The following is a 128,889-nucleotide window of genomic DNA, read 5'->3' on the forward strand; positions in this document are numbered from 1 at the left end:
GAAGGGGGGCGCTGGCTGGCACCACCTCAGTCCCTCTGGTGCTGTCTGATCCCTGAGGTAGGTCTATGATCTTACTGAGCTGACACCTGGCAAGCTCATGAACCAAACTCTCAGCCAACTTCTGTACCCCTCAAGGGGGGCACAGGAAAATTCTAGGGCTGCCTAGAGAGAGTTAAACTCAGACCCTTCCTGCTAAATTAGATCACTAAGTTTATATATTTAGGGCATGATTTTTCCCCCATTCTTGTGTAATTGGTGAGGGAGTACTTTTTTGTTTTCATGTAATTTCAAACTTATAAAAAGTCACATATACCCTTTGCTTAGATTCACCAGTTACTTACATTTTCTCTTTTTGGTTATATCTCTCTGTGTGTTTGTATGTATGTGTGTGTGACGTCTCTCTATACATACATCTCCATATATAGACACATAATTGTGCATATATTTTTTTTCTGAATCATTTGAAATGATATTAAAACCCCAATTTTTTTATACAGACAAGATTATTCTGAAATTTGTATGTAAGACAAAGGGACTACAATAGCTAAAACAACTTCAAAAAAGACAGCGGGAGAAATCAGTCTACTTGATTTCAAGACTTATTATATAGATACAAAATGACAACTGCATGGAAACGGTGGAGGAATAGACAGATCAATGGAACAGAACAGAGAACCCAGAAATAGACCTCTGTAAATACAACTGATTGACTTTTTTTAACTTTTAAAAAATTTATTTTGCTATCATTAATGTATAATTACAGGAACGTTATGGTTACTAGACTCCCCCTATTATGAAGTCCCCACCACATACCCCATTATAGTCACTATCCATCAGTGTAGTAAGATGCTGTAGAATCACTGCTTGTCTTCTCTGTTACACTGCCTTCCCAGTGTCTCCACCCCCTACATTATATGTGCTAATCGTAATGCCCTTTTTTCCTCCTTATCACTCCCTTCCTGCTCATCCTCCCCAATCCCTTTCCCTTTGGTAACTGTTAGTCCATTCTTGGGTTCTGTGAGTCTGCTGCTGTTTTGTTCCTTCAGTTTTTGCTTTGTTGTTATACTTCACAGATGAGAGAAATCATCTGATACTTGTCTTTCTCCGCCTGGCTTATTTCACTGAGCATAATACCCTCTAGCTCCATCCATGTTGTTGCAAATGCTGGGTTTGTTTTCTTTTTATGGCTGAATAATATTCCATTGTATGTATGTACCACATCTTCTTTATCCATTCATCTACTGATGGACACTTAGGTTATTTCCATTTCTTGGCTATTGTAAATAGTGCTGTGATAAACATAGGGGTGCATCTGTCTTTTCCAAATTGGGCTCCTGCATTCTTAGGGTAAATTCCTAGGAGTGGAATTCCTGGGTCAAATGGTATTTCTATTTTAAGTTTTTTGAGGAACCTCCATACTGCAGCCAACTGATTTTTGACAAGGATGCACATGTGATGCCTGGAGGGAAGACCATCTTCAACAAAGGTACTGGAGCAACTGGGCATCCACAAGACAAAAAATGAATCCTGACCTAAGTCTCACATCTTACACAAAAACGAACTCAAAATGGATCATATATTTAAATGTAAAACTTTAGGGGAGAAAAATAGGAAGAAAATTCTGGGGACTTAGAGTTTGGTAATGAGTTCTTAAATGTAACACCAAAAGCATAGTCCATGAAAGAAAAAACATAATATATTGGACTTCACAAATTTAAAACTTTGCTCTGTGAAAGATCCTGAAGATGGAAAAATAAGTTACAGGCTGGGAGAAAATATTTACAAGTCACATATCATGTATCTGACAAAAGACTAGTATCTAGAATAAAAAAAGAACCTCAAAACTCAGCAGTGAGAAAAAGAATAATCCTATTATAAAATGGGCAAAAGACATTAACAGATATTTAACTGAAGAGGACATACAGATGGCAAATAAGCACATGAAAAAATATCCAATATAGCCAGTCATTAGGTAAATGTACATTAAGATCATGATGAGCTGTTACTACACACCTACTAGAGCAGCTAAATTTTTTAACAAATGACAACAGCAAATGTTGGTGAAGATGCAAAGAAACTGGATCTCTCATACGTTACTGGTGAAAAAGTAAACAGTACAGCCACTCTGGAAAAGTTTGGCAGTTTCCTTAAAAACTAAATACACACTTAACGTATGCCCCTGCAATTGTACTCCTAGGTATTTATCCTGAAGAAAAAAAACTTACAACTGCACAAAAGGCAGCTTTATTTCTAATGCCCAAAAAGTGGGAACAGCCAAAATGTTCCTTAATAGGTAAATGGTTAAACTAACTGTGGTACATCCATACCATGGAATACTGTTCAGCAATAAAAAGGAATGAAATATTGATACATGCAACAACTTGAATGAATCTCAAAGGCATTATGCAGAGTGAGAAAAGCCAATCTCAGGAGATTATATATTCTATGATTCCATTTTTATATAACATTCCTCAAATAAAAAAATTATAGAGATGGAAAACAAGTTAGTGTTGCCAGGGTTTAGTGATGAGAGGGAGGGGGAGAATAGGTGTCAACACAAAGGGATCAAAGAGATATCTTTGTGGTGATGGAATAGTTCCAAACCTTTTGATTGCAGTATTGGTGATGCAAATCTACATATATGCTACCTGGCGTAGACACATATAATTTCAAGGGGACCCAAAACAGGCAAAACAATCTTGAAAAAGAAGAACAAAGCTGGAGAACTCAAACTTCATTATTTCAAAACTTAGTACAAATCTATAGTGATCAAAACTGTGTGGTATTGTTACAGAGACAAACACATACACCTGTGGAATAGAATTGAAAGCTCAGAAATAAACCCTCACATGTATCATCAAATGATTTTTAACTAGGGTGTCAAAGACTACCCAATGAGAAAAGGATAGTCTTTTCCACAAATGGTGCTGGGAAGACTGGATATCCACATGCAAAAAATAAAGCAGGACTTTTACCTTACAAAAGGGATTAAAGTCCTAAATGTAAGATCTAAAACTATAAAACTCTTAGAAGAAAATGTAGGAAAAAAGGTTTGGACATTGGATTTGGCAATCATCCCCTGAATAGCACATCAAAAGTATGGACAACAAGTCTCCTGGACTTGCCATAGGAATGAGGAGGGAGATGTCTAGGCTGGCATGTACATACAGTGAGACAACGAATTTGACCGGATCTGTACTGTTGGAACTCAACCAGGAGTTGGGAGGGGTGCAAGTTGTAGCACTCCAAAATCTCATGACTATAGACTATCTATGGTTAAAAGAACATATGGGATGTGAACAGATCCCAGAAATGGGCTGCTTTAATTTGTCTGATGGTTCAAGTACAGTTCGAAAATATCCATCATATCATAGATAAATTTTCACAAATGCCTAGGGTGCCTAAATGGTTTTCTTGGCTTCACTGGAGATGGATGGTAATTATAGATTTGCTTTGTTTATGTCACCGTATTCCTATTATGTTAATATGTGTGTGCAAATTAGTTAGTAGTTTAAAACCTATACATACTTAAGGTACTATACAAGAAGATATGTCAAAGAAATAATCAATCCTCCCATGTTTCCTTCATATGCTACATCTATAGCTTTTCTTCTTCCTTCCTAATTACAACCCTTAAATAGAATTCGTGCCTCATATCGAATTTACCGAGTATCATAATTCCTCCAGGTGGTAAAGATACCTCGAGACAAGTGCTGGGCATAGAAGCCACAGGGCATAAATCTGCAAAGAAGTAAAAAGCTAACCTTTGCAAACAATATGGCTTCTCTCTCACTTACCAACTTTACATTTCCCTGTATGGCCCTGGAAGATGACTGGTTAGCCAGAGACGGGTAAGATTCCTCAAGGGAGGAACAACCTAAGACAGGCACAGTCGCAGGGGTCCATCAGGTGAGAAATTGGGGATCAACAGAGGTGAGGCTTAGAGCCTCTCCCCCCCTGTTCTGAGAGAAATCTGCTGCATCCGTGGATGTCTTGCTGCCCTTGTCTAGCCTGGATTAATACTTAGTCCATAGGCACACACCTGATCATCTGATCATCTACATTTGCCTTCTTACAGCACTAAACTATGTTTTCTACCTTTATCTTGCATCTACCTACCACTTCAGCATTTTATTAAAAATAAAAATAATAATAATAATAGGAGAAATGTGGGATCAACATATAAATCAAGTACAAAAATCAAACGAATATTCATATTTGACCTGATTGTTTATAGGTCATAATGCATGATCAAAACCGAAAGTTTCTGTGATGAATGCCCTTGTACTGTTCACCATGTAAGAATTTACTCACTATGTAAGAATTCGTTCACCATGTAAGAACTTGTTTGTTATGCTTCAGAAGATTGGAGACTGACGAGAATTAGGCTTGAGATGGATTAATGATTGTACATTGAGCATTGACCCCCCTATACTGAATTTTATTGTTGTTAACAACCATTTGATCAATAAATGAGAGATGCCCTCTCAAAAAAAAAAAAAGTATGGACAACAAAAGAAAAAAATAGATAAACTTAACTTCATCAAAATTAAAAACTTTTGTGCATAAATGAATACTATCAAGGAAGTGAAAAACAATCTGCAGAATGGCAGAAAATATTTGTATATCATATCTGATAAGGAATTACTATCCAGAATATATAAAGAACTCCTATGGGGACCAACAAAACAAACCATTTCAAAAAGGGAAGAAGACTTGAATAGATATTTCTCCAGAGAAGACATACAGATGGCCAATAGACACATGAAAAAGATACTCAACATCACTAATCATTAAGGAAATGCAAATCAAAACTGCAATGAGATACCAGTTCAAATCCATTAGGATGTCTATTACTAAAATACAAACAGAGACACATACACACACAACCCTGGAAAATAAATGATAACAAGGATGTGGAGGAATTGGAACCCTTGTGCACTGCTGGTAGGAATGTAAAATGGTGCAGCTGCTGTTGAAAATAGTATGATTCCTCAAAATATTAGACAGAATTAAAACGTGGTCCAGCAGTTCCACCCAGTTCACAGCAGCATTCTTCACAATAGCCAAAAGGTGAAAACAACCCAAATAGCCCAATAATGGGTGAATGGATAGGCAAACTGTGGTATATGCACACAATGGAAGAGAATTCAGCTTTTGGAAGGAATTCTGACAAGCTACAGCACGTATGAACCTTCAAAATACTATGCCAAGAGAAATAAAACCAGACAGAAAAGGACAAATATTATATAATCCCACTTAGATACCTAACATAGGCAAATTCACAGAGAAAACAGAACAGTGGTTATCAGGGGCTGATAGAAGCCAGGAATGGGGAATTACTGTTGAATGGATACAGAGTTCAATTTGGGATGATGAAAAATTTCTAGAAATGGATATTAATGATGGCTGCACAGCAATAAGAATGTACTTAGGGCCATTGAACTGTACACTTGAAAGTGGTATATGTTATGTTGTGCATGTTTTACAAAAATAAAGGCACGCAAACATAGACGCACACACACCTCAGTTGCAATAGCCACATTTCTAATACTCAGCAGTCATAAGTGATTAATGGCTACTGTATTGGACAACTCAAGCCTAAAATAAAGGACTTGGGAGGTGGCACATATTTGGTGCAGTTATAAAAACGAATTCAGTTTCCACATGTAGCTTAAGGATATCAGTTTCGTTATTTGAGCCTAAACAAGATAAAATAATGGTAAATAGCAAGCACACATATGCAGAGAGCTTAGTTCTGACCAGTAACACCCAGTCACTCTCAAAGGGAGCCTCCTGAGAGTAGTATTGCCTGGTATCAACACTACTGTCATATTTAAGACAGAGTTTATTCATAGTCTTACTGAGAATTGTAGCCAGAGAAATAACCCAGCAGTTTTGGTAACCAGAGCCCCTTCATTTGGAGACAAATAATTCTGCTACAGCTGGAGATACATGCAGAAAAGCAGTTACATTTGTTAATACATCAAGCAGTGTGGCATGGGTACACCTTTTTGTGTCCTAAAAGATCATGGAACACAGATTCTGATGCTATTTATGTATGTGAGAGGAGGCAGGAAGAGGTTCTCATTTAGTGGTTATTCCCTCATTTTTCTTTGGGGATGGAGAGGGCCAATGTGACATTATCTTATTGATGCTGACCAGAAAATTCATGATTATGTTTCTGGGGGGAGGCTCAAATTGTAATTAGGTTAGATATTTAGCCATTGTTTGGTGACTTGGTCTAGCAGAAATGACACCATTTTGGGCCTGTTATCTTTCTTCTTTACAGCAGGATTGCCACCTATTTTGTTGTGCATGATTTGGGCAGATCACATATCTCCTCAGAGCCACAGGTTTCGCCTTTGATACAAAGAGGGCCTGGTGCTTTCCAGATGAGATACCACACCTTCTCACATTAGTGGAGCAAACCAGTTCCTAAACCCAGAGCATCATCTTCCTGCTCCTGGCACAGAATAGTTTCTGGAATCCAAACACCTCTAGAAGGGGAGGGGGGCAGTGTGGGGAAAATGGGAAGGGTTGGGGCTGGCTCTGAAAGCTCCACTTTGGGGGTGACGGGGATCACTGGTGGGCGAGAGGCATGGAGGATGCAGAGTAAGGCACAGTCAGGCAGGGCAGTGGGAGAGGAAATGGAGCAGTGCCCCAAGGAGGGAAACTGAGCTGAAGATTATGCCAAAGCCACCAGAACACAGGCTGGTTCTTCGGTTTCTCTCCTGACTCACATGCGTATTTCCTGCAGAGAAATCAGCTCGCACATGCAGGACCCAGGGGAACAGAGAGGGTGACAGCAGATCCTAAAGTGAGGAGTAGGGAGGGGTCTGCACTGAAGACCAATGAACCCAAATGAACCAAGCGTGGGCACTGGGAGTGGAACCAGATGCAAAGGTACTGACGCCATCTGCACGGAGCTCCAGAGCTGGGGGTAAGGGGGCGGGAGGGGTGATGGAGAGAGTGTATAGGCAGGGCTGGGGTGGGGAGCAGAGGAAGGGAGCTCTGTCTGCAGAGCCAGCTGCCCAGAGCTGGGGTGAGCTTGTTCAGGCCATGCCCCAAAGGCATGGCAAACAGGAGACATTCTGACAAAGACCCTATCATTAACAAATCCTGTAAATAGAATGAAAAGATGTCATTTTCTGATGCCTTCACGTCCTCATACAGAAGCAAAGTAAGACAAATCTAACCCTTGAAACTGTGGACTGGACAGGAAGCAAGCCCTGCACCTGGAAGGTGGGTACTGGTAGTCCTCAGCCAGGAAGTAAGTGGCTTTTGTCAGGCATTACTTTAAAGATGCAGTTCAAAACAACATTTTTTGAAGACACAAGCAGTTCTGCTCCTCCCACAAATATCCCAAACAACCATTAAGCAGACATATATCCATGTGCACACATGTTCTCTTAAGAGCCCCTTGCAGGAATGGGTATATGTACACTGCGTGAAGACTAAGTGGCTCCTTGTGAAGGCATGTGGTACCCAGCAGGACCTCAGTAAATGTGTTTAAATTACTTTTAAATGTATGCTTTCTTTCTTTCATACCCATTCACCTGGGGCGAGACTAGGGGCCACTAAGGAAGTGAGTGCTTAGGGAAGAAAGGCTGAACCAAGGCGATGGATTGGGAGGCTGGGACACTGCAGCAAAGGAGGGCTCTTGAGACGGCTCCTTTCACTTAGCAGAGCCATGCCCCGTGCGGCTCTGCAGCCCTGACCTCAGCAGACCCACCGGCGGGAAGGACGGAGGCTGCGAGGCTGGAGACATCCAGGAAACACGACTGTTCCTGTGGGCCCACTCCCCAGGTACCGCGGCTGAGCTGACCCACCTCTGAACATCCCAGGACTCCAAGGCTGGGCCCACTGCCCAGAGCTGAGGTCAAGACAGCGGGAGTGAGGCTGTTCTGCTGTCTCCCTGAGAAGTGCCACTGAGCAGACAGGATATGTCTTGGGGGTGGGTCCCAGCTCTGGCAGGATGCAGTCACCCAGGGATGCAGAAAACAGGACAGGCGGGAAAGATGGTCAGGGGAGAGATGCAAGAGGGAACGCAGAGTGAGGCATAGGCAAAGCCGGGGCCTGGGTGGAGCCCAGACATGAACGAGGTGTGAAGATTTGGAGGTCAACGTGGTGGAGTGAGGCAGGGCTGGTTAACTGGGCCGGCCTCTGCACACGGAATACGCCGATGGCCCCACCACCCTGTCCAGCCAGCGGGCAGATGCCCCTGTGCGTCTGGGCCTGACCACTGCGCTCACCCTGAAGCAGCTCCCCCGTTCAGACCCTGGAGCCAGGCTCTCCGCCTCCTAGAGGAGGACGTGGAGTGAGGGAGAGCATGTGTCCACTTTGTTAGCACAGCCTCCGTGAAAATAACCCGCACCACTAAACAACTGGTTTGATTTTATTTCAAAATTGTACAAAATGGCCATCAGCGGCTATAAAAAACTTTTGTCTTCAGAAGACGTGGAAATTCAGAAAGAACAACAAAAACAGGCATCATTCACAGTGTAGTGGACAGGCATCCTTGAGGCAGAATTAGAGCTCTTCTTTCTTCCTCCCTAGTCTCTCATGGTCTCCCTCCCGGAGTGCTCGAACGAAACTGGTAAACCCCAGCTCCTGCAGGGAAGGGGAAGAGAAGGGGAAATAGGGACGCTAACCCTGTAACGGAGGTGCCCTCTCTCCCCCACACCCCTTCCCCGGCCACGCACTCGCTCCTCTGCACACCCGAGGCCAGTGGGTGGAGGTGGCAGGTGATGTGGGGCAGGTCTGCTGGGGAGGGGGTGAGGAAACTCCCAACGCCCTGGAGTCCGCCCGGCTCTGGGGCTGCCTCGCCCTTGCCCTCCAAGGGTCCAGCTGACTTCATGGGGTCTGCGGGCCTCTTTGGCTGCCCTCCTCGGTGGCCGGTTCCTGCCCGTCAGCAGAAGAGCTTGGGGCAGATGCCTCACCCCACTCACCGTCCGATCGCCATCATACTTTTCCGTAAACTTCCCATAGTGGTAGTAGTGGAAAGTGGGGTAGGCCTTGATGGCCTCCTGCTGACACAGGTCCTGGTTCTTATCTCTGACACAGTCGAGGGCGGCACAGGCAATCTGCAGGGCCAGAGAAGGGTGGTCAGCACAAGTGTCTCCAGTCCAGGGCTGGGGCCGCTACGAAGACTGCCTGTCAGGCCCGTGACTGCACTCACTTTGATTCCCTCCCCAGTAGCAGGGAGAGTAAAGTATCCTCGGCCCAGAGCTCCACAGAGACCATTTTAATTCCCAAGGCAGATGGTCAAGGTCAGGGACACAGCTTGGAGTGCCCTCAGACCACCCTTTAAAACCAAGAGGGTAATGACCGTAAAGGAAATTATGACTGGAACACATTAGTAAACACCATAGGTTTTGTGATGATTTCTGTGAGGCGCCGTAGGACCCACTCATTCATCAACTAATGTTTCCTGAACATCTGTCTGGGCAGGCAATGTAGCGCCAAGGTCAAGAACAAGAGCTTTGAAGTCAAGTTTCCCAAGTGCAAGTCTTGGCTACCCAGTATATTAAGACTTAAGGAGAACTGTCTTAAGGAGAATTCCCTAGGAGAAAGTGCCTAACTTTCCTCATCTGTAGAATACACATAATAAGGATACCTAGGTTCTCAGGATACTGTGAAACTGGGTGACAGAATTCAGGTGAGGTGAACCAGCATAGGCTGTGGCACACGGTTAGTGGTCAGTAAATGTTAGCTGCTATTAAAATCACTCCTACCGGCCACACACACAGGCTCTGTCCCTGACTGGAGCTCAGCGTCTGGTTGGGGAGTCAGATAAAGAGACAATTCCAAGGCCTGACAGTAGGTAGGATGGAGGTGGTCCAGGGTGCCAGGATGGCCCAGGGGAGCCATGCAAGGTGCTCTGCACAGTTTGCCATCGGAGCAGAGGCCTGAGGAGCAGGAGAAGGAAGTTCCAGCCAGGGGAGCCCATTCCAGAAGCCAGGGGAGAGTTCAGCATGACTAAAGCAAACAGGTTTTGGTCAGTTTCCCCAGTTGGCCGTGGGCCTCTTCCGGCCCATCTAACCAATCCCATAGGCTGGATGTTTTTTCCTTATTATTTATTGTTCTCTCAAAATGAGAGAATAAAACAGACAGTGGGCATGTTTTCCTGTTGAAGGTCACAGTGCAAGGACACAGGGGAGAGAGGGCAGTTAGTGGCAAACACAAAACACAGGCGTTATACAAGAGGGGAGGGCAGATTCCGATGGGAGGTGGCACTTATAGAAGTTTTGCTCTATGCCAAGCCTGTTCTAGATGCTAGGGGTACAGTGGTGACCTTGACAAGGTCTCATCGTCAGGCAACTGCCATTCTTACTGCAGGAAGGAAGTTAATAGACACCTATCAAGTGAGATCATTTTAGAACCCAGTGAATGCTCTGAAGAAATTAAAAGAAGGTGATTCGATAAGATGACAGCCAGAGGGGCTGCTTTATGGCCATGGGGGCCTTTCTGAGGAGATAACATTTGCTCTGAGACATGAGCGATGCAGAGGCAGCCAGCACACGAAGGCCAGAGGAAAGGGCACCAAAAAGAAGGACCAGCCCACTCCCGGGACCTGAGAGGAACGAGCCACAGCCACCTAATTAATCCCGACTGAACTACTACCAAACCTGAAGTTTAAAATTGTTGAACAGCCACAATTCACATAATTCTTTGGCTGCTGGTTATTCACATTTGGATAGAACCCTTCCACCCCCGCTTCAATGCAGGTAAGCCCTGCAGGCCACCAACAGTCACATATATGGTTACTTACCTGGCGCCCCGGTGAGCGTGGCTGCTGTTCTGCAAGCAGCAGGGCTGACAGAGTGAAGAGTGGGGGGTGGCCTGCACTCTGCTCACCAGTACCCAGCCCTGCCCTCCCTCACCCGCCCTTAGCTTCCCTTCTACCTCTTCAGCTATAAAACGTTCTACATAATAAGACTTCTTAGAGCAGAGTTTGCAAACTCGCTGCACAAAATCCCTATCTGGCTTTCAGTCTTGTTCTATTTGGCCCACATAGAATTTAAGACAAAATAAATCTGAATTAGCTGCCAACCCAGAAAAAGAGCCAGAAGATTTTATATAAAAGTGTGGTTCTCCAGCTTCTCTTTAAAAGCCAGATTTGACAGTACTTGCCCTGCACTCCCACAGGCCACATGCAGAGGGGCAGCTGTGTCCCCCAGGCAACTCCATTTGCCTTTGCTGGTGCCCACATGCAGCAGGGTCCGCCAGGCCGACAGGCTGGCCCCTGCAGGCTTCGGAGAAGCCCTGCTCACTGTCCAAGGTGCTTTCAGAATTACTGAGCGATGTGAGGCAGGTGCTCCTCCAGCTGTCCTCAGGGTTATGTTTCCCAGAGCAGGAGCTTAAGGTCCTGGCCCAGGAGGGACCTTGCCCAAGGTGCAGACCCCCGCAGCCAGCCCTTGGCTGGGGGCCGGTGCTCATCTGCTCCGCTGGGCAAGCGTTTGATGAGCGTTGCTCTAGGCTGCTGCTCTCCCTGCATCTGTTTTAAATTATGAATTTAATTTGTATACATGCCTGGGAGCTGTGGGAAATGTAGTGTATGGTTTTATAAATTGACTAAATTAAAAATGTGTATTTATTCTGAACCCCCTAAACTAGCTGCCAGCCACATATACAGTGGACTACCTCTGGCTGCAACGTTCCTACAGGAGAAGAAGAGAAGGTACAGCCCTTGCTAAAGGAAGTGGCTTAGACTCTTTGGAAAGAAGGCAGCTGATTTCACCTGTCTAAATGCCTGCCCCCCTTATACCTACTCAGAATTGCACTGACTCACCTATAGTACCAAAAGCACACTACAATTTCTAGATTTATTCTGAGTGTCGGTGCCTGCCATGTCTCCTTGTCCAGCACTTGTCACTAGGATCTGCAAATCTTGGCTGCAGGGAGCTAGAAGTAAGGCCTGTGATGGACAGGGCTCAAGGACACGTTCCCTGGCTCTCGTGACCCTTGAGTGAGACAACTCTTCCCTGGTGAGATGTCGAGGGACTGTGCCTAGTTACTCATACAGTAATCTGCTCACTAATGTATCCACTTGGTTCCTTCCCTGTCCAGTCTCCCTTGTGCCATCCCCCCGGCTGCTTCCTGAGACCACCTTCCAGATAAATCCCATGCACAGGAACCCGAGGCCACAAGCCTGCTTCTGGGAGACCACTGACAATGACTATTTATTTGGTCCTGATGCTGCCCCTTTCCAGCTGGGTAGCTCTGGGCTAGTCATTTAACCTAAGATTCAATCTCCTTATATCTATAAAGTGGGAGAGTAATAACAGCTAGTTGATTAAACTACTGTGCAAACAACAGAACACAGTGCTTTTAAAGTATTAGGAGAGGAGTGCTCAGTAAATATCAAGTAGGTTATTGTTCCTTCATTTGGTCAACATTTACAGAGGTTTCAGGTGTCAAGAGTGTGGGGAATTTAAGGACGAATAAGGTCCCTGCCATCAGGAGCTTTCCCTTCTGATGGACAGCCTTGTAAACACAGGGACTATACAGAACATGGCCAGAGTCACAGCAGCCTCATGAGCCAATCAGAGAGGGGCTCCAGCTGCCTCTGGGGGCACCTTGATATGCAGTAAGACAAGCCACACTTTGCCAGCCCAGTGGTCCCTGACCCCTGTCTGCATCTGCCAGCTTTCCACCTCAGACCCTTGTCCTCCACAGCCCCTTCCATAACACCATCTGCTCAAACACTAACCGTGCAGCCCTTTCTCCACCCAGCCTGTCAACTGCTCAAGCCCCTCAGTAAGCTCCTGGGAGGGGGCAGAGGCTCCCCAGCTAAAATATGAGCTGCCTCATGCAGCTTTATTGATTCAGTAAAATAAATCTCTGTGGGAGCTAATATTGACTTTGGCTATGAAAATGGAAGTGAACAACCAACTGCATATTGATTGGGGAAGGAACAGCGACTGGCTTTTGAGTGGAAAAAAATTTTATTCCTGCTAAGAGATGACAGCACAGTGTCAGGAAGAACTTGGGGTCAGGAGACCCAGTTCTTACCGTCAAACCACTAGGCATCCCTGAGCAAGGGACACAGCTCCTCTCTGGGCCTTGATCCCTCATGAATAGAAGGAGAGGGAGGGACAGGCCAGCAGTCCCCAAATACCGGCCTGTGGCCAGCACGAGAGCCAGCTCTTAGATACAAATTCTTGGAACCATCCCCCAGAGACTGTAATTTGATAGTTCCAGGATGGCATCTGCAGTCAGGGCATCAAGCACCTTAGGCCGCAGGCTGGAGAGACGGAATGCTTCCCTGCTGTTACTGAGAGCCACCTCCAGCCAGGAACCCTATGCAGGTAAGTATGTTCCTGAAAATGAGTGAGGGCGATCCCTGGCTTGGAATGAGAAGCTGGGAGGAGACACAGAGGGAATGGCCCCAGGAAAAGGCCGGCAACATTACTGGCCCAAGTTACGACAATTAAGCAATGGCGTGTTAGTGTCTCAGAGAAGCTGGGGGACACCATGGAATGGAGAAGGGGTCTTCCACCAGGGAAGGGCTGGTCCTTGGCTGCCTACTGTGGGCATGACCAGCCTGGCCTTTTGGGACTGACATGACCCCCTCATAGACCCTGGGGCCGAGACCTGAGCAGCCAGGCTGGGAGGAGACCCCCCACCACAGCCACTCTCCTGTCAGTCCACAGCACTGCATGCTGAGTGAGGGGAGAGAGGAGTCAATGGGAGTGACCACCAGTCCAGTCCTGGCTCCAGGGAGTAAAAGCCTTTCCACACCAGCCAACTGTGAGGGAGCCTCGCAGGGACTGGCGCCCACGCTGTGCTGGGGCTCCCAGAGTGGGAGCAGCCATTCTGCATGTGCACAGGCCCTGGGTGGCAGAAGGGGGTGTATGGTGAGGAAGACAGAAGACGAGAAGCCCCTTCTTGCCATGCCCCTGGCAGTACAGGCCAGGTAGCAGGCAGAGAAGAAAAAGGGTTTGGCCCTTGTACCCCTCCCAGCTGGGGGAAGGGTGCTTCAAGGGCATAGCCGGGGTGTGCGGTGAGCACTTGCTGAGTCCAGGCAAGGGTCCTGGGGTCCGAGTCCCCAGTTTGTCGCCACTCCCCACATGTGCTACTGCCCTAGGCTGGTCTCTGACTAGCTGCCCCATCACTGCCACTCCTGCAGGGCCCACCGCAGACAATCCCAGTGAGTCCAGCCTGCTCGGGCTGCACCTGAGGGTCCCAGCCAGGAGAAGGCTGCACAGCGGAGATGCACGCAACTTTGGATCTGGGTGATTTTCTGGGCCTGTCGGGGGGCAGGTTCCTAGACAGGAGTCCAAGGCTAGGAAGAGACTTCATGACCATCTAGATCAGTACCCGAACTTTAAAGAGAGAGGAACTTGAGGCCTGGCTGAGATGACTTCTCCCAGGTCACTGTTTGGCAGCCACCAAGATGCACCAAGTTGAGTTCTGGGGTCTTCTCCGGGCCACAGCGCCTTGGCCCCAGGGTTACACACTGCCCTCCCCTGGCCGTGCTGCCCGGGCTGCTGGCGCTCCCTCAGAGACCCCTCTCCCCACACACTAATCCAGTCTGAAGCTCTAGCTTGTTAATTTTATGCTTCATCAGTCGGCATCTGCAGGAGCCTCTCACTTTGGCGGGTGATGCTTTGCACACAGAGCTTTGCACTCCACTTTGGCTGCCTCCAGCTGACTCCAGTTTTTTTTTTTATTTGTATTTTTAATTAAATAAGTAATGCACGGCTACAAATCTTACTGTAAAAAGATTCAAAGCACTAAACAAAATAAACAGATGACACCTTTACTATGTCCCCTCCTCCAAGGAAAGGCCGTAATGGTTCAGCGTATCCCTTTTACTTGATTTTAAAGCATAAATTCAGTCTGCTCTATCCTGCCTGATGGAAAGAAATGTTCTGGTTCCCCTGGTCTCAGGAGAACCTATTTGGGAAGGGGACCTGGATGGAAGGGAGGAAGTGGTAGGAAGTGGTGGCAAGGCAAAGCTGGAGGAGGGACAAGGGATGAAGAGGAGTGTCCTTACCTTCCGGTCATCTTTGAAGGTGTCAGCAGTGGCAGTAAAGTGCGGAATGGCTTTCTTACAGTGTGGGCACCCTGCATGAGAGGGAGAGAGAGAATGCTGCCCATGTGGGGGAGGCTCAGAACCAGGGGCCCTTCCTGGAACCTTGGGAGGCCTTCCAGGAGCTTCTTTCCACCCACAGACTGTGGTGGTTCATCTGACTCCCACCATCTGCATACCTCACTTTTCAGGATCCACGTGTCAACCCTGCCACTCAAACCACTGTCTGTCTATGTGTCTGCTGTCAGCATGAGGGCATTGCAGGGGTCCCTCTGCAGCACTGGTCCATGCCCACCTGGCACCCTATCCTGCACCCTTCCATCTTACACCCAGCCTGAGAGGCTTGGGTCAGGGAGATGGTCACTGCAGTCTTGCTCTGCAAGCTCCTTCCACAGAGGGCTACCGTCAGGGCCAGGAAGAGCCTGATTCAGGTTAGAGGGAGCTTTGGGCTTAGAAAAGGAGGATGTGTGCAAGGGATTCTGAGCCTGTTACACAGTCACTTTCTCTTGCCCCAGTGACCATGGCAAATTTCTGTTCCATGACAGAGGAGAGACTGGGAAAGGCAAGAGGCCAAAAGTGACCACCCTGCCTGAGCCCCTGCTGCGGACTTCCACATTCCCAGCAAACCCCCAGCCTCCCCCTGGCTGAGCAGCCAACCCAGGCTGCGATCCTCCTGCTGTCTTCTACCCTTTGCTCCACGATCACCCTGAACCTCGGATCCAGGAATGGAAACGCAAGGCCAGGCTAAGAGGAGGACAGACTGCAGGGAGTCCCTGACACTTCTGAGGGCCTGGGCTCCTGGCCTAGGGAAGAGGTCAGCCAGAGTAGAGGAGGACCTGTAACTTGGGGGGCCTGGATATGACAGCAGTATGCATGCCCCCTGTCCCTCCCGTTCCCTGTGCTACCCTCAGCCCCTCCAGCTCTGACCTCTGATCTCAGGCCTGGGGCTAGCACCTGTGTGGGGCCACTTTCTCCTCCTGTGCCAGCAAGGCTGGGGCAGCATCCACTGAGGAGACAGCCTAGAAAGCTGCAGGCTGCTCTGGTCCAGACCAGACTTCTGGGCCCTTCTGTCTGCTGACGCTGCTCAAAACCAAAGCCCACCTCTCTCAACCATTCTCCAGCCACTGAACACAAAGCTATAACTGCTTTGAGGGGAGGAGTTCCCAGACCGGTAATTGATTGTGATCGAAACATAGGTGGGAGAGGCTGAATGCCCCCTGGGGAGAACTGGCTGCGCCAACTTCCTGATAAACAGCTGGGCAGCCGAGCTTTGCTGATCTGCTTTCTTTCTTTTTAAAATAAGATAATGCCTGGCATTTCAAAGGGTTTTGTCATACCAAATGGGGGCTATGCTACAACTTGAATCAGCATTTAGCACTAGGGCTGGTTCCTGAGATGGGTGGGACCACCCATCTGGCCTGGCTGGCAGAGTGGACAGCTGGCCCCAGAACAGTGCGGCCACTGTGGGGAGGGGGCTTACAGGGGTTTTCCCAATATCTGTCATAGGAGTGAGTAGAGAAGAGAGCTGGGCTGGTCACGGGTCATACCAGCACCAAATGAGACAAAGGCCAAGCACAGCCAAGTTTATGGCAGGTACTAATAGATGATTTTTTAATTGCCTCAATGGCAATTGTAAGAACACCTCACAAATTTGACCCAATAGAGGGAAGAATAGCTCAAATTCATGGAAATTTCATGCAATAAAGACTTTGAAAACATTGAAAGAGCGTAACGTGCTGGTGGACCAGGCTTATCAAAGCATACCCTGCAGCACCAACAGGTCGCTTGAGAGTGGCACACAGATGCCCACTAATAGCATTAGACTGACCAGAAATAAGCTACCCCTTCCCCCAAATCTGGTATCATTAACAGTTTCTTCTTTCTAATCTCTTTGCTTACTGAAAGGATAAATGTAACTGTCAGCCTAGTACAAATTCCTGTTACCATTAATTTGAAGTACCCAGATCTCAGATTAATGACCTTCGGGTACATTTGATTGTCTCATTATCCAAAAGAAAGATCATGGCAGTTGAATAACTGGAGGGGAGGCTCTTTTAGAAAGGGCATGAAGATGTTCCAGGAAGTGTCAGGTGGGCCAAAAGAGAAAGGATTTTTTTATTTGGGCTCTTCAGAAAGGCACAACCTTCCTGTGTGGCAGGAAGCCAAAGCAGCCTCCCAGCGTGGGGAGACAGGAACAGAGCCTAAGGACGGGTCAGAAAATTCCAATTCTACAGACTCAGCCAAGCTGGCCTAAGAAGGGCCGTCACCATGACCAGACCATTCAGAGCAAGGGGGGAACTTGGACCAGGAGAGAACAATAAAATAGCAAGAGGGAGATCTGGGCAGAAACTGGGGAGGCAGAAGGTGGGAGAGACGAGAGATGGGGAAGGGACATGGGGGCTGGCTTTTCCTTTCTACTCTATACCTACCTTTATCAGGTGTATGACCTTTCTGTAGTATTTAGATTTTTCACACGTAAGTAAGTATACATTATATAAACAAGTACTATATGTATTCTATGTATACACTATATACATTATAAATAATATATTCTTTTTATCATTGAAAAACCTTAAAAGATTTGTCTGTCTTTGGATAGCCCCCCACCCCTTAGCCCACCGATGAACAACCCTAGGAGTCTGGAGCAGAGGCAGGGAAAGAGCAGGAAGGAAGGTGGGAGGCTCTAGGTGCCAAGTCCTTCGCCAGAAGCTGGTCACTCAATGATGACATGGCCCTGAATGGACTGCGTTTAGAACCACTTCTCGTCAGAGAAGACTGAGGCCTTTAGAGGCAGTGACCATGCCTCCTCCCCTTGTATCCTGGGCCAGAACACCACCCAACACACAGCTGTTATTTAAGGGAGATCGTCGGCACCCCAGCAGGCAGGAGTCCCCACCCCCAGGGTCTGGTGGGGAAAGAGGGGAGCATTTCTGGGGGAAAGTATTTAGTCTGGACTTTCTAAAGTCCACCCAGTAGCTGGTCAACAATTCCTTCTATAGTCAGGTTCTCGCTTGCTGCTGAGAAAGCTCTTACTCTCTGAAACACATCTGTGACCAAAAGAGAGGGCACCAACTAAGGATGTAGGAAGGGCTCTGAATTTAGGCATGCTTTGACCACCGCTTCAAACCCAATGGCTTCAAAGCCACTTGGGAAGGTCAGGGGCTGGGCTGGAGGGTGCTCAGGAAGATGAGGGAAGCAGAGGCCTAAATAGGCTGGCTAAAGTCTCAGTTGATGAGTTCCAAGCATTGGAGGTAAAGTCAGGGCCTGCAGGGATAGAGGGAGCTGAGGAGTGGAAAGAAGTGTCTGGATGGGAGGCAGGCTGCCTGGAAGATTCCAAGGAAATGAGGAGACTCAATTTGCCACAAGGCCTAGGGCAAGTTGGGCATCTCCTGGGTGCCGACACTGCCCAGAGGGAAGACAACTCCTTAATATCCACTCTAAGGACAGATGAGAATGGTGAGAAGCTTGAGATGGAACTGAGAAGCACAAGTTCCACTTGGAGAAGAAAGAGCAAAAGCAGAGGGATGTGCTGGCCACCTGGGGCTGGGGTCTGGGCTGCGGGGTGGCAGGGCCACCAGGAGGCAACCCCTCCCAGGCAGTGGGAGCTGAGAGGCATTACAGATCACTGACACTTGACAAGTGGGGCAGTGGGGGAGCAGGAGGGCCGTCTACATCTAAGCGGGTTTATGACTATACTGAACTGCCTGGCTTCTCCGTAAAGCGCAACTTTATTATCTTCACTCTGTTAAGCTGAGCTGTATCCTGGAGGAGAGAGAGAAGGGCAACAGAAGAGTAGGAAATTCAAGAGCCTTTCCTTTTATGTATCAATTAACCACCTCAAACTGGGGAGGTCACAAACACCATCAGCAGCCACGTCACTTCAACTTAAGCTTTGATTGAAACGGGCTCATGGGCTCATGGGGGAGCTCAGATGAATTTAGGCATGCTTTGACCACCGCTTCAAACCCAATGGCTTCAAAGCCACTTGGGAAGGTCAGGGGCTGGGCTGGAGGGTGCTCAGGAAGATGAGGGAAGCAGAGGCCTAAATAGGCTGGCTAAAGTCTCAGTTGATGAGTTCCAAGCATTGGAGGTAAAGTCAGGGCCTGCAGGGATAGAGGGAGCTGAGGAGTGGAAAGAAGTGTCTGGATGGGAGGCAGGCTGCCTGGAAGATTCCAAGGAAATGAGGAGACTCAATTTATATGGCAGGTCCTTGTCACAAACAGAAACAGAGGGCTTTAGGACTGATGTGACAGACTCTCCTGAGATGGGGAGGGAACCCGGCTGAGTCAACCCAAGGAGATTGGGTTGACAGACAGCCTGGAATGAAACTGGGGGTCCTGCTCTCAGCAGAGATGAAGCCAGAGTCAACAACCTGCAGCTGCCCTGGACCCTGGGGGATCGTCTTGCTTCAGTCAGGCCCACCCTTCTTCCTCGCCCCTCAGTGAGGCGAGCACCCCAGCTACTTACAAGGGGCATAGAACATGACCAGGGTGTGTTTCTTCTTCTTCAGAGTCTCCCGGAAGTTGTCTCCCACCAGATGCAACACGCTGGTCTGCTGCTCCTCCCAGGTGGGCTCTGGGGGTGGGGGGGCCTCGGGGCTGCAGGAACCAGGGGTGGGGGAGAGACGGTCATAAGGACAGGCTCCTGTGTGGGCAAGTGCCCCCATCCCCACCCCCAACCCCTCAGAGGAGCATACAAGAAGAAATGACTTTGCATCCTTTCTAAAATTTAATTTAAAACCTGTTAAAACATGAACAAATCTGTACCATCAGAAAAGATAATCTGATTCCCTCTGAGGAGCCTTGTAAGAAGCTGTTTTGTGAAGGTGTAGAAGACCCGAGCCCCTTTCAGGGCAGAGCATCACCCCTGAACCACTGCAGGATGCCCAGTGGACACTCCTCAAGGCCCCGTCACCCCCCAGCCAGCCTGGGCCCAGTGAGTCCGGCTGTGGATGTGAAGAGCCAAGTGCTTCCCTCATTTGTTCAAAGGGGATGGAATAAAATGTGATGATTTTATTGCTAGGGGCTAAGATACGGGGAAAGTGGGTCCTCTAAAAAAACAAACAGGTGGCCCACTGGAGTTGATGAAACTGCATCTGGAAAGGCCTCCAGGGACCTGCCAGATGAGACACATGGTCAGCACGACAGAGGAGGCTTTAGGAATTGGGGATGTCACATCTGTCTTGGCTCCTGGGGCCCTGACTCAAGGTCAGTACCCCCAAGGTTTATTTCATCTCCTCAAAGCCAAGAGTCAAGATGTGTTATCAAGACCATCACACTTACTTCTGCATCCACTCAATAAAGTTCTTCTTTGTTCTCAGCATGGGTGCTGCGTATTTCTCTCCATTCTTAAAATACTTCAGTGTAGGAAACTCGGAGATGTGGAATCTTTCTGCCAGGGCCTTGTTGACGGTGGCATCGACAGCTGCAAGGACACCAGAGCTCTGGGGTGGGGGAGAGGCCAACCATGCATGACAGCCTCAGACGCGGCGCCGGCATAAGAGCCCCCACCCCACCCTGGGCCTTCCCGGACTCCACTTGGGGTGGCTGGCCCCGAGGGAACAAATGAGCAACATGCCCATCATTTCTCATTTGTGGGCTGAGAAGAGGCTTTTAAGTCTGCCCCACCAATCAGGCCATGTAGGCTGCGGCTGTTCCCCATGGCCAGAGCCCCAGAGAAAAGACAGAGAACTTTGGGGCTTTACCCCAGAGCCATGACCCGGCAGAGGTCCCCTGAATCCCTGGAGGGGGCCCCACCCGTCTGACTAAGACAGTCTGCTCAGGGCCACGGAATACCGCAGACCCAGAGGGAGCAGGCAGGCTGCTGCAGAGCGAGCATGGTGAGCCACTGGGATGATTCAGGTCACTGATTCTTTAAAAGAGAACGGTGGCAGAAGGTTAAGGAAAGGAAGCTTACGTCTGCTTCTCCATGGAGGATGTCTGCTGCACTCTCAAATTCCGGCTTCATTTTCTTACAATGTCCACACCCTGTAGGCAGAGATCAGGAGAAACCATTCCCATAACACAGAGGCCTCAGGGATGTGCCTGCCTCTGTAAGGCAGCTGGACCCCATTCCCAGACACCAGGGTACCTGGGAGAAAGATCAGGCACTGGGAGAGAAAGAAAGTTTTCGCCTAATCCACTGGGGATGGGAGTCGGGAAGCAAAAATGAAGGAACTACATGAACAACATGAGCAATACGTTTCTAAGGCCTGCGTGTAAGGCCCTTCTCTGCAGGCTTTATATCCTCACAGTAGCCCTTCAAGATATGAACCAACATTATCCCCATTTTATAGGTAAGAAAACCAAGGGGGGGCGACTGCCCAAGGCTACATACACAGCCACAGGCCACAGAGCTGGGCTGAGAACCCCATCTGGCTGGAAGCCAGCCACAGGCAGGCATGTGCTTCTCAGCACCCTGCTGTTATCACCACCCTCATCTTCTCCAGGGCAAGGGAGTCTGGGCCTTCCATTTGGGAATAAGAATTTATAGAAGCAAAAGCGTGGGGAAAAAATTAAGTTTTGGTTTTTGTTGTTCCCACATGGGAGGAAATATGACAGGCACTGACTTGTCACTTCCAAGCTAAGGGCATTTTCCTGGGATTAAGATTGCTTTCCCTCTCAGAAGAACATGAATGCAGTAAGATGTCACAAATAATAAAATCTGATATATTAAAAAGGACACATGCACTTTGTGTGGGTGATGTCAGGACATTTGTAAGCTGTTTTCACTTTAGTAGAAAGATTACTTTCTGGCTTCTGTGCTGGAGCAGCTGGGAAGCAAGGAGATCCAGACCAGCTCAGGCTTGAGACCATGGAAAGGTGAGCCTGGCTGTGTGGGCACCCTGAATAAACGAGGTTAAGTGGACGGCAACTCTCGTGAGTTGTTACCATGTGGGAGCCAAGAGCACCCCAATTCTACCAATTATTAGGAAAAAGGAAGACATGGCCACCAGGATTACCAGACCTCCCACGCCCCTTGGAAGCCACTGAGCCCTGCCTCCATCTGAGCACTCGGCTGAGATGGAAGCTCCTGTCTCCTGAGGTCATTCCTGCAGAGCTCAGCTCCAGGTGGCACCGAGAGGCAAACACGTCCGTTCCATTCCTGCCCATCCCCAGCTTCCTCAGTCCAGGCCCACCTCCACCCTCCCAAGGACAAAGGGCCCTACAGCCACTGCTCTGCCCGTCCCCACTGCTAACAGAAAATCTAAGTGACCATGGAAATGCCAGGCAGGGCCATCAAGCTCCTCCTGTGGACACAGCACTCAGGGGGAGCCACAAGATAGATGACTCAGTAGAGGGAACCATCACAATGGAACCAGACTAGGGAGTGGCTACAATTCTCAGCTGTATCAACATATGCTGCTCCTTCTTAAATGAGCCCAAGAAAGAAGGATACCTGTGAGCTGGTGGTATGACTAGAGCCCACTCAGGACCCCCATGCACCAGAGGGGCATCAAGGTCACCACGACACTGAAACATCAGAACATTGCTTTTCAGAAATGAGAGTTAGTGCTATCACAACTCCTTTGTCATTTTCTGAACAATCAGATTACAAAGGGCTTTTTTGTTTTGTAAAGTTTGTTGTTTGGAATTGAAAATGCTTTCCCCATGGAAAAATTTCATACAGATTCTATGAAGACTCTCAGGAATGGCCACAGAGCCCATTAACAGAATGTGCCTGAAGCATACAGAGCACACAGTGCTGTTTCTACTGCACTGAGCTATCCCCCAGATGGAAAACACAAAGCCCACAATCCAGTCTGGGGCACCACGTGAGCCTCTCCTTGCAGGCAGCGGCTTCCCACGACAGCAAAGGGAGAGGGTCCTCCTCAGCCTTTTAGGGTCACTGATAATCTTGAGAATTTAATGAAAGTTTCTCCTCCCCTTCTCCTATACTGATGCCTATATACTCCAAACTTACATATAACTTCAGAGGGATCCAGACCCCCTACTGGCTCACAGACCTCAGGTCACAAGGCCAAAGCAGAGAAGGCCTGACCCCAAGGACTCACTTTCCCTGGGGAGGTGGGGTGGAATGACATGGAGCGGTGCCACAGCTATCCCTCCATGCCCGTCCACATGTCAGGAGTAAATGGGAGAGTCCAGGAAGATTCTACTAACTTAACAAATAAATTGAGACTTAAAAAAAAAAATTGTTTTTTTTTGGTTCTAAAATAAAAGGAATAAATCATTCTTTGGGTCTTATGGTCAGAAGGAAAAGGTTCTGCAATTCTTAAAAGGTCCCCTCTTCCAGGCCTGCCTCCAAGCTGACAGCTCCCTGCACCCTAAGGTGACCACCCTATTTCCCCACTCCCAGGGTGATCTCCCCTGACTGGGGTGGAGGAGGCCAGCAATGGAGAGACGCCAGGAAAAGGAAGCTCAGAGGCACTGTGCTGCTGATGGGTCTGTCACCCAGGAGTTGAGCCTGCTCTGGGAGGAGGAAGAGAACAACCCGCGTCAGCCCCACTCAGCCCCACAGGTGCAAAGCAGGACACGTGGGCAGGCCTCAGAAGCCCCAGGCTCGAGGCTCCAAGCGACCCCTGTAGAAGGAGAGAGAAGCAGGAAGGAGATGCCCCCTTGACCACCCTGTCCCCTTAACGGGATATGAATGGTGTCAGGCTAGTGCCAGCAGCATCCATGGTCAGGTGGGCGGTGGGACTAGAGTTGGGGCAGGGGGAGGAGAGACAAAGAAGAGCCAGTCACTGCCACTCAGAAAATTGCTGTTTATTTCCAAAATGTCCCAGTTAGTGTGGCAGGACCCCTGAAGATGAGAGAATTCACTTTCATACACTTACTAGATTCCAGCGCTTTGATGCCACTGCCCTGCTGAGGTGGCAGACAGATGCCATGTCACCTGCTTACTTCCATCAGCGGCAGGCCAGGGATGGACTCTGAGGCTGAGAACTGGCTCTCTGGAAAGAAGAGCTGTGACCAACCTGCGATATCCGCCATGGACCTGAGAGAGGCAGCTGGGGCCTAAGCCAGGCAAGGGCCAGACTCCAGCTTGCACACAGGGCTGTCTGCTGGACCTCCGGCCTTGGCTCTCAGACCCTCCTCAGGTGCTTTCTGCTCTGGGCTTCCACACGCTTTATCTTGGCAGCCCCATGAGAGAGAGGACAGAGCCTGACAGAGCCAGAAACGGTGGCTGTGGGAGATGAAATGATAAACCCAGGCCTCAGGGCCATCGTTACAACAGGGTTTGGAAGGCAGATCTTCTGGCTGGAGCTCCCTTCACAGGGTCCATGAGCCCACCTTTTCCCCGAAGTTCCACCTGCCAGCACCCACGCTCCTCATCACAGCCCCTGCCTTTGGAGAAGGCTTCTCTACATACAGCACCCAGCAGGGCCCCGCTTTGAGTTGCTAGCTTGCTCCAGTCCCAGTAAACCACTTTTTTCTCTCTCACAAAACGCTTCTTATTCGTGTATTTCTCTGGCATTTAATTTTATACTGTCTTATGACTGTTATGTTGCAGTCCTCTGATATTTAGGGGAACAGCCAGAACATCTTTTCGAAACAAATCAGATCAGATTCCCTTGGTTGGAACTTACCAGTGGCTTCCCACCTCAGGGAGATCAAAACCCAGACTCCTTACCTTGGCCACAAGCCCCACACCTTGAGGCCCTCCTCCCCTGCAGCCTCAGTGCACGTCTCCTCCTTCCTGTTCTGGCCTCTGAGCTGCAGCCTGGGCGCCCCATGCCCCCTTCTGCTCTCCCTATTACACCAAGCTCATTTCTACCTCAGGGCTCTCAATGTGCTAGCGCCTAGAACCCTATCTTCTCCCTTTGGGGAAGGTCTTTGCACGGCTGACCGCTTCACATCATTCAGGCTGTAGCTCAAATTTCACTTCTACAGAGAAATTCCCTGACTAGCTAAACCAAAGGAGCCTCATCCCATCAAGCTCTCTTCCAATATCCTGTCTATTTTCTCCATAGGAAAAACAGCTGGGAAGTAATATACATGCTTGAACTAGTCCATCCCTCCAACTGGAACATCACTCCATACAGACTTAGCTGTCTGTGTAGCTCACCACCATATCCCTGGTACTGAGGGCATCCCACACAATTTCTGAATGAATTAACCTCATGGCTGTATTGTTCAGGTTTATATCTGTGTATACAAGGACTCAATTCTTTTGGGGCAAGAGTTACACCTTGTACCCAAACAGTTGCTAGTTTAACTAACAGCTCTATTTAGTGTAACTGGCAGCCAAGCCAGTTACCATGCATTACTACACATGTATCCCTCCCTACCACCATTTACACACTTCCCCTACTCCTTACTGAGTCAGGAAACATCCTCAGAAATCTCCAACATCTATGGATGTTGTTTTAAAGTTTCCCATACATACCTTAGAGTTCTCTTGATACCATTATGATTTTCACTTCTAGCATCAATTTCCTCTGTTCCTTGAACAAGAGACTAAGGGCTAAGCAATAAACCTCTGTAAACAGAGTTTATGATGAAGAGCTAGCCAGACCCCAAGGAGGAGGAAGGTTTGGCTGAGCAATGTCTTCCTCACTGACACCCACCTGTTCTGGGCAACCAGGGGTCATGAGCAGTGCCTGTTGTCACCCCAGCCCCCGCCCCCTGGGCCTGGCCTTCAGGATGTCTGGGCTGCATGGGCTGCGCTAGAGCTAGAGCTGGAGGGTTTGTAAGACACAGCAGGACTCCAGCCGGCTGCGTTTTAGTGTCCTGATTGTAATTTGATAGGCCATTAAGTTTCACTGCCAGACTTGCTTGTTGGGTTTTTATCATCTGTGTAAGTGCACTTAGGCTGGTGTTCATGACCTGGCACGAAGGCTGCATGTCAACTCCTCGATCACACTCTTTTTGCTTGTGGGAACACTGGCCTCCTGTCAACCCCAGCCCTTCAGATTCCTCTGGATTCCACTGACTCAATAACACGTATAATCTTATAGACCAGCTCTGGAGACTTTACTGGATCCTGGAACCAGAAATTTTCCAGGAGACTAGATTAATCTGGAAAGCTTCCTGGTAACCTGGGACTCTTAAGGAGCTTGGATTTTCCAGTCCATGCTGCCTTGACTAAAATTTGTCTTGGGGCCTGCCAGGGAAGGGGGGCCCCACAGATGCTAGCAGGAACACTGATGTTTTAACATTGTGACAGTTCTCCTGAGACCTCAGGGCTCTTTCTCTCTCTTTGACTTACAGCTTTTATTGAAGTGTAGTTGATATACAATGTTTTATTGGTTTCAAGCATGTAACACAGTGATTCAACAGTTACACACATTATTAAATCCTCACCCCAACTAGTGCAGTTACTATCTGTCAACATAGAAAGAGGTAACAGTCAGGACTTTTTGAAGCTTCCAGTTGTATATGCACCCAAGCTGACTGGCAGACACTCACACCCACTCGGGAGCAGAGTCACACCGACAGATGCCTCCATCCATCACACAGCCTTCTTCTCGTGCAGAGAGAATATTGCGGCTTTTTTCTTTCCTTTACATTAGTATAAAATGTGGATAACAAACTTTTAAAATTTTCCTTCCAGGCTTCTATCCTAAGGAAATAATCTGACATGTGGACAAATCTTTATGCATGAAAATGTCCTCTGTAGCATGATTTATAATGGGAAAATACAGGAAACAACTCGAACCTTCACCATTACGGGGCTGGTTAAGTAATTTATGGTGCCATTATACAACGGAATATTACATGACCACAAAAAGCATGTAAAGAAAGCATTTTTAATAACAAGAAAATACAAAATAATGTTAAGTAAAACGTAATGGAAAAGATGTATGAAGAAAAGGACTTAAAAGAAATAAAATTAAATCCCTTCCTCTCACCTGGCACAACAAATGAAAAATACAGATGAATTGAAGGATGAAATGAGAAAATAAAATCTTATAACAAAGTATGGAGCACTATTTTTATATCCTGGGAGTGGATTTCCCAAGCAATGCACGAACCCCAGACATCAGAACGGAAAAAGACAGGACTGCAGAAGGCTCAGTAGTGGACTCCAGGACTGCCTGGGTTTTAATCCGGGGTCTATTTACCTTCTGGCTATATGACCACTGGCAAATTTCTCAACCTCTTGGTGCCTCCTTTTCCTGATCTATAAAATGGGAATGATCGTGATATCTACTTCACAGGATTTGTTGTGAAGATTAAAAGAGTTAATATATGGAAAGTGCTTAGACCAATGCCTGATCCACAATAAATATTCTAGCTATTATTTGACTACAAAAACTGCCCAACTTTTATAAAATGAAAGGCACCATAAAGAAAGTTGAAGCAAGCAATAGAGAAAATTTAGAACATAGAAAACATATATTAATATCTGTAAGTACAGACTTCTAGTTCAAAAAGAAAAAGACAACCCAGTAGAATAATGGGCAATGGGTGTGAATGAACAGGTGGTTCACAGAAGAAATATGGAGGGCTGATTATCATATGCAAGATGCTCAACTTCCCTGGAGGCCAGGGAACTGCAGCCAAGCTGCCCTTTTGCCAGCGGAGTAGGAACATAAAAGGCTGATAGTACCCATGGCTGGTGGGGAGGTGGGCTCTGTCACACTACCCATGGCTGGTGGGGAGGCGGGCTCTGTCACACTCTGCCAGGTGTGGTGAAACCCTTCTGGGGGTAAATTGGTAATTTCTATCAAAGTTCATGCATACACCCCAGGGCCAGCAATGGAATATTACGTGACCACAAAAATATTTTGTAAATATTTAGACACATTTCTAAATGTTCATGTGAATAGTGAAAGACAAACGTCTACCAACATTTTTTGTTAAACAGATTTAAAAGATAGGTTTTGGTTAAGATAGGTTTAAAATCCATGGCATATCTAAATAAAATATTCAGTAGTTGAAAAAGACTGAGGTAGATTTATATACCAACATCTACATATAAATGAAAACATCTTCACGACCTACAGGCAAGATGAAAAAACCAAATCACAGAAAAATAGATAGGGAATGATCCTGGTTACAAACCTCAAACCCTGTTAGGCAGAAGTACAGAGGAAGAAGGATGCACCAGCTATCAGCAGTGGTCAGCCTTGGTAAGGGGACTTTGCACTATCTGCACTGTATTCTTACGTAGTCTTTGAGCCTTGCACTGCCAATAACAAGAATGTTAATATTATTCTTAAACCGTTTGTGCAATTAAAAAATAAAGATGATAGCATAGGGAGTTTCATGGCTTGATAGTTACACAAATCTATACATGTGTTGAGGAAAGAAAGTCAATGTAACTGAATGTTAATTTAAAAAACAAACATTAAATGTTGAAACCACAATGTTGTTCATGTGAGACCTCCATACACTTTAATGAAAAATAAATAAATAAATATTAAATACAAGGGGAAATGAAAAAATAAACTAGAAAGAATGATGCCAAAAAGAGAAAAGTGTTTTCTTGGATAATGGGATTATAAGTAGTTTTTTTCCTTAACTGTTTCTATTTCTCTGTACCTTTAGATTCTTTAAAAAGATCTCATGTTACTTGAGCATAAGGCAGAAATAAAGAAGCAGAAATTCTAAAGTCTGACAGGAACCTGCCACTGTACCCAGAGAGCGAGCCCAGCCCCTGGAAGGCAGGCCGGGCCCAGTGGCCTCCAGCATACACCTGCTGGAGGCAAAGAGCACCTCTCATCCCAGGCCTCTTGCCAAGGAAAGGGGGTGATGCGGCAGGGGTGACGAGGGCAGAGGCAAGGGGAGGCAAGGGGAGGCTCTGGCTCCCCAGCAGCTTCTTTCTTAGGATCCCTTGCTGCTTCTAAGCACCCGCATACAGGGGGAGGGCTTCTCCCCGTGCTCAGGGACACCCTCCCTGGGAGCCTCCACTTTGTTCCTTCAACCATCCCCACGTGACGCTCACTCAGATAGTGTGCTTATGGCTTCGTGTCCTTCCACAGCCTAACACAGGGCTGGAGGTACATGGAGAGGCAGGAGGTGGATGTTATTGCAGCAAAACAGACGGTGACAATGTACAGTCGGACTTTTTTCATTCAGGATGCTGCAGAAAGAAGCCAATGGCACCACGGATAGCAGCAGCCAGTGTCCTGCCACCCCTTTCCTGACACCATCTTTGTCCCCTGCAGAATCAGAGAGCTGGGTCTGGTGCTGCAGCCTCCCCTTCCATGCCAGGACCCCCAAGGCAGGCCGGATGAATGACAAAAGGGGAAGTGCTGGGAGATGCAGAAGCTGCCCCCAGGGCCTGGGTTGTCCTACACTGCACTGTGGCCAGAGCCCACTGCCCGCACTCAGACTGTCCCCGCCAGGCCCAGCCCATTCTGGAGGCTGGGGTCTGTGGGGCAAACCTACTTGTTAACCTCAGCCCCGGCTCCCTTGGTATGACCTGGGCTAGGATTGGAGCTAATGTACATGGGGGGCCCTGCATCATGCTGGGCCAGTACTTATTTGTTCAATGAAACTCAGGCATCAGATGTAGAGGCTGCAGGAGAATCTGTGTGGGTTTCTCCTGGACTCTAGCTAGGAAGGAGGGGTGGAGGTGAACTGGGAAATAAGCTGACCTGGGCAGAAAGCTGCAGAAGAGCTGGAAAAGAGGGTAAACAAGCAGGGGTCCAGTGGAGCAGTTTGACAATAGCCAACAACCAGGGAGCCATGTGCCTTTCCTGCCAACAACCCAGGAGTGTAGTACCATGGGCCCCTCATGAGGGTTCCAGGCAGAGAACGAAGAGACTTGCCTGTGGAATCTACAGGCAGCACCCACCTGGGGCAGACCGCACTCAGGACAAAAGCTGAAGAGCCTTTCTCTTCCTGGCCTTCCAAAGTGGGACCAGGAAAGAAACGGCATTGAGCACTTACTTTGTGCATAGAAATAACACTGCAAAGAGAGTCCATGGCTCTTTCTGGTAGTCAGCATCAGGAATGATATTAATTTTCTTCTCTATACTTTCCTGTATTATCCCTGTATAAAATGTACATTCATTCCTTTTTAATTATCCAAAAGTCATAAGAATTACGATTTTTAGTTTGAGCCCAGTGTTGGGATTTTTAAAAAATCTTAATCCAAGTTTTTGATACTCTAGCTAGCTATTCTTTTTCCAACTCTAATCCTTTCCTTGAAGATTTGGAACTAAGCCTTGTGCTTTATAGTTTCAACCAAATTGCTGATTAACAAATAAGTAACCCCCTGTAGACAGAACCAAGCCAGACTCACAGTCACAAAGCACCAAGGGGATGTTTTTCCCCTCGGAGTGACCCTATCCCACTGGGTTTTCCCCCTAGCAGTCAGGAAGACAAGGACTCACACTTTTGATAAAAGAAAGACAAGCTAACATATCACCCTAGTAATCCTCTCCCGGAACCAACCAAGCCCATCTGGCAATCCTTGGGAGAATCTATGGTCCACGTCTCCAAAACGGTCTGTTTCTAAACTACTCCTTAATTGGTCTAGGATTGATCCCTTTAATACCCACATTTGCAGAATTCACCTTCTATGCACTTGAGAAAGCTGAGACAGCATGACCTGCCTCAGCCTCCTGAGAGGTATTCTTTGCTCTGGGTCCCTCAAACATGGAGCAAGCGGCTGCCTGGTCACTGTAGGGCATGAGATGCACCACTAAGCAGCTAAGAGCTCTCTGCTTCTCAGTTCAGCCCTCCTGGGCTCCAAATTCTAACCCATATGCCGTCCACCCTTCCCAGGCTACAGATTGCACTTCTAGACAAAGGATGGTGCAGAGATTATTTAATGCAGAGCCATCCCATCTGATGGGAACTTTACAGGCAGTGCAGCAGAAGCTTCACCCCAAGCTCTTGCCCCAATTCTTCTCACTCTACCAGCCCAGCAGAACTAAACCCACACAGCCACACATATGTAGAGCCAGGGGCTGGCAGACACCAGAACAGAGTCCCTAACAGGGAGACCCCACCAATAGAAGCCTTAGATGTTTCCATTTGCTAAGTTTGAAATGAGAGCACGGTGGTATTCATAACATATCTTAATAATTATGACTAATGGGGAAAACAAAAGCTGCCTTCTGGTTTCTAGTTCTCATTCTCCAAGCTCTAAACAACTTCATTTATTTTCTCCTTCATTAAGCCCTACTCTATGCCCATAGGTGACTTAGGTTCTGGGTGGAGGGAGTAATGACTGAGATCCTCCTGGCTCAGAGAGGAAGAGGATGTGTAATGAAAGCAGGGGGAAGGGAAGGACCCTACAGCCAGGGCTCTGGGCCCCAGACCCTGCCAGCATCAGCTACTACAGTGGACTGCTCCAAGCCAAAGAATAATAAAAGAACACAGACAAAATAATGTCTAGTTTGCAACTAGGGTTTTTAAAAAGAAAGGGCTTAATAAACTATTATTTAACAATCCCAACCTATCTGGTACATGTTGTTTTTGATTAACTGACATGATCCACCAAAGGGCATACATATTCTTCATGCTGAGATGCATAAACCACAAACCACTACACAAATCAGTCTGCACGATTCCAGCAGCTGGGTGGCTCTCTTGATGCAGTCCGGAAAGAACAACACACAGAGGGGAAGTTCCCGTGGCAGAACTGAAATAGCCAGCCAGCCAGTATCTGCCTTTACTGCTGGGACAGGGTGATTTCAGCTCTAGATGCAACATAACTTCCTGCAAAACTGTTTCCATCAGCAGCTCTGGGGCTGGTAGGAGTGCATTCCTGCTGGGAGGATGCTGCAGGGCTGTTTGGCGGGCAGCCCTTCAGGGACTTCCCACTGCAGGGATGCTTCACTAAGGCCCCCGCAAAACCAGGAGGACATGCTCCTAAAGCCCTGTCAATGTCCTTATTCAGGAGGCTCTCTGAGAATCCTTTTTTTTCTTTTCTGTCCATTTGCTAGAAATTCAGAAGACAAAAGGCCATAGGGAATACTTTTCCTTTGGATTCTCTTAAGAATTTGGCACTTATGAGAAAGGAGCTGGGGCACCCCAGTTGTGGTCCATTTATGAACAATTCCCAACTAATTAAGCCCATTTGATGCTGCAGGGGGAGGGAAGGGTGGGGTCAACCATATAGGACTCAAGGAACAGTGAACAATTTCTGCCATTTCTCTGTAGGACAGTCTCCTCATCTGTAAAATGGGGCTGAGCATATTCGTTTTGTGGCTCTGTGGGTTAGATGAGAAGAAATGCCCCTGCAAGAAGTCACGTCATCACCATAGGATGACGCACAAATGTCACAAGGGTCCCTATGACTAAGACAATTAGTAATGCATTCTCGACACCAAATATGCCTCTATGGACTTGACAATTGACATAATCTGTAGTTATTTCTTGCTTTTTTTTCCTCCTCCAAATTATCATACCTGCCATTACTGGACCAAAGAGCTGGCAAGAAGCTATGAGAGAAGAGCACCCCACATACACACACCGCATCTCAGGTGCTGGGGACCTGCCTCTTCCCCCCACTGGGACACTCGCTTTCCCAGGAGCTGCTCCCTGGAACTCTGTGCCCTGGCCGTCATCCCCTTGCTCTCACACATCCTTGCTCACATTTCCAGGGGTAGCAGCCTCCTCTCTTTTGGAAGTGAATTACAATCAGTTTTTCATTCTACATGGGAATGGGGAGGATACTGGCCTAGATTAAGTCCTGAGCTATAGGCCCTCCAGCCATTACTGCAAATGTACTTCACAGCATTCAGTTTCCTTCCTAGTTCCACTGTGGTTGCTTCAGACTGTGGCTGACACCAGGTGAAGCAAAGCAGGCATTCTAGACACTGGGGGGTCTGCGGCTCCAACCCTGGCCTTACCATGTCCTCTCAGCTTTTAGGCAGCAGGCCCTCTTGGGCCTCTGTTTGCACACCTGTAATATGAGGGGTGACTCCCATTCTAGATAATATCCAAGGACCCTTCCAGTTCTCAGGCCTCCCATTCTGGGAAATCTGATTGCATCTCCCGATTCATGCTGGCTTGGAGGAAGCCACTCAGGTCCACCAGGTTGAGTCAAGGGACACATGTGGCCTGACCAGGATTTCAGTGCTGTTCCCCTGGGGATGCAGGGTGAGCTGTGTGCACTGTGAGGCTGGGGAGCTTTGCCTGGCACCAGTGTATCCCTGGCACAGAGGAGGCTTCCAACAAGAAGAGCTCCCTGGACTCCCATTCCAGAGCAGCGCCCATCCTACACTGAGGGAAAGAGGGCTGTGACGGGAGGAGCGAGGGTCCACTCACATGGGGCATGGAACATGACGAGGACAGAGGAGTGTTCCTTCACAAACTGGTCAAAGTCTTCATCGGTCAGGTGATAAACGGAGCCACCCTCATCTGCCCAGGGAGTCTCAGGGACCTGGGGCTGTGGCGGCTGTGGACTGGAAGACCAAAAACAGGCAGAGCTCAGAGCAAGCCCGGGGCCTTAGCAGCCCTTAAAAAATCCAGCCCCCTGGCACAAAGCCCCCAGCTGGCTCGGCATGGCCTGCTTTGGGGCTCACCAGAAAACCCCCTGGTGAAGGAGCAGAGGGGTGAGTGGTCTGGCCTTGCAGACCTTTGACCTCCCCTCAAAACCCCAGAAGTGCTTAGTGGATGTCCTATTACACGCAGTGGCTTTTAGCTAGAGCTTGCTAGTCAGCTCAAGAAATCTCACTACCTCCCAGGAATCTAGGGGTTTAGTAGCTTCTCAAGTACTTTCAAACTTTCAGCAAACTGGCATGAATAAATAGCAACAGCCAAGAATGACCCTTGGAAAAGCTTACTGTTGTGTTTAGTGGTGCCCCACAGGGCAGGCAGCAGGGAGAGGGGAGAATAGGGGGATGGGGTGGGTGCGTGGGGACGAGGAGGCCAGAGAGAGGCCAGGTGCCTGAGATAGACCAAATCCAAATCTGGGCTGAGGAAGGGGCTGGGAGGAGAGGCCGCCACAGGAGCGGGCGGGGCATTCACTGACTGGCCTGGGAGCACACTCATGACGAGGAAGAGTCAGGCTAAGGGAACAAGGCTAGGGACACCCTACCTATGACAGAGTCTACGCTATGTCACTAATCCTTCCTAGAGACCAGGAACCAAGTTATCCGGTTCTTGCAGAGGCAGTGCTGGAGCTGGAGCTGGGCTTGGGGGTCCGTCCAAATCCCATTTGTACCACCTACTCTCTGCAAAATCTCAGGACTCAGCCTAACCTTCCTGGAGCCTGCCCCCACCTGGGAGAACCACGCTGACAGCCACATCCCAGCTCGCAGAATGCCCTCTTTTGCTCCAAAGCTGAAGACAAGACTGCTGGTGACTTAAACTCCCTGTGCTCTAGTGCCACAGTACCTTTGCCAGAGTGTCTTAATTGCTGATTTGAAAAACCTTTTAAGATGACAAATGTGAAAAGACAACCACAGTTTCCTGCCTCTGACAGCCTAAAGTAGAAAAAAAGTGGCAAGTTCTAGCACCCAGCCTGAGAATTCACGAGAGCAATGTGGTCAACACAATGGGATTCGCCACCCCCACACGTAGCCAACAGAGGGGAACCTGCCACTCCCACCCCGTGGCAGAGCCTGGGTTTGATGTCACCTTCAGCAGCCCTCTCTGGTGCTTCTGACTAGGCCCCACTGGTGGCCTTAGCCACTCTGGTCCCCGGCAATGGGAAGAATGAGGGAGAGGACCAACCACCCTCAGGCCATGTACATCCAGTGTCAGGTAGGGATGGTGGCCAAGTCAGGCTTTGGAATGAGTCACCAGCCAGACAGTGGTCCCAGACCAACACCCAGAAACCTAGTTTCCTAACCTTGGGCTCAAAACAATTCCTCAAAAACAGCACCAACTCCACGTCAGGGAATTTATCTTTCCAATACACCTGCATACATGCAAATTATCTACATTCAAAGGTGTTTGTTGTAGACGATGTGTCATCAACAAATACCAGAAACCACCCAGTGTCTGCAGGTAGTCCGCGCACACAACTGCAGTCCGTGCACATAACAGAGGGCTGAGCAGCGTGAAGAATAAGGAAGCTTTCTAGGCACTGATGGGGACAGACTGCCGAGACACACAGAACAGTTCATAATGTGCTAACTTTTACATAAGATAGAGAGAGGGAAAAATGCTTATTCATTTGCTTGTATCTCCATAAACTAATCAAGGTTGTTAACCTCTAGGGGTGGGAGGGAGAATAGGACAGAAAGAACAGATGGAAGTGACAGTTGAAAACTATCTTTTAAAAATTATTTTAATTAGTGAATGGAATTATTCAAAAATTAAAATAGTTTTTTAAAACCCAGCGTGAGCATACACACAGACTGGAGAAGCATGACTTCACAGCAGTGTAAGCATACAAAAGCACGTGAGAAACTTCTAGTTAAACTCAGGAGAATACACCCCAAAAGCCCTAAAATAATAGCACAAGAGTTGAAAAAAAAAAATATGAACCCAAAGGAGCAAAGGGAGCAAGAAAAAAGACAACAAGAGAGAAAAACAGGTCAGTACAATTTTAGAAGCTAGAAAACCGACTTGGACAAACAACGGGCAGAACCCTGCAGTATGGTGAGGGGCGGTGGGGGGCAGGGGCCACAGAGCACGTTGCTGTGCCGAGGCTCTGGGGGACACAGAGCGGGGATGCAGAGCTCCACCCCTCGGGGCAGGGCTGCAGCCTGGGGCAGGGAACAGGGGGCACACTGAGAGCTTGAGCAGCTAGGCCTTCAGACCCTGCCCATCACTCTAGTAGCTGGGGTGGCGGAGCACTGCTCTCCTACCCAGTGGACAACAGGAAGTGTACTTTCTGGAGAGGACTGCAGAGCTGGGCTGAGTGGTAAAAGGGCCCACTGGAAAGAGAGGGATCTGGGGGAAGCAGGGGGAAGTCAGGCCGAGTGCTGCTGCTGAATTATGCTTTTTACTGTCTGTATCCTTGAAGACTGGACTCCCTTTTACTTCTACCTCCTGCCCCTAACACACTGCAGTTACCCAGCACCTTTCTGAGTAAAAGATGGGATGAGAACAGGACAGTTAAAGGAAAAGGAGCTGTTTAACCTAGAGCAGAGAAGGTGCAGGGACACAAGAGCTATCCTCAGACATTTCAGACACCACCAGGGAGAAGAGATCAGACTCATTTTCCATGGCCCCAAAGAGAACCAAAACTGACGAGCTCCAGGGAAAGAAACTTGAGCTCAGCAAAAGTAAGAACCTTCTATCTACAGCTGAGAGGGAAAAGAGACACATGCTGGGAGTCAGAAGACCTGGGTTTGAGTCCTGTTTTCTCCACTCCCAGCTCTAGGGTCTCAGGCAACCAACGATGTAAGACATCTCTACAACAGTACATTTGCAGGCCTTTCTTCTACTTCTCAGGTACATCTAGACAGAAATGGATGTGAGGTACTTTGTAAATCTATAAAATACCACCCAAATGTTCCTGGATATCATGACTTAAATCACAGAAATCATTCACACATGAGTGGGCGACCTCAAAATCCGTTTACACCCTATTCTCTGAAGAGTTTAAGCAGGATTGAGGTAAACTACATCTATTCTAGAGGAAATGCTGACATGAAAAGGGGAACTGCTAGGGCAGATTCACTGACTTTTACATTGCTGTCCAATCCTGTAACTCAGGCTTTCCAGGACCAAGAAGACCCTTGTCTGCAGCAGGAACACGCGCAATGGGCTAGAAGACGCAGCAAGTGCACAAGCAAAGGAGCTCTGTGACTGTTTTCAGTTCACTTGAGGCCAGAATAAAAGTGCATAGGCAGAAATGGCTAGTAGGTCAAATGGATACCTGCTTATGCACCTTCTGCCTGCCAAGCCCATCTCAGCAGCATGAAACCTGCAGAGCGGGAATGAGAAATGCAGCCATTGGCAAAGGAGGGCACATGTGCCACGATGGACACATCTGGGCCAGAGGCCCCCGCCACCATGCACACCAGGCACTCCCCACCTGGTCTCCCACAGTCCCCACCTGCCAAAGTCAGACACAGGATCCAGTCTCATCCTTCTACACTTGGCCGCACATAAAGAGTGAGCGTCCCACGAAGAGGCTCAGGGAAGCAGGAAAGGTGGGATCACTGCTACCCCCAGAATTGGGAGGAAAACCAGTGAAGACTTAAAACACCTGGCCCAGGGGAAAACCACACACAGAGCTGGGTATCTGGGGTCATGTGGAAGGAGATTCACCAAAACATCAGAACATATTATCTTCAGGTAGGGGGGTGGGGAACTTGTCTTTTTGCTTAACTATTTTTTTAAGTTTTTCTATAGTAACATATATGGCTTGAATAGCCTTAAAACCAGAACAGATTTTTTTTAAATTAAGGCAGTTGGCAGCACAGCAACATCATTGGCTCTTACTGGGGGTGTGAGATAAGGTGGCTCCCCGGGGTCCTCGTGGAGGTGGCCTTCCTGCCCCCTGCCACCTGGGGTGGGCTGTAGTCATGTCTTTGTGTGCCTCAACACAGTGATCACAGCTGTCTGAGGAGGCGCTGCCCAGAGAGACCCAGAGTCACCGCACCAAACCTCTCAGCCTGCAGACCAAGGATGGACCAGAAACTGCTAATAAGGTTTCCTTCGTTCCTATGGGGAGTGAGGAGAGGGAGGAAGGTGGGGCTGCAAAGTGGGGAGGCACCAGCCCAGGACAGGGATCAGAGGCGGCCCTGGGGTGGGGGGGCAGGACAGAGTCTCGTGGAAGAGCTGAGGGGAGATAACGACCTGTCTCAGAAACTCCACCAATATGCTCCTCCTGGCGAGGGTTAGCAAGCAACTCTGAACACTTTTAAAACAAACAAACCTTATCCTTCTAAGAAGATATGAGTGTGTATTTTGAAACCAGAAAAGGTTAGAGAAGGAAGGAGGGAGACAGATAAATTTTATGCTCTTGTGACAAATGAGATTGCTATTTGTTGAAACCTTCCCCCAAAGCAGAGCGAGTGGTGTCTGGTTGGAGGAAAGGACAGGCTTCTTATCAACTGAAAAAGGAAAACAGGGAAGAGAAGGCCCTGGCTTAAGACAATGCCTTCCCGGGCAGGGGCTGGAAGCGGGGTAGTAGATGGGAAGAGGTGTGAAAATGCTCCCAGGAAATAAAGAACACTATGCAAACACGGTGCTGTCACTGTGATTTATCTCCTGGGTGCCCAGGAACCGACAGAACCGAAGACTGAGAGTTTCAATCTTTAGAATCTGACAGTTTGTTTCTTGGGTTTTTTTGTTTTTGCTTTTGTTTTTGGTACAAAATTCATGCTCCTGTCTCATTCTGAAAATACACGTTTTCAACTTCTACATCTTTGGATGACTAATTAATTAATTCTGTGCCCCTCAGGTAATGATGCTGATAAACATGCAGCATTCTGGCAGCTCGGGGAAGGAGCTCGGAGTGGGCTCCAGGGAGTGGAACTGGGCCGTGGGGAGCTGGAGCTGGCCCGGCCCTGCTACTTGTCGGCTGCCGGGGCTTCAACAAGCTACCTCACCACAGGGCTCAGCTGCCTCATTCACAAAACAAGTGTAATAGTAATAACTTCCTTACAGGGCTGTTCTGAGGTTTACCTAAGAATCCACACTAAGTGCTTAGAACAGTGCCAGCCACAAAGTCGAGCCCAAAAATGTTAGCTGTGATTATTCCAAGAGCTGTGCCCAAACAACCACACACTGGCCGTGACTGCTGAGTGCCAAAGTGAGGGCAGGCAGGGTGCACGCCCAGCTGGGAGGGCCTGGCGTGGCTTCCAGGAGAGTAGGGAGGTGGGTGGCAGACAGACTCCAGCCAACACTCTAGCCAGGGGCAGCTCGTCATGCTAAAGTCACCTGCCTGCATGTGGGGGCTCCAGGTCAGAGGGTGGTTTGTGTTATGAGGATCTGATCTCATTACAGAAGAGGGATCACAAGTTGCCACAAAGCAGCATCTGGGGAGTGCATGGTGACTGGCAAAGTGCTCTGCAACCTAGGGCACCAGAGTGTTTCTTAGTAGATTCATGGCACCTAATACAGGGTTATGTTTGAAATAAGTGTTCAACTGACAATCTACTTTCAGAGAGACCTGCAGTGGAAGCTTCTCTCGAACCTGACGTCCTGGTTGAAAAATAACCTCTACCCATCAGACAGACAGTAAGGGAGAAAAAAATGAAATGTGGTCACACACACACCCCACCAGTGCGAACGCCCCACTTACTTCTTCAGCCACTCCACAATGTCCTCAGCTGTGGACCCATAGTTTTCATACTGGAACAGAAACCGTCCTTTCCTGTGAAATGTGGAGAGAGAAGGTTGCTGAGCCAGGGAAGCAAACACCATCATGGAGGGGAGCGAGCATCAGAGGTGAAGCGGGGGACTTACTCGAAATAGCAGATGGTGGGGTAGCCACGCACATTGTACTCTTCCTTGATGTTTTCAAATTCTGAGGGGTAGACATTCATCCCGGCCAGCACCTAGGAGCAAAGGGAGAACAGACCTGTCCACCCTTTGCCCCACAGACACTCTTACTTTGTCCACATGCTGCCTGTCCCGCTGTCCCACCAGGAACAGATGAACAAGACAAAGCCTCTCATACTGACGAGCAGCCTGGAGCAGCAGGGGAGCGAGGCTGGCAAGCAAAGCCAGCTGGGCATGAAGACCAAGAGCTCTGGAAGACAGGCTGCCCTGTAGGCAGAACCATCCCAGAGTAAAAAGCAAAGTTCTGAGGGTTGAGGAAGAAACCTAGCCTTGCTACCAAGTTCAAACAGGTCCCAGAGTAGGACTACAGCCACCCAAGTCCACACTGTGCCTTTTCTCGGCCCATGTCAGCTAGGTTATACTCTTCTCCCAAGTTACAGAATCACCACTCGGCCGCGCCGCAGCATCCTCACCCCTCCCTGATGCTTGGTAGCCCACCCTCGGCCGGCCCACCCGGGCCGCATGATATTCTCAGGCCTCACAGCTCTTACAGAGCCGAGGGCAGCGTGTGGATGGCGTGGCAATCCACTGGCCTGACTCTCATCCCTCCAGACCCTGCTAGGCCTCCCCTACTCTTACCTCCTATTTGTGACCATCACCTACAAACTGATTTGACCATCATCTCCAACGTCTGAACTAGTTCTGGATGCAGGGGTCTACACATACAAGAGAGAATTTTAGTAGCTGTGTGTACTGATGACAATTCTAAATGCTAAGGACAACCCCAAACAGAGTCCCCTAAAACTCCTTTTCTGCAGCAGGAACCTTCTTTCTAGGGCAGGGTCAGGCACCTGGGAAGAGGACTTTGAATCTGTTCTCACAAGAATATGTAGAGTAACCAGACATAGGAAGGCTGTTCCACAAAGCAGGCAGTGTAGAGCAGAGGGGAAAGTTCATTCAAAAAGGCCAGTAGCAGTTACAGAAGCAGAGAAGAAACCCAGGAAGCTGAATTTTGTTGAACAATACATAAGGACACATAGGAAGAGGAAAAGGAAAACAACAGCTTTAGGGAAAACACACTTGATTTAGAGGACTGTTTCTACTGAGTCGTCGTGTGACCATGAGCAAGTCACTCACCCTCACTGCGGCTCCTTGTTTGGAAATGTGGGCAGGTCAGAGGTTTTAGCGCCAAACTAGTGCTCAGTAATTATTAAGTTCTCTAATTCCTACCAAATCTTCCTGGGGATGCCTTTGGCAGATCCATTATGAGGGGCATCAAACACGTCTTTCCAAGTGTTTTTAGTACCTAGCATAATGCCTGATATACAGCAGGCACACAATAAATGCTTGCTTCAACCACTGATTTTTGTCCCCAACCTATTTTTGGGATGCTGCAAGGAATACAGAGAGACTAAGTCTGGAATAGAACTTACTAGAAGCCCTTGAACTCTCTAAAAATATTCTGTTCATTTCCCTAGACTGATTCAGCAGCCTGTTCCGGTAATAATTGTCTGCTTTAAAGCCCTTTTTTCTAATTGATCTCCCTGGTGTCGGTGCACATTCAACCAGAAGATTAATCTTCCACATCCTTTTCTTCATTACATCACTTCCCTGCACAAAATTTTTCAATTCCACTGAATACAGGCTAAAGCCTACCTCCACACTCAAAAGCCCAATGGTCCCTTATCTCATTCTTGAACTCTTCTTTCTTACAAAGCCCTTACTTGTATACCTGCTAGGATCTAGGGTTTTCATTCTCCCAGGAAGAGACAGTCTGAGCTCTCTGCACATGGTAGTGGAGCTTAGGACTCAGGCTCCATGGAGCTACATTTTGTTGACATTATGGATGGAGATAAAACCACCAAGGGACAGACCAGGAAGAGACAAGGAAAGCACAGTGCCAGTCCCTTGTTCCAATGTGTTAATAAAAACAAAGAGGGGGTAGAAAGCAGAACACTGGGGCACCCCCATTTAGTGAGTGGGAGAAAACAGTAAGCACAGAGCTAGGGGCAGGGTGGCCAGGCATCTGTAACTGTGAAGTGTCTGGAGGCTCTAGAGCCATCTGCACACATGAACCCCTTCGCCCTTCACAACAACTCAGTAAGGTGGGCAGGGTTGGCATAACCATCCCATTTTAGAGATAAGGAAACGGAGGATCCAAGGCTCTTTGCCCAAGATCTCCCAGCTGGTTAGTGACAGCCAGCACCAGTGTCTGATCTGCATAAATCTGTCACTGCAATCGACGCATGTCCTGGTGTTTACACCCAATGGTGCATCACGGCTAAGGCTAGGAAACAACTCAGTGCAAACGCCAAAAACAGGCAAAGCTAGAAAGAGGAGGAAGATGGGGCTGGGCTCATTCTGACAGCTACTCTGAGACAGGGAGCAGCAACAGCTGCTGATGAGGATGTCAATCAGCAGGAGCAGAAGGGACAGATGCCGATGATTCACCAGACATCACAGAGAGCAAAAAAGAGGCACATCTGAGTTTGGAAAATGGCAAAGGTTGCCATGAGCCCAGGTCTCCAGAGGCTGCCTGCAGCAAGCGGTGTCCCTGATGGCCAAGACCCTTACCCTCCTGGAGCTGGGAGAGGATGGGAACTTTTCAGAAGGTACTTTCTTAAGAAACTAAGGGCAACCATAACTACAGCAACAATAGAAACCAAGCAAGAAAATATAGAGAGAACAGTTGAGTTCACACAATGGATGTGCTAGGCCAAGTAACTAACACCACCCAGACGATACCTCTGACTTTCCATAATGCTGCCTAAGGAACTGGGAGAGTCACCTTTTATATTTCTTGACCTGGGCCCAGGCAGGAGAAGTAGGCACTATTTTTAATCCCTTGTTTTGGAAGCAGCTACCCTTAACACAAGTAATCTTCAGGGCTAACCTTACAAAAGAGCCTAGTGTGAGTCCAGGACCCGAGGGGAAGGAAGGCCCCTGGTCCCACAAATGTCCCCCCTACTTTGTCCTTAATAACTTGATGCTTCCTTCAAAAAGGGGAACATCATTTTTAGTGTAAGTATAGGGCTTAAAATAAAGTAGACTCAGGAGTGGTAGGTCACACACTCCATTCATTCATTTATCAGCATGTACTGGGTTCCTATTATGAGCTTGGCCTTGGGTTCTGTGCTGAGACAGATGTGACCCAAACAGAGCCCCTGCACTCAAGCAGTGAGAAATATACTATTATAGTTAGTATCCACTGGTGAGTGAAGGTGGATGGACTAGGCCGTGCATGGCAGGGACAAGCTCTGTGGAAGCACAGGAGGGATATGGAGTTTGGTACATGCAGCACTGGCTAAGAAACTTGCAGAAACTTCCAGAAGGTACACTGGCACCAAGAGCTCACCTGCTTTGATGGGGCTGGCAGGGTAGTTCGTGACCAGATTGGGGCTGGAGCTTTTACCTTCCAAGGCAGCACAGTTTGAAAGTTGAGCTGAGCAGTTTGTGGATGCAGGGAGGGAGAACTGTGGGTAATTAAGTCTTTTCTCCAGGCAAAGTAATCTTAAAATACGGGGTCTACTGAGGCCCCAAAATGTGGAGTGAGACTTCCCCAGTGATGTATGTGTGCCCCAAGGCCAAACGTCTCTAGGCAAGTTGCTAAAAATTCGTTAATGAGAAAGAAGCAGGACCCAGAATGAGGTCAGAAGAGAAAGCACTGGGTCTCTGCAAGCCGACCTTGCAGCTGGCTAGCAGGGCTGTCGCCATGCCCAGGTGCTGCCATTCAAACTTTTTAGATTGACTTTGAACTAATCACCAACTTAATTTGATCTATAAAGACCATGATGCAGTTGTAAGGCTTCAGAACTCCCTTAATGGGACTCTGGCCAGCCCCACTGAGGCGGCTCCTCCCGATGACCTTTCAAGAAAGGTGTATGGATTTTTACACGCTCCCCAGAGGAGCTACCAGTTTTTTCTCTGTTGTCACACACACACAAAAAAGCCAAACCAAAAACCAACCAATCAAAACCTCTGACACCTCTGTGGGGCAAGGTCATGCAAAAATGGACAGACAGATGACTCAGAAGAGGCAGGCCTGGCAGGGTGGGGGGAGCCCAGGACCACCAGCCCCTGGGTGAGAGACCCTTGGCCCCAGGGGAGGTCCGAGCTCAGCACCTCCACCCTCACTGCACCCTCCTGCTTGCTCCTGCTCCTCCGAAGGCCTGTCTCCTCAGCGGCTCCTCTTCCCATCCTGTCCCCAACAGGTGGGCATCCTTGAGACAGCCTGTCCCATCTGCTCCGCAGTACCAGCTGCTCACTCACCTGCATAGCCCGCCTGGTGCTCAGGTCTCCCGCTCGCCCTTTGCACCGCCTCCTTCTTCTGTGGTTTCCATCAGCCCTCCTGCCCCACAGGAACCACAGGACCGTGGCAACCCTGGGCAGGAAACTGCCCCACGAACCCACTTGTGACTCAGGCCCACCACTAGTCACCGTGCCTCTTTGTTTGCCACCGGGCTCCCCAGCATTGGAAGCCTCAGCCCACTTTGGGCCCAGTCCCAGTAATTCCGGACCCCTGAACCAGTCTGCGGTTGGCCCCTGGCTCCAGTATCACATGTGCTTTCTGCTGGTTTCCTAGCTATTTCCACTGGCCTCTGACAGGTGCCAAGCTCTCCTGGTACCAGCAACTCTGTGGAGTTCTCAGCATTCACCAAGGACAGGCCTCGGCCACAGCAGGCTAGCAGCAATAGGATAAGTCCTCCTCACAACTGCAAAACCTGTCTTCTCCCCAAACCCCTCTTCCCACCAGCTCCCAAGGTGAGAGGGGGAAGCCGGAGCCGGCAGCCCTGCCTGGCCAGTGGGCGTCACTTACGCAGCGGCCTCGCAGCTGGGTTGCAGCCTTCTGGAAATGCGGCATTATCCTCTTGCACATGCTGCACCCTAGTCCAGGCAAGAGAAAAACCAAACTTGGTTACAGTGGGTGCAGGACCCCGGCACTCCGTTGTCCCTTCCCTCAGGCTGACCACTACCAACAAACACTTATCCAGCCTCCAGAACACAGGACTGTCCTGCCCTGGGAACTTCCAGAACTGGAGGCAGAGCCCTGGCCCCCAAAGAGCTTCCCATCTCCACGGCATTAAACACGACACAGGCGAGCAGTCACTCGATAATGTGGAACTGACCCAGCTGGGAGCACTAGATGATTCAGAGCTGTAACGAGTTCAACAGGGACTCAGGGAACCGGACGAGGTGTCAGGAAAGCACCCTTTTCATGCACAGCTAAAAGCCTTCCTTCTGCCTGGTCAGGGCCGCAAATGAACTTGCATCGAATGCCATTAGGAAGAAAACATGCAAGCCCAGATACAGTAACTTCTAGGATGTTCCTGCTGCTTTTCTTTCATCAACAGGGATAATCACACAGTGACTGGCGACAGTGGGAAAGGTGCTGGCCCTGGTTCCGTGGGAAGAGTACGGGGCCAGGATTGGCATACCCGAGTGCTCACCTTCCCCTGACTCCCTGGATGGCCCTGGACAGGGCACCTTCTCAGTCTGGGCTGTGGCTCCTTCTGGTCAATGAGGACGGTTGGACTAGATCACCTCAGCCCCTTATAGCTCTGACGTCAGAGGATTCTGTGATGCTCCCCCCAACAAGCCCTGGGGACTCAGGGCCAAGATAACTAGATCCCAAACAGCCACTACTAGAGTGATCTTGACTTAAAATCACCCCTCCCTTCAACCAGAACGGGCCACATTTCTGCAATGACGCAACAGAACATGAGCACGGGTTTCTTCAGACACTAGGAACTCTGATGTGCCAGGCTGTTACTCTTTCTGATAGCTGCTCTGCTGCAAAACCAGCTCTGAGATGCATCTGAAGGCTGCAGACCCCAAAGCTGCCTAGAACCCTGAATTAGGCTGGAACTCATCTCAACACAGCACAGTGGGGACAGGGCCGCATGGCAGCCAGCTAACAAGCTCTGTGTATATAGCTAACACCTCGGCAGACTGTGGACAGAATAAAACAGATGGGAGAGGTGCTCTCTCCCTTCAGGCCAGATACAAACGCTGGAGAATTGTGAGCAGATCAAAACTCCCCTGGGACCACCCGAACCTGCCCAGCACCAAATCTACTGGATGAGATTATGATGTAGGATACTTTGACATGAACCTCCCCAAATGCCCATGGACCCTCCCCCAAATCCCTGCTCAGCAGACAGAGGAACACACACACCACCATATTCAGCTTGGGCATGCGCTCACGCCGTCAGTTCAGGCTCAGACTCGGGGAGACTCGGGAGAGCAGGAGCCGCTTCTGCTGTGAGGCCAGCCTGTGGTGTGACCCCACGGCATCAGCCCTTAGACAAGACGCGTCTCTCCAGCAGCTGCCGCGACTGCCCCTCGCCCACAAGTGTCAGGACGGAGGGAGTATGTCACCTGCCAGGGACACAGTTCCCATCATGGGGATTCAGGGAAGAGAATGGAAACAGGGACAACAGTGTCAACCCCGCCAGATGCCCAAGCTCCACCACCCGTGGAGGTGATGGCACGTGGCAGGAACACTGGGAGGCCACAGAGCACTGAAGAGGGAGCCTGCCTCTGGGGAGAACGAGACCCAGCTCTGCATCTCTGCCTGACCACCTGCTGCCTGCGTAACCCTGCGTGAGAGGCCTGAGCCTCAGCTCTCTCACCTGTGGAGACAGCACCTGCCCTGCCGGCAGAGTCAGGGAGGAGCCAACACCTGGGAGGCGGTAGCGCCTGATGCCCAGCAGGGAGGCTCAGTCAACAGGACACCTGAGTCTGTCTCCAGGTCTGTGACGGGGAAACACGTCCAAGGGGACACAGGGTCACTCCACTCCCCAGGAAGGAAAACAAGAGTGAGGGGACACTTGCAGCTCACCCATTCTTTACTCGGTGACTTGACGAGATGGTGGGAATCTGACACCCACTGGGCCACATTCATTAGGAACTTAATTTATTACCTGTCCCCATGGGTGGGGCTTCTCTCTTCCAGCTCTGCCTGCCTGCAGCCTGCAGCAGCATTATCTGCCATGTCCGCCACACAAGTGGTAACATAGCCATCTGTCCCTGTGGTGGAGGCCAGCAGTTCTGGGTGAATTAGTTGTTGGAGGAAAGAAGTGATAATAGAGTAATAGGAAGCCACAGGCCAAGCCAGTCCCCAGATTTGGTTTACCAAAATTAGAGCTGGTACTGCGATCCCTATATGACCCTATCTTTAGGCTGACTCAACTGGGAGGCAGGGGAAGAGATAAGACTAACTGTCAGTCTCAAACCCCAAAAGTTAGAGCAATCAGCCCTTCTATTTTTCATTAATTCAGTCAACAAGCATTTACTAAATAGACAGTAGATTCTAGGGACCCAGATTTCTTGTCACAACTAAAGGCTCCCACTGCCTTCGGGTTCATTCACCCCAAATGTGATCAAAAGATCAAAAGGTTCTAAAAGGTCTCCCAGGTGGGAAATTAGTGTTTCCCAGGAATAAGCTAAATTTTGAGGCCATGAAGGTTTGATTGGACTGGTATAGTAAAAGCACAAGTTTATGTCATTAAAAACAACAAGAGTCCTTGGGGTACATGGGACCCAGGCCCAGCCAACCCAACCCCTCCACCGCTAGTGTGGACTTAGTAGTTCCTCCCACGGCCCCCCCACTGCTGAATGGTCTGACACCTACAAGAAACCTAACTTCTCCTACCCCAGCTTTCAATTATATAAGAATAATAACTATGCTCACATCTCTGCCTCCTGTGATGTGATAAGTAGGATGGGCACACTGCCAAATAGCCTGGGCGTGGGGGGCAGGAAGGGCACACACATTCAAGTGCAAACTGCTAGTGAGCCACTCTTTGTAAGCAATTAACTAGTGTCATGGTTATACCAGATCCTGCCCTGTGATCCTACTGTGTTCTGACACACCATTTTAATCTCATTTAACCTATGTGTTGAAGGGTCCTAAGAGAGACCAAAGGAGGCCCTGTCCTCAAGGGCCTGTGCAGGCCCCACAGCTCCTAAAGCAATTTACAGCTGTGCAGTTAATAAGACCCCTCAAAGGAGAAACAAAAGGGATGAAACCAACCTGTGAACATTACTAAAGAGAATGACCCAGGGTTAAGGTACAGAACATTCTGGGCAGAATCAGACCTAACAAGAAGTAGGATAGGCAGGCACACCCTTGGGCCAGCGAGGTGTCTCAGGGGAGGCCAGTGAGGGAACAGCCAGCAGTCAACGTGGGCTGGGGAAGATGCTGTTGAACAGGCTACAGGCCCAAGTCAGGCAGAACCACCAGGACCCCACAGAAGGGCATCGAGCCAGGGAGTCATGGTCACCAGGATAGAGAGTTTCTCAGGACACAGGATGGAGGTAAGCTTTCAGGATTAAACAGAACCCTGGTGCCACAGCCTATGACACCCTGACACCCATCTGAGCCACAACACACTCACCTCCCACCACGCACAGCCCCTCTCTCCAGCCCTTAGGCCTTGGGCTTCCTGCAGGGCACATCAAGTCACAGGGTCGGAGCTGCAGCTCCAGGGCTTACCCAGGGTCTAAGCCAGGGGTTTTCTATCGGTGGGATGGGACCCATGAGATGGCAGGAGTGGCCCAGACAAGGAATATTTGAGGCTTCGTGGGACATACTGTCAACTACTCAACTCTGCTGTAGCTTGTAAGCAGCCACAGAAAACAGGTAAATAAACAGATGTGGCTGTGTTCCAACAAAATTAACTTAAAAAACAGGCAGCCAGCCATGGTTTTGGGTAATAAGGGTCAAATCTTTATTGGAGAATTGACCCTTATTAGAGAATTAGGACATAGTGAGAAAACCAATAACTTTTAAATAAAACAATAGCAAAGAAAGTATCAGTATGCACCACCTTTAGTAGAGCGAAGAGCAAGTAGCAAGTGGTAAGAGCAAATTTGATTTTTTGAAACCTTTGTTTCAGCTTATCTGCATATAATTCATACAGTACTGGGTCGGAATGTAAAATATTTTTAATACAGTGAAACACAGTCAAAAAGTTTGAAAGCTACCGCTCTGACCCAATCCCTTCTCTTACAGAAACAGAAACTGAGGTATAGAGAGGTGAAGCACTTGACCAAGGTCACCCAGCTTGCTGGGGGCATAAATGGGATTAGAACGCAGGTCTTCTGGTTGTCATCTGAATGATCCTTCTGCTGTTCTGACAGCCCCTCAACTCATCCAGGGACTAAACCCAATACAGGCCCCTTCTCCCTGGCCCTAACCCGCATCCCCCTGCCCTCCCAGGTGGCACCAGCAGAGCAGTGCAGGAGCCAGAGCTGGACAAGCAGCTGCCTGAAGGCCGGCCAGCCTCTGGATGAGCACCATTAACCCCTCAGAGGGTGCACCAAGACCCAGGTGTGGCTCCCCCAGGGGGAGGAGGCTTCAGGCCCACGGGAGGCAGGGGAAGGCAGAGGCACCTGAAAAGAGACCCGTGTTGTTGCTGGGAGATCTCGGGGTGAAGAGGGCAGGTTGCCTGCCGATTCGAGTGAGAAAAACACTGACGTGTATGGAAGGAAGGGAAAAGCCAGGTAAAAAGGTAAAGATGAGGGGAAAGAGGCACAGATGGAGAGATGGGGTGAGCAATGTGATTCGGCATTCTAAATGAGAGACCTGGAGCTAGTTCCCAGTCCGCCCATCACAACCACCAGCTGCCAGGGGTCTGTACAATTAACTCTGGCCCAAAGGTGAAGAGTCACTCACAAGGAGCATAAAACATCATCAGGAGCGGCTTCTCTTCCTTCTTCAGGAGCCGTCTGAAGTCCTGAAGTACAAAAAGAAAACATCATAGATTACAAACAGCACAAAAACTGGGACAACATCCCCCCAGGGCCCCACCTGGTGGGCAATGTGATGCAAGAACTGCAGAAATCCCAACGTCAGACCTGGGGGCTGGCGGCTGGTGCAGTCATGGCTTCTCAGGAGCTGAAATAACCTCAGGACCATCTATTCTAGACCACCTTGCATATTACAGATAGGGAAACTGAGGCCCCAACGAGACAATGGCTTTCCCAAGGCCACCTGGTGGGACAAAGTCCTCTGGCCAGGCTACCGGTTTTACCTTCAGCTCCACCTGAACCGCAAGGAGTTATCTGTGTCCCATGAGGCTGCTGACCACGCTGACTCTTCTAGATGATCTGTCTGATCTATCGACTGGTTTTGTCCGGGGTTTGTTTTCACACCTACCCGACTTGGCCAGATGGGGATCTGCTTGTTCCAATAACACGGGGTTAATCTATGCTAATCTCTTCCCCTGGCTCCTGGGACCACAACCACCCGCATCCCCAGGACTGTCCCCAGGAGTCCGCTATGCACCCAGTGGCATAAGGACAAGGCATGCCTCCCGCTCCCAGGAGGTTACAAGTTAAACAGATCATTTGTATTTGCAAAACGCTTAGAACACTGCCTGGCACATTATTAGGCAATATATAATTATCTGTTAAATAAACACAATAAATGTACAAAGACAAATGGTCACAACACTGCTCATGGAGAGACTCCAGTGTAAAGCAGACTAGGAGACTCTTCTTCCAATGAGCAACAATGATGTTTGGGAAAAAGCAAATCTATCAAGGAGTGCAAAGAAGCACCATGACAGAGTGAATTCTGATTAAAATAAGCTCCTCTAACCAGTTTCCACAGAAGAAAATTAGAGGTTTTTCTCTTTGGAATAGTAAGGAAACTAAGAGTAGATTCAAAACGCAGCTTCCTGGCAGCAGCAAGGCATTAGATAAACGGATGACGGACGGTACATCCTGCAGTGGATCTCCTGTATCATGAAAGATGCTGAGAGGAATATTTAATGTCATGACAAGATGTGTATGTTACACTAAGTGGGGAGCAGGGGGACAGCAAGTTACAAAACAGCATCTAAAATGTAATGACACTTCAGTAAGGTAAATTATTTATGTGTGCATTATGGTGAAAGCCTGGGAGGCTACAGCAAATACCAGCTCTGGGTATCTTTCGATGAGAAAGGTTAGGGTGATTTTTTTTTCTTCTTTCTAAATTTCTATTATGGATATGTAGTACTTATAATTTTTCAGTTCGATAAAAAAGATTACAAAGATTTTGTGGGAATTTAAAACATTTTGTAATAAACCTATATAACTAGAGGGTTAGTGCACTCGTTTTAAGGCAGAATTACTAACCAAGATCTTTGACCCTGACTAGGGGTGGAGAATGCAAACACTTTGAAAATGAATCTTCTGGAGTCCCTGCAGATAAAACCTGGTAAAAAATCTGAGAAGAAAACATTGATGTGAGCCTGCAGCAATTTGGTCTCATGCCCTGAGTAATAACAAATACTATATTACATTCAAAGATGTTTAATAACCTTCGATAAGTTGGAATTCTAAGCTTACAAATATGAATCAGCAATGCAAACTTAAATTTGGAACTTCTAGTTATGTGGGGATTCCAGTAGCCAAGCAGCTTCACCTTGTATTTCTACATGAGAGAAAATAGCACAAAGTACCACAAGAGGATTGCCCACAGGTATGAAAATATATATATTTCTTTTTATTATTTCCAGGCAATCACTTTCCAGAGAGGCTAAAAACCTGTATTATCACAAAATCTACCCAGCAGCAACCATCAGTTGAGGCTAAATCTTCTGTCATAGCTATAGGCAGAGGTGCCACCCGCTCCTGATACTTGCCCCTCTTCCCTTGTCCCAAACCTGCTATTTAAAAAGGCTTTATCTTCTAGCTGAAGATACCAGCACTTTCCATCCTAGAGAAACACTGATTCCCAGCACCTGAATTCAAAATACCACTGACCTGCATGGTTAGCCCACAAAGATCACACATGATCCCTCCTCCAGAAAGTAGAAATGGCATCACTAACAAGCACCAAGAGTCAATAACTTTAAATGAAAAGGGAGAGGAGGCTGAGGAAAATAAGGTAACATAAAATGTTAGCAAGATAAAAATGAAGATTCTCCTTCCATCTACAAAAAAGCATGGCTTGCCTCAGAGATCATTTGGAATGTAACAGTGTTTGTGCCCATCCCCACACAAAGGCACAGCTAAGCAAATAAGGTACACACACTTATGCCACACAAACACAGCTACACGTGGGTGAAGCTGCACGTGCAGGTTAGGTGGGGCACACTTTGAAAGAAGGTCAGCTTTGTATGGAGACCATAAATCAGAACCACCCTTCCATCCCACAAACCCCCTTCCTGCCAAATCCAGAAACTGAAGCTTAAGAGGGTAAATAATTTGTTCACAGTTACACAATGATTCAGAATTACAGAGACCTGACCAAACCTCAGATCTCAGGGAAATTCAACCCAAACCTCAGATTATTCTTAAAAAACAAAACAAAACAAAACAAAACAAAACCCACTCTAAAAAAACAAAAACCACAATGCCCATCCCAGCCACAACTGGACTACATAATAAGGAGAAGACATTTAAATGAGTATTGTTGTAAGGAAAATCTGAACGCATTAAAATACATGAAATAAGGCAGTGAGTTACAGAAGCTGCACACGGGCAGTCAGCCTGTGATCTCCTGCCAGTCCAGCCATGAAGCTGGGAAAGAGAATCAAGTCAGAGAGCCCAACCCCAGTCCCATGGAGGAAGGCACAGCTGGGCCGGGAATACTATTTCTCATTTCCTTGGGCAGCTCTTCTCATGGACCCTGACTGGGGAAGCTTCCAGAACCTATAGCATTAATGGGGAGGAAATTACCTTTTCATTGTCAATGTGCACAACATCTTTGGCTCCAGGGTCTTCCTCCCACAGTGGAGGCCCTTTCGGATCCTTCAGAAAGGCCACTATGGACTGAGGAAAAGAAGAGAGAAGGCAAAACTCATTTTATCCAGGAAAACAGGGAGCTGGGGAAATGGGGGACCTGCCTGCCTCCCTGACTAGAGACCCAAGTGCCTGGAATGGGACTGCAGGAGGCGTAAGGACAACTGCTTGGGGGTCTGCCATCCCCATGCCCCTGACATCTACAATGGGCCCCAAAATGCAGCCCACCAGCCCCCCAAGATTTTTCAGTGATACCACACCTTAATCTGGTCAGCTATAGTGAGTGAGTGAGGTAGGGGGAAAGGGGTTATTACGAAGCTATTTTGTGGACCAAAAAAAGAGGACATTTGAGAAAATTAGTTGGCTTATTCAAATCAGAGACATGTTTGTGTTTCCACTAAATCTCATCTCCTCCAGGAAGTCTCTCTGACCAATAAGGTCTCCAGTCCTGTCCAAAGTAGGTACTTTCACATACATGCAGCTACTAAAACTGTCAATCTCATAAGCAGGTAACCACACCTATTTGCAACCTGCTTGGTTTTTCCTGGTCTAAATGGTTTGGAAGTGGTTAGATGGGGATCATCCTCTGCAGCTCAGACCTCAAAGCCCCTGGGCCTCAAAGCCTCGGGGCTCTCTCTGTGCCACGGGGTTGCTCTGTTTCTCACCTTGAAAACCGCTCCTGCTAGACAGCCCAGGGTGAAGACCTTCAGGATAAAGGGCTTAGCTAGCCTCTGTCCTGTGAACAACTGACTTAAATCTCAGCTCCCTTTGAGGAAGACACCTGAAGCAGGAAGCAGGGGGCAGGTCCCTGCTCACCCCTCCCCACCTGCCACACTGCCTGGACAGAAGTGCCATTCCTTCTCCTTGAACAGTCAGTTTGGGAAACGGTACTCAAAGTGTGTGAGAGCCAAGAACCAGTACCAAGACCAGACCAGCCTCTATGCCTCCAACTCTGTAGGGAGGTTGCTTGCCTCCATGTCAACAGATAGAGCCTGTGTCCCCTGATTTGATACAAGATGCTGTGACTTCTACCCACTTTCATCAAGCTCCAGTGAGCAGATGATGACCTGGGTGTGTTGGGGCTGGGTGGGGGTGCAGGGGTTGCTGGAGAAGGGGAAGGTCTGAGATAGGAAAGGAAAACAACCTCTTAGCAAGGCTGTGCACTCAGCCCATCCGCTGGTCACACACAGGATCTTAGTGAGGCTTGTTATTTCTGGAAACTCCTATTTGGAAAGAGCTATTATGGGAGAATGACAGACACCTAAGACTTCATAGGGTTTCATTCAGGAAATGTTCCCTCCCATCCAAATGGAGCTGCAAAATGCCTCCTGGTGAGAGAAGGGCCATTTCCAGCATGGCAAAGATATACCGCCTTTTTTCAGCCCCTTGTCAATGCTTCACTGTGACAATAAAGCCAAACGGAACTGCCAGGGCCTCCTGAAACCCAAACTCACCCAACTGCACAGGCACCCACCCACCACCTGGGCCATGTCAGAAGGTGCTTACAGGTGCCCACCTGCCTGAAGTTCCAGAAATACCGGTGCAGGGGCTCTCAATAAGCATGTATGGCAGACGCGAGGAGTTTATGAAACCCCACACTCACATGAAAACATCTACTTTAATGTACACACAGCCACTGTTTCTAAGAAGATGGTCCATGGCTTTTAGTAGATTCCCAGAGGGATGTGGAACCCAAAACAGGTTAGGGACTATGCTCTGGGGGTGCTCCTGTCCTACACCAGCACAAGCTGAGTCAAAGGGCGAGCAGAGCCTCCCCATTCCCCCTAACTCACTCCTGCTTCAGCATCCAGGAGAAAAGATGGATGTGGATGGAAAAAGGAAAGAAATTGCCTCTTTTAATGTAACAGCTGAAATATTCATCCTAGCAATCTTTTGCTTTTCAGGTAGAGCTTACTCCTGTTTAACTGCAGTGGGATAAGCCCATCCACAGGGTCCCTCCAACCAGTCTAACCGACAAGACCTTGGGTAGAAAAGTCTGTAGCGAGCAGCACCTGGGACCCCACCCTTAGCCATCCTATTCTGGATGCTCTAAATCCCAGGGAGAGGGCCCAGCCCCCACACCCTGGTTTTCAGGACACCTTCAGGCTGGGAAACCACTCTCACAGCCACAGGGCATTGGGAGAAGGCCATCAGAGGGTCCTCTGGTCCTCACCACTCATACACAGTAAGGACTCTGCTGGACAGACTGCTGACAACCCAAAGGCCATCTACACAGCAAGTTCCCCTCTTTGAGTTTCCTGCTCTTTACCCTTCACTGATCTGGCCTCTGGCCTCTCTAGGGGCCACAGTGTAGCCCCTGGGTCCAAGCCCCAGGGGAACTGTACAGGATGTCAGCAGCAACAGCCAGAACATGAGCCTGTGACAGTGTGCCTACCCTGCAGGGGCACCTCTGTCTCGCTGGAGAGTGAGGTCCAGCAGAAACTCTGAGAGGAAAAACAAATCAGTGACCAAGGGGCTCTCTGGGCTCGGCTTCTGCTGATGAGCAAAAGCCATCAGGCAGTCATGGGAAACACTATGCCACTTGCCTCTACCTTGATGGCCCTGTGGGCTTTGGGAAGCTCAGCACTGAGGACACCCTCTCCCCACTAAAGATTCTGTACAATGCTGAGGCCACTTCTCTAGCTATTTGATGCAGAAACCACAAAGAGGATGAGAAATCACAGGGAGGAGCAGACTCCATATACCTGGTCATTGCAAGGAGGTGAACAGAGGCCAGGACTCAGCCTCCCTGGCCCAGGCCAGCTCAGACCACCTGGGCTCCTTGCTCCTTTCCTGCTACTACAGTTCTGAGCAGCTGCTATTCACTGCCCCATGACCTGAGGACAGACTGCTCAGAGGGCACGCCAAACAAAACCTGAATACAGCCACCAGAAACAGAACAAAAAGCCTCCCCCTTCCATTGCTACATAAGCATCTCCCACACACACCTCCAGCTAAACCCTGTTCCTGGGGACCACAAGTTCTCTCCCAGGACTTCAGCTGATGTCTTAACACAGAATAAGAGGAGTTAAGCGACTCTAGTTGGTAGAATTTTCTCTAAGTGTCTAAGTGGGTGTTAAGATGATGACTAATCAGCCTGAGTCTGTATAAGGTAAAAGCTGTAGCAACTTAAAAAAGAATGAGTGTTGAACAAAAGATGGCGGCATGAGAGGTGAGACAGAAAACCCCTCCCAAAACCACATATGACTTGCAAATATAGCAAATACATCTAATCCTGTAAGAGCAACAGGAAAGAAGACTGCAGCAGACTGTCTACACCTGGGGAACAGAGCAGACCTCAAGGAAAAGGGTAAAGTACCAAAGCCGTGATGTGGAGGGTCCCAAGCCCTTCCCACACCCCAGCTCACTGGAGGAAGGAAGAAAAATGGAGCAGGGAGGGGGTAGAAGCCTATGACTACTGAATGCCCAGCCCTGGAGATCTGCTCGGGGAGCATGAACATACATTATGTGGTTCTCTGCAGATTAGTGGGGTTGGAAAGCTAAGACAGGCAGAATACTGTGAGAGACTGAGATTCCAGCAGTTTCTGAAAGACACGTATCTACATCTGGCTGCTCTGGGATAAAAGAAAGGTGGGCAGTCTGAGAGACTTCCTAACAGCTAGAGGGCTGATAAAGGAGCAAGATTGCACAGAGCTTGCTGCTCAGGAGAAAGGACAGGTGAACAAAACTGTCCGGATACACTCTGCCCAGCCAGTTGGGAACTTTCAGGAGCTTCTGGCGCTCCATCCCCCTGGACGGCTATGCAGCTATGAGGCCCCCCATTGCGATATGCACCCTGTTGCACCCTCCTCCTGGCTGGCACCAGCTCACAAACCAGCCTCCCCTGCCATTGCACCAAGCCAGATAAAGAGCAGCCCCACCTATGGCCACTACAAGTGTGAAGCATACAGGCTTCTCGCTGTTCTCTCGGCCCATGGGCCCTGGAAGTGGAGGCAGGCACCGCAGCCAGGAAGCATGAAAGGGATCTTTCCTCTTGACAGGCACCAGTGCTGCTTGCCTGCGACAGCCCCCATCACTCCAGGGACTGAGCAGCTCCAGAGAGTAGAGCCTCTGGGCACTAGAGGGCACCACCTACAAATATGAAATGTCAAAGGAATCTGGTTCAAAACAAAATCCCACAAACACCAGAAAGACGCCCAAGTGAAACTGAACTCATCAATCTTCCTGAAAGAGATTTCAAAATAAAAATAATAAACATGCTCATGGAGCTACAAAAAAATATTAACGAACTAGGCGAGGAATTCAGGAATGAGATACAAATGTTGAAGAACTCAGTATCTCAAATGAAACACAAAATGGAAGGATTTAAAATCAGACTAGATGAAGTAGAGGAGACAGTACATGAAACAGAAATTAGAGAACAGGAATACAAAGAAGCTGAGGCACAGAGAGAAAAAAAGATCTCTAGGAATGAAAGAATATTGAGAGAACTGTGTGACCAATACAAATGGAATAATATTCTCATTATAGGGGTAACAGAAGAAGAGAGAGAAAAAGGGATAGAAAGTATCTTTGAGGAGGTAATTGCTGAAAAATTCCCCAATCTGGGAAATGAGATAGTCTCTCAGGCCATGGAAGTACACAGACCTCTCAATACAAGGGACCCAAGGAAGACAATGCCAAGACATATAATCATTAAAATGGCAAAGATCAAGGATAAGGACAGACTATTAAAAGCAGCCAGAAAGAGAAAAAAGAGCACATACAAAGGAAAACCCATCAGGCTATCATCAGACTTCTCAACAGAAACCTTAAAGGCCAGAAGGGAGTGGCATGCTATATTTAATGCAATGAAGCAGAAGGGCCTTGAACCAAGAAAACTCTACCCGGCACAATTATCATTTAAATTTGAAGCAGGGAATAGACAATTTCCAGATAAGCAAAAGCTGAGAGAATTTACCTCTCACAGACCATCTCTACAGTGTATTTTGGAGGGACTGCTATAGATGGAAATGTTCCTAAGGCTAAATAGCTGTCATCAGAAAAAATAAAACCTCAGTAAACAAAGTAGAACAATTAATTACTAAGCAAATGCAAAATCAAATCAACTACGCCCAAAGTCAGTCAAGGAATAGACAAAGAGTACAGAATATGACACCTAATATATAAAGAATGGAAGAGGAAGAAAAAGGAGGAAAAAGAAAAAGAACATTTATTGTGTTTGTAATAGCATACTAAGTGAGTTAAGTTAGACTGTTAGATAGTAAGGAGGTTACCCTTGAACCATTGGTAACCACCGATCTAAAGCATGCAATGGCAATAAGTACTTACCTATCAATAATCACCCTAAATGTAAATGGTCTGAATGCACCAATCAAAAGACACAGAGTCACTAAATGGATAAAAAAACAAGACCCATCTATATGCTACCTACAAAAGACTCATTTCAAACCCAAAGACATACACAGACTGAAAGTAAAGGGATGGAAAAAGATATTTCATGCAAATAATAAAGAGAAAAAAGCAGGAGTTTCAGTACTTGTATCAGACAAAATAGACTTCAAAACAAAGAGAGGCACAAGAGACAAAGAAGGACATTACATAATGATAAAGGGGTCAGTCCAACAAGAGGATATAACCATTATAAATATCTATGCACCCAACACAGGAGCACCTACAAATGTGAAACAAATACTAACAGAATTAAAGAGAGAAATACAATGCAATGCATTCATTTTAGGAGACTTCAACACACCACTCACTCCAAAGGACAGATCAACCAGACAGAAAATAAGTTAAGGAGATAGAGGCACTGAACAACACATTACAACAGTTGGACCTAACACACATTTACAGAACTTTACACCCAAAAGCAGCAGGATACACATTCTTCTCAAGTGCACATGGAACATTATCAAGAATAGATCATATACTAGGCCACTAAAAGAGCCTCAGTAAATTCAAAAAGATTGAGAATTATACCAACCAGCTTCTCAGACCACAAAGGTATGAAACTAGAAATAAATTATGCAAAGAAAACAAAAAATCCCACAAACACATGGAGACTTAACAACATACTCCTAAATAATCAGTGGATTCATGACCAAGTATAAACAGAGATCAAGCAATATACGGAGACAAATGACAAAAATAATTCAACACCACAAAAATCTGTACGACACAGCAAAGGCCATGCTAAGAGGGAAGTATATTGCCATACAGGCCTACCTGAGGAAAGAAGAACAACCCCAAATGAGCAGTCTAAACTCACAATTAACGAAACTAGGAAAAGAAGAACAAATGAGGCCCAAAGTCAGTAGAAGGAGGGACATAATAAAGATTAGAGCAGAAATAAATAAAATCAAGAAGAATAAAACAATAGAAAGAATCAATGAAAGCAGGAGCTGGTTCTTCAAGAAAATAAACAAAATAGATAAAACCCTCATCAGACATATGAAGAAAAAAGGAGAGTCTATACACATAAACAGAATCAGAAATGAGAAAGGAAAAATCACTATGGAAACCACAGAAATACAATGATTTATTAGAGAATACTATGAAAAACTATATGCTAACAAACTGAATAATCTAGAAGAAATGGACAACTTTCTAGAAAAATACAATCTTGCTTGGCTGACCCAGAAAGAAACAGAAAATCTGAACAGAAATTGAATTGGTAATTTACCTAAGAACAAAACTCCTGGAACCAGATGGCTTCACCACTGAATTTTATGAAACATTTAGTGAAGACCCATCCTCATTAGTTTTCCAAAAAGTAGAAGAGGAGGGAATACTTCCAAACTCATTCTATGTAATACCAAAACCAGGTAAAGACACTACAAAAAAAGGAGATTACAGACCAATATCCCAGATGAACACAGATGCAAAAATCCTCAACAAAATATTAACAAACTGAATTAAAAAATACATCAAAAAGATCATCCATCATGATCAAGTAGGATTTATTCCAGGGATGTATGGATGGTACAATATTAGAAAATCCATCAACATTATACACCACATTAACAAAAAGGACAAAAACCACATGGATCATCTCCACAGATACTAAAAAGCATTCAACAAAATTCAACACCCATTTTTGATAAAAACTCTGAACAAAATGGGTATACAGGGAAAGTACTTCAACATGATAAAGGCCATATATGACAAACCCACAGCCAACATCATACTTAACAACAAGAAGCTGAAAGCTTTTCCTTTAAGATCGGGAACAAAACAAGGGTACTCACTCTCCCTCCTTTTATTCAATATAATTGTGGGGGTCCTAGACACACAATCAGGCAACACAAAGAAATAAAAGGCATCCAGATTGGTAAGGAAGAAGTTAAATTGTCACTGTTTGCAGATGACATGATAGTGTACATAAAAAACTCAAAAGAATCTACCTGAAAACTACTAGAACTAATAACTGAATTCAGCAAACTTGCAGGATACAAAATGAATACACAGAAATCTGTTGCATTCCTATACACTAATAATGAACTAGCAGAAAGAGAAATCAGGAAAACAATTCCATTCACAAGTCCATCAAACAGAATAAAATACCTAGGAATAAACCTAACCAAGGATGTAAGAGACCTATACCCTGAAAACTATAAGACACTCATGAGAGAAATTAAAGAAGATACCAATAAATGGAAATACAGGTACATATACACAATGGAATACTACTCAGCCATAAGAAGGGGGAAAATCCTACCATTTGCAGCAACATGGATGAAACTGGAGGGTATTATGCTCAGTGAAATAAGCCAAGAGGAGAAAGAGAAATACCAAGTGATTTCACTCATCTGTGGAGTATAAGAACAAAGGAAAAACTGAAAGAGCAAAACAGCAGAACCACAAAACCCAAGAATGGACTAACAGGTACCAAAGGGAAAGGGACTGGGGAGGATAGGTGGGTAGGGAGGGATAAGGGGGGGAAGAAGGGGGGTATTAAGATTAGCATGCATTGGGGGGATGGGAGAAAGGGGAGGGCTGTACAACACAGAGAAGACAAGTAGTGATTCTACAACATTTTGCTATGCTGATGGACAGTGACTGTAAAGGGGTTTATAGGGGGGACCTGGTATAGGGGAGAGCCTAGTTAACATAATATTCATCATGTAAGTGTAGATTAATGATAACACAAAAAAAAAAAGAAAAAAGAAAGAAAAGGGGGATTACTCCCTGATAGGATAAAACTAATTGTAAATCAATGATTAATGCATGCTTTAAATATCCTTAATTTTGATCACTTAAAGGGTGTCAGATGATTGGCTATGGAGGTACATTTTTCTGATAATACTCCTTTCTCTTGAAAAAAAAAAAAACAGTTCCTGTGTGGTGACCTCCAATGAGTTCTACACAATGGTATAAAGAGCATATCAAAGTGTAGGCAAAGGGTCTGTTTGTGTTTATACAGAAGATCAAAGCCTAATTTGGCTACCCAGAAAATGAACTAAGATATGATATGAAGAAGAACTTCCAACATCAACATCCTCTGGAAGATGATCATCAAAAAACTTCAACAAAGATCCTGGCGCTGCTACAACTGTAGCTGCATTCATCCCACTGGTTCCTGGACTTGCCATGGGAATGAAGAAGGAGATATCTAAGCTGGCCTGTGCATACAGTAAAACAAATTTGACTGGATCTATACTGTTGGAACTCAACCAAGAATTAGGAGAAGTGCAAGTTGTAGTGTTCCAAAATCTTACAACTACAGACTATCTACTGTTAAAAGAACATATGGGATGTTAACAGTCCCCAGGAATGGGTTGTTTTAATTTGTCTGATTTCTCTCAGACTGTTCAAGTTCAGTTGGACAATATCCACAATATCATAGACAAGTTTTCTCAAATGCCTAAGGTGCCTAACTGGTTTTCTTGGTTTCACTGGAGATGGCTGGTAATTATAGTTCTGCTTTGGTTATGTAACTGTACTCCTATCATGTTAATGTGTGTGCGCAATTTAATTAGTAGGTTAAAACCTATACATGCTGAAGTTACTCTACAAGAAGATATGTCAAAGAAATAATCAATCTTCCCATGTTTTCTTCCGCCTGCTACTTCTATAGCTTTTCTTCTTCCTTCCTAATTACAAGCCTTAAATAGAATTCGTGCCTCATATCGAATTTACCGAGTATCATAATTCCTCCAAGTGGTAAAGATACCTCAAGACAAATGCTGGGCATAGAAGCCACAGGACATAAATATGCAAAGAAGTAAAAAGCTAACCTTTTCAAACAATATGGCTTCTCTCTCACTTACCAACTTTACATTTCCCTGTATGGCCCCGGAAGATGACTGGTTAGCCAGAGATGGGTAAGATTCCTCAAGGGAGGAACAACTTAAGACAGGCACAGTCACAGGGGGGCCATCAGGTGAGAAATTGGGGATCAACAGAGGTGAGACTTAGAACCTCACCACCCCTGTTCTGAGAGAAATCTTCTGCATCCGTGGACGTTTTATTGCCCGTGTCTAGCTTGGATTAACACATAGTCTACAGGCACACACCTGATCATCTACATTTGCTCTCTTACAACACTAAACTATGTTTTCTACCTTTATCTTGCATCTACCTACCACTGCAGCATTTTATTAAAAATAATAATAACAGAGAGAAATGTGGTATCCACATATAAATCAAGTATAAAAATCAAATATTCATATTTGAACTGATTGTTTATAGTTCATAATGTGTGATGACTGCCCTTGTACTGTTCACCATGTAACTTATTCACTATGTAAGAATTTGTTCTCCATGTAAGAACTTGTTCGTTATGCTTCAGAAGATTGGAGACTGATGAAAATTAGGCTTGGGGTGGATTAATGATTGTTCATTGAGCATTGACTCCCCTATACAGAATTTTATTGTTGTTAACAACCATTTGATAAATAAATATGAGAGATGCCCTCTCAAAAAAAAAAAAGTACAGACTTCCAATTATAAAATAAATAAGTAACTGGGATGTAATGTATAGCGTAAGGAATATAGTCAAAATATTGTAACAACTTTGTATGGTGATAGCTGGTAGCTAGAATTATCATGTATATAAATGTTGAATCACTGTGTTATATACCTGAAACTAATGTAATACTGTGTGTCAACTACCCCTCAATAAAAAATAATTACCTACAAAAAAATAAATAAATAAATAAATGGAAATACATCCTGTGCTCATGGATAGGAAGAATTAATATTGTCAGAATGGCCATCCTGCCTTAAACAATCTACAGATTCGATGCAATCCCTATAAAAATAACAACAGCATTATTTAACAAACTAGGGCAAATACTTCTAAAATTCATACGCTGAGAAGGAAGAATAAAGCTGGGGGGATTATGCTCCTCAACTTCAAGCTCTACTACAAAGCCACGTCAATCACAACAATTTGGTACTGGCACAAGAACAGACCCATAAATCAATGGGAGAGAATAGAGAGCCCAGATATAAACCAAAGCATATATGGTCAATTAATATACGATAAAGGAACCATGGATATACAATGGAGAAATGACAGCCTCTTCAACAACTGGTGTTGGCAAAACTGGACAGCTACATGCAAGAGAATGAAACTGGATTCTTGTTTAACCTCATACACAAAAGTAAACTCGAAATGAATCAAAAACCTGAATGTAAGTCATGAAACCACAAAACTCTTAGAAGAAAACATAGGCAAAAATCTCTTGAATATAAACACGAGCAACTCTTTCCTGAATGCATCTCCTCGAGAAAGGGAAACAAAAGCAAAAATAAACAAATGGACTACACCAAACTAAAAAGCTTCTGAACAGCAAAGGACACCATCAGTAGAACAAAAAGGCATCCTACAGCATGGGAGAATATATTTGTAAATGACATATCTGACAAGGGGTTAACATCCAAAATATATAAAGAACTCACACACCTCAACACCCAAATAGCAAATAACTCTATTAAAAAATGGGCAGAGGATATGAACAGACAATTCCCCAAAGAAGAAATTCAGGTGGCCAACAGGCACATGAAAAGATGCTCCACATCACTAATTATCAGGGAAATGCAAATTAAAACCACAATGAGATATCACCTCACACCATTTAGGATGGCCAACATTGAAAAGACTGGGAACAATAAATGCTGGGTAGGATGCGGAGAAAGGGGAACCCTCCTACACTGCTGGTGGGAATGTAAACTAGTTCAATCATTGTGGAAAGCAATATGGAGGTTCTGCAAAAAACTAAAAACAGAAATACCATTTGACCCAGGAATTCCACTCCTAGGAATTTACCCAAAGAAAACAAGATCTCAGATTCAAAAAGAAATATGCACCCCTATGTTTATTATAGCACTATTTACAATAGCTAAGATATGGAAGCAACCTAAGTGTCCATCAGTAAATGAATGTATAAAGAAGATGTGGTACATATACACAATGGAATACTACTCAGCCTTGAGAAGAAAACAAATTCTACCATTTGCAACAACATGGATGGAGCTGGAGGACATTATGCTCAGTGAAACAAGTCAGGTGCAGAAAGACAAGTAACAAATGATCTCTCTTATTTGTGGAGTATAACAATGAAGCAAAACTGAAGGAACAAAACAGCAGCAGACTCACAGACTCCGAGAAGGGACTAGCAGTTACCAAAGGGGAGGGGTGTGGGAGGGTGGGTGGGGAGGGAGGTAGAAGGGGATTGAGGGTATCATGATTGGTACACATGGTATTTGGGGGGGTCACAGGGAAGACAGTGTAGCTCAGAGAAGACAAGTAGTGACTCTGTGGCATCTTACTACACTGATGGACAGTGACTGCAATGGGGTATGGGGGGACTCAATAATACGGGTAAATGTAGTAACTACATTGTTTTCCTTGTGAAACCTTCATAAGAGTGCATATCAATGATACCTTAATAAAAATAATAATAAAAGAGAAAAAACAAAAGGAATGAGTGTTGGTAGAGAAACAAATGACCAGGGACACAGGGAAGAGATGGGAGGGGAGAAGCACTGCTAGCTGCACAGACAGAAGGACAGACAGGAAAGAATGGAAGGAGACTCAGATGGACAAAGAGACAAGAGTGGGGTACAGGACCCAGCCCTGTCTGAGAAGCAGAAGAACCAGAGAGAGTGAGTCCAGCATATGCTGGGAACAGAAGCAATACAGACTCCAGCCAGGGCAGTGGGAGGTGGCCGGATCAGAGGGAGAAGATGGTCTGAGGAAGAGAACAGACATGCTGAAGGAGGTGCTCCTACGGCAGGAGGCGGAGGACTCAGGGCTTAGGCAGCTGCTCGGGGTACGAGAACAGCACCTGCAGGTCACAGGTTCTACACACCTATTTCCACCAATGCTGTTCCATTAACTCCAAATTGGATTTGCAGGAGTGTAACAGTTCTGCATCTGGAACAAGCTGCATTAACCCACCACTGCCACTCACCTGTGCCCACATCCTGTGCTAATCTGGGCACGGCAAGTCCCCTGCAGCCTGTAGGTGGCCACCGCAGCCACTAGTGCAGAGACTATGGAGGGCTTGAGGCCATGGCAAAGGGAGCCCCAGGCCTGTGGAGGGTGAGGCATGATATTACACGCCTCACAACTGCTGACAGAGTCACGAACTTTATCTACTATGTGGGCCATCCCCATTGTGCTAACAGTTACAAGCTTTTTCGGATATTCTGCTGACATATGCTCTAGATATAAGAATCCCTCAAGCCCTTGAGAAGAGCTATTTGTGCAATGTGCCCTTCCTTCTCTCAGAAAGAACCGGCCGTCCTCCTGGCAGCCTTGCAGACTTCACCTCTGCTGAGAATGAGGAAGGTAAATTTACCTTAAATGTCACAGCTCGGTTATATTCAGTATGAAATGCACCATCCCTGTCAAATGAGGAGAAAAAGGTGTTAACTTTAAGAATGGTGGTGAAGACACATACCTTTGGTTTCCTGCTGCATCTTAATAAGATTCAGCTATTAAACATAGTTTTTTTTCTTTTAAGAAGTAACTGTAAACACACACACACAAAATCATTCTGAAATAAAATTAAACTAACTAAAAGTCACTGTTCACTGAGAATACCAATGAAAGCTTTCAGCACTTACATGGAAATTGGAAATGCCCACATGTACTTACTGGTAATGGAATAATTCGACCTTTTTGTCCTTTGGGCTGAGATCAACTTTCATCTTCTTGCACAATTTTCTACTCTCTGCATCACTGAAAGACACAAATATCAGGAACCATTTGTTACCTGAAGACTTCACAAAGGTGTTGACAGAGTGAAATCTGCTGGTGGCCAAAGAAAAAGCCAGCTCACTTGGAATTCTCAATAGCATGTGAGACCCTCATTACAGATGGGATCTGTAGGAAGGAGAATAACCAACAGGATATGGGCTGATAAGGAAGGACAGGGACAAGCAGACAGGGAGGATGCACCATTACATGCAGGGGGCAACACAGAATGGTCTGGACAAAGGAAGTGCCCTAGCTCCAGGGGCAGATAGTCCATTCTAAAATGAAAAATAAATTCACAGTTTAGCTTAATAGCTTCCAATCTGGCTGCTCATTAGATTTATCTGGGGAAATTTTTTAAAATACTGATTCCCTGGCCCTCACCAGATCATTACTTCAGAATCTCTAACTAGGGCCCAGGCAAAGTTTTGTGTTTAAAGCTCTAACGTATGCTACCTGCTGTATATCACCTGACCAGGATAAGAGGAAAATGTTCTATAATGCTGAAGAAATTATGAAATCTGACCAGTTATTATCAAAGACCAAAAAAATAAAGGGGGAAGCTTCAGGGAAGTGCTAGCAGCTGCCATGTCACTCTTACAGTTCTCCTATTAAGGAAATATCTGTGTCGCTCCTCATTTACAAAGTGCTAATGCATGATCTCATCTGATCTTGCCTTCCTTCCTGCTGGAAGGACGGATATCTCAAAATGCTGGACAAGCGGCATCATCACCAAGAAACCTACTAGAAATGTTAACTCTCAGCCCAATCCCAAACCTACTGAATCGAACTGTGGTTCTCGAGCAGTTGTGTTTTGAGGAGTCTTCCAAGTGACTCGGATGCATGCCACCATCCCGCACTGGCTCTTCCTCCCGTCCCCACCCTCCATGGGTTTCACCCCCCCTGTGCCCTGCACCAACCCCGAGACTTGACCTGCCCTCACAGCTTCCGCACGACCTCACCACACTCAGCCAAGTCTGCCCAACAGCCAGTTAAAGGCAGGCAGTTATCCCACCCATGAGAAGCCCGCTCCTTACTTCCTGGCCCTCTCCCCAGATCTGAATGGACTCCGTGAACACATCCCAGCTACCCATCTCCCACTGGTCCCTGCTCACACCATGTGAGAAACCTTGTTTTGCCAGGTATGACAACCTCCCCCCTGTTCATACACCGTACTGCCTTCTTTGGCCATCAGCTTCACATAGCTGGCCACCTGCCCTAGAACAGATAGACTAATGAGAGATGTGTGTCAGTCAGAGACAGGGAGTGTCAGGCACTCCCAGGGCTGCCCTCCCACCTCCACCCGACCCGGGCCCAGGGTTTTCCCCGGATCTGGTCCTGTCTGTGCAGCTCTCACTGCAGCCACTGCAGCTCCCTGTCCCTGACTCAAGAACTTCATGTAGAACCCAGAAAGGCAAGGCTAACACTGCAATGGTGACTCCCCAAGGTGGTGGGGTGTTTGAGGATAGGAAGCCCAGAGAGAAGAGACAAGGTGGGGGTGGAGAGGAGATGCAGAAGGCCTGTCAGAGCCGCGCGCAGCGCCGGTTTCTGGAAACTCTTACCCTAAAGCCCTGTGGGGTACCATAGTCGCCTCCACTGACAGTAGCTGTTACCGCTTGGGTTTGCTCATCCCGCAGAGGCTCTAGGGTGGAGCCACAAAGACAGGAGGCAGGTCTGAGAACACCTGCATGTAGGGCACCCTTTCCCTGCCTGAGTTATATCCCCCAGAGAGAGGGCTTGACTAGGATGTTTACAGCCACTCACTTGGCACGCTCCCTCTCTAGCTTTGTTCTGCTGGGCTCAAATGTTTTGGAGACAACCTACTGACCACCCAACTGCAATGACTAATAGCAGCTGGGGCAGCAACCAGGCCTCAGGCCTGTGGGACTCCCTTGGCCCCATCCTGGCATCCAGCAGGGCACCTACTGAATCAGGGCCTGCTCACACTGCCACACCTGAGGTGGCCACTCAGCAAGCCAGATGACCTAAGAGAGGCAACCCCCGTGCCGGCTCTCTCTTCCATCCAGCCTGGCTGGCAGCCTCTTCCTGTGACTTTCACAAAGCAGACTGGTGTCATTCCAACCCCAATCCCTGCCTGCTCTGCCAGAACTGACCCCATGGGGAGGTCTCACTGCCGCGGCCTTAGGACCCCTGTGAGCCCAGGCCAGGCTTAGGAGCAATGCTGTAAACCAACCAACTTAGCTGAGCAGAGCTGGGAGGGCACACAGGTTGTCCTGCCTGCTCCTCAGTGAGGACCAGCCTGCAGCCCAAGGCCCCTGCTCTGGTTACATGAAACACACACACACACACACACACACACACACACACACAAATGCGAATGTACACACTCCCAGAGGGGGTGGGGAGATGGCTTCCTGTCGTCTCTGAGCACACACCCCAGACCCTGCAGCCCTCCCACACTCCATTCCCTGACATCTTTCTCTCCGCAGCACAATACCACATCTGACCAAGATGTCCACTGACAGTCACCCCTATCAGAAATGTCTGCTCCATGAAGGCAAGGGCTTTGTTTTGTTCAAAGCTACTTCCCAGGGTTAAAGTGGCAGCTGGCACAGAGCAGGTGCTCTATAAATAACCTGAGTGAACCAGTGAATGAATGACGCCCTCTTCTCGGGGCTGCGATGAGGCTCTGCGCTTCTGGCTTTCTGGGCTCTGACTATTGAGCTCCAGGAACCCTGTCAGGTGACAATTCCTAACAGTGCTCTCTCAGATCAGCTCCCCTCCCTCCTATGACTCTGTTTCTCAGGGTGTATAAGAGCGCATGTATGTGCACATGTGCACTAATTACACAGTACAGGAAATAAAAGTCTTAGGAGTTCAAGAAGGGGTTACAGACCCAAAAGGACTGATAGATAAAGTATGATTAATTGACCCACTGGCTACCGGCTGTCTACCTCCCCTCCCCAGCCTGTGACTGAGACTCTAGGGAAAAAAAGACAAAGGCATGAGCAGGGAAATGAGATGTTTTTCTGGAGTGGAGAGGGAGGGAGAAAGCCACCACAGATCATGGAGAGTAGAGTTGACTGTGCAAAGGCCCTTACCCACCACTCCCCTGACAGTCCCACAGGAACCAGCCAGCACTCTCTGCTAGGGAGGCTGCAGCCCCACCTCCCTCTGTCCAGCTCCCTGCTATACCCCAACTCCCTTGGCTCTCCCCACGGAGAATGTGGAGGAAAAGATTACAGAGGCCTGTGCACCCTTCCCGAAACACCCCCAGCCCAGACACACACATGTGGATGCTTTGTTTCGGGGGTGAGTGGCTAGTCGTCAGAGTGGCAGCTGCCGATGCTGGGTGCTGTGTTTACTAATCGTCATCTGTAGTGATGGCCATTCAAGAGACTGGCAACGCACACTCCTGGGAGTCACATGGGAGTAAAGGTCAGGGGTAAGGGCAGGGGGTCAAGGAGCAAGGTGCTAGAGGCTCAGTCAAGAGCACTGTGGAACTTTCACGAGTTGTGGCCTCAGCACCAAAGCCTCCCTGGAGGAAGGCCCACTGCCAGCTGGAGTGACGACAGCTTCCAGATGGGGCTCTGCCTTGAGTCTGCCTGTGACCTCTAGCAAGGCCCCAGTTTCCTGAGATGCAAAACACAGTTGTCCACATAAGCTGGATGGTGCTTTCAATTCCTCTACAGGGTCAAGTATTAGTAAAGCACCAAAGCAGGCTGGCCTTATCCTGACAGATGAACCAGGAGCCAGAATGCAGGACAGATACTGAATATACAAAAGACGATCTGCACCTCCGTCATCTCTCTCCTAGCCTCCCGACAGGGCCTTCACTCAGCCAGGCGGCATCCTCACATTCACACAAAGCACAGGCAGCCTCCTAAAGCAGAGATAGGAAGCTGAGAACCAGAGGCAAGGCCCCCAGCCTATCCTGGCCACTGTATGCTCCCTGCTAACCCAGCCTTCCTGGGTTCCACCACCTACCTACGAAGGGTAAATCTCCTCCCACCTGCAGGGTCTAACCTGGCAGATTCTGAACAGAAGGACCTGTGACCCCTGTGAATAGATAGTAAGTGCTCTCACTTCAGACATGAAGGAAATAGGAGACAAGGAGCCACTGAGCAAGAAATACTATCAATGTGACTGTTAGGTGCCAAAACCAAGAGCAGTAAGAAAGACTGGAGCCAGAGGACACAAGGCAGGAGACAGAACAGTCCTGGAACACTTGGGCCCTAAAATGGTGGTCCTCTCTGATGAAGGGACTTGCTGCAATGAAGATCCCCCCCGGCTGGTTGCTCTCTTTGGCACCTACCTCAAGAAGGCACATAGTAAGGTGAATTAGGCAGCACAGTGAATAAAAGTGATGAGAATAAGAGAGGAGTGTACATTTCCTCCTCTACCTGCCTCTCCAGCCCAGCAATTATAAGGCTCTGCTCCTCGGCTGGGGACATGTCACCCCAACGCATATGTGACCACCTGCCAGGAGGTATCTGAAGCCACAACATAAACACAGCTCTTCTTCTGAGAGTCTATTTTATCCCATGGTCAGTAATGTTAAACACACTTAAACAAGAAGGAGCAAATGCTAAGTTCAAATCACTTTTAGAAGAAAACACAGGACTTCAACATTTGTTATGCCTGCCCATCTTGGCAGGCCCCAAATCTTACATCTGGGAAGCCGTACTGCTCCAGGGAAAATAAAGCAGATGGGAGAAAGAGAACAGGGAAGAAGGAAAATGTGGTTAGGTAAATGATCCTAAACCCACAGTGTGTGCTTGGTAGCACAGCCTGAGCCCAGTGAGAATCAGCCCCAGGCATTAGCAGACCAGGCACAGCTCCCACCTGCTGGCTCCCACTCGGCTGCACAGACAGCAGCACTCCATGCCAAGGCTAAACCCTGGTGCCAGGCTGCAGGGCACGAGGGGAATACTAATGCCCTCACACACGACCCACTTAACAGCCAGGCAACCACCACCAGCCAACCCGTGTGGCTGCTGAGGTCTGGGCCAGGAGGTGGAGTGAGGGAAAAGGAGAGCTGGCAAGTCCCTGGACAGAAGCCAGGCACAGAGCCACGAGCTGCAGGGCCTGCGACCTGGGAGAAAACCAGCAAGGGGTGTGTGCCTGCAGGTGTGCAGGCAGGGGAGGAGCAAAGAGCCAGCAAAGAGAAAGAAAGAGGGAAAGAAAAATCCATGCAGAGAACACAGGAGGGCAAAGGTCAAAAGAATGGGGGAGGCAGGCAGCCTGAGAAGGCAAGCTACAGAAACTAGGAAGGAAGGCGGAAGGAAGAGGGAGAGAAACCCCGAGGGAACAACAGGCTAGACGTAAGCAGATACCAGACTAGGGAGAGACACAAAGAGGGAAAGACACCCCTCCACCAATAAAAACCCCAGAAGACACAACTCTGCCACATACCTAAACACATACACACTGTACGCTAACCCTGGCAGCTTCCAGAATTTTCTGAACCAGGATATTTAGGGATGAGAGCAATCTGAAGACTAAACTATGAGGTTCACACACAATTAAACTGAAGCCCATAGGGGGCAGTGACTTGTAGTAGGTCCCTCGGCTACATGCTGACAGAGCCTGGCCTCAAAGCCAGGTTCACTGACCTGCAGTCCTTCAAGTTCCAGGGCACCCCATTCTGAAGGGTCAGAGCCAAATGCCCTGAGCACCAAGCTGACTTCTGTTCCCAAAGCTTTCCTCAGGGGCATCCTCACAACACCCAAGGACAGGTTGTTGAACAGACACACCATCTCCCCTCCAGTTTCTCGGAGTGCCTGAGCCATCTTGCCCAGATGAAAAATAACGATAGTAGAATGGGAGCTCACATTTAAATTTTATTCTAGAAAGAACTTTCATTACCTGGTCCTCACCACAGACCTGGAAACGGGGCAGAATTTGTCCTACTGTCTCATTACAGGCAAGGAAACATACTCGAGGTAACCAACCTGTCCAAGGTCAAAGGGCCAGTTAGGAGCAGGGCTGACCTTCAAGCCAGGCCTCAGCCATTATTCTTCACAACTCCAAAGACGTCTCCAAAAACAGGAATGCCCTGTTTTCTTCACCTGCCCTTTAAGGGGGCAAGCAGAGTGAGCTGTTCACTCCTGACCTTCCTGTCACCCCATGCCAAGCCACCAAGCTTCCAGCCCTTCACTGGAAGGGCAGAGAGCAGGGCTGGAAAGGATCTGCGATGCGGAACCTCAGCGGGGCCTACTCTGGCTGACCACCCTCTATGGAATTGCGTGGGTTAAAAAGTGAGCAGACATTAGCTCCTCTCCACTCACATACTCCATAGCAGACAGCAGCAAAAAGTGTTCCCTAGAGTGTATCTACCCAGCCCGGAGCACCTCCTTCAGACTCACGCACACAGACTGAACGCAGTCAGGATGTCAGCAAGAGCTCTGATCACGGGGCACCACGGTTACCACGGTGGGTTCCTGTGATGATTTATGGGGCATGCGCAGAGGCCTAGGAGCGGGAGTGGCCAGGCAGGAGGGCCGAACCAGCTCACACCTGGGCGATCTCCTGGTGAAGTAGCGGTCCGTTAGAACTGCCACCCAGGGATACCTACGTGGACTAGAGTTCTGTCCCTTGGCCTGCTCTGGGAAGATCTAGCGGCATCCTACCTCTGGTTTCAAACTCAGACCCAGATATTCTTGCTCCCAACATAATCCATTACGGTACCATAATCCATCAACTTACCTGAACTATTTTAAAAGCTACTTAATGTTTCAGTTTATACTTCCTTTTAGAGGGATAAATTAAGCAGCAAGTACGTGGAACAGTCTATCCTTTTGTCTTAAGGTTACCTCTTTTAAGATCTCATGTGCTATGCCCTCCCTGCAGTTTCATTTCAGCACATGGGAAGTCGCAGCTTTATTCCTCCCACTGGCACTTTCACTGACCCCAGACCTGTCTCCACATGAGCCCTAAACCCTTATCTTCTTGGTCTGTCTCCACACACTAACCTCACCCCATGTATCCTGCCAACCAGGAAATAGAGCAAAGTCAGAGGACCCCAGGCAGGGCTGGGGGATCCCAGCACAGGGAGCTGCATAAAGGGAAAGCCAGGGTGCTTTACTCTGGGTCTTTGCCCCAAAAATGAATCCTGTTAAGCTTTTCTCAACCTTTCCAGGCCAAACGAAGTGATGCCTTCCTCTCACATAGTCTACAGCACCTCCTCCCCTGGACTGTGATCGCCTCGCTGGCTGGCTGCCTCCTCCTCGCACACTGAGCTCCTGAGCTCCCGAGCTCCCTGTTACCCTACCCATCTGTGTATCTTAAAGCACATGGTACGTGCTCAGGAATGTCTGCTGAACAGACCCAGGTGGAGGCAGCAACTAAACCAAAGCGCTTCTGCCATTTCTGCCACTGACAAGCCCCAGAGGAACTCCCTATGATAAGGCTCCATCAGCCTGGCAGGCTGGTGTCACCATCAGACACGGAGATTCCAAAGCGGCCTGTCCCCTCTAATAGGCTGCTGCTTAGCCAGTCACCCAGAGCCCTCCTGGTAAAACATGGGTGACAGAGACACCAGGAAGACAAGAACACTTTCAGACCAACTATGCACTTGAATTAACCAATGGCCAAGATCTCACCACTGTCTAGTGGACAGCCCCTTCCATGAGGCTAGTATCTGAATAAATCGGGAAGGGTGAGGCCAGATCGAGGCGCGCACACGCACATACACGCATACAGCAAACAGTGTATAGCTAAGACTTCTTCTCATGGTCTCAGTCAATGCTTTGCCAAATAGAATCTCCCTCAAACCCCTTGAATCATGGGCAGGACAAACTTGAGGTCATCAACTTATAAATTAGGTCTGTTCCAGGAGTTCATTGGCAAAATAGCCGTTTTAGAACTCAGACTCAAGAGGAAGACAGCAGTGGGGGGGACCCCACAAAGTTCACTTAACTAACTAAACAGGGTGGTAGCAGACTGTGACTCAACAAGAACAGGTGCATTCAAGGTTAAAAAGACCTTTATGAGCCATCCAGGAAAAGCCCTGCCTCCTTCCCCAGCAAAGCCCTGCCTCCTCCCCACGCTAACAAGAGCACAGTCTGCCTGTTCTCCTGCTTCCCCTCCTCCCCTCTTCCTGCAGCAATCTCTCCATCAGGTCCTCTTTTCCAGAGTGCCAATCAGAGCCATTCCCTACCCCACCCATCAAGGCCCCACGGACCCCTGCCCTCCAGCCACAGTGCCCCGTCCCCTGGACGTACCCACAGTCCACCCAGCAGATGGTGCCCTGACCTTTCACGGCCTGGGCCACAGTGGACAGTAACCTGAGATGACTTTCCGCTGCAGCCGCTGTAAAAAAAAAAAAAGAAAAAAATTAATCATCTGTGCCCAAGCACAGCAAGACCATCCCTGCCATCTACCCTCAGGGACAAGGAAGGACGGGGACCAGTCCTAGAGGCAAGGTCCTAAGCACCAGTTAGAATAGCATCCCTGTGATCAACAGTCCTGTGAGAACAGCTCAGCTCTTCTCAGAAGCTCCTGCACTAAGCCACCCTCACACCTCACTCTTCCAAGGCTCTCTCTGCAGGATCTTCAACTCCCAGAAGAACCTCAGACTCATTACCTTTCTGGAAAAAATCCTGAAAATTCTACAGCCACAAAATCACAATTCTATAACTAAAGTAGGGAACAAGTTTGCCCACTCCACATTCGTCTGTCCTGGCGCCCAGCCTGGGAACTGACAAGGACAGGGACAGATCCTTCCGTCACCTCTGGTCACACACTCATCTAAGGGCTCTGCACAACCTGTAACTAAATGAGGTTTCAGTGGGACACTAGTCTCAATGGACCAATGCCAAGTGTACCCAAGTCCCATTTCACAGCCTACTTCCCTGGAAGAGCCAGCCCCAGCAGTGCCTCGGGGCCGCAGGAACACGGACTATGCCCTGGGGCGGGGTGCAGCAAACACAGGAAAGGAAGAGTTCTTCATGGGTCCAGGTGTCTGGGCAAAACACCTGGAAGCTATTGTAGGAGGGCAATGGAGGTTCTTGGGGATGGAGTTGTCTGCGGCCAGCAACGCCAGCCTGCAAGGGTCCACTACAGAGTGGCTGTGGAGTCTGTCACCTTCCTCTGTCACGCCTGTGAGCAAACCTGAACGGCCTAAGAGCTCACCAGGCAGGCCCTGGTAGGGAGGGCAGTCTGCCACCTCCCCCCACCAAAATCATATGATGTCCCAAAGCTAAGCAGAAATGATGTCTGAAATATTTGCCTCCACAGATCTTTTCTAGTGTAGATAACAGAAGCTGTTTGTGAACACACAGTGTGCTGAGCCTTTCATGGAAGCCAATAAAAAGCATCAGTGCACAGAAGTGTCTGGAGCACCCAAAGGGGTGCTCCCAGGAACCCGCACCAGGCAATCAGTGGGGACACGGGCAGCTGGGGAAGAAGGCCATGGCCCCACCGCTCAGGCTGCACTGGGAGGTGGTGGAGGCACCTGAAGTGCTCCCTCCCCAACCCTGCCGGTTGGTGGAGGAGAGGGAGCCACTGTTTGGAGGATGGGAGGTGCTGCTCCAAAAGGCCACTGAAGGGCACAAGCCTGGCAGCAGGCCTGGACAGAGAGGCGACAAGGTGAGACAATCGCCTGGCCCGCGGCACAGCAGTCCAAAGCGGGAGAAGTGCCGGAGCTCTTCTGCAGACAAATGAGACGGTGGCTGGATGAGGGCAGAGGAGAAAATGAGAGCTCCCCACGCCCTGCCTCCTGCCCCACGAGCCCCAGCCAAGTGACCCCACCTTCCCACTCGCTCACTTACCATAGCCAGGTCCTGGTCTCAGGGCCTTTCTGTCCCTGTTTCTTCCTCCCCAACAGCAGGAGAACCGACGTGGAGGCGGCATGGGGACCAGCTCTACCATCTACTAGCTGGCCCACCTCAGAGAAACAGCTATTCTCTCAGCTTCCATCTCCTCCCTTGTAAACCAGACATTACCTGACAACCCGCACAGCCTCCCTCATGGCGAACGAGTAAATGAGAATGTATCGCAGAATCCTGGTAAGATGATGACTTCATATAATGGGACCTACTCAGAGAAGGAACGGAATGTGTTCCTGCACTGACAACACCCAGTTCCAGAAGCATCCAAAGGGCTGAGCCATGCTTATTCAGGACCTATATCCCAGGCCTCAAGAGCAAGTCTGCTTCACCCTTGCCTCAGTTTCCCCCTACTCCTGGGAGCAGAGAATGTCACATGTTGGGCTCCCAACAATAACTTCAGGGAGTATGGCCAGGCCTTGGACAGGCACAGAGAGGCAGGGGCTGGGCTGCTTGGAGGATGCAGCTTCCGGAAGGACCCATATCCAAAGCATCCATCAGCCCCCAGAGCCAAGGAGCTCTGAGGATAAGCTGCCAGGGAACTGGCCCCACCACCAACTATTTGCTTTTTCAGGGCACAGAAAAGTTGGCATCGTTAGGAGCTATGGAAACACTTAGATCTGCTGGAACATCATCAACAGCCGGATGCTCAAAGTCACAGCCAAGAGCTAAGCAAACCTCTCCACTGACTATGCCCTCGCCAGCCTCAAGGTCAGAAGAGGCAAGCCATTGCTCCCATCCCCACCAAAGCCATCCTGTCCTGAGTCTGAAGCCCAGCCCAAACTCAGTCTTGTGTTCTGACTGAAGAGTGGAACAGATGGGGACCAGGCAAGGCCAGGGCTGCCAGCCTGGGTGCCCTGAGCCTGGGACCAATTCAGCTGGTGACACACCAGAGCTATCAGTTTATCAACAGCTATGGAGAAGCAAGTACCTGTCCAGGAAGCCAGAACACCCACCCCCAGGGTCTGCTCTCCTGTCCTCCTACACACACTTCCTCCCCATCCTGAGGGGGTAAGGGATTCCACAGGGCTTTTCCTAAGGAATACTGATGACAGAGAACTGAAATGACCTCTTAGGGATCCCAAAGCAGCAGAACTAACACCCCTCTGTGCCTCTGCCCCGGTCTTCTGGGGAAAGCTGACAAACCTGGGGTCCCTCAGACCCTCCCTGAGTGGCATTTGGTCCTAAGGTCTCTGCTTCCCGCCTCAGCCCCTACTCTTTCCATTCCCCACCCTTCCATCCCTTCCTATCCCACCCAAATGGATGACCCCAAAGCCAGGTCAGGCACTCACCAGATTTGGAGTAAAGCACCAGTACATTATTCCGGGTCCTGAGAAGTTTTTTCAAGTCCTTGGGGTCAGAGATTCTCTCGATGAGTGAGGAGACTTTCGTGGAGGACAGCCACATTGGCAGGACCACCTGGGGACCAAGGAGTCAAGGATGGTGGGCCCAGCTGCTCCCAGCTGCCCCAGAGAGAATGGTGCCCACTACATGCTGCCTAAGGTACACTGCACTTTAGCGGGATAAAGGCACACTGACCTACAACACTACACCTGGCTTTCCACCTCATCACCTCTCCAAGTCACCAACACCCCAGGACACTTCCCCAACCACTCCCAGTACCCAACTCACCGTCCTCTTCATGCACTTTTATAAAGCTGTATGCACTGCATACTACAGCAGCATGCTACATGGACATAATTGCCAGCTGCTCAAACAAGACCTCTTTGTGGGGGGGGGTCAGTGTCTGTATTAGACACTCTACTCAAATGCCATACACTGGAGCAATGTGAAAACCCCATCCCGCCTAGAAGTACCAAAGCACAAAATTCACATGGGGTGTGTGTGTTAAAAGTCAGAATAAGGAGCAGTGACACAGCAGATCCCCTCAACCAACCCACAAAGCTGGACAACATTCCCTCACCTAGTGGCAGAAGACACAACGATGACTGTGTGGGGAGACTAAATAGGAAAAGCTCTGCTGGGCTGACATCAGGCAGGGGGCAGAAATGTGTCCCTGACAGAAAACAAGGGGATTAAGTCTACAACCTTGAGATCAGCCATCCCCCTCAGCTCCTACCCCCTGCATTTCCCATCCCTTTTACAGAAATTTTCTCTGGGGAAACTGAGAAGCACAGAAAAACTAACCTAAAGACACAGTGATTTGGAGATCCTTTAATGACACAGCTGAGTTCCCAAATACCCACGGAGGACTCCTGGTAAACAAGTACCCTCACCCCCTCTCTATGCTTAGCCTCCTATCCACATGCTAGTGCCTTGCTCTTCATTAAGGGTAACCAAAATTCACCAGATACCTGAGGAAAGCCCTCAGCACAAAAGACAGATCAACCAATGGAAAGGTGAAGCTAAGAAGAAAAAGAAAAGGACAAAGATAACACCGTAACTATAATTATTATTCTTAGACAAATAAAATGGTGCATTCATAAAACAAGAATAGAGTGCTATGAGAAAGAACAGTCAAAGAGAATCAGGAAAAACTCTTGGAAAATAAAAGTCTCCTAGAAATAAAAAACTCTGATAGAGTTGAAAGTAGGATTGAAAAAAAACTCCTAGAAAATATAACAGTAAGATCATGAAATAAAAAACAGGAGAAAAGAATAAGAAAAATAAGGAGATGGATCCATTAAGTAAAGAACTAAATTCAAAGAACACCAGTAAAAGAAAGCAGAGGAAAAGAAATTATCAAAGAAAGAAACTCAAGAAAATATTCCAGAATTGAAGGAGTTGAGTTTCCAGTTAAGAGGGCCCAGCATCACGCTGATGGACACTGACCAGACTGGAGAGGGTAAGGGCTTGATAATATGGGTTAATGCTGAACCACTGCGCTGTGTATTTGAAAACATCGTAAGACTATACACCAATGATACCTTAATTTAAAAAGAAGTCCCACAGAGATGGGTAAGATTCCTCAAGGGAGGAACAATCTAAGACAGGCACAGTCGCAGGGGGGGCATCAGGTGAGAAATTAGGGATCAACAGAGGTGAGGCTTAGAACCTCACCCCCTGTTCTGAGAGAAATCTTCTGCATCTGTGGATGTTTTGTTGCCCTTGTGTAGCTTGGATTAATACTTAGTCCATAGACACACACCTGATCATCTACATTTGCCCTCTTACAGCACTAAACTATGTTTTCTACCTTTATCTTGCATCTATCTACCACTTTAGCATTTTATTAAAAATAATAATAATAATAATAATAAGGGAGAAATGTGGGATTCACATATAAATCAAGTATAAAAATAAAACGAATATTCATATTTGACCTGATTGTTCATAGTTCATAACGCGTGATCAAAACCGAAAGTGTCTGTGATGACTGCCCTTGCACTGTTCACCACGTAAGAACTTATTCACTATGTGTAAGAATTTGTTCACAATGTAAGAACTTGTTCGTTATGCTTCAGAAGATTGGAGACTGTTGAGAATTAGGCTTGGGGTTGATTAATGATTGTGCATTGAGTCCCCTATACAGAATTTTATTGTTGTTAACAACCATTTGATCAATAAATATGAGAGATGCCCTCTCAAAAAAATAAATAAATAAATATGTAAAAAAAAAAAAGGAATGGCCCAGCATCATAAATGTAAAAAGACTCTTGCTTTTTACGTATATCACTGAAAACTTTCAGAACTCTGGGGACAAAGAGGAGATTCTGAAGGATTCAAAAAAAAAAAAAAAAACACCACATACAAGAGATTAGCAGTCAGAACTGGCATAAGACTGCTTGTTCATCACACCTGAGAGGACAACCCAGCACTGCCTTCCTGATTCTCAAGCAACACATCTCCAACCGGAACTCTACAATCAGCCAAACCAAACATCTCTCAATTTTCAGGACAGATTTACTCAGACTTATGATCTTAGACGTGAAAAATTTATCACCAATGCACCCTTTCTCAGGAATCTGCTGGAACTAATACTCTACAAAAACAAGAAGTAAATGCAAAGTGAGAAGACATGGAACCTGGGAAACAAAGGCCCTAACAGAGGAGGAAGGCCAGAATGACCATGTTGATGGTGAAGAGAGGTCCAGAAAAACTGTTCTGCAACTGAACCAGAATGGAGCAAGGACAGGGGGTTACCGAGAAATGTGGTCAATAAAAGAGGCAACTGTACATTATCTGACATGCTTGATCGTATCAATCAGTTAAATAATCTGGCCAAAGTTACACAGCTAATCAGTAGCAGGGCCAGGACATGAACCACAGTCTGTCTGACCCCATGCCCTCTCAGTCCACTGTCTCCCTGCAGCCAGAAACGTCTTGAGTTGGGTCTGAGCTCTACCACTCAACAGCTAAATGCCTAAGCAACACCACTCAGCCTCCTAAGCCTGCTGCCTTGCACTGGACATGACACCTTCCTCCTGAGACTTCTGTGAGGATGAAATGGGACAACTTACCAAACATGCATAAATCCTAAAGCACTCCAATAACACCAGTTACCAAAATTCCGGCTCAGGAGAATAGAAGACAGAAATGTGGTCATAGTCTAGTGTTTCTAAATACAATCTGCCACTGAAATTGAAAGGGTCCTTCTTTCCAGGGTAAAACCATCGAGGAGTTGAGGAATTATGTTTCTGTCCTGCCCTGCCAGAGCTGTGTGCAATGCCTAGGAACCCACTGCCCTTCTGCAGCCCACCTTGAGAGCTCCCCAAAAGTTCATGCCACTATAATGTTACGTGTTATTCTATTCCTCCCAGGGCTCAAATGGACCTCAGACTAAAAATCCCTATCTCAATGCACATGATTAAAGGGGAAAAATAAAAGAATCGGTTGGAAAAACATATTGACACTGGTCTATGTTTAATCCTCAGATAATTTGGCCAGTCAGAAAAACAACTGCCCTAGCCCAGTGCCCTGGAACTCTGACCTGTAGCCCAGCCCTCCTGAGACTGGCAGGCACCTATGCTTTTGGAACTGGGGTTAGGGGCTGGCAGGGGATCCCAGTGCCCCCCTACCCAGGCAGCAAGGTGGTGTGCAGCTGGGCTGCAGCATCCACAAAGCAACTACAACAGAAATCACAGCAACTGAGCCTCACGGCCCAGCCACGGCTTCCTTTCCATAAAACCCAGTGAGTCCCTCGGATTGCCTAACGGTGGCCGCTCTCAGAGTGAACAAACCACTTGCCAGCCAGCCACTGAAGCCTCTGACCCATCGTTTACCCTCACACAGCAGAGAACTTAAGCTCAACCAGTGATTTACACTGAGCAAACTGATTGCTTGAACACCGTCACCTGGCATGACACTGGGGCTTAAACTGGGCACTGCCCACAGCCAGCCTGGTTTAGAACTCTCTTCCTCCCCATCTCAGCCCATCCCTAACCACCCGGTAGACTAAGAGCTCCAGAGGGAAGGGCCCAGCAGTGCCTGGCCCCTTGGAAGCCTTCAGGAAATGTTTGTCCAGCGTAATAACACATGACAAGCCGCACTTGTTACCACACTCCTGACCTCTGCAGAGGTCACCTGCTAGGAACAGATTATGGGGTGAGTCCACGGCCACCCTCAGGAGCCCAGGGGGGGCCACTCAGACCGGGGCTCTGGGCCGCAGCTGGTGGGAAGGGCGTGCAAGGCCAGGCTGGGGTCTTGGAAACCGAGTTCAAGAGCCTCATCTGGCTGTGATCTGAGACTAAACAGCAGCCCTGCAGGCTGGAGGTGGAAGGCCCAGTGGGGGGCTGCCCAAGTGGAAGGAAATGGGTCAGTCTGAGAGCCTAAGGGCAAAACAAGAGACCGCAAGGGTGATTCATATGCAGGCAAGGAAGGGAGAAGAGGCTAAGATGGACTGCCAGGATTCTGGGCTAGGGGTGTGCGACAATAACCACACAGGAAGCACGGAGAAGCAGCAGCAGATGAGGCTTTTGTCCTATGCTGAGGAAAGTGGTAAGCTCGGGGTGGACATGTGGACAGCTGGACATCCTGACACAGGTGGCCCCCAGGCTGAAGAGTGGGCCCCGAGGGGAGTGGCATCTCCAGGGTCAGGGTTCAGAGGGAGAAGACAAGGGAACCCCTCGGTAGAGGGAAGGAGGAAGAGGGATGGGGAGGAAGGTCAGGCTGAGAAAGGTGAGAAATGCTGCCTCAACACGGGCGGCCGGGGAGGAGACACACAGAAAAGCACTGATCTGTCTTCGATCTGCAGGCGCCTGTGGCAAAGTCCCCAGGGGATTCTGAGGCGCCAGCCTGCTGAGAAGAGAGCTGGGGTGCCAATGGGAGGAGCCCACAGCCCCACGGGCCACAAGGCTGGGCTGTCTCCACTGCCAACATCTGTGGGCACAGGAGAGGCAGGGTTCACCTAGAGAGGCAGGATCTGGAGATTCGGGAGCATGAGAGGACTGAGTCAGAACAGCCACATGCAGAGAGAACCAGGGGACTTGGTGCGCAAAGAGCTAAGATGCTAGGCTGAGCATCTCTGAGAAGCGGAGGACGGAGGGCCCCTCAGACACCAGGGGAAGTGCACTGCTTCTGGATTCAGACCTGGGTCACATGCAGGCACCATCATTTGTAGCAAGAGGGTCTCAGATGCTATTCACCTTCTCAGAGGGTTATTTCCCCACCCGTAAAGTATAAAGGCTAATACTTATAACCCCCTGGAGGGGAAGGCTGAGGATTAAATAAGGGGAGGAAAAGTACACAGAGAACCTGACATAATGCTTGGCTTGTGGAAGCACATAATAATCGCAATTATCTTCATTAGCACTATTAGTGAGACAAATCACAGATAGAGCAAGGACAACAGTAAAATGGGCACCACCTCTTCCTCTCCAGGGCCCTGCCTATAATCAGGCAGAACAGCAGGTCAGGGCAGGAAGGCACGCACACATACACACGGTCAGCGTCGGAGAACCTGGAATGACCCCCTTTTGCTCAGCAGGCCAAACCAAGAGCCAAAGAGCACATGTGGAACACTCCTTTCAGGTTTTGTGCCCATTTACCCCCACAACAACCTGATGAGTGGGTACTACCCTCACCCCAGATGAGGGAACTGAGGCTCGGAGAGGTTGAATCACTTAGCAGGGTCACACAGTAGGTAAGCAGCAGAGCTAGGAGGACTAGAGCTCAGGTCTCCCAGCTCCTGGCCACAGGCGGTCTTCTTCTTTCAACCCCACAAGCTCCCAGGATGTGGTACAACCAAGCAGAAAAGGAGCACCTCCTTCCCAGACAGTGCCCATCAAAGCAACCAGGAATCTTCCACAATCCCACCAAGCAAGGAGGATCTCAGCAGGGATTGGTAACTCCTGGTTCCTGCAAGCCCAAAGCACCCTGATGTCTGCCAGGGTTCTCAGGGCCCTGAGACAGCCCAGATCTGCTGTTATTCAGAGGTGTGTTCAGGAGCCCCTTTGCACATCATTCTCACTCTAAGGCACAGCACACACAAACTCCTCTCTTAACCTCTCCCACCAGCCCCAGCAGACTAATGAGATAAGAATCGTACACTTTTGAAAAATAATATGGAGGACAGTACTTGCCACATTTCACCCTCAGTTTTAAAAAGCTCCAGATCTCTAGGGCATGTGCCAGCACCCTGATGTTCTCTATGGCCAGGGACACTGTCTGTCGTTACAGTTATCATTCAGTGCAGATCATGAAGCCAGAGGTATTCACTTACATAGAAGCAGCTTGCTAAAGTAAGAAGATTTGAGGACAGAAGTTTAACATTTAGGAAAAAGGGTGGAGGTGGGACTTGACCTTTTTTGCTCTGTCACCTGAAAAAAAATACCCTTCTTATGTTGAGAGCTGTGAAGAAACCATTTAATTTGGTGTAACCCACATTTTTCTCAAAATAGTTTTGAAATGTCAGAATCTAAAAGTCTAGACTCTTAAGAAGCTGGTGGTAAAAGGATCCAGGAAAAATGTTAAAAACAGATGACCTGAACCTCACATCAGAGAACTTGAGCTGGCTAAGAATATGGGGCTAAAGGTTTGGTTGAAAGTGCCAGAAACCTAAGTTTCGTGCAGGCTTTGATATCTACTGGCTGTGTTATCTTGGACAAGTCCTCTCTCCTCTTTTCCTTCCTCTATAAAATAAAGGGGCTAAAGGTGATTTCCAAAGCCCTTCCTAGTTGTGACATGTGGCAAATCTATTCTCATGACCACTACCAAAGAAGTACTGTGGAATAATTATACTTTATGAAGGAACTGCTGAGTTTCTCAAGACACATGACCAACCACATTAAAAGCCACATCTTTCAATTTCCCTTGAAGCAAATGTGGCTCTGTGACTAAATTCCAGCCCCTGGAAGGTAAGCAGAAGTGTTATGTGACAACTTTTAGGAACTGTCCCTAGTAGACATTTTCATAAGTCTTCTTAGTCTCCTCCTCCTTCCTGCCATCTGGAATTTGAACAAGACGGCTGGAACTCAAGCAGCCAACTTGAGATAATGAGAAAGACTTGCTAAAGATGTGGAGTAACAAGATAGAAGGTACCTAGGGTCCTGATACCACAGAGGGATACACTCAGCCTAGAGCACCCCTTTTCAGGATTCCATATGAGTGAAATAAATGATCTTTTTAAGGCACTATCATTCTGAGTTTTCTGGCTCACTTACAAATAGATCTTGAGTACATACTGCAACAAAAGTTTTAACTAGAAAGAAATTAACAACTGTTCCGGTTGGGACATTTCAAAGTGTCTAAGGAATCACACCATGCATTATACTTTAGACAAATTGTCATAAGGAAGGAGACAGACAAATCAAGGGTTTGATTTACTGGGTTCCTCCTTATTACCCAGGTTTCACTATGCCTGCTCTTACCAGTTATCTCGGTCACCTGGTGACGGCTACCCATAAATGAAAAGAAAACTAACCAGTAATTCTCCAGTTTCCCGACCACCTTAGCCCTTTACTAATAAGGGAACCATTGCAGGAGACTGAAAGGCCAGGACATCCCTTGCAGTTCACAAGCTTGAGTTTGGCTGGTTGGTTTCCCCGAAAAGTACACTTCTCAACCGTCTTCACATGCCATCTCCAGCCTCCAGACAGCCCTCCAGAGCCAAAGATGCAAAAATCTCCTGAGGGACCTCAACTTAGAGGGCCTACCTAGAAGGCTGTATGAAATACGTCACTACACAGAATCCATGTCTGTGCTCTACCGTTCGTCCTTGGATAGCTCCAGTCGTCAGCAGGTTCAAATTCCTCCCCCTCCATGCCATTCCGTCAGCCTATCACATTCTGAAGATAGTGAACACATTCCCCTTTAGGATTCTGTAGGGGAACCCCAATTTCTCACATGTGCCCCCAAGGCCCTCACCATTCTGAGTAATCTGCCCTAATATCAGTCCTGCTCATGACTCTCAGAGCTATCCCAATGCTGGGGACACAGGGTCAGAGCCTGAACAGAGTAATGTGCTATAATAGACTGCAATGTATTTTTGGAAATAAATACATATGCTTTCATAATTCAAAATACAGGAAATTCCTATCAATACAAACCTTGACTGTGGGTCACAGTTTTTTAAAAAGCTGAGAAACACGATTAGTAAATCTCTTAAAATATGGTGCCCAATTGTCATACAGTGCTAGCAAAAGCCTAAACTAGTAAGACCCTTCTGGAAAGCTATTTAGCACAAAGTATCAAGTATCTTAAAAGTATTTACGATCCTTTATTTGGTGATCCCCACTTTTCAGAATCTGTCCCAAGTAACTGGCAGAAGTTCTGACAAAGACATGACTCAGAATTTGTAAACAACCTAAATATCCAACAGCAGGGGAATGGTTACTTGCAGTAAATCACTTCATAGAATAACAGCCATTTAAATGTTTTCAAAGACTGCATGATGCTAAAATACTTTAATGTTAAATTTTAAAAACCGAATTCAAAATGTACATGGTACAAAATTATGCTCAGAAAAAGACTGGAGGAAAAATGTGCCAACGTAAGGCTTTATCCTTGAATAGATTTATTCTTCCCCTTTGTGTCTTTTTGTAACTCACCATAATAGGCATGTCCAATGTGAGTATTTAAAGAAAAAAAGTTGCCACAGTAGGCCACCATCATGGAAATAATGAATCTCAAAGTATCTCCACACAAGAAAATGTAACTTCACAATACAGAAGCCTGGCAGAAACCCGCTTAACAAAGGGACCACAGTCAACACGACCAGTAACAGGTCAAATGGATATCACATGCCTCCTGATATAATGCCCTGGCAGGAAACATCAAAACCTAGTCATGGGATGTTCTTCAAAATGTCAAGGTCACAAAAGACAGAGACTGAGAAACTGGCCCAGATTAAAGGAGACTAAAGAAATATGGCAATTAAATTTAACATATGATTCTGGACTGGGTCCTCGGCCAAATGCTACATTCCTATTTTGATCATTGTATTATGGTTATATAAGAGAGTAGCCTTGCCTTTTAGGAAATATTGATGTATTTAGGGGACAAAGGAGCATCATGTCTGTAAACTTCATATATGTACAAGTAGAATATAATAAAACAAATGTGATAAGATGATAATAGGTGTGGGATCTGGAAAGGGCTGATAGGAATCCCTTGCATTGTTCTTGCAACTCTTCTGTAAGTCAGAAATTATTCAAAATTGGAGTTAGAAAGGAAAAAAAGGGACACCCAGAACACAACCAAATACTGCCCCCACCTCATCCTCAGGCCTTCTGGTACCTTCTGCCACCAGCCAGCAGTCGCCAGCACTGTTCCACAGATGAGCAGTGCTTATCCACCCCTCTGCCCTTCAGTGGACTGCCTGCTCCTCAGCTCAGCTGACACTGTGTAGTTTTTTATATGGAATCTGCAAAGTACTTTCTATGCAACATACCTAGAACAGCTCTGATGAGAAGAGAGAGAAAGACAAAGGATTAATTTTTAAATGTGGGTAATGTATGCCACTTAAAAGGACAAATTTTAAGCATCTGTCACCACCTATCATGGCTAGTCACTACTCTTCCCAAGGAGTGAAGGCCTAACCTCAGACCACGTTTGGGGATTTCACCACTGATACTCCCAATGTTCAAATATCTACCCAGCAGCCTTTGAGATAAAATGAGCACCATGAGTCCCTGAGTGAGGAGAGGGTGGTGGTGGTGGTGGTGGTGGTGTGGGGGGTGGGGTGTGTGTGTGTGTGTGTGTGTATGTTGTGTGTGTGTGTGTGTGTGTGTGGTGTGTGTGTGTGTGTGTGTGTGTGTGTGTGTACTAGCTGCAGCTGAGGGGCTCTGCAGCTAAGTGTGCTTATTAAGGGAGAGAGAAATGGGAAAGCACCTGGCAAGAAATAGAACCTGAGAGGATTCTTAACTCCAAAATCCAGGGCCTAGGGACTAGCCCATGACAGCGGCAGCAGCAGAAAGTACAGCGTGCTTATAGCATGACCAGGACTAGCTAAGCAATCACAGGACTATCTAATTTAATCATCTTGACAAGTGAATTAAGTAGGTGCTTTTATTATACCTATTTGATAGGTAAGGAAACTGAGACTAAGAGGAGTTAAGAAACTTGCTCAACATCACACAGCAAGGAGGTGAGAGAGCTGCCAACCCAAGGCTGACGGGCCCCAGCGCCCAGCCTGAGGCACGAAGACACTGACGCCTGGAGCTACATGTGGTTCACAGCTTGATCCTATAAATACAAAGCCAGCTACATTTCTTCTGTGTGCTGCCTTTAAAAACCACACCTTACACGTGGGCTGCACAGCATAGTTTACCTTAAGTTCACACAGCACAAACGTGGCTGTCAACAAGGGACAATTCAGGGGCTGGACAACTGATCCTAAGGCTTATAAAAACAGGTTTTCTCATCCTGAAATTGCAACTGCAGTGCCTTTAACCAGGATTAAGTCCCTAAAGCTTTTAATGTTTGGAAAACCTCTTCTAGAGCCAAGAGGACTTTGGGCCGCTGCCAACCTAATGTGCCAGGCCAACTAACAAGGAAGAGCCGGTTGAGGGAACAGTGAATTAGGCAGCAGGAAGGGAGGACAAGCAGGTGATTTCCCACACTGGAAATTCAGCTCTGCCTCAAAGCTCCGTTAATTGATAAGAAAATAACAATTTAGGGGTTCATGATCCATGGTGTACATCTGTGCTTTTACATACATTATCTCATTTAATGCTCTGCACTGGAGAGTCTAAACAGTGTTTTCCACCCTCAACCCAAAGTCTGAGTCATAAAATCAATTCAGTGGGTTACTATCAGCTTTTTTTTTCATTAAATAGAAAATATCTGTGTATACCACAAGTAGCAAAACTATTCAGTGAAACACTTACATCTGTTATATTTATGTATATATGTACTTGGTTATAATGTAAAATGTCCATTTTACATTATAATCTGTTCTTACAGAAATTACAGTAAAACTGTTCGAGAAACTGCTCTAACCATCTGTGTGGGAGATGGTAGTGTCCCCACTTTAGAGATGGGGAAAATGAGGCTGGATGAAGTTCAGAGTAGAGCCTTAGATTCAGAGTCAAGCCTCCAATCAGGGTCTTGTGGGCACAGACCCATCAATGTGAAGATTTCCCACTGTTGTCCCCAAGCTCCCTCCCTCCCTAGAGCTCTACCCATAACAAGATCAGAGAGACCATCAAGTCCCTTCCCTTCCAGTCTACATACTGAGCACAACGAAGTAAAAGGAGCAGCAGACAAGCTGATCCACCTTTCCTCTGCTACCTGCTTGCCTGCAATTCTCCACACGCCTTCAGATAAAAGCAAACAGAGCACAAGCTTGAGCCTCACAGTGTCGCTGGTTGTGGATAAAGTGAAGATTCCAATAGCCAGGATTCTCACCTGGTCCTGGATGGCTAGCTCACTACACACATGTGGGCAATAAGTTGTTACTGACTCTATATAAAGAGCTCTGCCCAGTGCCCTGGGCGACATGGTGGCATGGCTGCAAGGCTGCAGGAGAGCAGAGCAGAGGCTAGAGCGGTGGCAGTGCCAAGGACAGAGACTGAGACGGCTGCAGGGGTAGATAGGCACAGAGGCCAAGACCGGCTTGCTGCATGCAGACTCGCTCAGAGTGGACGGGATTCTAGTGATTGACCTGTCACCGTGGGAATTAAGTTGGGTATAACCCTTTCACTGTTCCACTGTCATTTCCTTGGTCTCACTGAATCCACAGTGAACTTATCCAGGGCTGAAACCCATTGGCAAGACATTGGTTGTGTATGTGGCTCGTGACAGGGGCAGAACTCGTGCCACACCACTCAGCCCAGAAGCAGGAACCCTGGATGGTAAAATATTATCTACCATGTAAAATTAATGTTAACTTGTAAATTTGTCTGGTTTGTAGCTGCAAAATAGCTCTAAGTACAGGCTTTTAAGAAACACAGAACTCTGGGCCTTATCCTGGAAAAAAATCATCTCCCAGATCTGGGGAGCCTAAGGAATCCCTTTTTACACATACCCCCTTATGGTGATCTGGATCCACAGCCAGGTTGATAAACCTCTGCCTCTGACCCATGTTTTGAAAACCCTCTCCCAGGGCCCTCATGTCACACACCCCCTCTCCTTCACAGCCAGAATTTTCCACCCCCCACCTCCACCATCCATTCCTCAGCCCTCTCAGATTTGCCCCTACCACCACCAAAAAGGCTCCCAGTGGGGGCTCAGCAATGACCCCCACATGGTTAGCCCTACAGACACCTCAGTTCTCCTTTTGCTCAACCTCTTGAACCTGGGCGGAACACTCCTAGTCTCCTCCCTTCTACCTGTGCAGCCACCTTTCCTGTCTCCTTTGTAAACCCTCCTCCCCACCCTCTAAATGCTGAAGTTCCCAGGGCTCACCTGGTCCACCTTGTCTTCCTACTCTTCCCCCGCAGTCTCACCCTCCTCCTAAGTAGCACCCCTAAGTAAACACCTCCAGCTCACACCACCCTTCTCAATGCCATACCTCACATCCTGCTCACTCAACAGTTTTTAAACCAGGGCCAACTAATTTTCAAAAGCCTAATCCTCATACAAATAGTGAGCCTATTTCAAAGTCTTATTGAACTCATTAATAAGAGATCAACTAAAATGACAAAGTTACATCAAAAGGGGATATAAGAAAAAAAGGCTTTCAAAAGATTTTTAAAAAAGAAATTGTAAGAAAACACTTTGTATATGGTCAATTAAAAAAAAAACGAATCCTGATATAAGATTGCTATATCAGACACCAAACTGATTAATGTTGTACAGGGCAATAAATGCTGAGTTTCCCTTCTCTACCAAACAGAGATCATATTGCATCTTGTCTAACTTTACAGAGTATGGGTCCTAAAGAATAATAAAGCTACATTCCCTAAAGCACTAGATGACCCTTGGTGAGTTTCTTAGATAATGCTCTCGTATGACATTAAAAAGTCATGCTAATTGTCTTTTCTTTCCAAGTTTTTGGATATTTTTTTCTTTACACTGGGGCCCATGAATTTGGACGGAGAAAAATTACATCTTTATCGTCACTAATTTCTAACTGAAAGTTAGCCCTCCCTTTGTTTGAATGTCTGCAACAAACTACAGTACCGCTGGCAGTGTCACCTCACCACCAACAGAAATCACATTTTCTCATCATATTATAATTGGCGCAGAAATCTTCGAACATTGTTTATGCTCATCACTACTTAAAATAACAGAAAATATCAAAACTGCCACTAGGTCTTCTTACATGACACATTAATAAAGAAATGTAAATATTATTTTGCCACATATTTGCTATAATATTTTGCTACTGTATTTCAACATCACTGATTTCCTTGGTAATCCAATGCTTTCTGTTTTACACATTTTAAAACATTGCTCTGAAAAAGTATCCAAAAGTCCTCAGAGATGCCTTTCCTGGCTCCCTGCATTAGGTTAGGGACCCTGGTTACATATTCTTTTACCACCTTATAACTTCTTCTTTCCAGCACTTACCACCTGCATAAAACAAAATATTAGTGGCTCTCCCAGTAGGCAACAGGAAGAAGGGATGGTGTCTATCTTAATTATCATTATGTCCCCAATGCCTTAGCATGCTATGTCTGGTTTGAAAAAGACTCTCCAGAAATAACTGTTTAAAAAAAAGAGATCTGTGGAATGAATGAACCTCTGTGACACACAGAGCATGTAGATGCCGGTCCATGTTCCTTTGAAATAAGAGGCATGTACAATGCTCTGTCCAGGCCCTAGCAAGGTCAGACCTCTTGACAAGAGCAACCTGCTTGTTCCTTGGGAGCCTGCCTACGTGGCCCAACAACAGAGCTTTCCAGCCAAGCCCACGTCTCAGCTCAGATGCTGGATGACCTTTAGTTTAAGTCCCAGCTTCAGTCCCTTAACGTGGATCTCCATTAATACCTTCCAAGGCAAGGATTAAAGGATATGCTCATAAATTGAAGACATCTGCTTGTGCCAAGGGGTGGGAGGAATGGTAGGATTATTTGGGAGGATGGATACTTAATGTCCTGCAGGACAATAACTCTGCTCCAGTCTGCTGTAATCAGTTGGAAAACTCAAGCCAAGTACAGGCTCACCATCAGGTCTCCCAGGAACAGAACGCACATCAAACTGGGGGCTTAGGTTGACCTTGGGGAATAAAAATATGAAAAAAGCCCGTTCAGACCCTACTCCATCTGAGTGTGTTTCACTTCCTACCACATGATTGCAAAGCTAATTATTTAGGAGGTCATAAACTGGTATGTGGGAGAGGCCCCTTTGGAAGTGAAGTGATCAGAGGGCACAGCAAACTAGAGATGGGCAGGGAGAGTGAAGAGAAAAGGGGGAGGATGATCAGTGAGTGCCCAGCTGGCTGCCCCTCCTCCCCTACCTGGCCATCAGGGAGCTAAAGAGTAAGTTTCACAGAAACCTCAGGAAAATGGCTGGTGTTGCTATTTTAGAAAAACACCTGCCAATAAGACTGCTTACACATTCAGAGAGCGGAGAACTACTAGGTGTATCCTGACCAGCTGTCTAGCCCCTCCCCTTCCAGGCCATGCCCCCTCCCCTTGTCTAGGTCTATCTCTGCCTACCTCTCTGCCCACCCACCCATCTCTCTCTAGGGCTAACAGTACTTACCCAGCTTACCGCACCCAGTTAACATAGGACTCAACGCTACATGATGTGCAATATGTGAAAATTCTTTGCAAACTCTAAAGCCCTCTACAAACGTGGGGAATGTTTATAAATCTCATTGAGATATCAAACTGGTAGGCAGAGGCTCCAGTGAGCAATGCAGTGTGGCCAGGCCCAAGGAAGGGCCCTGCACAGCAGGGGCCCCTCCTCTGGTCTCCCACTGGGACCTCCAGGTGTGAAAACAAAGAAGGGGAGGGTGGGGGCCACATAGACCAGGGAGGTCCAGGTGGCATATAAGAAAACTTAGGCTCTCCTTCCACACCACATCCCTTCCTAGCCCACTGTCACTCAGTCTCCAAAACCTACCACAACCACTAAGTGAGACACAAGAGTTCCACAGAACAAAAGTGCAAAGCTGGGGCAAAGCCTAGGAAGGCAGTAGGGTCTGTATGTCTGTCTTGAGAGGATCTTTGACTTTCAGAAGAAACACAACACTTGAATGTTAGCCCTCTGCAACCTCTCCCCACCCGCAACCAGAGGCTCTGTGGCGGCCCAGTGGGGAGGCCAAGGACACTCCCCACAGGCCAGCTCCAAGGACTGCGATGGGGACAATCCTGCCAGCACAGACCCCCCCCATCCCCACTCTGTGTCTCACTGCCTCAGCTCACACCCCCTCTAGCCTTTCCCTGCCCATCACCACCTCCTAATTGACGTCCCCCTGCAGCTCTTCCTCACCACCTCCATGACTGCCAGGCTCCCAGTCACTGCGCAATCCCACGTGCCAAGCACTCTGCTGGGTGCTTCTGTATTATTTCCGATTCTTCCAACTCTGGAAGATGAGTATTATGACCACCACTGACAAGCAAGAAAACTAAGGGAGCCCAAGGTCACACAGCTGCTGAGTGTCTAGCTGGCTAAAAGCCCATGTTCCTTCCAGTGCATCACACTTGACTTTATCTTGCAGATAACAGAGAAGAAAGTAAGAAGAAAGTGCTGTTCTGGGAAAGTTAATCCAGTCTCTCTGACTCCGCCCTCACTGTGGCCTGACTGATCTTGTTACTAAAAGGGCAGCTTTCATCATGTCTCTCTCCATTACCTGCAGAACTGAGTCCCAAAAGCTTTGCCAGGCATTTAAGGTTCTCTACAATCCACTTCTCCAGTCTCATTCCCCATTCCCAGACTCAGATCCCTCCTTTCATCCAGGCACACCCATCACTCCCCATTGCCCATATTTCTGTTTTGGAAGAGGTCCCTTCTCTGCCTACAACACTAATTCCTTCACCAAGCACAAACTGAGGATGACTGCATGCTAGGCTCAGTGTCGGGGACACAACAGCCAGGACAGGGAACACCTCCACTGTCACAGAGCTCCAGGTCTGCCCTCCTGATGAGGCATGAGCTGGGGCCCTTCTCTGGACACTGAGTGCCCCACACCCTGAGCCCTGCCCAAATCCACAACACTCAGTGTTTTCCACTCAGATGCCAATTTATGTGCCAGCTCTGTTTTAAAACTTCCTCCCCAATGTGTTTATTTTTGTGGGAAAAGTGCACTCCAGGTACCAAACAGCATTATAAATAGCCTTTAGGTCCCCAGGCCAGCCCATGAAAGCCCATTAAATATATAATGATCTAGAACCTGAACAGGTGTACATTAAAAGCTCTGCAGGAAACACCAGAGGCAAACATCTTCTGCTTCCTGCACCTCTGCCCACTGTCCCACCAGGTTCTGAATTTCAAGCCATCAGCGAGGGGAAAAAGCCCTAACATGGCCTGGGAGGAGGGAAGCAGGCAGGATGACAGAGATGGAGCAGGAAGAACCCTGATTTATAATTCAAGAGCCCTGCTCTAATCCCCGCTCTGCCTTTGCAAATGGGTGGCCTGTAGTGAGTCCCTTCCCTCTCAAAGCCTCACTTTTCTCTTATAAAATGAAAGAGCTGATCAGTAGTTCTCAGACTTTTGAATCTCACAAATTGGCAGTATATAGTTTTTAATATATTTTGAATATATATAATGTATGTTATATATATATTTAAAATAAATTTCATCAAGAAGAGAATCTTTTTTAATCACAGTATACAATCACTACTTTTGTTTTTCCAAAGGACGCTGTAAACCCACACCCTCCCCCAATATGGACATCATGTCAGAAAAATGGACAAGTTTTTAAACTGAAAATATTTAGATTCATGAAAAAAAAAAAAAACATTCACCATTGTTATTTTTCCCATTTGTCTACGGACCAATGTGAAAACCTTGTCAGAGCCAGGCTCCAGTCCTTGGTCTGACACTGGAACCATTTGAGTGGGGTGAGTGAGGTGATGTCCTCTGCAGCTCTGACATCTCTCCATTCTGATGTATACTGGATGTAAACTATTCCACAATCAGCATGGACGGCCCAGGGGAAGGGTCAGCTGCAGGGAGGAGCTGAGCTGGAGAGCAGGAAGGGGCAGTCAGCCGCAGGTTTGGAGAGACAGGACAGCAGGCCCTCCTCAGCCCCAGGCCCCAAGGGTAGAGACAGCAGCCAAGAAGAGCTGTAATCAACTCATCCGAAGTGTTGCCTGTGCACCTTTCCCACCCAGCATTCTTGTGAAAGGCTGAAAGGTCCCAAAAGAACCTTTTTAAATAGGTTCTTCTATTAACTTTTCTGATAAAAAAACAGTATGTATTCATATAGAAAACTTAGAAAACACACAAAAAAATAAGCAAAGTAATAAACAAAAGTCACCCACAACCCCATCTTCCAGAACAATCACTGTTAACATTTTGATGCACTGCTGATCCCTCAAACACTTATGTAGCTATTTTCATCCACTCTGGGCTTTACTTCTACCCTAATTATCACACTCAAGCACTTTTCCATGTCCTTAGATAGTCTTCATAAGCATCATAAAATACTTTGCTAATAAACATAGCATTTTAGTAAATATAAATGTTCTTTATAAACATCAATTTCCATGGTGTGGAAAGGGCCAGAAGTCATTTAACCATACTACTCTTGAGCATTTAAGCCCCATTTCTGTCTTTTGCTATTATAAAAATGCGGTGGGTGTACAATCCTGTCCACAATCTCCATAGACCTCTTTATACTTCTTTATATCCCTTAGGTCACAGCCCAGTGCTTTGCACATATCAGCCCTCAGTAAATACTGAGTGATCAAGGAAACCAGATCCACTCCCAGGACCTGGAGAGCTTGTATCAGATGGACATGGAGTTTGAATTTACAGAGGCCCACCCTGGTGTCCACCAGCCACTTACCACTGACCACGTGCCTCTGCCTCACACCTTCTCAGCCAATGCAGGACTTGGGAAAAGGAGAAAATGTCAATTCCTTGCTGAGGACTCCCAAATTCTAGTGCTTCAGCAAACCTACCCGCTCTTCCGCACCTTCCGGTGGAGGGCACCAGTAGACATCAATTCCTAGCTGACTCCCACACTCCCTCCCAGCTCAACCCACTGCCTCAGAAAAGCCATGGCTGACCCTCCCTCTAAATTAATACATGGCTCCCCTTCAGTGGAGGCTCCCAGCACTTCCGTTATTAGCTCCAGCTGTTCTTGGCTTTATTTGCTCACAGGACTGGTTCCCCTGCCAGCCCCAAGCAACACCAGGGCAGGGACAATGGGTGTTTTGCTTTCCACCCACCCAAAATCCAACCCAGCGACAAACAATGTGGATGATAAATAAATGTTTGCTAAATGACACTTCTTTCCGGTCAGAGCGCCAAGATCCTTTATTTTCACATGGGGGGAGGGGAAAAGGGAAGAAGAGAGGAAAACAGGACCTCCTAAAACGGTCCAAGTGCAAAGACCTATTAGTGGGTCATGCTGGAGATGGCCTCTCTGCACAGTCCGGCAGCCCTGCCTGGCCTAGAGACCTGTCCAGGCCAGCTGGCCCCAGGGAACAGAGTGCAGACAGATCACCAAACACACCTAGACTCGGATGAATTGATACTGCCCGGCTCCAGCCCAGTTCTCTCCCAACAGAAGAACGATCAGATCTAGGGAGAGACCCTTCCCATCCACCTCCAGACAACAAGAAAATACAGAGCATTCATCACGCGTAATCCCAAAAGGGCAGGGTATTGGGAGACGGTAGTGTTTAAAACAACTCAATTCACACTTGAGTTTTTCTCCTGGTGTTTACCCAGCATCCTTGCCACACCCAAAAAAACAAAAACGAAAAATCTGGGTTGGAGAGGGTAACAGCAGCAGGAAGTCCACGGTACTTCAGGGAAAAAAGAAGCCAAAATTGTCCCAAAATAAGATAGAAGTTGTGGTGGAGATGTGGAAAGAGGCCACACTATCTCATCACACCCCACAGCAACACCAACGCCAAACCTCGAGGCCCTCGTGCCATGGACACACACATCCCAACCTGCCAGGGACGCCCTGGAGGCCAGCCCCCGAGCGCAGCAAGCTCCTCGGGCAGAGCCCACTCCCAGCACGCTGGCCCACCGTCCTCCACTCGTGTATCGTTTTGCAATTTACAGAACTGGCTCCTCCGATTTCTCATCCGACCCTCCTGACAATCGTGTGAGCGAATTATCTTTACCGAGCCCATTTCATGAATGGGGAAACTAAGTCAGATATATTAAATGATACGCCGCGTCACAAGCCAAAAAGTGGCTGAGGTTCCAGCCAGCCTCAGTAGGGTGTAGGAGCAGAACTCCGCGGCGACTACCCCACCCAGCAGGCTGAGCCTTGCCAGCGGGCGGGAACCCAGGTGACAAATTTTCCGGCTGTTCGGGGTCGAAATCAAGAACAAGGTACTCCTAAAACAAGGTTTCCAGCAGTGCTGAGGAAAGCACCCCCTTTCCACCCCACATTCACACAGGTGCAAGGCCCGGAGCGTGGCGATTAGCGCACCTTCCAGCCCGCGGATATCTCGCCCTCGGCGGCAGTCGCCCCCTGACTTGTGCCCCCGCAAAGTTGTGCCGGCGGCGCAAACACCCTAGGGGGGACGGGCCAGCACCCCCGGGTTCCCTTCGGCCCCTGCGCCCCGGAGCGTTCCGCAGGAGGGGAAGGGGACAGCCCCGTTGCCTCCCCCGCGGCCACCGGGTCCCCGTCCGCCTGGCACGCGGGACCCCACCCCGGCGCCCGAGGACATCTCCCGACACATTCGGGGAGGGAGCGCAGACCCGCACGCGCGGCGCACGTGCTGCCCACCTCCCGGACCCCTGCGCCACAGCCTCACCCATATCGCCAGAAGTAGCCACGCCGGCCTGACCCGCGCCATCCCTGCAGCCGCTGCCCACGACCGGCTCCAGTCTCCACTCGGGCTCCCGCGCCCGCAGCTCCGCCGGGTCCAGCCGCCACTGCCACTTCCCAACCGCTCCCCGCCTCCGAGTTCCCGGTGCCACGTCTGCCAAAGCATGCGCACAAGGCCGGGAAAGGCGGCCGGGAAGAAGAGCTTGCTGGGAGTTGTAGTTTGCAGCAAGGCCGAGCCTGGGAGCCGGCGGACTGGTCGAAGCTCCAAGACCATGTAAGAGCCTGAGTGGATGAGAAATAGGAAGGTCGGGGAATAAGGGAAGGCAGTCAATTTTTCTTCTTTTTTGGTCGTTGGGGGGGTAGGGGAAAGAGTGGGGTTTTCTCTATACCTGGAGCTTTAGAAACAAGATCTCATTCAGCTCAGGGAGGTTTTTATTTTCCCTAATTTGAGGATAAGGACGCAGCCCAGAGAATTTAAGTAATTTGACCCAGATCACACAGCCTGCAAACGGTAGAGTTCAGCGCTACCTATGGAGGACACAAAAAGTTGCCTCCCAGGCTCCCTACTACCTTTTCTTTTTTTCATTCAGAAAAACTTTATTGAGTTGTTGAAAAGGGTTGGGCAGTTCCCCAAAATATTAAACATAGATTACCATATGACCCAGTCATTCCACTCCTGGGGCACTCAATCAAATTGAAAATAGGTATTCAAATAAATAGTTTCACACAAATGCTCATAGCAACATTATGCACAATAGCCATCAGGTACCAAGTGTCCATTGAAGGATTAATGAGTAAACAAAATGTGTTATTTGCATACTGTGGAATATTATTCAGCCATAAAAAGAAATGAACTGCTGATACATGCTGCCATGTGGATGAACCTCGAAAATATTCTATTAAAATATTATGCTAAGAAAGAAGCCAGACACAGAAGATCACATGTAATGTTACTACATTTATATAAACTATCACAAAATAGGTAAATCCACAGAGACAGAAAGCAGATTACTGGTTGCCTGGAGCCAGGGGTTGAAGGGCATGGAAAGTGACTGCTTAATGGGTACACCATCTCCTTTGGGGGTGATAAAAATATTTTGGAATGAGACAGAGGTGATGGTGGCACAACACTGTGAATGTACTAAGCCCCACTAAATTGCAGACTTGAAAGTGGTTACTTTTATGTTACATGAATTTTACCTCAGTTTAAAAAATTCAAAAGAACAAAAAACCTTCACTGAACTCATCCCATATACTAAAACATTCAATGCATGCAATCAATTATTCATTCAAGAATGTTTATCAAACACCTACTACATTCTGAGGCTCGAGATATACAGTAGTGAAATGGACAAGGAAGTGTACAGGCTAGATTTAGCAGGTTATAGCTTAAAAGTCTTTGCTCACTGTCTGGAAGTTCAAAGCTCAAAACCTAGAAGTCAGCCCTGACTCACCCTCACTTCTCAACAGGTCCATCCAACACATCACCGTGTCCTGTCAGTTCTACCTCCAAAATATATCTCTTCCACTTCTGGAGCCTAAGTCACTGACCTGTCTCACCTAGGCAAGGGTAAATCTGAAGCACAAGTGTGCTGCTGCCTTCTCCATCCCCTACAATTCATTTGTTAATGTCACTTGTATCTTGCTTATCACTTCCCTGAAGCCTTCCAATGGCTTCCAAACTCACCGTATGCTGTGAGCCCTGGTGGTCTGGGCACAGCTCTCTAGATCTCATCTCCTTCCTCTCCCCTACCTTTGTCCACTTGGGTCCATTTACAGGCCAGCATTTCCTGGCTTTCCCCTACACCCCATTGTTCCCACTTCAGGACTAGTATTTCCCCTCTTCTCTCTGTCTCAGCACTTTCCCTGGGCCTTGGTCTGACTGGCACCTTCTAATCCTTTAGGGCTCTCTTATACATCCCCCCTCAGAGAGGCCATTGGAACAACTCCCCTAAAGGAGATTTGACCCTCCCCACCCCTAAGCCCCTTTTCTTCTAGATCAGGTTCTGTTCATTCCTTGCCCAGCACTTAACACAACCTCCCATCAGTTAGTTGATATGTTCATTGTCTGTTGTTACAACTGGAATGTAAGTTTCACGACCTAACTCCAGAGCCCAGCACAGGAAGTGAGCCTCAGGTGGTTCACAGAGGGGTTTTTTCTTTTTGTCTTTGTTTTTTGACAAACACCTGAATGACTGAATGAGGTGATGTGTTAGAGAGTTTCAGAAATCCCTGATGCAGGTTGGGGATAGGGCATGCTCTGCAATCTCAAGCTCATGATTCGCATATGGCAAAGTGGCCTTTCAGCTCCTCTCTGTGGGTATTTGTTTCTCATCTGTAAGCTGAAGTGGCTGGTGAAGGTGTAGAGCAACTGTACTCTCATACATTGCTGATGGGGATATAAACTGGCTCAACTCCGGACAACAGTGCATGCACAAAATATGGACTGAAATGTTCACAGCAGCTATTGTAGGCTGAATTGTGTTCCTCTGAAGTTCATATACTGAAGTCCTAACCCCTAGTACCTTAGAATGTGACTGCATTTGGAGATGGGGCCTAGAAAGAAGTAATTAAGATTAAATGAGCTCATGGGGGTGAGCCCTAATCCAATATGAGTGATGTCCTATAAAAAGAGGACATCAGAACACACACAGAGAAGGAAAGACTGTGAGTACAGAGAGAGAAGATGGCCATCCACAAGGAGAGAGGTCCCCAGAAGAAAGCAACCCTGCTGACACGTTGATCTTGAGGTTCTAGCCTCCAGAATCATAAGAAAGTAAATTTCTGTTGTTTAAGCCATCCCATTTGTGGTACTTTATTATGGCAACCCTAACAAACCAGTAAAGTAGCCAAAACTGGAAACAATCCAAATGTTCTTAGGAAGAAAAATAGAGAAATAAACAGTAGCATATTCTGCATTAAAGAAGAACAAACTCAGATACACACAACAACATGGATGAATCTATAAACCATGATATTGAATGAAAGTAGCCAGAAACAAAAGAAGGACAAACTGTATGAATCTACTTTATCTAAAGTTCAAGAACAGGCAAGCATGATCCATGGTGATAGAGGAAAAATACAGAATTTACTACAGGGGGCAGGGGGAGAGGAGGAAAGATCAACAGGGAAAAAGTATGTGAAAAGCTTCTGGGGGCTAGAGGTGTTCTGTATCTTGGTTAAATGATGGTTACGTGTAACAATTAATCTATTAATTAAGCCAAACTATTTGAGTTGTATGCTAAGATTTGTACACTTTACTGTATGTAAATCATATCTCAATTTTTTTTAATGTCCAAAAAAATGAAGGGCAGGGTCAATCAACTAATCTGCACAATCCCTTATAACTCTTGTATTTCCCGAGTCCCAGACTAGCTAAAGCTCCTGGGTCCAGAGGAGGGCTGGACTCGGCAGAAATGTGTCTGCCGAAAGGGAAGAGCATCTGGGAGAGGAAGGAAGGAAGGAAGCTGTGTGCCTGTGAACCAGAGAACCAGAGGGCAAGGGACTGAGAGGGGAAAATAAAAATTGCCAAGAAAACAGGCCATTTCATTCTGCAATTGAAACCAGCTAAAAGGAGATTTATGGCCCTTCTGGGAATGCTTAACAATTCTAAGCTTCACTCTCCTTGAAATATTAGGAGAATAGCACAGGGCAAGTGCTGTCCCTCCTGCATTATGGCCTTCAGTGGGAACCATCCATTTCCCAGCAGCAGCCCCGAAGGGCCAGGCCAGAGAAACTTCTTGTCCTGCGCTTTATTGTGAATTGTGATGCCACCGTATATTTGTGCAACCAGTTCCTCTCCATCATCTTTGCTGGGATGAAGACTAGCACGGTGACCATTTTCTGACACTCTAGCAAGGTTGATAATTGGCCTGAACAAAACAGGAAGAATGTTGAGGCAGAGAATCCAGGCACAAAAGGGTATATTCTGTATGATTCCACTTATACAAGGTACAAAAAGGGCAAATATTATGTTTGTAGGAAGTCAGGGTAGTGGTGAGCTCTGAGGAAGGTGTGGGTAGTCACTGGGAGAGGTCTTGGAGTCCTGCTGTTCTGTTACTCCTTCTGAAGACAGGCCGTCTGGGCATGTTCACTTGGTGAAAATTCATCACACATATTCATGGGTTATGCTGTGGTATGTTATATTTAAATAAGAAGTTCAAAATTTTTTAAAAAGGGGAGGAATGACACAGAGGAAAGAAAGGTAAAAAGGAGGGAGAATCACACAGAAGAGACAGCTGGGAAATTATTCAGTAATCCTGACACCTGGGTGAGCAGCTTATCCCAACAAAGAGGGTCTGAGCGTGACAAGTTACAGTGCCTAGAACATCAAGTGCCTTTCACAAGTCTTTGCCTCCGCCCACCACTCTGCTGGCATACCACTCCACCCACACTCCCCTGCTGGGCAGACTCCCAGCCAGCTTGGGTGCCCCTCCTCCAAAAGCCCCCCCTGACACTCATCGGTCTCCCCACACCCCACCAGTCTGGGCCTAAGTGTCCCTTCTCTGTGCTCCCACAATTTGCCATATGGAACATGGGCCTTAAGAGCACAAACTGTGACAAGTTCACAGACACAGAAAGTAGGACAGTGGTTCCCAGGGACTGAGGGGAGAAGGGAATAAGGAGTTATGGTTACACAGGCACAGAATTTCAGTAAGATGATGAAAAGTTCTGGACATACATAGTGGTGATGGCTGCCCTACAATGTGAATGTACTTAATATCACTGAATAGTCTCAAAAATGGTTAAAAGTGAAGGGTAGTCTTTTCAACAAATGGTACTGGGGAAACTGGATATCCACATTGCAAAAGTGTGAAGATGGACCCTTACACCATAGATGAAAATTAGCTCAAATTGGATCAAAGACCTATGTAAGAACTAAAACTATAAAACTCTTAGAATATAACATATGGGGGAAGTTTTATGACATTGGACTGGGCAGTGATCTCTTGGATATGAAACCAAGAGCACAGACAATAAAAGTAAAAATAGATACATTAGACTACAACAAAATTAAAAACTTCTATGCGTCAAAGGACACAACAGAGTGAAAAGGCACATGGGAAAAAGCAGAATGAGAGAAAACATTACAAATCATATATCCAACATGAGGTGTTAAAGAAAAAACAAAACAGAGGCTACAGTTTAAATATACCCTTAGACCAACACTTACAGTCACCTAACCAAAACTTAAAACTGTCTTGATTTTCCCAAAACGCTGACTCCATCTTAAACAAAACTTAAGCTTTTTTCATGTCAGTGTGATCTTATAGCTTCCTAGCCAATCAGCTACAAACAACAAGCTTATGCTATGAAAAGGAAGGGAAGTTTCTAGCAACAGATCTCAATAGAAAACAAGGTACTTCCTCATTCACACTTTATAAGCTGAGCTGTTTAAAGCTACTAACCACTTTCGATTTGACGTTTCCTGTTCTTGAACAGTTTGTTTCTCACGCAATAAAATATTCATATCAAGTAAAGCTTTCTGAATTCTCCTGGCAGGCGATAAATATCTAGAATATACAAAGAACCCCCACAACCCAATAACAACAACCAAAAAGTGATTTTAAAAATGGCAGAGAACTTGAATAGACTTTTCTTCAAAGAAGACATACAAATAGACAATAGATACCTGAAAAGATGTTCACCATTACTAATCATTAGGTAAATGCAAATCAAAACCACAGTGCACTACCACCTGACACCCATTTTTAACTTTTAAAAGAAGGAGATTAACGTTTAAAAGAAGGATGGCTACTAGCAAACAGAAAAGAGAGAGAGAGAGAGGGAAAGAGAGAGGAAGAAAAAGAAAGAAAGAAGGAAAGAAGGAAAGAAAAAGAGAAGGAAAGAGAGAGAAAAAGAAAGGAAGAAAGAAAGAAAAGAAGGAAGGAAGGAAGGAAAGAAGGAAGGAAGGAAGGAAAGAAGGAAGGAAAAGAAAAGAAAAGTTTGTCAAGGATGTGGAGAAATTGGAACTCTTTTGCACTGTTGGAGCAGCAGCTATATAAAACAGTATGGTGGTTCTTCAAAAAATAAAAAATAGAATTATCATGATCCAGCAGTTCCACTTTTGGATACTTCCAAAGAATTTAAAGTAGGATCTCAAAGATGTATTTGTCTATTTATGTTCATAGCAGCACAATAGCCAAAAGGTGGAAGCAACCCATGTGTCCATGGATAGATGAATGGATGAATAAAATGTGGTATATGCTTACAGTGGAGTATTATTTAACTTTTAAAAGAAGGAGATTCTGACATATGCTACAATATGAATGAATCTTGGGGACATTATGCTAAGTAAAATAAACCAGTCACAAAAAAGACAAATATTGTTTAAGTCCACTTATATAGGTACCTAGAGTAGTAAAATTCAAAGACAGAAAGTAGAATGGTGAGTTGCTGTGGCAGGGGTATAGGGGAAGAAAGGGAATGGTGATGTGTTGTTCAATGAGTATAGAGTTTTGGTTTTGAAAGTTGAAAGAATTCTGGAGATTGGTTGCTCAATAATATAGATGTATTTTAACACTACAGAATGTACACTTAAAATGGTTAGGCTGGTAAATTTTGTTATGTAGATTTTATCACAATTTTTAGAAATTTTTAACTATACTGCCTAACGCAATTTACAGATTCAATGCAATCCCCATCAAAATACCAATGACATATTTGAATGAACTAGAGCAAAGAATCTTGAAATTTATATGTAATCACAAGAGACCTCAAATAGCCAAAACAATCTTGAGGAAGAAGAACAAAGCTGGGGATATCAGACTCCCTGATTTCAATCTATACTACAAGGCTACAGTGATTAAAACAGTGTGGTACTGGCACAAGAATAGACACTTTGATCAATGGAACAGAATAGAGAGCCCGGAAATAAACCAGCACATATATGGCCAATTAATATATGACAAAGAAGGTAAGAATGTACAGTGGGGAAATGACAATCTCTTCAATGAATGGTGTTGGGAAAACTGGACAGCTACATGCAAGAGGATGAAATTAGATCACTGTCTTATCTTATACCACACACAAAAGTAAACTCTGAATGGATTAAAGATCTAAATAGAAGACATGAAACCATAAAACTCTTAGAAGAAAAGGGAAAGGGACTGGGGAGGATGGGTGGGAAGGGAGGGATAAGAGGGGAAAGGGGCAGTATGATTAGCACACATAATGTAGTTGGGGGGCCCAGGGAAGGCAGTAGAGCACAGAGAAGACAAGCAGTGATTCTATAGCATCTTACTACGCTGATGGACAGTGACTATAATGGGGTATGTGGTGGGGACTTGATAATGGGGGGACTCTAGTAACAATAATGTTGCTCATATAATTGTACATTAATGATAGCAAAATAAAAAAATAAAATGTAAACTCTTAGAAGAGAAAATAGGCCAGAGTCTCATGAACAGCAGCATGAGTAATTTTTTTCTGGATACATCTTCTCAGGCAAGGGAAACAAAAGCAAAAGTAAATGAGTGGGACTTCATCAAACTAAAAAGCTTCTAAACTGCAAAGGAAACCATCAACAAAACAGAAAGGCAATCTTCTGCATTGGAGACCATATTTGCAAATGATATATCCGGAAAGGGCTAATATCTAAAATATATGAAGAACTCATACAACTGGACACTAAAAAAAATTTTTTTAATGGGCAGAGGAACTAAATACATTTTTCCAAAGAATGCCTACAGATGGCCAACAAACATATGAAAGGATGCTCATCATCACTAATCAACAGGGAAATTCAAATCAAAACCACAATAAGCTATCATCTCACACCAGTCAAAATGGCTACTATCCAAAAGACAGGAAATAGAAAGTGTTGGCAACAATGTGGAGAAAAGGAAACTCTCCTACACTGTTAGTGGGAATGTATGTTAGTCCAGCCACTGTGGAAAGCAGTATAGAGGTTCCTTAAAAAACTTAAAATAGAAGTACCACTTGACCCAATAATTCCAATTCTGGGAAATTACCTGCAGAAAACAAAATCACTAATTCAAAAAGATATATGCACACTTATGTTTATTGCAGAATTATATGTAATAGCCAAGATATGGAAGTAACCCAAGTGCCTTCAATAGATAAATGGATAAAGAAGATGTGGTATGTTATATACGATGGAATAATTATTACTTAGCCATAACAAGAGGGAAATCTTACCATTTGTGACAATATGGATGGACCTAGGGGGGTATCACGATAAGTGAAATAAGTCAGATGGAGAAAGACAGATGCCGTATGATTTTACATATATGTGGAATCTGAAAAACAAAACAAAAGAAAAAGAAATTGACCCATAAATTACTGACAACAGAATGTTGGTTACCATAGGGAAGTGGGTTGGGAATAGATGAAATAGGTGAAGGGGATAAAGAGGTACAAACTTCAAATTAAAAAATAAATTAGTCAAAGGAATGGAAGTACAACAAAGAATATAACCAACAATATTGTAATATCTTGGTATGATAACAGGAAGTAACTACACTTATAGTGGTGAACATTTAGTAATATATATAATTATCAAGTCACTATTTGTACATCTGAAACCAATGTAGTATTGTATATCAGCTACATTCCAATTAAAAAAATTTTTCAACTATAGAAAAAGGAAATATGAAAATTTCAAAATGAAAGAACAAGACTCTTCTGTTAAAAAAAATGCTTAAAATGGAATATTATATTGTATATAATTTACCACCATTAAAAGAAAAAAAACACATGAACTAAGACCTTAGAAAGGCATGGGTTTGAGTTCTGTCTTTGCCATTTGCTAACTGTGGGACTTTAGAGAAGTCACATGACTTCAGATCCCCATTCTGTAAAATGGGGATAATTATAGTGCTTTCCTCACAAGGCTTTGTTGAGGACTACATGAGACTATATATGCAAAATATTTAGCTAGCATTTGTCCTGGATGACTATTTGTCTTGTCCTTGATAGCCCTCTTCACGATGTCTTCCCATTTCCTATAGTGTCCAGTTTCTCACCCACCCTAACCCCCACTTCCCAACACACACACATATTAGCCATGAACTCTTGAGGACAAAGACTACATCTGGTTTACTTTGTTTATTTTTGTATCCTGCAGTGATTGAACCAGGATCCGGCACATTGTAGGAACTCATCAAATGTCCGAAGTGAACTTCAGCAAGAGTGTTTGACAACACAGTAAAGGAAATTTTGTCAACGTTAATATTGATGCACAGCAAAATAGGCTGATCAAGTAATTTTAAGACCAAAACAGAATCCTTACAGACTTAGGGGAGGGTATGTCCTTCCAAAAACAGGGGTATAGAAGGGATATCTTCAGGGTGTCTCTGTCAGCCCTTTGTTTCTATGGCAGGCCTGGAAAGAATGTGGTTGGTTAGTGAATAATAATTAGTAACTCATTATTGGACATTGATTGAATGAACATTCATCATAGACTCACTTGTAGGGCCTCCCTCTGACATTTCATTAAGAAAACAACAAATTAAGAAGCCCAGTTCTAGAGAATATATTCGTAAACAACATATCTGACAAGGGGCTAACATCCAAAATATATAAAGAACTCTTATGCCTCAACACCCAAAAAGCAAATAACCCTATTAAAAAATGGGTGGAGGATATGAATAGACAATTCTCCAAAGAAGAAATTCAGATGGCCAACAGGCACATGAAAAGATGCTCCACATCACTGATTATCAGGGCAATGCAAATTAAAACCACGATGAGAGAGCACCTCACACCAGGCAGGATGGCCAACATCCAAAAGACAAGAAACAACAAATGCTGGTGAGGATAAAGAGAAAGGGGAACCCTCCTACACTGCTGGTAGGAATGTAAATTAGTTCAACCATTGTGGAAAGCAATATGGAGGTTCCTCAAAAAACTAAAAATAGAAATATCATTTGACCCAAGAATTCCACTCCTAGGAATTTACCCAAAGAAAACAAGATCCCAGACTCGAAAAGACATATGCACCCCTATGTTTATTGCTGCACTATTTACAATAGCCAAGATATGGAGGCAACCTAAGTGTCCATCAGTAGATGAATGGATAAAGAAGAGGGGGTACATATACACAATGGAATATTATTCAGCCATAAGAAGAAAACAAATCCTACCATTTGTAACAACATGGATGGAGCTAGAGGGTATTGTGCTCAGTGAAATAAGCCAGGCAGAGAAAGACAAGTACCAAATGATTTCCCTCATCTGTGGAGTATAACAACAAAGCAAAACTGAAGGAACAAAACAGCAGCAGACTCACAGACTCCAAGAAGGGACTAGCGGTTACCAAAGGGGAGGGCGGGTGGGGAGAGAGGGAGAAGGGGATTGAGAGGTATCATGACGGTACACATGGTGTGTGGGGCAGTCATGGGGAAGGCAGTGTAGCACAGAGAAGACAAGTAGTGACCTTCATAAGTGTGTGTATATCAATGATACCTTAATTTAAAAAAAGAAAAAGAACAGGACAGCAGCTTTTTCACTATGGTATCCACTGCCACCACACAGTAGGTGCTCAATTAAGTATGGATGTTGGAGAGGGAAGGTGTAACAAAAAGCCCAGTTGTCAAGTTAGCAAGAGCACTTTCTGTTTGCCCTCTCAGCACCAACTCATGTCTTCTGACCGTCTCACCCTCCTTTCCACCTTGCCTGTCCTGGCCCCAGCTATCAGGCCGCCTAAACCAGTGGCTCCTCAAGCCAGCCCCTTGGCCTTTAGTTAGAAGAGCCGTCCTCCCTTTGTGACTGGGTCTTGCCTACCCCCGGCAGTCTACGCAGACATGCCTCCCAACCTGTGCTGTCAGACCTCTTTGGAAGCCTGGGCGCTGGGTGAAGCCAGAGCACCCTGAAGCTCTGCGTTCTGACTTTTGTGTACCATGAGAAGCTCTCTAGAGACTGATGTCTTTGTATGTTTTCCACTTTCTCCTTTTTTCTCAGAACTTAGCTGTCTAGCTGGCTTCGCATACAGGTCCCCAGGCTCTACTCATTAAAAAAAATCTCTGGCTCACTAAAACTAAATCCAGAGTTGACCTTAGATGATACCATTTTCTTCCTTAACAATATTCACATTACTAAAGACTTCAAGTTTATATTTAAAGCCAAGTGTCAAAAGCCAGATGTCCTCATATCCTCTGCCTTGTGGGGTCATTCTTCTATTAATGGTTTTAAGTGAGCTAAAACCCCATCCCACATATGATGGGAAACCCAACACCTTTAAATCAAGGATGGGATTCTGGGAAGCCTCGGGGATGAGAGCTCCTGTACCTGGTTCCCAGGAGAGTTGTTTTGGCACTTCGGTATCTCTCCATCCGATGCTAACACAAACCTGATGCAGCCCCCTTTTCCTCTGATGCTCCAGGGCAAGCACAGACCCAAGGATGTAGGAGTTTTACTAAAGCAATTCCTGAGTACGGAGGTGAGTCACTTTATCACGCAACAACCAGGTAACACCACAAATGGCAAATTAACCAAAATGGAATAAATAAATAAAGCCTGAGGCATTCCATTCAAAGGGGATTCCTCGCTGACTATGGCTTCACCTCAGGTCCCCTGCCCGCCCCAAGCACTGTGCTGCTGCATTGCCCCTCTCTGGAGCTGTTGTATAATACAAATATATTTGTCTCCATCCCTGGTTCCTGGCACGGGGCTCCTGAAACCCTTGAAATTTCCTCAGTGGAGACAGGAGCCTCATAAAGAGCCTCTCTGACTACATCTGAGTTTATACTAATAAGTGGCTCAGGGTGGGGCCCCTAGATAACTTCTGGATGGGACCTGTCATCAGAAAGATCAAGTGCCTGATTAGAGGGTGGGAAGTTACAGTCAGCTCCTCTCCCCAACCTCCGGAGCAGGTAGGGAGCTGAGACTGAGGTGTAAGCATTCTTGAGCAATAAGATTTGACGAGTTTCTGGGTTGGCGAAACCCCCAATGTTCTGGGAAGGCAGTGTGCCTTGAGAGGCGTGGGAGCTCCGTGTGCCCTCCTCTGAAATAGCTTGTCCATTGGCTGTTTCTGAGTGATAGCTTGTATAATAGGCCAGTAAACATAAGCGTTTTTCTGCACTCTTTGAGTCATTCTACGGATTTATCAAATCTGAGGGGGATTGTGGGAACCCCCAAATTTATAGTCAGCTGGGCAGAAGTATGGGTCACCTAGAGACTCCATTTGTGGCTGGCATCTAAAGTGCAGTCAGTCTTATAGGGCTGAGCTCTTAGCCTGTGGGGTCTATGCTAACTCCAGGAGTTAGTGTCAGAATTGAATTATTAGACACCCATCAGATAACCAGATGGGTATCCTTCTGTGCTGGACATTGCTCCTGTGGGTATGTCTGGGAGATCTGCAATTATATGGGTCTTGGTGGAGGTCAAGATCCTGCTTCATATCACAGAGGCCCCAAAGGCCATATTGCAGTCAGGGGCATGGGCACTGTGATGCAACTCAGTCAGTCAAATGCCTAGGCCAGTGATTTTGTCTATGGAAAAGGTGCTACCAAAAAGCAGGGAAGGTTTCCAAGAGGTGCACCCATGCCTGGGTAGCAAGACCTACAGTCCAAGCCTAACGAGCTATTCCTTGGTGTGACCATGGCTGGGGATATCCAGCTTCCAGCCTGTTTTTCAAGTCTAGTTCTTCAACTTTTCTGGGATGGTTTTCATTTTAAAGTATGTCCAAAAATTATTTGCTACTTCTCACTGCAACAGGCTGGGGCTTGATTCCCCTCCCCCTGAGGATGGGCTAGTCTTAGTGACTTACTTCTCATGAATAAAATATGGTGGAAGTGACAATGTGTAACTTGCAAAACTAGGTCGTAAAAGGCTCCTCTGTATATTCTCTCTTAGATTGCTCACTCTGGGGTGGCCAGCTACCATGTCCTAAGGAAACGCAGGCAGAACTTACAGAGAGATCCTATGCAAGGGGAAAGAGTCTCCTGCCAACAGCCAATAAAGCCCCAAAATTTCCTGCCAACACCCAAGTGAGGGAGCTGTCTTGGAAATAGACCCTCCAGCACTAGTCAAACTTCAGATGACTGAAGCCCCACCTGACATTTGACTGTAAACTAATGAGAGACCCCGAAACAGAACCACCCAGCTAAGTTGCTACCAAATGCCTGACCCACAGAAACTATGAGTTAATACCAGTGTATTGTTTTTAGCCTCTAACTTTTGGGATAATTTGTTATGTAGTATAAATAGCTAATACATTTCTGGATGCAGTGGACCACTAAAAAAAAAACCTTCCAACAAATTATTTTTCTGTGTAAGTTAACCAGGGTCAATTTCTGTGATTTACAACCATGAACCCAGGCTGGTACCACTTCACCACGTTCATTTACGTCCAGTCCACAGCCCCAACCTCTCACCCCTTCGTCAGGCAGGCGAGTTCAGAGTCAGGTTTCTTGTGAGCTCACCAGCATGTCCAGGTTTTGTCCTCAAAGCTCCACCTTTCTCATTCAACTTTCCTAGTGGTAAAATCATCCTCACCACTCCCTGAGAAGGCAAAGGCAGTTGCAGAGCTGTGGCATTACATTGCTTACAGCCCACCTCTCCCCAAAGTCCAGCCATCCGTCTTCTACCGTCTATTGACTTGCTGCTCCCTCAGGATTTTCCCATGATGCCTTCCTCTGTGAGTTAGATGCCTTGGCTCCTGCCCCTGAGAACCGCCCTTCCGTGGCTTGTCCGTGGTTCGGAACACCATTCACTGTGATCCCCCTTCTGAAAACTGTCTCCTTCCTAGCTTTCCTCAACATCGCCCATGTTCTGTTTGGCCCTGCCTCTCACTGCTCTTGCTCTGTTTTTCATTCTCTCGCTTCCTGAGAAAAGGTGCCTCCTGCCTTTTCTTACTTAAGCTTCCTTGCTTCTCTGACGTCTGTAGTTCTCAGGTGAGGGTGCCCCCAGTCTCTGCCTCTACAGCCAACCCCCCTTTCCTGAATGCCAGGATACACTTCCTTCCGTTTGATTATTTGATTTAGCTCTGTCACTGGCACCTCAGCTCAACATTAGTTTGTGACAACCTGCCATCTTTCCTGGCTTTCCCCCTTCTGTTAATAGTACCATCCTTCCTTCTGGGATCCAAGCTCCATTTCCCAGCCCCCTTTGACGTCTGCTTCTCCTTTACTCCCACATGTGCCCAATTGCTGAGTCCACCAAGTCTCTCTCCAGCCCTCAGGCCTGCTCACCTCTCTACTGGCCTCTGTGGGTGCCTCTCTGTTATTATCCCTGCTCCTCACGCATGCCTCCTGAGCAATCTCTCCTACATACAGGCTCCAGAGCAATATTTCTAAGGAATAGTCCCCATCCTACTTACTACTTCACTTACAAACCTTCAATTATATCCAACAGTACCGAGTTCCTACTGCATATGGATTATTTATGATTCTTTGCATGCAACCTACTGAAACCAGCTTGTGCCAGTTTAAACTGAAAATGGGAGTTGATTACATGGATACAGGGAGATCGCATAGAATGCAAGCCTCAGAACTGGACAAGTCCCAAGACTCCACAGTGCCCTGTCCCCATTCCCTCTCTGCCTTTCTCAGCATCTGCTGCTTCCTTCGTCTCCCCTGCGGATACCCGCTCTCTTCAGCACTCAGCCCCTCACAGAAGATGGCTGCCTCACAGGAGCCAAGGTTTATTTTTATCCCCACCACTCAAGAGACCGCCTCCCAGGAGGAACGGAGTCTCTCAGGCCTGCTTTCCAGTTTGCAGGTGTGCTAGTCAGGAATCTTCTGCTTGCAAATGACGGACACCCAACATAACCAGCTTGAACAAAAAGTATAATTTTACAGACAAGGAAACTGAGGCAGGGAGAAGTTAAGTGCCAAGTGACACACAGCTACTCAGTAACGAGCCAGGGTTTGAACCCAGGCAGTTGTCTTCAGAGTCTGTGTTCTATGCTCTACCCTTATCTAGTACCTCTCCCACCTGGCCTCTGATAAACAAGCTTTGGGAAGGGCGGGGCTGAGGCTAGGCCTCCTGGACAGAGAGTAACAGGGACTGGATGTCATTTATCTCTCCATTTCTCACTTCTGCCTGTGAGTATCCTCTCCTTAATATAAGCCTGCCACCTTCACATATTAAAGGGCACTGGTGGACTGATAAATCTTGCCTCCTGGGAAGCTTGACTTTTTTCCTGTAAAATACAATTTAAGACAACCCTTAGAGTAGAGTCTAATTGATCCAGCTTAGGGCATGTCTCCACTCCTGAGCCAGGGGGGAGGGGTAGTAGACAAGGGTAGAGGCTAGAGCACAGACTCTGAAGTCAACTGCCTGGGTTTAAACCCTGGCTCTGTTACTTAGCAGCCGTGTGTCACTTGGCACTTAACTTCTCTCTGCTTCAGTTTCTTTGTCTATAAAACTGAGATAACAATAGAACCCATCTCACGGATTGTTATTACGATTAAAGTTAGAGTGCCTACCACAAAGTAAGGCTCTGTAAGTGTCATCAATGGTGATGACAGCCACAAGGGAGGGGACTAAACTCTTCTTGAACCACTTGCTTGAGAGGGGGGAAGTTCACAAAAGGACTGTGTACTAGATCCCCAGGCTGCCTTAACAAAAACCACAAACTGGGTGGCTTAGGACAGAGATGTTTTACCTCAGCTTTAGAGCATGGAAGTCCAAGGTCAAGATGTCAGCAGGGTGGTTCTCCTGAGGGCTGTGAGGGAGAACCCGTTCATGCCTTTCTCCTAGCTCCTGGTCTCGGGCATTCCTTGGCTTGTAGATGTAGAGCCTCCCTGTGTCTTTACATCATCTTTCCATTGTATGTGACTGTCCCTGTGTCTAGATTTAATCTTCTTATAAGGACACAAATCATATCGGATTAGGGTCCAATATGACCTCATCCAATATGACCTTACAACCCCAAATGACCTCATCTTCCCTTGAAGATCTTCATAGAATCTATTTACAAATAAGGTCACATTCACAGGTGCTGGGGGTTAGACTTTGACATAATTTTTTGAGGAGGGTGCAATTCAACTCATGACAGAGGGGATGGGGCAGAGTTAGCCACACCCCAGCAGTGTCTCCTCCATTTCTACTTCCCAGGACTAAATATTCTGATCAGTCAAACTGGGGTAGTTGCTCATCCCTGGTCCTGTCAACAGTGGCTGGATGGGGCGGTGGGGACAGAGAGTCACACCTCCCAAAATAATTGCCAGAACAGAGAGCATGTCTCAGGGAAAGGCTGGGATGTTGGCTTTTCTGCTGGACAAACATCTCAGGAGTTGTCCACTCCAGCGGGCAGAGTGCCAGTAACTCGTCAGGTGGCTCTCGGCGACAAGCAGAGTGATGTAGTGAGGGGGAACGTCGCCCTCAGAAGCTCTCAGTGCACAGAGCTGTGTCCAGTGGAAGGGCACACAAAGCAGTAGGGCGTGGAGAGGATCAGACACTCCAGGCTGTGAGTAGGAGGAGGGCAGACAGAGCCTTTCTGGAGGAGCAACAGTTGAGTTACTCTTAGAGAGGAGAGAATTTGGATGAGGAAAGAAAATGTAGGGGTAAGAGGGCAGCCAGGGGTCAGAGAATGGGGAGGAAATAATCTATGCCTGGGCAGATTTTTTTTCTTGTGAAAAGCGAGAAGTGATGGGAAATATTCACTGAGTGCTGACTGGGAGCCCGACACTGCTTCGTGTGGCTGTGCCTTCCAGACTCTGCCATCATCGCCACCATCTCAGCACACCACCTCGCCCTGCCATACAGATGGGGCGAAGGGACTGCCCAGGGTCACACAGCCAGGAGATGGCAGAGCTCAAGCTCTGAGGCCACCTTTCCTGTGAGAGCTCAGATCGGAGAGCTGGTCAGGCACAGGACGTGGCTGCCTCTGCCAAGGACTGTGGGGTGTATTCTGGGGGTGCCAAGAAGCTGATGAGGAACTGCCGGCGGAGGAGGACCTGACTGGGCCTTTATTTCAGGCTGACAGTTCAGAGAGAGTGTGGAGGACGCTGTGGCGCAGGGAGGGAGAGACTCCAGGGGAGCGGAGTGCAGAAGTCTGAGGTCAAGATGTGGTCAGGGTCCTCTGCTGCCTCCCACCCCGCAGGGAAGGAGAAGATTAACCAGTCAGTCTCCCATATAAGACAGAAGCAGGAGCCCCAGGGACTGTTTGCTAGCTTGTTCGTTTTCATTTAATTTTTATTGAAGCATGACCTACATACAAAAGAGCATACAAATCATAAGGGTGGCTTGATAGATTTTCATTAGATGAACTCACCTCACAGATTCAGTCTTCACATTACAACCCCAAATCCTTCCTTATCAAACCCACTTCTGAAACCACCACTGTAACTACCCCGTCCACCGAGGGGGAATCTCCTTCTGCTGAAGTATGGCTCAACACTTCTCTGGGAAAAGCACCCTGTCCTAGGAAAATGGTTTGGGCAGCAGCAGAGCAGAGTCTGAGCCGCCCTGTCCAGCGGGGTCTGGCCTCCCCTTTACATCTGAGGTGACCTCAGGCAAGATCCCTTCCCCCGGTGAGGCTCAGCTTCCCGTCTGCAAAATGGAGTCAGTAAAGGTTCGTTTCTCTTTCCTAAGCTCAACAATCAATTCATCATAAAGAAATTAATTAGTAATTTATAGAAATTAATAACAGTTATATAACAATATACATTTATACAATGCAATGTATAATTTATGAAGTGTATGAAAAGTAAATAACTCGGTAAAATGGAGTGAATAGTGGCCACCAGCCTCTTTGGTGCTGTCTGCCCATTTACTTTGATCCACATTTGTGGAGGAGTTTTATGCCACGTTGAGGCAGAGCGCTGCACAGCCACAGTGGTCAGGAAGATGAAGCTCTCCCCACCTCACCAAACTCTCCAGATTTAGCAGGGAGAAGTGAGGAGGGTACTACGGCATGGGAGCCCGGTACATGAATGACCTTGAAAAGATTCTCTCTGGGATGTGGTGTTTTACTGGGTTCTGGTGGAGTTCAAGCTCCAGCCGTCTTTCACTCTCTCCTGCCCTCTCTCTTCTGCCCGGAAGAGCTCTGCCCCAGCCTAGGAGAATTCAGTTCCTGAATTCAGATGGTGCCTGGTGGTTAACACTGTATTGCCAGAGTCTGTCTGTGAGCCAGATCCGGGTTGCCTGAAGTACTCCTGGGAAGCCTCATGCTGCATTTTCAGTTATCAGTGACTGTATTGCCTCCTCTCCCCCCGCACCCACCCAGCCAGTTCACCCTCAGACTGCCTCTCTCCTCTGGTCCACCTGTACCCTGGGAGGCGGAGGAGCTGTAGCAGTAGAACCTCCGGGAGAGCCCTGCTTGCCCCTGAGGCCTCAGCTCTGCCGCTGACCTCCCAGAAGGTGAGCCTCCAGCCCCTCTTCACCCCGCATCTCCTTTGGGAACTGGGTCCCCGGGAACCCTTTGGTGCCTACCTGGGGCCACTCGTGTATGGGGTGGGGGCACTAGAAGCTGTGGCAAATGGAAATCAGTGTTTTCTGGGACATCAGATTCCTGCTTCTCTGGGATTTATTTCTGAAGTATGAAATTGTAAGAAGGATGCTGGGGCCAGAGGCTGCAAGTCCAGAGCCTTGAACTTCAGTGTGCTTCTTACAGTCCTGGTGCTCTTGCTATTCCTTTACTTCTTGGAGCTTCAGTTTGTCCGTAAAGGGGAGAAATACTTACCCAAATCATCTCAAAAGAGATAGCGGTAGCACTTTAGAGCTGTAATGTGCTATGAGGGAAGTACGAGATAATTTTTCTTACTATTGTGGTCTCTCTTCCCTGCCCCTCTGCTATTGGAAAACTTTATAGTATTCTTTTAAAAATGAAATTAAAATTAATACATGCTTGAGACACACAATGCAAGCCCTGGAGAAGGGCCTGAAGGGAACAGTGCATTTCCTCTTCATAGGCCTCCAAGCCCATCCCCCTGAGACCACACTCCTCTTCATTTCTAACGGATCTTTTCAGACACCTTCTGTGCACATGTAAGTGAATAATGCAATAGGTTCCTTTTGTCTCCAAATCAGAACATTCTGAACATCTCTTCGGCACCTGTTTTTTTTCATTCAGTATTTTGAAGAACCTTTCATTTTAGTACTTTTTAATTTAAACTTTTTAATGGCTATACAACACTCCACGATGTGAATATACTATGATGTGTTCACCAGTTCCTCAAAGTTCGACATTCGGGATTCCTATCCTTTTAAGGCCCTTCAGATTGTATGTTGGAGACTCCACAATTGTCCCTGACATTGTGCCCTTCTGCATTTCCGCATTTCCTAATCACAGGAATTCCTGGGCCTCCAGAGTCAGGGTGGGTTGGAAATGGACACAGCAGTCGCATCCGGCCTCAGGATAGGAGGAGCAGGGGGAGACCTGTTGGCACCCATGGGTTGAGGCCTCCCTGGGGCACAGGAAGCAGGTCTGAGGACATCCCTCAGGGATGACCTCGGCCTCCCTGCCTGCGCTGGCCCATGAAGGGCAGCTAACTGGCCCATTAGAATTACCTGGGGAACTTCTACAATCTCAGAGCTAGACCACATTCAGGCCAATTAAATTAAGATCACGGGGACCAGCCTGGGACTTTAGATATTGACAAGTACTTCAGGTGGTTCTGTTATACAGCCACAAGAACTGCCGCCCAGAAGCCTGGAGATAATAACGACATGACAAGCCCAAGGGGCTTTACTTTCTTCCTTTCCTCCAACCCTGGGAGAGAAACAAGATTCTCCCACAGCGCACAGCTCAGAATGCCTGTACCAGCATAAGCACATGATGCATACATGCTGGAGTTCTTGTTTAATTCTTTGCTAAATTTTTATTTGGTCACCTTTTTGACTCTTATTCAAATTTGTTCATGCAAATTAGTAAGAAGCTTTTAGCAGGCAATTTGGCAATATGTATCAAGAGCCATAAAACTTCAGAATCATTGGCCTAGTTATTCTGCTTTTGGAAGCCATCCTAGAAAAATAACATAAATATGCGGAGAAAGCTGGATACATTAAGATGCTCATTGCAACATTATTTATTTCATGGAAAACTGGAGAAACCTAAATATCTTTGATAGTGGAATGGGTAAATAAACTGTGGTATATGTATTTGGTGGAGTATTAAGTAATCATTAAAACTATGGCTATGAAAATAAAGCAATAACATGGAAAATACTTGTGCCATAAAGCTAAATAAAAACAGGGGACACAAGATTGTGTGGACACACTGTTATCATAACTGCATACAGAGAAAACTAAATGTAAAGAAAAAAATTAGAAAGGGAAAGAACAAAATGCTAACATAGATTGTTAGGGTGATGGCACTAATTTTCTTTTTTCTCTACTTACCAACTTTTTCTAATATGATCACATTACTACTTAGCCACAAGCAAATAGTAAGAAAATTCTGCTTTGTGTATTTTTTCATACATCTGTTGGAGACTGGATGCATCCTAATGCTGAGGTCGCTGCACACCGCCTTGAGGCCACTTAGAAACCCAGAGCTTGAGGCTTCACCCAGCACAAAAGCCCTGATAATAATGGACCGGAGGTCAGAGGATCTGGTTTCTAGCCCCAGCCCCAATTTCACAGTCTAATGTTGAGCAAATCATTCCTCTTCCTGAACCTTAGTTTTCTCCAATGGGTTCAACTAGGAGAATGCTCAGAATCTTCCAGTTCTGAAGTGTGATTGATCATGATATTGACGACCATGGAGATCATGCTAATGAACCCCAGGAACATTCAGATTCACTGAATGAGAGACTAGGAGGCAGAAAGGTGTCTCCCCTAAAACGGCTGCAGGCAGGCTGCCCCCCTGCTTATTTCTGCACTTGGAATTGCTCTCCACCCCACCCCTCATTTAAACCCTGGAAAGCATGGCTGGATACGTATGATGCAAGTGACACGCCTCTGTTCAACATTAGGTGGTTTCTCTCCACATCACTCACATGCAGTCTTAATGACTCATAAATACAAGTGCCTTTGGAATATGCAGGAGAATGTGTGCAGCAGAACAGGAAACCTGCTCCACCCCCATCCCTGACTTTTCATCTTGATAAAGTGATTTTCCTCAACAGGCAGAGGACAGGGAGTCATAAATCAGTGACAACCCAACTCCCTGGGGTCTGCTCAGCCCTCCACTCTGCAGGACTGGTTCTCTTACATGATGTGGATGCACCAGCCTGGGGCTACAGAATAACAGGCAGAAAGGTGTGGGGTTGTTAAAAGCAGACTCATTCTGATGGGAAGGGAAATTGAAACCCCAGGATTTAAAGAGAGCAATAAAGGTGATGATGATGGGGAGTGAGAGGTCCAGGGATACACAGAGAAGCCTCACTAATCTGGCAGGAGGAGATAAACTGTTGGGATCAGTACTGTTTTCCACAGCACCAATGAGTAACTGTTGAAGTGCCAGGGCTTGACCTTTGATCCCATTAAGATTCTTCTCCATCTTCTTGAGTGTCTATATGGGATATAATGTAGTCTTTTTCTAAAAACACAAGGCAAAGGAACCAAGAGTATACCGTATATTTATTTGGGTGATAGTTTGTGAATGCTTGTATTCCCCATTGGAATGTAAGTTCCATGAGGACTGGGACTGTCCCCACCCGCTAGGACGTGCCTGGCACGAAGTAGGCATTCAAGACATATTTGCTGAATGAGTGATTCAGAACCCCTATTGTATAACAGGCTGTATTATGAAGGACTCGCTGGTAGTACCAGAAAGTGACTATTGCTAAGGTAAGCAACAGTGGAGATAATCTGAAGGATGTGTGGGATGTCTAACTGGAGACTGAGCACTCTGAATGGACCGGGACCAGGCTGGAGTCCTGATGGTGAGGAGGAATGGCAGGGAGGATTCAGGGAAGTTCCTTCCCAGCTCTGCTTATCTCTGGGCTCCTCCTACCTGCTCTCCCTCACTGCTGACCATGTTTCTTTGCTCTGCAGAATACGCTACTTTCATCCTTGCAGTCTTCAGTTTCAGGATGAGACTAGCCCTTCTTTCTCAGTGAATTTACTTTCTGAACTTTCTGGGACAGGTTTGTGTGTGTCTCAGACCAATCACTGTGGCCCTGCAACGGGGGTCATGGCAACGATAGGATAACCGCTCTGGAAACCTTGTAGGTTCAAGGGGAGTCCCTGGATAAAGGACTATGGATCCACAGAGCAATAGGCATCCACTGCATTCACAGTATCTCCTTTAATGTTTACAGTAAACTTCGAAGGCAGGTGGGCCTGTGATCTGCACTTTACAAGTGGAAAAACTAAGCTTAAAAAAGGATAAGGAGTTGGCCCAAAGTCATACATCTAGTGATAGGCAGAGACTGGAGGCAGGTTGGTAGACAGGTGGCACGAAAGCCTAGGGAAGTCTCTCCATGCCATGCGGTCTCCCATCAGCCTCAAAAACACCGGCTATCACTTTGTCCTGTGGCAGTTGCGGTGGACAGGATGGCCATAGGGCTGAATGATCACTGACCCTGGAAATGCCCTGAAAATTGGTCTCTTGGAAAAGCCCCAAAGTCAGCTTGATTTTAGACTGTTTGCTTCTTCTCACAAAGCTAGGTGAAGGTTGTACCCTGCCTGCTCTTGAAGGCAATGGACTGAAAGTTGCTCTCCTGTAAAATTAATTAGAGAATCAAAGGTCAGAGCTGCCTTCTCCCCAGCAATTGCTCCATCCTCCAGAATAGTTTTTTTTCTGCATTGCGGCCATCCATGTTTGCTAACCCTTTGGCAGCCATGGAAACTGTATCATTTATTTCTGCATCTCTATTACTGTGAACTAAACTGGAACCCACTGTGCCTTCACATGTACAAGGTTTGTGTTTGGAGGTTAGGGAAGGTTATCTTTTGCCATTACCAAGAAGTTGTGCAGGAGTGTTTTGACACCAATTTATTCAAACATCATTGTTACTATCAGTGTCCTCCTCATCAGGTGATGCTTTTCTCCAAATATGCCACTGTTTCCTCAAGTTCTTCTTAGTGTTTAACTTTTGGCAGACTTTCAGGTACAAGCAATATGAAAGCCGTACCTTTAATATTGTCAGAGGACTGAAGAAGTCCTCTAAAGTGTCTACATGATAGAGCAGCTTGCTCATGAGATTGTTTTTGTTTTGTAATAAGTCTTCATATTCAGAATATCCCCCTGGTCCATAGGTCAGATCAGGGAAGTCACACTGAGTTGGGCGGCACGACAAGGGAGGGCAGGAAGCCAGTACAAATATTATCAGACCATAACCTCAGGAGCACTTTATATAATTATCTAGTAATAGGATAGCTTTGCTACCTAGAGAGTCCCGTGATTCTCAAATAATCTTTCATATAAGGTTCAAAAGCATGTTAGTACCAGTTAAGAAAAAGATCTTTGTCTGAGAGCAACTGGTGCCATCTATTTGAAAAATCCATTATGTGAAATTTTTAAAAGAGATTGTAAACTCCCCAAGGGAATGGCTTTCAAATAACAGAAAACAACTCAAAAGGACTGAAACAATAAAGAGGTTTACCATTAATTCACACAAGAAGACTAGAGGTCAGGCCATTTCAGGGTTGGGCAATTAACTGGCTCAACATGATCAAGGAGTCAAGTTCAAGCTTTCCTCTCAGCCACCCCAAACACACCTACTAGCTTCCCTCTAAGTCTTAACGGTTGTTGGGCAGTCCTGTTGGGGGAGGTCTCCCTGTTCACTAGGTGAGACCTCAGTCCGGGAGATGGCTCTTAACTCTAGTTGAGAAAGAATTAAGAGCAGATCTAGCAAGTGCAAGCAGGAGTTTATTAAGGCAAAAGTAAACACTCAAGGTGGGAGTTCGGGCAGGCTGGAGAGGTAAGCAGCCCTGGGGTGTCTCTTCTTGAATTCTTAGGAAAGATTTAGCTTACTTCTGGACTAGGATTCAATGGAATATTCACCAGAGTAGGTGGGATTTCTCATAATGGGGAGGGTTAGGAGTTATGCCCTCCGCCCTCAGTTGTCCTGAAACAGGCAGCCTTTGAACTGTCACAGAGCCTAGAGGTGTGATTTTCAGTATGCTGATGAGCATGTAATGAACTCTAGGGTCATTGTGAGCTACCTTTGTTCCCCATCCAAAATCTAGCTGGTATGTTTTCACTTATCCTGTTTTGCTATCTGGCCACACAAACTGGCCTCAGGTACTAATATCTGTGGTTTCTTGACCCAGGCACCATCTCTCTTCCTAAACTACACTGCCTATGTCATCAAGATAGCTGCACTATCTCCAGGCATGGTGTCCTCACATACCACCATTCAGAAGCAGAAAAGGGACAATCTCTTTTTGTGCCTTTGTTGAAGACTAACAAACCTGTCTTGGAACAGTCTATGCATCAAATGCACGCTAATATCCCACAGGACAGAATTCAGTCACATGTCCTTTTCAAAGCCATTCACTAGCAAAATAAATAAAATTCTTACAAATGACTAATACTATCTGTTGGACTGGGGCTGAAGTGACCCATCCCTGAAAGACATGACTGCTTGGTTTCTGAACAGTAGACATATTCTATTAGCAAAGAAGTGGTGTTGGGAGCATGGGATTTGGGCAGGACACCAACTATGTCTGCTATAAGGCTCAATGCACATTTCTTGATTTTAGTCTATTTTATTCTGCTTAAAGCCTAGGACATTTGATTCACATACCTACTGGGATAGAGATGATTAAGTGCACACAGTAACAAACTGGTTTCACAAACACTATAAAATTGCATAAAAGAAAGAGTATTCAGAAGAATTGGTCTAAAGCTTCATGATGAAGTGATTACCTTTCACTAACTTGGTATAAACTCTAATTCTATGTCTCATTTTGAAATGTCAAGCAAAAACCCTTCATAAAATACATGACTTCATCAACCACATTTCCTCATTCAAATCCATTTGCCATTTCAGTTAGCACTGGATCACAGAGAATGACTACATGGTATATGAAACACAAATTTTATCCCTATGCACCTATGTGTCTGGCTCTCTATCTGTCTACCTACCTGGCTGCCACCTTTTATAATTGTCCACATTCCACAAAAGCTGAGATGTGCTCTGTGACATTTTCATTAGGGAACTTGGGAATACTTCTTATAGAATGACACTTGTCACATCGCCAGCTCTCTTCTGGCACATATGATTTCCTTCTAGTTTGACACTTAGGATCTTTCCATTGCAAGCAACAGAGACAGGCAATGGTTAATTTATGTGGAAAAGAAATTTATCTGAAGGATGAAGGCTAGTCCATAGACTCAAGGAATTAAATCCTCAGAGATCTGGGTAGAGGAATTAATCCCAGTTGCCAGGATAAATGAATTCCAGCATGCTAAGTCCTGCTCTGAAGGCCCAAAAGTCTAGAGAGAAAGTCCAAATGGCTGGCTGGGTACCTACCGTTCTCTTAGCCAAATGGAGTGGACACCGTGATTAACATGTCTACCAAAACTGTAGCATGGGGAAGGAGTCACTGCCCGCAGGTAAACCAGGGTCCTGCTTCCAGAGAGGGCTGGGTACCAGGCAGGCAAATACAGTTGTCCACAGCAACGGCGATGCACTGCCTGAGACCAATACACAACCAGTAAACAAGATTCCCAGGCTGTAATAATAAAACAACTTATTTTTGCTTCCCATGTCTCTTAAAAGCTGCTTAGTGGAGGAAATCTACTCCCTGTCCCTGAACGTATAAACCCTACTCACTTTTAAATAATAAAACAGCCAATGATTACTGTAAGGTGCAAGCACTATCTTAAATGTAGTAATAGAATGTTAATTTTATTAGTACTTCAATCTTCATTCTAAGGTAAGACTTCTCCCCCATTTTCCCAGCTGGGATCCGTTGCAAGCAAGCTGTCTGCCTTTGGCAATGAGGGTGGTCAGACTACTGCGTCTTCTTCCACTACCTGCTGCTTCTCATCCCTTGGGGGTCACAGCAGGGGAAGAAGGAGTGGGAAAGAGGAAAAGGAAGTTTTTAGTTTAACTGGTACTGTCATAAAATGGCCTCATGCTTTCTCATAGCACAGCAAATATTTAAAGCTGACTCCTTCTCTTGTGGGCACTTTGGAGAATTTTTTTGAGGCTTCCCTGCTGTGTCTCTTTGACTGCAATTCTGCTCTCAGCCTCCCAGGCAGCCCACCCACCTCTCTAGACTTACGGTAAGAAATACTAGTCTTCTGTGCTCCCTTCCTCCAGCTCCGGATGGGTCACATATTTCGTTTCTGAGCATCCTGCTGAATCCCCCTTTACTAGGCTTGAGTTGAGGGACAGGCACTGGCATCCCGTCCCTGCGTGTGAGCAACTCCCAGCACAATACTCTCCAAAGAAATCCTCTTAAAATAATCCTGCTCCCAAAAATTCTCAGTCATAATGTAAGCTGGTCACAGGGATGGTAGGGCAGCATGGAGAACACAGCCAGTGATTCTGTAACATCTTCTTATGCTGACAGATAGTAACCGTCCTAGTGGGAATGAGGACTTAATAATATGGGTAACTGCTGAACCACTGGTGTATACTTGAAGCCAATATAAGATTGTATATCAACAATAGATCAATACAAAAATAAACTTTAAAAAAGATTGCATATCAAAGATATTTCAATTAAAAAATAATAATAATCCTGTTCCCCCAATTGCCATTCCATCAATTTCATTATTATCTTCATAGAATGTGAAGGGTTCAAGAATTGTAAAAAAATAATCTCTGCCAACATGTGACAATGGTGTTTTGTTTTCATTTGTATTTTTCATACACCCTGTGGTTGTGCCCAATAACAGAAATAATTGGCACAGAGCTTATACGCCCCAGCACTTTACTTATGCTAACTCATTTAATCTTCACATGGACCCTATGCAGTAGGTACTATTATTATTCCCATTTGGCAGATGAGGTCCCGAACAGTGAATAAACTTGCCCAAGGCCACTTAGTGGGGCTGTCCCCAGAGTGCCTGACTTTTCCACCACCCCACATTAAGCTCTGCTTCCTGCCCTTTTTCTTTTCCTTTCTCTTCTGATCCCTCTTCTTGTATTCTTCCTTTTCCCAGGGAGCATTTTGGCCTTAATAGCTATTGTTATCCTGCTCTGTTCAGTTCAACACACATATAGTGAATATTTAGCATGTGCCAAACACTGTGTTAGGGGCTAAGAGACAAAGGCAAAGGTGAATACAATCCAGTGTGACCTGAAGCATCATCTCACAGGGGAATGATGCATTGCACACGTATAGCTTATCGTGGTGGCCCCAGCACATTCACAATTCTCCCTCCACAGTTCTTGGTCTCAGGGAGGTTAAAAGACTTGTCCAAAGTCACACAACTAAGAAGTGGGGGAAGATAGGGTATAAACAAATCAACCAGTTTCAGCATAAATTCTTCAGCCCTTTTCTACTTCTACTGTCACTCCATTTTCTACATTTTCTACATTGTCACTCCAAGTCCAGGGACTATTTGCCATTAGAAATAGCTGTCATCTCCATTTTGGGGCTATTTCTAAAGCTTAAAGCTTCTGGAAGGATGCTCTCTGGTTAACTGAGTTGTTAATTGTTACAGCAATAGTAGCAATAAAAACCAAAAGAGCAGGCACAAATTTCACATCCACAGATTAGAATGTGTGAACATGTGTCTTCATTTTCTTGCAACTCAAATTAATTTCTGACCTTGAGCCCCTATCCTGATTGATGCAAGAAATGAATTCTAGTCACTTTCAAATAAGATCAATAAAATTCAGTATTTCTTAGCCATCTTTTATTTAAAATTTAGTCATTTCAAGATCATTTCCCCCTTTCTCCTTGGGGATGGTATTGAGTTCCTGGAGGAAGGTGGGATTTTGCAAATGCTCACCCTGCAGTGGGGCTGTGAAGTGGGTGGTAGTGTCTGTAGCTTCTATGGGCTAGGCTTGGCTAGGGCTATATTTGGTCCTCCTTTGACTGGAGACTGTGCTATCCTGGTGCTGGGGATCCCTGAATTGTGGTCATATTCCTATCAGAATCTCCATGGGGACAGTCCAGACCATGTCCTTGTGATGCACGTCCCTTCATCTAGTTGAGACCCTCTCCACCCACCTGGGGATCCAGCTCTCTCTGGCACACTCTTTTTTTCTCTCTTAGTTTACTGTCTTGCCTCACTCATAGGAACTGGATAGGCTTTCTCATGCCATTCCCAAGGTCTAGAAAGTCCAGGAGGCTTTCTCTTCTCTCTCTTTGAGGCCAGAATGAGATGGAGAAGAGGAAAAATAGGAGAACAGGTGTAGGAAAGAAAAGTGGTTAACATCTCACTCTGTTGCATCAGTACAAAATGCTTACTTCAAAGCAATACTAGTTTTCATTTCCAAGTTTAAATCTCCCAACATATCTCTTTTGTCTTTTAACCAGGTTTCTACTTTCTTCTTCGATGGACCAAAGAAACACAGTGCACTTCCCCATCATCTAGAAGCTCCCATGGATATACTGCTTCACTCTCCATCCCAAACACACTAACCTGTGACATCCTTTGAACAACTGTCTCTGCTCTCTCCAGCTATATCAGACCCTGCAACTGGGACCTGTCACTCTGCCCCCAGCCTCACTTGTCACTCTCTCCATTCTTTCATCACATGCACCTCAACCACTGGTTGATATGTTTACTATTCTTTCCCTTCTTTTCTTATACATAAGTGTTTGTTTTCTAACCTTCTTACTTGCCTTCAATACTCTTTGGAAACAAATGAGGGTCTAAAAATAAAACTGTAATAAATAAAAATCCTTATAGCCCTTTTAAGGTTCAGTGAGTAGAACTACCCACATTATGCCAGATGTGGAAGAACCATAATTTTCCCTTGTCCAAATTGCTTTCATTCTGAATCAATTTCTTTGTATGAAGCCTTGATGTTCTCCCCCGTCTGAATCAGTAATCCTAGTTAAGCAAAAGAAAGAAAGAGAGTAATGATGTTAAATTATCAATGATATCTTGGGCTCTATGCCTGACACATTTATCTGCATTATCTCTATTGCATGCACCCTAGATTTATAGGGGCCTGGTTGCAGCCTAAGCCATGTTTACTCTAAGGTTCAGACAAGCCCATCTGGAGGCTGCAGGGAGAACAAAGTAGACAAGGATGAAGGGACTGGTTTGAAACTCCTGGGGAAAAAATTAATTTTCTAAGTTTGAAAACAGAATCCACTGGAAGAGAGAATTTGCCCACTAATTCATTCAACAAATATTTGTTGAGCACCTACAATGTACCCAACACTGTGCTAGGTACCAGGGACACAACTGTGAGAAATTCAAGGGCAACAAGCCCATTTGGGAGAAGAGGGTGGATTCTAAGTTCAGGAGGACGTGTACCCCTCAGTTGTCCTACTGCCAGCCCCACTGCCAAGGCATGACAGCTGTGGTACCAAGCAAACAAATGCCAAGAGTTAATTTTGTCTCATTTTCAAGAAACAATGAAAAGAACAGTGAGAGGAGACCTGAGGCCAGTGGCTCCTGCACCCTGGAAGAACCTGCCCTCCCTGCAAACACTAAGGCACAACTTGGAGATATTGTTGGACACCAGGAGGGCACTCAAAGGGACATCAATAGAGGCTGGGGACAATAACCTGATCGACCAAAGCAAGGAGGGATAAAGCCAGAGAAGCAGATAGGCCATGGGCCCAGGACTTAGTTGTGGTCTGTGCTGAGGCTTACAGGGACCACCTGGGAGGAATCTGGGGAAAGCTGAGATTCCCACAGAGCTGACAGGGTAGAGCCCAATAAATACAGCTTGATGACTTCTGTCAAGTCTCTTCTTTTACTCCCAGGTTAAAGGTGGCCTGGGGAGGGTTATGTTATTTCATAGTGGTTCCAAAGAGGTAAGACACTTGCTCAGGGTTATTGGTTTAGTAATGGCCTTTGGTCTCCAGAGTTCTTCCCAGACACAGTCCACCAGGGGGTACAATAGAAAAGCCTCAGGTTTCTCATCTCTACTCTGTTAACATGTTATAGAACCTTAGGCAAGGGAATTTATTTCCTTCAGCTCAAGCTTTTCATCCTATAAAGGAAGGGGTTGGACTAGAAGAGCTACAGTATTCTGTGATTCTGGGATTAAATTCAGGCCCTCAGCAGTGGTTCTGGGTACCATTGATAATCTAACCCAGTCTAATCTCTAGTCCAGACAACCCTCCCCCCACCTTACTTTCCAGCATGGCCCCGTTACTCCAGTAAACCCAGTTGTTCACTGTCCTTTAACTCAGAGCATTCATATTCATTCCTGACCCTTTGCCAAATCCCTCCTTAGGGACTGCAGCACACATCACAGGCAGAGCCTGGTCTCTCCAGCCCATCGCTGGAAAAGATGCGCCCACTGCCTTCCCTGATGCTGACTGCAAGATAGGCATATGTCAGCTCCCCGGGGCATCCATTTACTTCTCTGACATTAATTTGTCCAGCCCCTTCATGGATTCATTTATATTTCCCTCATGTACTACATCTTGGAGTAATGTGTTCCACAGGTTTATTACCCATTTCTTTTATTTGTTCTAACTGTTCCTCATTCATCTTCCCCTCCAGCGAGTATTTGGGTTGAATAAGTCCTTGTTCACCTTCTCCTGGTTATTGATGAGTTTACTGATTTCATCATGTCCTTTTCCAGTCTGGAGAATTCTAACCTTTATGGCCTGTCTCCCCCAAATAGCCCTCAATTGTCCTACCTCCGTTCCTTCTCCAGGGCCAGAACGTCCCTTCAGAGGTTCAGTGACTGGAACTTGCCACAGAGCGGAGGGTGCATCACATTTAGAGGAATACAAGGGTGTGGACTCTGCTATTTTCAGATTCCTTGCTGATTCCTGATGTGTGTTTTCTTGGCCTTTAGAGCAAAGCAGTACTTCCCACTCACGTACTGGAAGGCAAAATGCTTCCAAAGGCACAGGCCCTTTCCTTTTAACAGAGATGTTAGTCACAAAATTCAGATTTGTTTATTTTTAAACACATCTTCACATACCATATTAAATTCATCTGCCCCTTTTCTGCCCATTTATCAACAAACTCAGTTGATGACAATAAAATCAACATTTAGTGAGCTCTTAAAATGTCCTAGGCATTGTGCTAAGTGTGCAGTATCTTCCTTAATTCTCTCTGCAATCCTCTGAGGAAGGGATTAGCATCACCCAATTTTGAAGATGAGAATATTGAGAAACAGAGAGATTAACTAGGTTGATCATCGCACAGCTGGCAAATGGCAGAGCCTAGACTCAAATCCAGGGAGGCTAAGATTTTCACTTTAATGCTCTATGCGGTTAACCCTGGCTATAGATTAGAATCACCTGGGAATTTTGAAAAAACACCAGTTCTCCAAGCCCCACACCAGGGCAGCAAAACCAGACTCTCTGGGAGCTGGGGTCCTGACACAGATATTGTTAAAAGCTCCCCCAGGCAATTCTATTGTCCATCCAAGATTGAAGGCCACTGCTCTGGTGCCTCCTCCTGTCAAAGCCTGTCCGTTTATTTCTACTGTAACCAGAATACATTCAGTCATTAGCAACTCGGAAGTCTGTCTTGCGGCTTTCCCCTCCAGAACATTTATAAAGATGTTGGGTCTGATCTGGCTTGGCACAGATTCTTTTGTGGTTGATTTTTTTTTTTTTTTGGTGGTGGTAAGAATATTTGCAGAACGTAACATTTAGCATGTTAACTATTTTTTTTTAAATTTACTTTTTAATAGATGAACTGGATCATTCTACATACATATTTTTTCCTTTTGAATTGTGGTGAAATACACAGAAGATTTACCATCTTTGTCATTTTTTAAGCAAACAGTTCAGCGGCATTAAGTACATGCGCTTTGTGGGCAGCTGTCACCATCCATCTCCTGAACTTTTTCATCAACCCAAATGGAAACTCTGTACCCATTAAAATACTAACTCCCCATTTCCCTGTCACCCCCACTCTGGCAAACACCTTTCTGCTTTCTGTCTCTATGAGTCTGACTACTCTAGGTGCCTCATACATGTGGAATCGTACAACATTATGTGTCCTTTTGAGTCTGGCTTATTTCACTAAGCATAATGTCTTCAAGGTTCATCCATGTTGTAGCATATGTCAGAATTCCTTTCTTTTTAAGGCTGAATAATATTCCACTGTATGTACATACCACATTTTGTTTAACCATTCACTGAATAGATTCTCAAGGAGGGAGTTGTAACAGTGCATCAGATGGAGAAGCCAAAATTTGCTCCCACCTTTTGTTTTTTGTATCTGAGCCATTCCCTAATTGTGATTAAAGACATCATTCCCTCCTTTAGCCTCATGGTAACTTAACCTTGTTAAAGAGCCTTCCTTAGAGAACTTTGTCAAAATCCTAGACTTTTTTGTCTAAGTAGATTATAGTTGTTTCTCCTTTATATCTACTTGTTTACTTTCTCAAAGAAGTCCACTACGTGTATCTCTTCCTTCCCTTCTGCCTGTCCACTCCTACATTTTCTGTGTTGTCCAAGGCAATTCCTAACTCCTTCAAGAAGCCTTCCCAGACCCAGCTCCGTGGGCTCCCTCTCTCTGTACTTGTCTTGTGTTTATTGCCTGGAGCAGCCAATCTGGCATTTACGTGCTATTTACTTCTTTCACGCCCCTCACAATCCCAGTAAGACGATCATCCTTCAGCATTGCTCATCCTGTGTCCTCTCTACCCTCAGTGTAGAACAGAGCAAATAACAGAGGTGGGAAAATTCTTATTTAATTGAAATGACAGAGCTCACAGCCTCTCCCTGAGAATCTGTGCTAAAGCTAATGTCTGAAATCCAAGCTGCCTGCAGCATGGCCAGCCTGTGTTGAGGGCACAACCTATCCCCCTTCATTTCCCAGACTTGCAGCAAAGCCAGCGCTAAGCCATATTGACAGGGGCAAAGTTGTC

The 128,889-nt window shown here is 46.6% G+C and overlaps 1 protein-coding gene across 1 annotated transcript; it reads right to left on the reverse strand.

Moving 5' to 3' along the window:
• Positions 1 to 8,380: 8,380 nt before the first annotated feature.
• On the reverse strand, positions 8,381 to 96,386 carry PDIA5 (protein disulfide isomerase family A member 5). Its single transcript, XM_017671811.3, has 17 exons — positions 96,141 to 96,386; positions 76,254 to 76,380; positions 73,357 to 73,444; positions 65,072 to 65,155; positions 64,773 to 64,818; positions 51,937 to 52,029; positions 48,941 to 49,001; positions 44,078 to 44,145; positions 39,226 to 39,317; positions 39,062 to 39,133; positions 33,178 to 33,314; positions 20,957 to 21,027; positions 20,323 to 20,483; positions 19,508 to 19,638; positions 15,005 to 15,075; positions 8,952 to 9,086; positions 8,381 to 8,613 (listed from the first exon to the last, which is right to left on the reverse strand). Exons 1-17 carry the CDS (start codon positions 96,318 to 96,320, stop codon positions 8,533 to 8,535), a joined length of 1,698 nt encoding a protein of 565 aa, XP_017527300.2. The 5' UTR covers positions 96,321 to 96,386; the 3' UTR covers positions 8,381 to 8,532.
• Between the last annotated feature and the right edge of the window lie 32,503 nt (positions 96,387 to 128,889).

The sequence above is a fragment of the Manis javanica genome, chromosome 3 (assembly GCF_040802235.1).
Source record: "Manis javanica isolate MJ-LG chromosome 3, MJ_LKY, whole genome shotgun sequence".
In the NCBI taxonomy this organism is placed as follows: Eukaryota; Metazoa; Chordata; class Mammalia; order Pholidota; family Manidae; genus Manis; species Manis javanica.

What these genes read in the sequence shown, in the direction of transcription:
- PDIA5 (XM_017671811.3), bottom strand. Translation starts at nt 96,320, where the DNA reads ATGCTTTGGCAGACGTGGCACCGGGAACTCGGAGGCGGGGAGCGGTTG. An exon ending in ATCTGCTGGGTGGACTGTGG is followed by an intron (nt 65,156 to 73,356) that starts GTACGTCCAGGG and finishes TGTGTCTTTCAG; the next exon opens with TGATGCAGAGAGTAGAAAAT. An exon ending in CCTTCAAAGATGACCGGAAG is followed by an intron (nt 9,087 to 15,004) that starts GTAAGGACACTC and finishes CTGGCCCTGCAG; the next exon opens with ATTGCCTGTGCCGCCCTCGA.